Genomic DNA, 144,179 nt, shown 5'->3' with positions numbered 1-144,179 from the left:
CTGGATCAGGTTCAAGTCCCCTGCTCCCTCCAACTGAGTTTCAACTATATTGAAAACCAATATAGTCATGGACAAAGACCCTCTAACTAATTAAAGTTAGAAAGTGGTATGTTTATTCACTGGCGGGTGGCACGGGAGTCATCTCCGAAAGGTGTGGCCGTCCCGAACAAGGCTCTTTGCTCTCTATTTATTTTCCAAGATCTTACATACAATACTTATGCATAACCCCAGCACCTCCCATCCCCGCTCTGTATTAAAATGAGGCTATTAGTCCTTCACGCGTGCACAGTTCTTCTCTTGCATTGGGTCGGTGGTCTCAAAGGATGAAGTCAGGAGAGTCTTCATCAGGTCTCTGTGACCCTCTGGCACGATCCAAGGTCCCTTGCTTCGTGACTGATTGATACCAAGTCCAGGTGCTGGCCATTGTGCTTAGTGGTTTCAATCTGTTCTTACGACAGTTCACTTACTCCACTTTTTGTATAAACAAGCTCATAATATAACAGTTAGCTCTAGCTTGGGCAGCTAACAGTCATTAACTTAGCATTTACTAATCTAACTTACATCTTGATCAATATAAGTTGCTTCTAACCCTTAGCTAAAATCTTAACTCTTTAAAATCATGTTTCACAACAGTCAGCTCCTCCTGTGATCTCCATCTCAGACAAACAGGTAGACATGCACAGGTTTGATGGGACGCTGCTTCCTTTCCATTCTTAATTTACATTTCTCACCTGGTTTTGTGCCCCTGTGCTCCTCTGGTCAACTAGAAATGGACCTTTGAGTGGGTGATGGCTTTCGTGATGAGCCTGGAAAAAACATCCCCCAACAGCCATCATTTCTCTGCATTTGAATATGCAGAGGAGCATAACATGATACATTCTACAAGTAGGCTATATTAGAAAGGATTCAGCAGACATAGTATTCTCAGAACACATTATTCTCAGAGCAGCACAAAGAAGTTGCTAGACCTTCAGTATGGATTTGTGTAGTAACCGTAACTAACCCTGTAGCAGATATAAGGACAATTCCCCTCATATCTTGGAATATTTGGTATTAGAATGTCATCAGTTGCAATAAATGGTTCCTAAAACTGTTAACCTATTATCACAAATAGAAGCAGAAATTTCTTATATTTGCCTGAGGATTTAGAAGTTACCTCTTAGTGCATATTTAGACTAAGGAAGCAGGAGAGAACAATCCCAGGGAATTTGCTTGCAAAGTGGAAGTCCTGTTGCATCCTGTCTGTTTCTGATCTCTCTGCCTTTGGAAGCATGAAATCATGAAATTTGTTGAATTTTTGTGCTTGTCAATTTTTTTTCCTGTTTAGATATTCCTTATTCTGTGTTCATTGTAACACTGAGATAAATACTAATATTTTGTTATTGAAAGTGGAAATGTGCTGCAAAACACTTCAGTGTTTTTCTTTGGGTGTTTCATGTCGGGCCTCCCCCACTCCCAACCTTTTCATAATCATCATGCCTTAAAGGAGAGAAATGTAATTTATTATCACCAGAAACATTCTTAATATGGCACAATGAATGACTGCTGTCGCCATTCAGTTGTCTCTCGTATTCTGAGAACTAGTTTCAACAAAAACATCCTTTATTCCAAAGAACACACACATAGATCAAAGTATTAGCAAGGCTACCATATCTGATCTCAACTATAACATTCTGTATGTCTAAAATTATTATATTTTATTTATGTAAACACCCTTTTAAAACTTACGGATGAGTGTTAACCAGTTATTATGGTGTTTCACAAGATCTTTTTGCGAAGAAACCTCTCTCTGCTGCTAGATGAAGCAAGAATTTATATATATACTATTCCTGAGCTATATTAGTGGTTTCCAAAGGAGCAATTACCCCAAATATCACTGACAAATCAACAGTCTTGGGATAAATTGCATGGTACTACCAAAAGATTTGTAATTCATCACATTCTCTTTTATGTTTACTAACTTTGCATTTGATCCATGAGTAGGATATCCCTTAAAGAATGAAACCTTTTTTTACAGCTGTTTTAAAATTGATTGGATTGCAGACAAGCCTACTGAAATAATCAATTAATTGAAGAAACAGAATGAGATTTTTATTATAGGGTTTCAGATAATACCAAGTCCTTTGTGAAAAGTATGTTATTTCTTCTCGTTGTTCTGCTTTTGGAAAACTAGAACTGTGAATTGATGGGTTATTTTCAATTGTATAGGTCATAGGTATTACAAAGATTTCCAAAGCAAAATCACTGAATAATCCCTGACAGAGTGGCTTACAAAGGTATTTAGTCTGCTATATATATCTGCTCAAAGCGATCCAAATATTTCCGTTTTGATGATTATCTAACCATAGAACTTTTAGCAAACCTTTTAGAATGAGTGACACTACACAATACATCACACAGCCATTAAAGACAGAAACTGTTGGGGAGGATGAAGCCAGAAAGCCCTATAAATATGATTGCCTCTATTCTGAGAATGTGAAACCTGTAACTGAGATAGAATTGAAAGTAAGTTTTGATGTTTGAGATGTATTAGATACTGGATCTCTGGGAAAACAGTTATGTGACCATCTGAAAGTTACCTGCAGCCAGACCCACAGGTCAAATGGAATGTTCTGTCTCACCCCTCAATGTATGGTTCATCCCACACCTGTACCCCTCCCCTGAAGTATCAGGTATCTGTAACCCCATTGGCCCAAGGCTTGTTCCAGCCCACCTTGAAGACCCCTGATAAGGGGTCCCGGGGGGCTGGACGGTCTCTTTCTGCTTGCACCCTTCCCTGAGGACTTTCCTCTCTTGGAATTTCCTCTCCCTACTTCTCCCTTCCCCCACTTTCCTAGGCCTTGCCACGAGCTGCAGCCTGGCAGCTCCGAGCAAGGCCCCCACATCCCTTACAATAAACCTCATCTTCTAAAACCTAACTTCAGAGATCTCTCGTCTACATTCATCTACACCGTCCTGGAGTCCTCAGCAGCAAGAGGAAGCTATTTCTACAAGAAACCATTTTTGTTAAAGTGATAACCAAATTTGGTTTCTTACACCCTGGATTGAAATTCTGCTGTCCTTCTAACGAAATTCCTTTGGGTTGGTCAGTTCTAGAAGAGCAACAGACTCAAGGGATTTCATCCTTCAGATCTTCATGAGCTGAAGGTGGAAAAAAAATAATGACGCGATAGAGAAAACCAGCTGACTACAGCTGGAGAGTTGGAAAAACTTGGCATTTTTCTGTTTCAGAAACCTTGAGGCCTATTTGATTATCTATGGACTGTTAAGGCATTGAAGCTGAATCAAATGTAGATTTTCATGTACTCTTTTTTTTTTTCTGAGAAGCCTTTCTTGATACTAGTATCAAGAAATATACATGAATTTAACTGTATTTTTTGAGCAAAGTAATGCTCATTCATCTGAAATAGTTGCATTCATTTACATTCTATAACTTCTGTGTGTTGAAATATGTTGTTTGAATATATCCATGCTAATGCATATTTAAAAAGTGTAAACTTGTCTGTGTGCAAATATAATAAGACAGTTAATTTATATTGCCCTCATATGGCTTTCAGCACTATGCGCCATAGACTTACGGTCTTTTCCTATTTTCCAAAAGCCTATGAGTAAGCCTACTATGCAGTCAGAGTGTTAAAGCCCAGGTAGGTGACAGAGATTGTCTTTAATCCAATTTACATAAGCAGGAAGAGCAACAAAATCTCACAGACTTTTTAGATCTCTACAGGCTTTCTGTCATCCAGGATGAGTGATCTCAGGCCCCATTGTTCTAATGTCCTATTTCCTGATAATTTTTACCTCTACTGTGTTCTCTCTCTCTCTAAAGTTAAGAGCCTTTAATAAATGAATCTTACTGTAGACCTAGTTATATTATTTTTTGTCAAGTGTGTTGGAAGTGTGCCTAAGTTCATGTGGGACTAATCTTGCCCACAGGAGGTGTCACTTTTTAAACACCAAGGATACAGCCCAGATTCAAGTGAATTGTCACAGACTAGTAAATCTGTATGAGTGGCTGAACTGTGACTGGTCTCTCTGAGGATGTTCCTAGCCTGCGGGAATTAAGGAAAATACAGCACTGCTAAAACTGAAGTGAGAAGTTGACTAATTTACTACCATATCAAGATTTGCCTAGTTACCTGCAAAAGAGCACAGTTTCTAAAGTAACCCCTCCAGAAAAGTAAAAAAAAAAAAAAAAAAAAAGAATCATGGGTATTTCATTTAATTATCACTCTTTGTATGTTTTGGTCTTTGTTTTTATTTTCTGAACTCTTTCATAAAGATAATTTGTAAACTAATTGATACTTTTGTAAAATGTTTAAAAGTCCCTGTGAGTAAGAAAATATGGGCATTAAAAGGAATTTAAGCAAAGTCTTTTTTATTAATAGTATACTCAGTTACCACAGCTCAGCTGGCACATGTTTAGTTCCACTGTGGTCTCTTTATTTTTAGTCCAAGGCTTTAGTTTCTTAAGCCAGACCTTGCAGCACTGAATGAAACAATTCAATAAAACCAATTTGGATACAATACACAGAACTGGTACTTACTGCAATATCCAGTGTTGGTGACAGGCTGCCTGGAGTCCTGCCAATGCTGATTTAGCAGTATATGCCAGCTCAGTGAGTCAGAAACAGTTTTTACATGTGCCAGCTCAATTGTGCAAGGTTGCTCAGAAATCCCTTTCAATATCCAGGCAGAATAATTGCTGTATTTCCAATCTACTTTCCTTAGGAGAAAGGAAAAAAGGAAAAGAGAAGCATCAATAGAATGGCTTTTACTATCAATTTTGTAGCCTGCTGTGGAAGGTCACTGCTTTGAAAATATTTCACTCTAAGTGAATATTTAGGTCATGTGGTAGTGGATGCAGCTTTCTGACATTCAAGTATGTAAGACAGAAAAACAGTAATTGAAAGGATAACTGCTTTGTAACAGTAAGAATAAAAGTTTAAAAAGTCACTTGCCTAAGATAAAAAAAGTTTAGCAAAGACTGGGGAATGTACATGTGTAGTTTGATGTAAATTTAGCCCACATGTCATAACTGAGAGCAAAAAAGAAAGATGGAGCAGAAGTATGATCTTCTTAAACATGTTTTTAATGAGATGATGTGCTGACAGTATAGCTGTAGGAATATTACTTTCCCATCAGTATAGAGCGCATTAGTAAACTAGTTAGTAAAATTTCTGTCTCAGACCAATTTCTTTAGAGTTGCTCTGTTCAGCTCACTATGAAATATGAAAAGGAGCACTTTTAAAAGCTAGGTCAAAATACCCATTCATCCTTTGCTTGGGATGGTGTCATTACTGATGAGTTACATAAAAAGGAAATGGTAATTTAGGAAACCAGGACCTGAGTGAAAGAGGTTTTTCTTGTTTGATTTAAAAACTAGTAATAAAACTGGATAAGAGGATAAAATTTACATCATAATAGTCACTGAAGCCAGTAACCATCACTTACAGGTTCAGTTATCACAACATAATCTGGTTCAGTGTAAAACAAAGAAAAGTTGCCATCTCCTCAAATTTCCATATAATAAAATTAGAATCTCAGTAAGAGAAACATTGTCTGAACACACAAACCCATGTTCCTAACCAAAAATCAAGTTACAATAGCTGGACTTAGTGATTTGGGAAAAAAAAAATATCCTCCACTCCTAGACTCTGAAACAATAATCAGCGTGCTTAGTAACACTGTTTTTCCCCAAGGGGTGAAGAACCTCTTTATGCTCCCACCTGTTTTCTCACTTGACAAGTAACTCCAATGCCTTTACGAGTCAGATAAGTTCCTGCTATTTTTAATCTCTGAAAAATACCTGTCAGCATTTTGTACCAGTCTTGCTTTCTTTTCTGCTTCCACCTATGACTTTAACAAAACAGAATTTCTTCTTGATGATTTTGATATGCCAGTTCCCTTTTATTTCACATCTCAGCTTTACACAACATCAGGCAGGCAAAGGCCTAGTTTATGCTGCTCTAATCACCTGAAACACCGAAAGAGCAGTTGCCTTCCATTTTCTCCTAGACATTATGTACCTTTTATCCTTCTTCAGAAGGAAATACTCCAGAATTCTTAACAATTTATGATGAGGTGCTTATAATAACCACTTAGATAATAACATCAAAACAGTACCAAAAAAACTTTAAATACTGACACCCGTTCCATCTTAAATATGGTTCACAACAAATACTGGGATAAAAATATGGGTCTTTTTTTTTAAGGTTTAATATTTTTTTCATTGTTATTCAAAGTGAGCTTTTTAAGAAAATCATCTATTTAGATTAAATTTCAGTAGAGTATAAATTTAAAACAATGTCAGTATAAGTAGGTGGATTAGATGGAGTTTGGGTTTGAAATGACTGGTATGATAGTGAAGGTTTGACCATGGGGGCATCTGCAATACTGGGCACAGTGTATTAATTGTGTTACCTGTATAGGTGGCAGGTTTTTATGACATTTTTATATGTGTGTGCAATTTAAGTAAAGGATAAATGTGAGAGCATGGAATTTTGAAAGGGATGGATCACTGAATTTCCAGGAAAGTGTATAGATGGTATTCTCAAGAATTCCCAACATAGATGTAACAATCATATAAACATTCCCATGCTTTGATCTTTTCCTGCAGTAAAACCAGTGAAGAGTGGATAAAGTCCAGGAAATTAACTTGGAGGATATAAAACCCTCCAATAAATCGAATTTTATTCCAAAAACTAAAATGTGTGAGGCTGGGTGGCCATTGACCTGTAGAGAGAACAGATATACCTAGTATAAGTGAGTTAATGTGCAATGATTGGACTGTGAGAGACAATCTTGTCCAGCCATTCTTTTCTCCCTATTCATCTCAAACTGTTTCTAGCTGCACTGGTGCTCTTTGTTCTTTTGAGGAAAGTAACTAACCTAGGTTATACTGGAAATCTGTCAGAGAAGAGGGAAGCTTTTTGCCAATTATTATTAAAGGTGCTTATTGAGAGGAATTAGTTGGAAGTTAGCTGTGATAAGTAAAATCAGGTTCCAGAATGTGGTTGGGAATGAGCTCTGTGTTCATGGGATATGATACGCTTTGTTAGTAAACCCTTTGCTGTTTCTTCTCGATATATCTTTTTCAAAAAGAAAAAATTTGTATCCCACTTCAAAGAGAAGAGCACTGAGTTTGTGTAAGTGAGACAATTTGTTGTAGTGGTCCTTTGGGGCAACTCTCAGTGTATATTTTTGGGTATATAAATTGAGGCATACTTTTCTCCTCCTGTTTTTCCTTATCATTGTGCTTTACACCTACAATACACTCTAATATCCAATAATCTCTGTAGACAAAAGTTGCTAGGAAAAAAAGTGTAAATTGTCTTATGTAGAATTTTCAGCGCTTAGGTATAGAACTGCTTTTCAAAAATGTTTACGCTGGTCTTGATTCTTCCTCTGATTTGCTATAAAATATCAAACTCATTGTTCTTCCTAGATTTTCCAGTAACAGTTTCTGTCCTTTCTGACAAGGCTCTTTGAAGATGTTGGAGCATGTCCTCTGCCATTTTCCCTTACTACTCAGAAATCAAGATCCTGTTTCTACTGATTACACTCGTATAATAAGTGTATTATTATACACCAGAAGGGGGTGAGATCTGCTTGAGAGCTTTTGCAGTCACCAAAAGACCATGAGGCTTTCATTTGCTTTTAGCTTGACTTGCCAATTTGAGCAATAGCAATATTCTCATTCACTACAGAGAGCTATAAAGCCTAATGTTTCCAGATTTTTCAGATCTTACGAGATAGTGTACCCCTGTTGCTGATTAGAGTCAGGTGAAATAATTTGAATAAGCCAAAGTAATTATATCTGAAAGTTCTTGGCTGTAAAAATCAAGATTGAATGTATGAATGGTGAGATTGTACCTTTGGTCTGGTTTCTGACAGTGACAAACGAGCACTATTTTATCCTTAGTGAAATCTGTTTACACTGAATAGACTTACCTACATTTAAAGAAGCAATAAAATAATGGTCCTGACAAATCTAAAATTCAAGTTTTTATTTTACAGTTTAAATTTGAAGTTATTGAAATATATAAATTTGAAGGAATTATTAGGATGGAGAGAAAAAATTCAAAATACAAGGAATCTTCAAGTAGGATGACATCCTTATTATTTAAATGAAGAACATATAGGATTACATCATAAGGCTTTATGTGTTCAGCTGAAATGTGTGAACCTACATGGGAAAAATGTATGCATTCTTGCATTAAACTGATGGAAGCTTTCAAATTTACCCTCTATGATTTTTTGTTTTACAAATACTTATCTGTCAAGCTCATGATTACTAAATGCAGTTCTGTCACATTAAAAAAAAAGTATCTGTGACAAAGATGAGATGACTGTGAACAAGACCAATGACACAGAGCTACAGCAGGACAGAATAAAGCAGAAGGTTTGATAATGAGAGATTACACTTTCCAGCTATTCTTGAGGACCAGAGGGAGGGAATTATTTGTCTTATGCTGGCAGCAATTTCCCTAAACCATGTGAGATGGCATACCTCAAGCTGTTGCAAATGTAGACAGAAGAACCACAGGCCATGGCTCTTGGTTGGATCTAGGTTCCCCAGGGTATAAAATATATTGAAAAGTCTCCTAAATAGGGGCTGAACACTTAATTTGACTGTTTGAATGGAAGTCCCTATATTTTTCAATCACTAACCCTTGTTCACAGCTCCCTTGAAGCTTAATAATCAATTCCGATTTTTTTTTTTTTTTTTAATTAGATTAGCTGCTCATGGTTACAGTTTTACAACTGTAACATATCAGATGTGTTAAGCAGAACTTATGCACTGTCCCCTTTTTTGGGTTCTGAAAAGCTACAACGGACAAAGGTTATTAAGCTCCTGCTGTGTTTAAGTTTCATACAGGTTAGTTTTAATAAAACGTTTGTTACTTCAAAAATGGGGCCACATTAATCCCAAGTCCTTGAAAATTTAGAAGTTAAGCCAAAATTTCCCAAAGAACATTTCAAAATAAAAACATATTAGTATTTGTCTAGAGACATTTTATTAGCCCATGATTCATCAGTTTTCTCTAAGGAAATTGTGGTTAATTGCAGTGGTTAAATATTGTGTTGTGCATGTTTCTGAATGGTTAATACTTATACCTTTTTGTCCTTTGTAATATCAATGCAAGAAAAAAAAAAATCATTCAAAGTTTTCAGTTTCAGTGAACAAGAAAAACACCTTTATCAAAATACAAAAACCATCTATTCTTATGCAAATTCATGTCAGACGTCTAAAAGACTCCTTTTGTCATTCCTCCACAGGAGCTGATTGATTCATGCTACTAGTTTAAAATATACATACAAATCAGAGCACTAAGATTTTTTTTTTATATCAGATAGTGTAAACTTTATTATAAAATACTTCACTATTACATACATTTTATTCCAATTCCAAACTCAGTCAAGTGTTCTGTAAGGATAATGTGCCTTAGACTGAAGTAAGGTATTATACAAAAAACATACTGACTCTATCCACATCATTCTGTGAAGGTAGATAAGAATGTGAATGTGTGTTTGTGTGTCTGCTTGTGTGTGTATCATGCAGACCATTCATAAATTGTCATAAAGATTAGTCACCTAATTAGTTGCTACTGTATATTATTTTTTAAAAGATCCAGATAGAAGATACATTGGCAAATGTTCAGACCATCTTTATGTTATTACATCTAATTGTAAACATCAACACATTTAATTATCACGCAAGCATGAACAATTATGCCATTACTTTGTAAATATACATGAAAGGTTATTCATCACTACCATACAATATAAAATATTAGTAATATCATGAGAGAACCATACCAAATTTCTTCCCAGTCTTTGGTTTACCCATCATTTGAGAAAATCACAATAATGTGGTGAGTAACATGGAAGATTGTCTTTTTCTGATGGAGAATATGCATCTGTTCTATCTGTAACACTAAGTTTTTTCTGCATTATTTTCCTGTTAATTCCTCATTGAAATTACTTATGCAAGTTTAGACATCCTTGACAGTATTTAGTCACATACTTGCCACCACAGGAAAGGGAAGCAAACATCCATTTCCGTTCTGAGAAGGCCTCGTAAAACCTGAATTATACATGTTTCAAGGTATGGGGGAGAATATAGAAACGAAGAAGCCATAATGTGCTGTTTTTGTTTGTTTGAAAGCAGATAAGCAGTGGGCTAACAGAAAAGTAACAGTTTTATGTTATCATTTTTGCACATGCTCCTACACATAAAAGACACTAATTTTAGATAATATCTAGACTTAAAGGTTGTCTAACACTTTACTATTTTAGTATTCAAATTTGACTTGCATATAAACTTCCTAAAATTTCAAACTCTGGACTGAGAGTCTCATGTCAGGTGTTTGCTGCTGAATATCTTTCAAATATTTCCTCATACTATAAAAACCTTTCACAAGGAGTTGTCAGCCTATGTCTGCTTGGAAGCAAAACCTTGGTTTTGTCCAGCCAAATTTTGAACTTTTAAATACTACAGTTCATCTTGTAGTAAGGAATCATACTAGATCTTAGTAAGAAGCTTTCAGAATTGAGCAACATAATTTCCTGAACAATAAGCATGCTTAATTCAGTAGTGCATGACACTGTGCACTAGATACGCTTTACCTCTACCCCGTAGCCGACATGCCCGTACAGTCCAATGTATTCCAATTTAAATAGCCCAGAAGTGGTTTAGGCATGTCGGCTCCGAACAGCATCCATTCTGATACACAAATTCTAAACCACTTAGCCTGTGCTAAGAACACAGGCTCATTAGCTCCAGGGCTTCAATCTGCCAACGTAACTATACTATTTCCATCTTAATTACTCTGGAATGTTTCTGTTTTGAGAAAAATACCTGTGAAGCATGCTGGGAATATATTTGTCATATCAGCTTAAAACGAATAGCCTGTTTTTCCAGATAGGCTACTAAAGTTCTGTGATGTTGATTACGTGCAAGATGCAACATGGTTTCTTTGCATCTGATTTTTCCTATTTATTTTCTGGGGGGAAAAAAAAAATAAAAAACCCAACAACAACAACAACACCCACACTCAGAAACCATATGTATTGCAGTGCAAGAATATTAATTTTCTGCATTCAAAACTTAGTAAACCCGAGAATTAAGATTGATACAATGTTAATTCAGGCCTTATAGGTGGTAGATCCTTATTTATTGGTTGTTGGAAGAAGATTTTCACATTTTCCCTAATTGAAGATACTACACTTCTCTGGAAACATATCAAGGATAAACTGTAATGGAGAATAAAGATCAAAAGAAAACTGATTCATCCATCATGTAACTAGGAAAGTCTGTAGGACCAGAGTGTGTCTGGAAATGGCAGGTGAAGGATAATGGATTTGAATTGTGACAGTGAGAACTGAATCTAGCACAAAGTTCTAAAGTGATGGTAATTGAGACACTTAATTTAAAATGTTCATATGGCTGCTAATGACTGCTAAAAATGGCCACATTTTCTAGGTACCTATTTGAGTCATCCTTGGCAGATCCATGCAAGTGCCAAGTGATCGCAGCTGTGATTGAAATGAATTGCTTGTTTTTTTAAAATGCTCTGAAAATTCAGGCCCAAATGCATTCAATTAGCAAAATATTAGTGAAAACTTGATCATTTTAACCTCTTTCAGCTCTAATTTCTTGCAGAGATTCCTCAATACTGGCAGAATTATTTTAGAACTTTAAATCATCTTATGATTGAAAAAAAAATTGTTGTTGTTTTGATATTGCTTACATAGGCAGAGTTGAATGTTCAGTTTCAAATGACCTATAACCCACCAAAATATCTCTGCCTAGTGTCAAATTCAGAAATTGCATCAGTGCCTGCAATAATGTTTTCACTTGCAGTAAACCGTTTGAGCCTCTGAATGAATTTAGCACTGTAATGTTAGACTGACTGTAAACCTTAGCTGGTTAAATGAAGTTTCAGATGGGTATAGAGATGCTATTTCTATTGCATTATCCAGGAAGTTCACTTTCTTGCTTGTTTTCACTGTTCCTACACCCACTGGAAATGTGGAGTGTCTTCACCATTTTCAGAAACTTACAGACAGCATCATGCAAGGACATATGTTGAGGACTGAGATAATCAAGCATACATCAAAGATTTCAGTTTCTGACCTCTGGGCTACTTCCAAGCTAGCTTTCATCTGAGACGTGTTTTTATTTTTTTAATTAATTAAATTAACTGACAGTTTATTTCCTGGTGGTAACAAGATCATATTTATAAACAGGATATATTCTGTATATCCTACTTTGCAGCAACAGAGTTTTAGTAGAGAAATTTGGCTGTTTCTAGATAATGAAAGAAATAAGCCTGGGAGAATCACAGCATCATAGAATGGTTGAAGCTGACAGGTCATTTCCCCCATGCCTTACTCAGCAGGGTGAACTAAAGCAGGTTGCTCAGGACAATGTCCAGCCAGGTGTTAAGATTTAACTCCACAGATGAAGACTCCACAACCTCACCACATATTGGGGATGAATAGTCATCAGTTTTCATCAACCTCTAACCTACTTCTAGGTCAACTACTTTATTAAAACAAATGCAAATTAACGACAGTACCTTCCAAGTTTGATAACCAGAAGCAGATCAAAACCTTATAGAGTAGATACAATGATTTTGACTGAATTTAATTCCATCTTTGCAGATTTCTATTCACTGTACAGATTTATATGGTATAGTCTGCATTTTCTACTCAGGTGCCAGGGCTGTAAAGGTGTAATGCATGCTTAAATTTAATGGATTTTATCTCCGTTGAATCCCAAAGCATTCAAGTTTTCCATGTTGCAAAGTTTCCATGTTTCATGTGGTAGTTCCGACAGTAGAAGAGCTGGTATTTGTGGTCTGAGAAACAATGTTCTGAGCAGTTTTGTTGGATAACATCTGTTCTACCTGAAAACTGAACTATGAGAACTTAAAATTATGACCATTTAAAAATTCATAGTAGTATTCTTACTGTGATGGGTTGCCAACTACTTTCTTTTTTAAAATCTGACATATTTTCTGCGTTATTGCTGGATAACTGTTAGGCATTCCTCTATCATCATTGCTCTAGGCAGGTTTGCTGAATTGTTTTGTGACTGCTTACTATCTTTTGCTAACAACATATTGAGATATGGTAATAAAGTGTATGCTCTTCTTCTTATAAAACTGATAATTATTGGTTCCAATTAAATATTTTGCAACATATTGTAGTCATTCAGCAGACTATTTTCCTGGGGAGAATGAAGAGGTAGAAAAGTCTGTTTGTAACACAGGCAATCTTCCAGCATGCAAAATTCATCATTGACTTTCAAACTATGTGCTTACACTCTTCAGTCAGTAAGTGGTAGTGCGGAATGGGGTATGCACATGTGAGGGTTAGGACTATGGTGAGGCTTGGGCTTTATTATAAAGTGAGTTTTCAACCAATGAAAAGCTTTGGTCTTGAAAGAGAATGTAGAAAAGGAAAGATAAAAGAGTAATACCCTAAACCTCAAAGTGTCAGATGGAAGTTTCAGTGTTGAAGTGTTAGTCCTGAGGGTAAAATGATCAATCAGGAGGAAGGGAAATCATAACATGAAATGGGATAACATTTCTGAAGACAGAGCTTAATTTCTCTTGGAGACCTTAATCATGAGGAAAAATGGTTCAATTATGTTGTCAAAACTCAGAGCAGAAAAAAAATGGAAAAATAAATCATGTACAAAATTGATGGTGTGCATGTTGACATAAGAGGACAAGGCTTGAGCTAGATGTGAATGAATGAATTTGAGAGTGAAGACAGGGAGAGGTGACACATCCAACCTGTCCTTACTACAAGGTGTCCCAGTTTTCTGTTCTAGCACTGAAAGATGAAAATGAAAGATGAAGAGTACCCTTTTTTTTTTTTTCCTTCCCCTGAATTCCTGGCCAACTTCCTTTTTCCCTGTGCCAGAATGTTTCCCTGAGAACCCCTGAACACAACACCCCAGTTTTTCACTTTAAAAATACAATCAGTCTGCAAGAAGATAGAAAGAACCTGCAGATTGCTACTGACTTACCAGTTAGCTTGGCATCATTTTCCAGATGACCTGTCTTGGGAGATATTTTAACTCACATTCTGAGTGATGCTTCCAAATGGAAACCTTGATGTTTAATGGTTGATTTTGCAGCACCAGACAGTCTCATAATTTTGATCTGAGTAACACCTTGGTCTGATGCTTTTCATATTTGCTATCTTTGCTTCCAGCTACACCAGTGTAAATATACTTGTATTGCTGAGTGTCTCAGTCTACTGACGCACAATTTATTCTGAATACTGTGCCAAGAAGGACAATAGAGGTTCAAAGTACACAGCAAGTTTCCAGAATGTAGTTACTCTTTTGGTAACCATCCACCTTCATTAGTTGAATGAATACTTATTATATCTATCTGACAGATAACTACTGATTTTCAGGGAAAATTATTCCAAATATCTGTCATCACAGCCAGAAATCTAGAATCTCACCAAAAGTCTCTGGATGTAAATATAGATTTGATGTTTTAAGGATAGAGCAGATGGTCAGAAAGGGAAATAAAACCATTGATCTTTGACAGAAAATATAAAATATATTCTGACTTCCCCATCCGTAGTTACCTAGGAATGACTTGGAAATTCCTTTTGAGCATAAGTCTAGTGGGAAGGAAAAACCACAATCTACATCCTCTTCAATCCTCAAGTTTTTGCCATCCTACCAAGATGACAGTGTTTCTCACTATTTGGGCAGCAGAGGAAAAGGAAAAGAAGTTTCTTTATCTGTTTGTGTCAGACAATATATTCCACTACCATTTGAAATGCAATTTTCCTCCATAATGAGGAAGACATAGTATTTATCTTCCTAAAACAGCCTCTGGATGGAAGTGCAATGTGTTCCAATACAGTTTGCTTTCATATGTGCAATTTGTTTGTGACTCATGTATCCCCATCAATATGCCTTCTGTAGAAGATGTTATAAATGCCATCAAACCTTTATTTGTATTTGAATCACATGCATAAGGCACTGAGATTTCCTAAGATACCAAGCAGATTTTGAGAGGACAGCAGTTTTCATCTTCAGGGAAGGAAAAAAAAAAAAAAAAATCATGTATATGCAAGATTTTAGTGAAAAGTCAATATGAAAGAGCAACAGAATTTCCTGACAAAGCCTCCTCCCTTTGAATCCCTCCCACTGCTTCTCTGTTGTCATCCTTCTTAAGTATCACCTCTCCTTTCCATCAGGACTGGCACTCAAGAATAACAGATGGCAGCCTCAAGATTGTAGCACCCTTTAATGTCTGCCCTTTACTGTCTGGCAAAAGTGTTGACATTTCTGCCTTGAATGAGAACTGAAAACATGTAAAAATATATTCAACATGAACAGTCAGTGTCTAAGATGTTGTTTACACACTGCTAATGGGCTTTGACTTTATTAGAATGATCCTTAGGTCTGCAGAACCCACAGTCAGGTGTGAACTGGATATTTTCTTCTGTTATTTCCCTTACATTAGAGAAATAACCAGCCTTGCTGCCCATGGACTCAAGAGCTGTCCCTACTGTTTCCATCAGCAAATATGAATGCATTGTTGTGGGTTTTCTCACAAGCATCAACCAATCTATAATCTCCTAGAATTGCCCCCAGGAAGCTCTGCCTCCTCCTCTGGTAAGAGTTGCTAAATTGGTAGGAAGAGATGAAATTAGAAGCTCAGGTGCTATTAAATTGGAGTCATAAGTAGTTACTGAATTTTTGTATTCACCATCATAGGTTTTTGTCTTTAATAGTGTACTGATGTTCAGAAGGTAAATTGTACCGATTCTTCTTCATTGCTGAAAGCAAAGTTTATTTGTTTGTTTGCTGAACTGAACAGAGAAGTAATGGAGTGAATTGTTCATTTCTAAGACTAAGCTTCAGGGAAATCTCTGGAATTATTTTTTTCTGAAGTACTCAAAATAGGTACCTGAATCCATAAGACCAGTATTTTCTGTAAAACATGAAATAGTCTCCATGTACCGTGGAGCGGAGTCACGTCATGGTATTGGGCATTGGCTGAATGCCCCTCTGGCACTTTTGAAGAAAGCACTGCAACCCCTGCAAATCATTTATAGCACTGATTTATTTCTGGTGGACATTAAAAATCCCTTGTTTCCTCCTCATCATAAATAGATAGCTCTCTCTATAACATTTTTGAGACAGCATTTAATGTTTTATATATTCACAGAGTTTGGGGTTTTGTTATTGTTTGTCTTTTAATTATTGCCAGTTGTTATGAGGCAAAAAAATCCCATTAACAAAATAGATGGTTCTTTAGTATGTGGAACAATTCAAGTCAAACAGGTGACAAAATACAGGACAATTACCAAGAAATCCCTCAGATTAATGTATACTGCTTAAAGATTTAGCACAGAAGGACTACATATGTCTGGGAAATGAGTTCTACTTTCTGCTTGCAAACCCTGTATTTTGACAGGCCATATTGTCTTGAGATAGAACGTCAGAAAAAGAATGAATAATTTAATCAGAAATAAATGAAACAAATTGTATAACGGACAGTACATGGATTTCCTTCTTGAAAGCTGAAGTCTACCCATGCTTCACATGACTGGACAACCATTCTACACTAAACCGTGTAGAACTGATCAGAAGCAGGTTTCTTTCTGCTAGTGTTTAAACCAGATAAATAAAACATTCAGATTGCTGGCAGTTGCAGGGAGATATTAAGGAGGTGCATAGCTTTTAACACCCTTAAAAAAGCCTGTAAGGTGATTTTAAAATTAAAAATATTATCCAGCTGATTTGGGGAAAAAAAAAAAAAAAGTTTTTTTTAATTCCAAAAAACAGTGAAAAAATATAGAATTCACTTCTGTAAAATATTACAGAATTTACTTTTTGTATGCAATCTTTTATATTACAATATAAAATATTGTATGCAGTATTTTATATTGTATGCAAGCTGAAATAATATTCCTTACAATTTGTTTATCTGAAAAAACTGAATACTTTTGCACTTCATTAGGTATCTCCCTTCTCTTTCTCAGCAACATGAAAAGCTGTGGCACAGAATTATTTTTAGATGGAGCGAGCAGCATGAAAAAAATCTGTCTTATTTTGGAAGAAATACACATATTAAGAATTAAATGTGAATGGCCTCTTTTGATCAGAAGAGTTGGAATAAGTATGTGGGGCACAAATGCTGAATGTCGAGGCACGCTGTTCCCGAATTTCCTCACTGTTCTTTCATCTATCAAACGCTGTTTTATTTCATCTTCACTTTGGAACATGCTGAGCGATAGGGTTAGAGAGACCTCGCGGCGTTCAGGGTGCGCGCCTGAGCCCTGTTTCTTGGTGTTGTGCTGACATCTAGTGGTGACAGCCCTAATGTCAGCCAGCGTTCTGCCCCGCGCTGATGCAGCGGCGTCATCGCTTAATGAGGAATGCTTGTAACTGGGGGTTTAAAGCTGGCGTTTCAGGAGCTGAAAGAGAAAATTCTCAGCAGCCATTCTCTTCTTTCACCGCTTAATCATAGGGAATTGCGAACTTCTGGTACCTTTCAAGTACAAGGAACTGGTAGTCTTGTAGATTATTCTAGAATTTCAAAGTCAGGTTTCCACTATTATTGTCAAAAGCAGGAGGAAAATAGAGAACTAGAACCTAGGTTAAAGTATGCCATAGTGAAACCTTGATAGCCAGCCCGTTCTTCAGTCTCCACCCGCTGCCAACAAGTTAAAGATACTGTGTGCGGATTGGAAGTGTTTGCTTGCAATAAAGAAATACCTGGCGCTGACAGAGTCGCCCGGTGGTTTGGGATGTGTCTAAATCAAAGAAAACAAATTTCAGCTGCCCCGGTTGTGAATACCAAAGCAGTTACATATATTAGATGGCTGCCTTTGTTGGAATTCGCATCCATATCTACAAATTCAGTCTCAGGCCCAATGTATGCAATAAAATAAAAAAAGGAATCAAGCTGCGAGAATTCTCTTTTCTCTCCCTCAGAGAATTAGTGCTGAATAGAGATACTTTGGTTGAACAGCACTATTTTCTACAACACAAACGTTTTATTTTTAATAAATATTTATGAGGAGTTGGCAGGGGAGAAAGAGGTTATATTTTGATGATTAGAAAAAGCAGTGATTCAATAAATGACATTAAGCTACTGGCTTTTCTGCTTTTGTTTCAAAACTATGCATATGTAGTGAGAGAGTGTGTAAGAGAGAGAGAGAGTGTGCGTGTGTGTGAGTGTGTGTGTGTGTCTGTGTGTGTGTGTGTTTGAAAGAGAGTGTGTGAGACAGGTGGCAGCAGGGTTGCTATAGCAATTACTTGTCACTAATGATAGGAGGGTAATTACTGCAGCAAATTCCCACATAGCTATTCAGCACACAAGTTAGACTGTTTCCCATCCTAAAATATTCTTTCTGTATGTGCAAGATTACCTTTTTCACCAGATGGCTACCAGCTACGTTTCTAAAATTTACAACAGTGTAAAACCCGAAGTTCATTGACTATGGTCTGAATGGAATCAGAATTCAGCCACCATCAGTTTTGAAAGATGCAGTGTCTCTTGGGGTGTACTTTTCTCTAGATGCAACACAAAATTTTGTTTGCCAGAATGCTTTCTGTAAGTTCAATGTCAAAAACGTATTGAGGTCACCTTCAATGCTGCATTCGAGAAATTGAGATTAGTATGTGATTGAGGCTGACTCATCATTTAATTGCACAAGATGTAAATCAGGTTTTTCTGCAGTGAACTAATAAAATTAAACTATTAATAACTGTACAAACAACTACAAATCAGGCCATGTTTGATGGAAAATAGACTCAGGCATTGAGAGAATCATTGAGACAGTTTCTTTGCAACATCTTCATTAGTGTATTTTTCATTTCCTCTCTTTCCGTTATTTGTAGCTTAACAGTAGCTTATCGTGTCCTTCAAATCAGAAAAAAAATCTACATTTCATCTTCAGGCTGCTTCATTCTGCAATGTTTGAATCCTTTCTAAACTAATAAAACAGAAGCAACTTATTTCCTAATACCTATAATGAAAATTTTTATTTTGTGTAATCAGCACTAATAAAATGGTCTCAAACGTATCTATCTAATTTACACAAGAACGTGGTGTTACCTCATTTATAGTATTCCTTTATGATTCTCTTTTCTTTCATGATTCTCTTTATCTTTTTATTGCCTTTGAAATGAAAATATGGATTACGGACATTACCTCTTAATTAATTGGTGGCAAATATGTAGAATTACAAGCTACTTTAGAGGATTCATTTTTTGCCCCCCAGCTGGCTGGACTGAGATGATTTGAGAGAACACATATTTTCTCTCTTTTGAAGAAGAAGTAATGAATTTCAGAACTAGGAGCTGGAAAGACAGCACTTGGGCTTCCTAGGTGGATGAGATTGTCCACTATGCCATAATTAACAACTATTTGATGCTTTCCTAAAGTGTATTTCTTTCTGATTCACTTGTTATGACAAAACTGTGCATCTCTGGTTATTCAGATTAAAAACAGTGCAAATCTGCTTACCTGGGCTTTGTTCATTTTCCATCCTTCAGACAAAGTATTGATATTTTGTATCTCCAGCAGATCATTTTATTATTATAAAAAAGATAAATTATATTTCTATAAGAAATCCTTATAAAATGCAACTGTTTTCAGATAGTATTTAGTACTATTGAGGTATTTGAGTTTCTAGATAAAAGTAGATGAATATACTGAAAGTTAAAATCCTCTTGTCAGCTGGGGACTTCATACAGTAAGTGAAATAATACTTCCTGTTACAGCATGAATAATTGCATAAATAGGTACTGTTTAAATAAGGACTATCACAATCATTTGTTTCTTTTGTTTATGCCACAGGTGAAGGTTGATTTATAATCTACTTCTGATGCGTAAATCAGTAAATCTTATGAATCGTTTTATCCTCAAAGACAGCACTTGAATTCCAAGAATTTAATGAAAAGCGATTCCTATTTTTCTCACTAAAAATATATAGCTTGGTGCCAATTAAAATTCAGTGCACAGTGTATCCAGTAACCCTGATAATCAGTAAAAACATGTCAGAGAGCAAAACGGTTTCTCCAACTGAATGGAAATTTCAATGAGCAGTTAAACTACAATAGGAAGAAATTCATTACTGGAATACCTTGCTGCCTTACAGCAGTTGAAATCTGATTAAAGAAATAACAAAATGAAACTATATAAAATCCTGGCAGAAGTGGCAGAGAGGACAATGACACATATTTCAGCTTGTACCAGTACTTATTTTGGCTCAGAACAACAACAGAAAATATTGATCAGACTGCTACATGTTAGATCAGTGTACAAGAATGACAATTTCTTCTGCAAAACCCCACACTGTTTTTATTGTTTCAGCTCTTTGACTCTTGCTGACTTGAGTTCGAGTCCCAAATGGACTTCTGATCAGCAGGGTAGCTGATTTCAGAGCACAGAGAGAGAGAGAAAATGTGTAAACTTCGTGAAGTACTCCACAAGCTCCAGCTTGCAAACCTCACGGAGATTGCAGCCCTTCCAGCTCACAAGCTCTCACCTAATACAACAGGCTGTAAGTTGTGAAGAAATGTGTTTAAGTATAAATAGTCTCTGCTGGCTTCAGGAAGTAAAACTGTTCCCTTAGTTTAGTCAACATACTGCTTGCTGGGGAAGCTGAGAGGCCAATGTCCTGGGCTCACCAGTGATTTCTCCCAATAAAATGGGAGTTAGAAATAATCGTGTGTATAATATTGTCTATTAGGTGGTGCATAAGGGCTTGCATTGTATGTACATACTGTAATTCTATAGAAAACATTACAGAGTGAGCCTGCTTTTAGCTTGATACCTCATACAGTGGTAATTGAGGAGAACAGTCTTTTGATTTGCTACTATTTGCAGTTCTGCAGGAAAACTAGGTTTAGGCTATCTTGTGCTGTGCATTGTTGCCATGTTTAATCTTCTGATTCTCTAGGAACAATTATATGCGACACCTATGGGGAATTTAATTCCTCTGCTCCTTTGCTCTGTTGGCAATTGTAATTATGGTGCAGTACCATTGGGGGGGGTGAAGGGGGGGGGTGGAGAGGAAAGAGAGAAAAAAAAAAAGTGTGTTTTTAGAATATAGTACTGAATAATACCGAGGTTAGGTTTATAAAACAGCATAGCTCCAAGAATTACCTTCCAGAATTAACCCTGTGTTTCTTTTCATGAGAGGCCAGACAAAATAAAAGCATTGGTTATTGCAAATATTGTCATGTAAATCTTTCCATTCAAGCCTATCAAATGCGTGTATCCTCCCAACATATGTGGGAGTTATCACAGCTTCTTTTTTCCCCCCTCCTTCTCCAGCTGAGGAAACTAAGGCACAGAAATGTTCTGCCTGATTTGTCTTTATGAAAAATCCAAAGGAGAGAAAATTAGTATGTGAGAAATTTTGAATTTCTAGCATTTCCAAGCTCCTTTTTCTTTTAGCGGATGCAGCTTTGAAGGAAACATAATGGGCAAAACACATGGCTTTTCAAGATATAAGACCTTAAAAAAGTCTGTGAAATGAAACATAATAAATGAAAAAATGTTGCTGCGCACTATTCTGCAGATAAATCTTGTAGAGCAGAATTGAAGATGTCATTGTCTAAATCACACTGTATGATCCCAAGCAAAGGAAATCATAGACAGGGTTATGCTATTGCATTCTGAAAAAATTTTAAAGGGAATCCAAAAAGTAATAGTGTGTTAGAACTTATTTTGTTCCTTATTAAAAAAAAAAAAAAAAAAAAAAAAAAAAAAAAAAAAAAAAAAAAAAATCTCTGCTTCATTTGCAGTAAGGCCTTTTGATTTCTTTTATCATTGTGATGATTTTCAGAACTGATCTTGATGGCAGTTCAGTTAGAAATTAAACTGTCATTGAGAAGTCCTCCAGTGGCTTCACAAGTTAACACTCTTGGAGAAGTGGCATACAGATTAAATCAGGACAAATGCTCCACGGAATAGAACCCATTCTGGCTGAAGAACTTATTTAAAAATAATGCAGAGGTTTATTTGTCTTAAATAAGAACTAATCATGCAGAAGTGAAATGCACTCACAATTCTCCATGAGCTACCTGTTCACCTTCAGCACATGCAATAGTCACCCTTAAATGAAATGCAACATGGCCAAACGTGACCTATAGATGGCAAAAACCTAACCCATGCCTTTGATATAGTTATACCCTACAAGAAATACAAGTTTAAGAAAACTGCTAGGTTTTGCTCTTTGCAGTCTATCCAACATAAAGTTTAGTCATGCCAGAGAAGGTATAATGCTATAATTGCCTGTATGAATCTTGGTAGACAATGTGTTGCAGAAGTGAAGGTGCACAGTACATACTCTTGCAGATCTGCTGCTGTGATTAACCTGAAAAATTTTCATGAAAAAGAAAGTAACTAAGAGAAATGTGTTTTCTTCAGATAATTATCAACTTCTTTTGATACTGACATCAACAGAACTGACAAGATCTCTTTGAACATCAAGATTACCTTTCTGAGCATTCTTTCTTATTAAAAGAAAAAATACCTACATTGACATTTTAAGCTCTTCCCAGTTTTCCTCTTTAAAAAGCAAAGGAGTTGATGGAAGATCTTTTCTAGGCCAAAGGGAATAAATCTCATACAAGAGCCAGTCTAATTTTTTCCACACAAACTCTTCTCTTTTTTTCTTCCCCCCCCCCCCCCCCCTTTTTTTTTTCCTTTTCCTCTCAGTTATGAAAACAGCTAGCCTTTTCACTGAATAGTAGTTCCATGTGTGAACTGTCCATATCCATTCTCCCCACCGTGTATTACGTTGTAAAAGACTACTGGACTGGTACAAGACGGGTCAAGTTTTCCATTCAGAAAACAATCTGTGTGTTCACGGCCAACGTGATGATCTCCTTGAGTAGTCAACACATGGGAACTGTCGTTTGAAGACCTGCATTCTGCCACCATCTGGCCAAACAACACTGAATAAGTCAGTTGAAGTCTTTGTTCTTTGAACTTCTCATTTATGAAGCTATTATCAGCCAATATTTGCACAAATGTTTTGTACTTCTGTTGTGCATTTAAAGTCATTTTTGTTTTTACTATGCCTTAAAAGCATTTTTTGGCCTTGTTTTCTCCAAATTTACATACCTAGCATGAACTGCATCCCTTGTTTTGTAATATGAACAGTGCAGGCATAGTACAAAAGGGAAGAGACTCCAAACAGTGAATCTGAATGCACTTTTAAATGTACTTTTTCATTGCAGATATTTACAAATGAAACCCTGTGATGCAGCATTTAATTCCCACGAGAAGTGTTATTCTCATTATATCTTCTGTCTGTATACAAGCTTCTGCTGTGTTACTTGTATTGCCATTTTCGGCAGGGTCTCAGTAGAGAGAAAGGATAGGAACTCAGACAGAATTGCTAAACTGAAACACAAAGATAATGAACTCTAATGCAACAGGACAGCAAATTAAAAGACTGGGAAGTTGTTAGCCCATGCAAAAATAGGAAGAAAAAGAGCTTTATTCCATACTTCTGAAGCATTCTTCAAAGCTCAGAGAGCCTACTAAACGAAGCAGTCCAGTTAATCTGCCTAGAGCTCCTCAGTTTGGCTCTCTTTACAAAAGAAATCCAAGCAGACATTTTTAAGAGCAATTATTTTTTTATGAAAAGGAAATAACTAAGACCTAGAAAGGCACATTAGGGGCTAGAAGACACACCAATCAGGAAATGGTTTAAGATGCCCATTCAGCTCAATTTGTTTTAAAGTATTTCAAACCCCCTGAATACAGAAAATTCTACAAATAACCGAGTGGCTGGGAGACATAGTGCATACTGCCAAACAGATTTAAATGCAAACCCAAGACTCCTGTTTCCCAAAGCTGTGGAGGGTGATTATAACATTGTCTAGTCTTAAGGCAAAATTAGTCTCTCTGTGTCTCGGTTTGTTTCTCTGTATTTCCCTACCAGAGTCCTAATGTTCCTCTTCTGTGCAAGTATATCCACAAAAGAACAAACTTATATGGAAAATTGGTAGTTCCAAAAATGGCATGGATTTGACAAAATTGTGCCCTGGTTCACAACATTATCAGAGAGAAATATTCAAGAATTATAAAACACCTCCTGTCCTTTGTTTTGGGATCAAAATTTTAAATACTTAAAATTATTCATTTAATAACACATTTTAGAATTTCATTTATTTTTCATTTTGAAAACCTTTGGAAAATCTATATAATACATTAATTTTTTTTATTTTTTTTTTTTAGGAACACAAAGTCTATGAATTTGTCTTTTTATTTAATAAAATCCTCAGATTCCCTCTCTATCCAAATAATTTTAGCAGCTTAAATATACAGAAATGCACCATGTATCACAAGACTGTGAAAAAAGCCAGATCACAATATTGGATCCATTGGCTGCACTTCAGTTTTATTGTTCCAGAAGTTTATGGGTACTGTCACATGAAAGGGTACAAACCTATTATAATACTGACTTTTCAAGTAACTGGCATTCTGAAAATGTTCTGAACACTTACCTGGGATTGGGGGAATTTTCTTTTTATTCTGGAAAAAAATAAGTTCTCTAAATCTCTTCATCTGGATAGAAACTTAAGAAGTAAAAGAAATGAAGGCAATGTTTCGAGATTTTTGTAGGGGAAAAAAAGCACTATCACTCAGGAAATCAGATACTCAGCTGTGTCTGCAGGTTATGGAAAGCTACGATATAATCTTTCTGCAGAATGAGAGTCCTTTGCAAGGCTTACAAGACAGAATAATACAGAATATTTCTAACAAGAGTATTGATTGCAAAAGCACATTTTCTTTCCTCTTACCCACATTTCTGATTTTAAAGGCCTGCACAATAATGGTGAAGTATATGAAGCTTAAAACGCAGTAAAAGCTGCATAAGGAATCCCTGATATCTGATCAAAGGCAAGCTATTCAAGAAATTTCATGAGCAACCCCAACTATTTGAAAGATAAACTAAAACCATCTATTGAGAGATAACATGTGAAATAATGCCTTTTAACTAAAAAAACTAAATGGGCATTAAAGCAGAATATGAATATAGTTAAATGGCTAATATCACTTTTGTTTCTGACACAGGGAAACAATTCCAGAGATTTTCAGCAAAGAAGCATTGAGTGACACACAATAAAAGCAGTCAGCTTCCACATTTCAGCAGAAATTGCACCACAAAATGCAAGAAACAGCAGGAATGTACTAATAAGCATGAACCTACACGACAAAGCTGGTGTGATGACTGCAGTTGTGCAGAAAAAGATCTTTACTGGATTTCATAAAAATGTACAAAAGTTATTTTTCAGATCACATATTTGTGATATTGTAAGCAAATTAATACCAAAGATGGCTCAGGAAATACAATGATCAAGAGGAAAAAGGTATGAATTGTGCCTCTTTTATATGTCAGTGCATGTTGCAAATTCACAGTGGCACTTTTCTAGAATACTGTCCATCCTTCCGATTGCGAGACAAAAACTCAGGATGCAAAACCCAAAGTGGGTTCTCATCATCTGAAGAAAATGTGTGAAAGAAAAATGCCTTAACTAGCTTAATGACATCCAAAATTAGGATACAAGGAATATCTGTAATACTGAAAACCTTATGAAACATGCATTACATGTAAGATTTCCTAATCATTCAGAATAAGTAAAAGCTGACCATGACTGAATTCTCAATCATGTGACTGGAATATCAGTGTTTGGCACAATAAAGTAAACTATTCAAGAAGTGTTAGGGAGTAAGAGCTCCCAGTAAGTGAACACATATCTTTGTACAGAACAGCTGCAACCAAAGAAAAGAGAATAAACTTTCCACCCCAACAGGTAAAACACAGTTACCAGACATGGGTGTTAAAACAGAACTACAGCAAGAATGATAATTACATGTAGAAGAAAAGTAGTGACTTTAACCTTTGAAAGTAATGGTGAAGTGATTCATTCTGTGGTCATGATAGCTATTCTTGCAGAACAGTATGGTTATACTCATTTCTGAGGATCAGCCCAGCAAAAATCAGCAAAGCTAAAGAAAACGAAAGCTAATAATGTTACAGTTATGTCAGGATAGTCAAAATACTACAGCTTATGTTCCTTCACTAACAAATTGTTACCTAGTCACTAATAGCAGAAGTCATGGCACACACAGCAAAGAAATGCTATGATAGAAGCTTAGATGAATTAATTGTGTGGATTCAATATTTAAACCTTATGAACAAATGTACAGTGGAACATAGAATCACTTTGGCTACAAATTCGCCCATCTCCTGGATAGATATCAAAGGGATTTTATTGGGTATTTGTTGTTATTTTTATTTGGCATTATGTTTAGGTTTCACTTGCAGTAAATGGCAAGCAGAATGAACTCTCAGCATAAATGTTCAATTAGTTTTATTTAAGCATTAAAAGAATTTCCTGGAATATACTTTCATTTGAGCCAGATTTTATATACACTTGCCATTATCTTTTTCTATCCTTCAAGTAATGTTTCAAGAAAAATGTTTATAAAACCTCATTTTGTTCTGTTAACCCTGCAAACTAAATATGTTTCATTTATTTTTAAATTAAGTGAAAATTAGCCAGGTGTGATAGATAAGTTTTCTATACACAGGTCTAAATATTGACAAAAGGAGACGTGTCACTGGAAAAATCATCAGTCTAGCAATTATCACGTTAGCATGTTAAGTGGAAAAAGATGCGAAACTTCCAAATGTGTCAATACAGATTATTTCATTTCCACCAGCTATCAGCTATACTGTGAACATCAGTGCCTTAGTGTCTATTCAGCAACAAGTCAGATTTTGCAAGCAAATATCTTAACGTGACACGAAGAATTGTCAAATGTCTGGCAAAATTATGCACATCCCCTTCAGAAATGGTCTGCCAAGCAACTATCAGACATTTCTAGAAGGACAGATGTGTCCATCTCCATGGGATAGAGCCAGAGGCCAGGAATAGGAACAACCAGTCAGCAAGACCAGTCTTTCTCATTGACATGGCAATGATTTTCAGACCCAAATGTGAGTGGACATGGAACAGAGAAGAAGGAGCTAGTCACCAGCCTTTTCCACTGCTCCTGTCCATCAAAAAATGTTTCAAGAAGTTCAATTAAGGGGCATTGATTAAAGAGCAGCAGACAAAGCAAGGAAGATAAAATAATGATCCTTGTAGTGAACAGAGCGCATTTAAAACACAAATTTTTCTTTACAATGTAAATAATTAAATTCAAGAGCCCTGAGTAGACTAGTACTTAAACCAGTATTTAAGTTTTAACTCTTTCTCTTCTCAATAATAGCGTTGATAATTTCATAGCAGCTTATGAGAGCCACAGCTCACAGAATCCATTATTTTGGAGGGAGGACTTCGAGACTCAACCCAGTGAAAAATAACAACATGAGAAAAAGATACTTAAGATGAATAACACTTTCTTGAAAGGATCCTGCAATGTTGCAAGACGTTGGATCGTGAACAAAAAAACCCTCCCTCAACGATTTTTGAGTGGTCTTGGAGAGGCCCTAGCTGACTGGAAGCTGGCAAATGTTACCCCAGTTTTCAAGAATGGCAAGAAGGAGGAGCCCAGAAACTACAGGCCTGTCAGTCTCACTTCAGTGTCTGGTAAAGTTATGGAAAAATTATTCTGTAGCCATTGAAAAACACCTGGAAGAAAAAACAGTCACTGGTCACAGCCAGTACAGCTTTATGAGAAGGTCCTGTTCACCAAACCTGATTTCCTTTTATGACAAGGTAACCCACCCAGTGGATCAGGGGAAGCCAGTTGATGTAATCCTTTTGGATCTGAGCTTTCAGTACCGTCACTCACAGGATCCTTCAGGACAAAACGTCCAGCACGGAGCTGGATAAACACATCATGGGATGGGTGAGCAACTGGCTCAAAGGTCAGGCAGAAGGGTTTATAGTGAAGGGGATGATATCAGACTGGGGACCTGTCACTAGTGGGGTTCCACAGGGCTCCATCCTCAGCCCTGTGCTCTTCAATATTGTCATGATATGTTTTTTTGTTACATGGGTTGTTTCATTGTCCCCTATGCTAATAATTTAGTCCTAAATTGTACGCCCCCCCCCGCCCTTTTCCCTGTACTGTTAGTAATGCCTAGATTGCATTTGCTTATTTAGCTGTCAATCCTTCCCTAACCCTGCCCTTTCTTCAAGACTGTTCCTTATCAGTCTCCCAATCTTCAATGCCGTATTAGTAGTTTAGATGGCTCCCCTCCTACTGTGTTCCCTTATTGGTTTCAGTATTATAATCCCTGCCTGGTAACTCTTTCCTACTGGATCCCTACCCTGAACTCCCACCCCAAGTGGTCCCCTAAAACCCACTGCTCTGCCCTAAGGAGAGGGATTTTTTCAGGGATTTTTGAGGGGTTTTTTGGGGATTTTTTTCAGTGGGTTTTCTTCTAGAGATTTTTAGGTTGTAGCCTCTGCTCTGTCTTCGAGTTAAGTTATAATAAACGATACTTGGAGCTGCAAGCTAGGCCCATCTTGCATTCTTTACACTGATCCACCAGGGACTGCCTGGGACGTACAGGGCCCCAGGGGAATGTGTCTCATCCCCATAAAGAGCAATAACATCAAAGAGTGCTACAACACATTATCTTCAGAAGTCACTTGGATGCAGGACTGGAAGGGATACAGAACAAGTTTGACACTAATACAAAACTGGGAGGAGCTGTTGACTCCCTTGAAGGTAGGGAGGCCCTGCAGAGACCTTGACAAGTGACAGGACTTGGCAATCACCAGCCACATGTTCAAAAAGGGAAAGTGCTAGATTCTACGTCTGGGACTGGGTAATCCTGGATATACAAATGTGATCGCAACACGCAAAGCAACCACACGGAGATGAGAGATTTGCAGGGCAGAGATGTTCCTCCGAGAGAGCCCAAGGCTGAGCCAAGGCCAAGAGCCTGTTTATTTCTTACTTTTTATACATTTGTGGGTCTGGCTGTGGATTGGCTTCTGGAGTTATCACCTCCCAGCCGAATGGCCAGGCCAACTGTCAGTTACAATTGCTTTCAGGGTAGAAATATGCAAACAAAGGACAGAGAATGAAAAACAAAGGATTTGTTTATGTTACATGTGTGGGAAAAGGCAAAAACTGCTCCTAATATTGTACAGAAGCTAAAAAGACTGACTCCATCTTATGAACAATCAAAAGGCTTTAAAAAACTCAGAAAAACCAGGGTGACATACAAACAGAATGGGGAATGAGATTCTGGAAGGCAGTGCTATGGAAAGGGCCCTGGGAATCCTGGTCAGTGTCCAGTTCGTTAAGATCCAGCAGTGCCCTGGCAGCCAGGAGGGCCAAGTGTGTCCTGGGGGGCATCAGGCACAGCACGGCCAGCCAGGCAAGGGAGGGAGCTGTCCTGCTCTGCTCTGAGCTGGAGCAGCCTCACCTTGAATCCTTAGGGTGGTTTTAAGTGCCACAATATAAAAAAGGCATTAAGCTGTTAGACAGTGTTGAAGGGAGGGCAGTGAAGATGGTGAAGGGCCAGGAGGAGAAGCCTTAGGAGGAGCAGCTGAGGTCACTTGGTCTGTTCAGCCTGGAGGAGACTGACGGGAGACCTCACCGCAGTTACAACTTCCTGGTGAGGGGAAGAGGAGGGGCAGGTACTGCTATCTTCTCTCTGGTGGCCAGTGACAAGGGCCAGAGGGACCCGAAGGAATGGCCTGAAACTCTGTCAGGGGAGGCTTAGGTTGGATATTAGAAAAAGGTTCTTCACCCAGATGGTGGTTGGACCAGGCTCCCCAGGGAAGTGGTGACAGCATCAGCCTGGCAGAGTTCACAAAGTGTTTGAACAATGCTCTCAGGCACAGGGTGTGACTCTTGGGGCTGTCCTATGCAGGGATAGGAGTTGGATTTGATATTCCATGTGGGACCCTTCCAACTCAGCATATTCTGTGGTTCTGTGATCTCATACAATCTAAGAATCTTTAATACTATTTTTAAAAATTACATTTACAAAGCCAGTGTTACATCGATGTGTGCTGAAAACATCAGATATTCTTGGCAATGATAAATCTGCTAAGTATTAATATAAGGCAAGCAGAATGGGCAGTGCTTCACATACAGTCCAGGGACATCTATAGAGAGAACAAGCACCAATTTCAAGGACATTGGGCCAGACCATTACTGAATTACTCCAAGCCACAAGTTCAATTTTTATGGGTAGTTTTGTGATGAGCTACAATACACCAGTATGATTTTCTAGCTGAATTATGTCCCACCTTTGCAAACTCTCAAGGAGACCTTCTAGAATGCATGTGGGCAAGATAGAATTTGTGATGCAGTTTAATCACAAAAATCTAGTTACTGAAGTGCAGATCTTACTTAAAACAGCATTCATTGTACCATGGTCTAATAGACCTTTTTAGGTGAAGAACAGTATCTTCCTAATTTTATTTGTACTGCTTTTTCCTTAGAAGCATCCTTATTCAATATTTTAAACCTCTTGTATTAGGAGTGCGTTATGCAAGCTGCTAGTGTGATACTGCAAGCATTATTCAAAGTTTAAAGCTAATTTTCCAAGGAAATAAGTCTGCATTTGCTAAGTTTTAATAAGCATTAACATTTTATGAAGATCTACTACTTTCCTATCTATTTCCTCAAAGATTTACTAATCTTTGATTTCTAAGCAAGAATTCTCAAATATGTAAAACTGTGATAGATTACTTTCATACAAATATAATAATTTTTATGTCAAATGCCTCAATGAACAAATAGGTTTTTCCTAATTTTAACTGCAAACAGTTGGTATGGTATTTAATTTAAGATACTGCAATCATCCCATTCTTCTCTTTTTCAATGTGCTAAGGAATCCATGACTTGAAATCTCCTTTAGTATTGATTTCAAGATAAAATTTCAGTAGCCAACAAGAAAGATATTTTAGTATTTCCTTTTTATCTTTTTTACTCTCCCTTGGTGTTCAGCATCAAGTAAGATTTGGCCCCAAGTTGTGGAGATTTTAGGCAATAGCTTCCCCATGCTTAAATTTTAAAAGTAGTTGCCATAGCAACTGCCAGACACAGCATATGGTGTGTCTGTTACCTCCAAGATAACAGAGCAAGTTCTAAAGAATTTTCTTTACAATATGTTATGAACCTTTGTACTTTTTACAATTTTTCAGAGTGCAGTATAAGGTACTGTTGTTCCCTGACATTCTCTTCAAGTTGAATGCTCATTTTGTAATTCCCTCTTTCATATTAGGGAAATATTTCCCTCTCTCACTTGCATTTTTATTCACCCAATATTCAGCAAAACAAGAAAGAATAAGGTAGGAAAAAGGAGACATTTTTTAAGTTTTATTTAAACATTCTACTTAGTTTTGCTGCAGTGTTCCCTTTCCTTCACAGTGACAATCCAAAAGAAAAAATACAGAAAAAGACGGAAATCTTATTTAAAATTCTCTAATATATAGGTGCTAGGCATGCAGATATTTTGTAGAACTCTGTACAGCCAGGCTTCAACCCTTTGACTCCCATATCTATCCAACTTTTCATCTCAAATAAAGAATAAATACTTGTGCAAAGTGACGTCAAACAAGAGGAATTTAAAAACACACCCATCACCTCTTGTTTGGTAGGTAGTAGATATATATCCCTTGTACAGCAAAGACTTATGTCCAGACCCCTTTCCAAAATGGGTTTTCCCTGCTGTGTGTAGCTCCTCAAAAGAAAAACCACTAGAACAGCTTGTGGGTGGAATGACACTACCTACCTTCCTGCACACACCAAGAAGATGCCTCTGTCCAGCAGAGCTCGCTCACAGTTCAGCCTTTCAGTGCTTGCCTTGCTTTGCAGAATGACATGCAGATTTGAGCAATAAAGGTAATAGGCCTTTATTCCTCCTTCTGCACCTCTGTCATTGTATAGGCTGAGACAGGATTAAAAGAATAGTTACTAGGATACATAATAATGTTCTGCTCTATAATTTTCTGTCCCCCGAGTCCTTCATTCTGACAACTTTCTGCAATTCAGGCACCTTCTGCAAAAATCTTCTAAAAATTAAAAAATAAAACTGCACCAAAACAGGATGTAAGTGTGCACATTTAATTCTCCCCCGAGGAGAAACTAAGAAAGGGAATGAACTATTCATTATACACTTAACTTAATGCACAGCTGCAAGATGGTGACACTACTCTGATGAAGACACAAGATAGTGTAAGAACAGAGCAAAATATTTTAAAGGGAACTTCGCATGCTTGTGGGGTTTTCTTTCCCTTTACTCTTATTTTCCATGGTTACTTCTCAAGGAATGGGTAGTCATTCAGTAATTGGAACTGCATGTTGTTATCTTCAAGAAATACTTGGTCAAATGTCTTGCAAAGAAATACTTGTATTTATTTAACAAGTTGCATGGTCCATTACAGCAATTATTAGAGTAGATGTATTTTTTAAAATCCTCTTTTGCTGCCTGGTCAAGAGGAGAAAGATTAAAGAGCATAGCAGCAGGTACTATTTCTGGACATTAGCTTTCAGTGTAGCTGAATTTCAGCAAAGGCTGAATGATTCTACTGTGGAAAAAAAAAAATAAGACATTTTTGCTGCTAAGAAAAGACTAGTGGCAGCATTTTTTTTCCTAGTAATAGCAGTTGAAATTAACTAATAACCATAGTTACAGGAAAAGCAATGATAGGAACTTCAGGTTTCAGCTGCTAAATGGCATGTAACAGAGAAGGAAAGGTGTGTGTGTTTCACCTCATCTTGGTCATGCATTTTCAGTTTATTCGTCTGGAGCATTTAGGAGAAGAAAATTACTCCTGGTGTCCTGACTGATAGAAAGATGGTAAGAAAATATGATAAATACGTTTAATTAATTTTTAAATATTGTTTTTATTATATATAATGTAAACATCATGATTAAATGAAAATTCTATAATGTAGGAAGACAGTTGTTACCCACCATCTCCCACTTTCATTTGTGCTGTAGGCACTATCAGAGTACATAGATAGCATATTGGTTAAAGTCACTTCAGTACCCATGAATGCCATGTTTCTCTTGAATTTCAGTTTCTTATGGCTTACTTTTCCTTGCCCAGGGATGGCAAAGGATGGCATCCTTTTCCAGCCCATGGATGGCACTATTTGTTGCATTGGACATACTATTGGATGTATCCTTGACATTAAGGTCTCCATAAGTTCCTAAGGGAAGAGTTAATGTCTCATTCACTTCCTTCTTCTGAAACCATTTCCTCCCACTTAATCCTGAATTTTTCTAGTTCTGCTCTTAGCAACCAGCCGTCTCCACAGGCACTGGTGGTGTGTACCAGCCAGCCACCAGGCCACACAGCGTACAAGAAGGGGCTGAAAGAGGTGGGTTTGTTCACTCCTACAAAGAATAAGCAAAGAGGAGATCTTAATGACCTCCCTGTTGTCTTCAACTGCTTGCTAGGATGGTCTGGAAGAACAGTGCCAAACTCCTTCTGTGGGGCACAATTACTGCATTGGTAGCACGAATTGCAACATGGGAAATTTCAGCTGGATCATAGGAAAAATGTTTTCGTCATAGTCAAACAGTGGAATGGGTGTCCCAGAGAAGATGTGGCATTGCCACCACTCAAAAATCAATCAGGCAAGGTGCTGAGTAACCTAGTTAAGTTGATCCTGCTTTGAGTGCAGCCAGATGACCTCAAAATTTTTCTTCCAACCTAAATTATGTGGTGATTCTGTGATTTTATTCAGTTCAGGAAAGCTCAGCAGGCAGTGTTTACCACTGAAAAAAACAACTCTAATTGAAAATCTGAGTATGCCTGACAGTTATAAGTGAAAGGGTGTGATTAACCCAAAGTAGTTCATGTCACAGAGGGAGAGGTTGGTATTTTTTTACTTTTGGATGGCTTTTTTCTTTATTACCATAGAGTATGTTGAACTTAGTAAAGTTATTCATGGTGAAAACACAAATAGCAGAGAGTCAACTCCTAAACATGAAAATGCACCAAACATAAAATAAAAATAAAATTTGATAAGTTTCCTTTCAGCATGGTTTATTCTATTTCAGGAAACATAGAACCCAATAAGATATATGCAAAGCCCCTCTGTAATTAAGTGTAAGTGAAGTATATCACTACAGTGTATTAGTGACTCCATATAAACATATTTTCCTCCTGAATGGTTATAAACAGGCACACCATAACCTCATTTTTAGCTTTTTTTCCACATTATAAATTCATTTTTCTCTTTGTAAAATGGCACTTTCTTTCCAGTAGGTTAATCCCAGGAGGTCTGGTAACTACAATTACTCCATTTAAATATTCCACAGATCTGTCAAGACTCAAAAGAATTCTGTAGTGTCAGTTTAAATATAAATATATATAATTCCAGTTAATAATCATCACTTCAAGTCTGTTATGAAAACTGTATTAATCATTCAGAGTGTGTATGATGTTGTGTATTATGCAGCATTTGTTGCAGCATTTTCATTGATTTAGTTGTTAAAAAACCAGCCATACTAATGGCAGCACATCAATGACCTCATGTAGAAAACAACATTGCTTTTAACAAGGTTAACTGGTCTATAATTTTTTTTTCCTAATTACTTAAGGAAAAAGTACCAGAATTTTTCTAGCTTTTAATATAGAGTATATACTATTGTAAAGGCAAATACCAGCAAAACGTATTTGGTGCTTTTAATTTCTATAACATTTCCATCTGAAGAAAATACTTTCATTTACCAGTTACCAGATTTTTTTTTTTTTCTTGATGGAGGGTAGAGAGGTTTGGAGAAGTTGACAGTTTTCTGCTAGCTTGTAAATAGCCTGAAACACTAAACAGTTGAAAGACAACCTTCTAATGGCTTCAAAACAAAAGCTGTTTTGTTGATCAAAAAATAGAAAACAGTATATATATATATATTTTTTTTTTTTACATCTAATGTGTTCATTGGATTTCTATTTACTTATCCTGGTAGAATATCCCTTGCAATACAGGTAGCTCTTTCTCCAATGAAAGTTTCAGAGTAGCAGAATTAATATGCCCTTATGCCCAGCAAACTAATACCAATAAATAGCATTTTGAAGCTTTTAATCACCATGACAACACACCTCAGATTCTTCAATAAAAAGCCACAAAATACTGACTTATGCACACCTACCATGTGTTCATAAATATCACCAGTGTTGTGCATCTTAAAAACATATAATGCCATTGATGTCTTCCTCTTGGAAAACTTATCAGCACTCCAGCTAAAACTTCATTTGTATCCTTCTATTTATATTAAGTGCTGAGTAAACAGTTTAGTTAAATAAAAAGACAAAAAGATATGTACAAAATATGTCTCAAACATACAAGGACATTCCTCCAGTTTGACAATCATTGGGAAAAATACATTATATATAAATAAAGTGGAGGAATTACCTCAATTATCTACGAAACAAAATCAGAATTCACATGGCAGAACTCTTCAAAGTACTCTTCCTGTCTCAGAAAGGAAATAGTTGACTTAAATATTATAAGCAGAGTATTCACTAAACTGTGTGAGTAAGGATCTAATCATTGATATGAGTCACATTCTGATGTAAATGCTGCTTATGCTAATACTGGAAAAATCACGACAAATGTTTAAAAAAAACTGTCCCAAGACCAAAATTCAATTCAAGCCACTTTGGGAAATGGGGCATTACAGACATCTACCTATGTAAAGAAAACAGATACTCACTGACATTTACCCAAAGCTTAGAAAATTCACCAATTACAGTCCATTACCTTCCATGTTTTTAGGACTGGTGCTCTGAACCAGCTGTGCCACCACCGCTGTAACATACCTGCCGAGGGGAACTTGGCATTGTCACAAACCAAAGAATAATGTATGCTCAGGCCTGCAGGCAGTCCTGCCACCCTTGTCTATGCATGCCCTGAATGGCTCGCAATATAGCTGCCACCGTACCTGCCACAGCCTCTGCTCCCTGCCCCATCTTCCTCCGGCACATTTTGTCAGCATTTCCAAATAACCTGTTTTAACAAACTCTCATATCTCTAGCTGACCCAACCACATAGACTTTATTAGTCGTGGTTAATTGGACATATTTCAAGTATGATTTGTATCTCTTAGGCCATTTTGCAAGGTAATAGCTGACGAACTGGGCAGATTCCTTTTTCCTCACTTCTCTCAGGGGTTGTCAAAGGGTAGCCTATTCTCAGTATTGATTTTGGGAAAAGTACTTTTCTACACACACACACACACACACACACACACACACACACACACACACACACACACACACACACACACACAAAAAAAAAAAAAAAAAAAAAGGAGGTCAGACTTCAGCCTTCTCTGTGGCACCCCAGGCTGTCCCTCACTTTGGCATCAATCTGCTTACCACAAGACCTTTTATCCCAATTTGTATGGTTGGTCACAGCAGATGACATGAAGCACCTGTGAATATCCAAGCCAGTCTGGAGGCACAGCTGATAAACTCAGCTGAGACATTTCTGAAATACCACCATTTTTGGACAGACATGAACAAAAATTCTTAGCATTCTCCTCTTCTCTGATCCTTTCTACCATCGCTACACTGAACTCTACCACAGAACATAATGCCATAAATCCATTTACAGAGGAACAAAGGCCACTTCAGCATACCTGCATTTGCATGGTATTTCACAGGACCTCAAGGGCTTAGGATGGACTCAGGGAATGTTGAAGACCTATGGCATACATGTGAATGGCTTGATCCCTAGAAGAATCTCAGAAAGCATCATGGATGCAGGCTGGTTGATTCCTGTATTTTGCTAAAAGACAAATAGCAGAACTGTGCTTCAGAAAACGTGAAGGAGCAAGGCAGTAGGGGCTCTTTGCAGTCTTGATGTAACCCAGGCTGCACTAATTGGCTACAGACATCTTCCACCAGTAATCTATCAGATGTGTTAACTCTGTCCTATTCACTTATGATTAGCTGTGAACTCTGCAATAAAAGTGCCAGTTTTAAAATCAGCACAAAATTCTCCTGTTGTACTACATAGCCATCCAAAAATAAAAGCTCCCTGCAACCAAATACATCCTATAATGTATCAATACTAACAACAGTGTCTGTCCCAAAAACCTCCAGTTTTTCCATCCCTCTTCCTAAGACTCTATCATAGTGAAGACATATTGTGCATTCTAAGATGGCATTGCATTATACTATAAAACAAAGGTAACTTTCTTAAGTCTCATGGATAAATGCCAAATTATGTTTATTTTCAGATTTCAGTACATGAAGTCTGCAGTCCATTTCACTGCAAGCCAACAAAATGAGTCTGTCAAGATGGATTCCTCAAAATTTGCTGCTCTGCTCTGTAACTTCCTCATGTAATACTTTCCCTGCTCAAGAAACTGCAAAATGAGACAGAAACTCATGTGCCTTTTAATTAGCCAGTCTAAACTAATTTTCATTTATGTTCAGTCTAAACCTGGCAAAGGGACAGAATGTCTGAAAAGCCAAAATTTAGTATTTTCCCTAAAGACTTTCAGTATTTTCTCATACTAAAAAAGTTCCAGGGTGATGGGGTTATATATAAGAGTTTACAAGACAAAATGAAACGTTACTAGAAAAAGATATCTTGAAATTCTTCCTCTCCTAGCATTTGCTCATGTATGGCCAGTTGCATCCCTTCAAAGTTTTCACTATCCTCCTTCCATTAAAATGACATTATAAGTTACCAAAGGGCAACGTATAATACATATAATCACCTTTCATGTATGTTGAATGCCACAGAGAGTGTCAAAATACTCATGCTGAGTTGCACTGTCTGTCTAGATTGAACATCTAAATTTCATATGTAAATTTCCCTGAAATGCTTTATTTCATAAACCAGTGCTGATAGTGCCAAAAGGACTCGACTACATTTTTTAGGTACTCATTAATCAAACACAGCAAAAGATTTATCTTTTACCTGCAGACAGCCCAAGGTTGGAGAGCTAGAGCCACCACTAGAACATGAATCTTTTTAGAACATAAACCCATAGAGATTAACCTTATTATTTTCTCACTATTTCTTTAAAGCACTGTTAAAATTAAAAAGACAGTGAACTGGACCTCTCATGGCATTTGAATACAGCTGAGAGTAGACTGAGAAAGCCACACGTTCAGAGACACTAAGTCTTATTAATCATAGTTATTTTTTTACTTTATAGCAACCACATTGGTAACAACTTCATTTTAGATAAAAAACTTTCACTGCTCCCTGTATTTCTAAAGGAAATCTAATGTAGGAACTACAGATTTTATATGGATTCAGCAGAGCTTTTGAGCTGTCAAGACTCAATCCAGGCTGTTAGAAGATTTAGCCAGCCAACTCCTAGAAAAAATAAGCACCTTCTTCCTACTGAATGAGTTTAGGTTTTAAACTAGTATTTCACTTTTTAAAAAGTGTTTTATCTATTCATTTTATAACTACTGCATCACACAGTTGATTCTCAAGTCCAAAATACCGCTTGTCTAGAATCCTAATGACATTTACAGGGCCTACAATTAAATAAACAAAAGATACTTTACCATCTCTCAGTGTCATTTCCCTGTAAAAATTACATACTGCACTTCCAAAGAAATGTATCTTTTCTTCTGTTTAGTTTATTACCTATAGAGAAGAAGTTTTAGGTATCCTTTTATGTCTTGTAGCACTAGTCTCTAAACTATATGCAAGTACTTTCAATGAAAAGAGAAAAAACTATAATGGGAATAGCTTTATTGTCATATTTTTATATAGGTGGGTGTGAGAAGTGATTTAAGTTACAGGTACTGATTATTTAATTGTATTGATATAGAGCATAGAGCCTACCATGACTAGTGAATCATTGAGACTGACAAGAGGAGGTGTAAAATCTCTTATTGCTTCTATTCTGCCACATCCTTCCAGCTTTACAAAAGAAAAAGCTTTATTCAGAAGTGGGGGTTAGTAAGCCATTAAAGTTCTTGATAACAGCTCTGAATGCGTAAAACAAACATGTCAAATCCATACAGTATAATTGATTGGATAATGATTTTTCCAAGAGATGACTATATCATCAGATGCACAACATAGCTAACTCTGAGCCTACATATGGTTTAAAAATAATCTTTGTAAACTTTACAAAATTAAGCTTATATGGTGTGTTCTATCTAATTTGTTAGTGTGTGACCTTTATTCAACAGTTTTATAAACCTGTTTACTTGTTTAGGTGTGAAAAGATACCACAAACTATTAAACTCTTTGCTACATTGTATGAAAGAAATTGTACTTTGAATTTATACAGCCTATAGCCCTGCAGCAGTAGTTGATTAAAGAACGTGAATTAAGTCTGCAAAATAATTGTGTTTTCAACAGTATTTAACCAAAAATGAATCTGAGTCAGCAGTCGCCTGGCAGCCAGAAGGCCAAGTGTCCTGGGGGCATCAGGCACAGCATCACCAGCCGAATTGTCCTGCTCTGCTGAGCAGCCTCACCTCGAGTGCTGAGGACAGTTTAGGGTGCTGCAAAATAAGAAGGATGCAAAGCTGTTAGAAAGTGTCCAAAGGAGGGAAACAGAAAGGGTGAAGGGCCTGGAGGGGAAGTCTTAGGAGGAGCAAGTTGAGGTCATTTGGTCTGTTCAGCCTGGAGGAGACTGAGGGGAGGCTCCATTGCAGTTACAGCTCCCAGGCAAGGGGAAGAGGAGGGGCAGGCACTGATCTCTTTGTGGTGATCAGTAACAGGACCTGAGGGAATGAATGGCCTGAAGCTTTGTCAGCAGAGGTTTAGGTTGGATATTAAAAAAAGGTTCTTCACCCAGAAGGAGGTTGGGCACTGGAAGAGGCTCCCCAGGAAAGTGGTGACAGCACCAGCCTGACATAGCTCAACAAGAGTTTGAACAGTGCTCTCAGGAACATGGTCTTGGGGCTGTCCAGTGAAGGGCCAGGAATTGGACTTGATGATCCTTGTAGGTCCATTTCCACTCGGGATATTCTATGATTCTATGAAAAATAATTAGCAGAATTTAAATAAAATCTCAGTCCTGCTTTCAGCTACATGAATACAAAAAGCTACCTATAGATAGGTTTGAATATGACTGTCAGGTTTTAGAAATATAAAAAAAGTATAGGTTTGGAATCAAAAAAGTCTGTTTTTCTTTTCTTCCTCATCAGTTCTGTTTTTCACTAAACTCAAGATGCTGAAAATCAAGCCAGTAAGGGATTCAGATAAATCTCTTCATTTCTTTTCAGTATCACTTTATGATGAGGATAATTTTTTAAAAAATATGTAAACTATCTGCTTTCTTAAAATACTTACAATTTTGATTTTTTTACAGCCAGCAATAGGTTTTAAAATCATACTTTTCTCATTAGTTTTCCTATAGTATTTAGGCAACACATACCTTTCTGTTTGTGTGGGGTTTTCGCTATATATTATATATATCCAAAACTTTTATCTTCGATTTTTAGTGTCATTATTTTTTCCTTTATTAGTATAAATTAATATTCTTGGAAGCTGGTTAAAACACTGAAGGCATTAACTACTTTGCCTAGTAGCAGAAACAATAATTGTAATGTGAAATTTTTATTCATATTACTTTTTTCCTTGCTATTATCAGAAGAAACAAAATAAAGCAAGAGCTGTATTAGATAAGATTCAGTGCTGGTAAAAGAGTTCTGAACTAGTGATCATATTCACTAAAAGGTGAAAGAGTTCCTATTAAGTACTGTCATGTATTTGTTTTGCAAGAAATTATTTCCTCAACAAATTACTAAAAATCTGCCTGTTACTAGTGGTCCAATATTGAAGGGAAATCTTTAATTCTGTACAAAAGACAACCGCAATGAGTCTGACTGCAAGATAAAATCTTCAGAAAATGATGTCGAGAATGGTTGTGGATCCTGCTCAATTTCATAGATAACACACTAGTAATGTCCCATTGGAAGAAAGCTGGAACATCTTGAGAACTTTTTAGTGAAAACAAGGATTTTTTACAGAATAAAGGTGAATGGCTTTTTTGACTGGCTAGCTATCTTCAGATAAGGAAGCTAGACTGTACTAAGTAATGCAACATGAAAAAAAGATTGCAATAATCCTGGTCTAAGGTGAAGTTTGCAAGTCCAAACCGAATGATCTTTGTGCTTGCAGATTTAGCACAGCTAATCTTAACAACTGGCATTTCAAGATTGTTGATGACATCCAAGCTGCTTTTCAGAACAATGCATAACAGTCTTTTTAGTTAAATGTGAACTAAAAATTGTCTGGCAATTCACCCTACTTATCAATTTCTAATTAATAAAAAGGATGAAAGCACTAGACTTGAACTTACCCTGTGAAATGACAGGATTGAGAAGAATCATAAGAACAACTTAGAGACATGAATAGGGAAAGTGAGCATTGGTGCAGGATGTTGGAAGTCTGATAAAGAATTCTATTAAGATATTGTTATTCAGCATCAAATTGAAAAAATCTTTTTACATGAAGTGAAAAATCATAGAATTGTAAAGTTCAAAGAACAGGTAATGCAATTATAACAGGATACAGGTGAGCTACTTAAATTATCATATTCCACTTAACTCGGTGATCATAATAATTTTGCAACTCTATTATACTGAGCTATGAAGAATAATTTAGAAAATCATTGACTCCATCTAGTGGCAATTTTCTGTAATTTTTCACTTGCAACTGCTTCAGTAGAATCAATTCCATACTTTCATTTTAATTTGTTACAAGTCAAGAAACAACAACAGAAAACAACAATCAAGAAAATCAGCCCACATCTCTTGAAAGAAAAGTGCTCAAAATATTCTGCAAAGAAAGTCACATCATTTTTCATACACTATAGTTTAAGAAACTGAGATGGAAGGAAATGAAACAATTTTGGCCAGTGGCAGAATACGGACGAGAGCCGCAGCATCCCCAGCCATAAGGTTGTCCCTCAAAGAACCAGGATGACTGAGGCAATTTATCTCCTTGGATATCTTTGCCTCAGATTACCGGTGGACTATTGGTGGTTCATACTCTGAATGAGATGAAATTAAATGAAATGGTATTTTTCCTTTTCATAACTTAGAGGAGGGAGGCATATCACTGCAGCCACCACCTTAGTCATTACAAGTAACCATGTTTGCAGGCTGCTGAGACAATATAAAGAATCAGACCTCAAAACATGTTCTACTTACTCAGTCCCCACAATGTACAATTTAATCAAAGTGGCAGCATCACATGTAGAAATTTACAGTGCAGCTCACAGATGATCTACCTTATTCCATAAAATTAACATCCCCCCCTCCCCAGAAAACCACAAACAAATAAACAGAACCATACAAGTCAAATTTCCAGGGCAATAACGGCAATTTTTCAAAAACATTTTTCAAACTGCAATTTTTCAAAAAATTTTCAAAAGTATTTAACCCAGATGAAGTGATTTTAGATAATCTTGTTTATGTAACTACTAAAATGTAAGTCTACCAGACAGGTCTGAGATGTGGAAAGCCACATGTTTATTCAGGGTCATTGAAAGAAAAATTAAGTCCATAGTGATCAGAATCTAAAGAACAGGAATAGAAAAAAAGTGATTTTAATATTGTGAAGTTTTGGGGCTTTGGGGGAATGTGGACATCAAAAATGTTAATTTTTATTCCTGTTTTTACAACAATACTTGAAAACTCAAGCAATATAGTGGACCTCAGAAAGGAGACACAGTATTCATCTCCAGAGTTTCCACGACAGGGCAACAAAAATGTCACTGTTCTGGTCTATGTAAAGTCAAATACGTAACACTCTTCCCAATTAATAATTTGGAAAGCTATCTATAAATTTTGAGCTGGTCCATAGATATGAGGAAAATATCAACTACTGATGGGTATAAACATCATTCCATAAGCAGGATGATTGGAGTTCAGCTCTAGCTTGAGCTGATTAACACTACCTTGTCAGTCACAGTCTGCACAGCCAAAAGAGCGAAGAGTTAACACTATAGTGAAATGGGCTTTCAGAGCTAAAATTTGAATGTTGAAAGTGTTCACTGGTGAAATTATCCAAATATTATTTAGAGGAAGTAAACTTGACAAACACAGTGCTCTCCTAAAAGCAGTATAAACAGTACATGTCAATAAAGAAACTTACTTCCCTTCTGCTCCTTTTAGTCAACCACAGTTGATTCACAGAATTTCTACAGCTAAACCCCGTCCCACTCAAACCTGTCTTCTCTTTGACAAGAGTACTAGTGAAAAATCACTGGATTGAAGAAATTCTTAGCTACTAACACTTGTTTTCCCAAGACGTTATGTTCACTGCTTCCAGGACAAGGTAGAAGCATTCTATATGCTGTCCTTATCAACACCTGTGGATGAACAGAGCATCTTGAAATAATTCCCTAGACAACTGAGAATGACTCCATAGCTAGTCAGTTTAAAAGTGCTGGAATTTCACAGAATAGTTATCTCTCAGATATGATTACCAAAATAAAAAAAATAGAGGAAAAGTTCTTTTCAAATTTTCAAGTAATTTAGATACAGGGTGACTTCAGATCTTAATAAGAGCTAATTGCAGCCTAGTAAGAGATCTGACAGTTAGGATATATTACATTCTCTACAGCATCTGATTAATGTTTTGGTATTCATAAATAAGATGTAGATCAACAAAATAAATGCAGTACTTGAAACAAATACAGTAACTGTATTTTTCATTGTAAGTGATGCAGCAAACAAGAGTTGCAAGTAACGTAATTAGTGTGTTAAATACCAGTCACAGGTACTGGCACTTTTCTGTTTCCCTTTTAAATTATACCATAGAGATGATCCCCAGTGCACAGTTCTAATATTGTGATCTTATAGCTGTATATTAGAACCTCCTTCTCCTATTACAATCATACCTTAGAGAAAAAAAAAATGTCTGAACAGACTTTTTAATAGGAATAATTTTCCATGCCTCTAGTTTTAAAACTATCCATTTTATAATAAAATTCCTTATTTGTAACTGTTTGTACTTTTATAAAGAATAAAGGCTGTTTTCCCTTGATAGTCATTCAATAAAATAATGTATTCCAGGAATTAAGTAATCACCTATTTTTAATCTTTTGTCTAGCCAATTTTCAGATCCTGGGCAATTTGCAGAATGTGAGAAATCTGGATAATCATGGATTGTAGTAGTGAATTTCAGCTCTAAATTTCTGCAGTGGGATAACGCATATGAGACAACATCTCAAGCTAAATTATTTCTATTCTCCCAAGCAGGTCTTCCTCAAGAGGAAGAATTTGTAGAGGATAGTAAACTAAACACAGAATGCTTATGTAAGTGCACCATAGCCTAAATCAGGTGCAGAATATATCATTATCATTAAAACCATCAAGATTTCAGGTTGTCTAGCCATTTCAGAGCTGAGAATTAAACCTCATCTCAGCGCTTGAGAAGAAGTAATAGAGGGGTTTATGATCAAATTCCCTTTCTTTGTAAATACAAAAGAAATCATTGGTAACAAATACAAAAATCAGGACTGAGACTCGTTTGTCACCAGCTAATGCTGCTTCCTTTGCTGTTTTTACTTCATCTGGTATTTTCCTTACATCTATCCATGAACTTCATAAGAGCAGTGCATAGGTCTTTTCCCCCTCTCAACTCTTAATTGCAGCCAACAAAATGTAGGTATTGTGACCTCCCTGATATCTTCTGCTTTTTACTTGTGGATCATCCCTGGCTGTATGCCAGGTACCCACCAAAGCTGCTCTCTCACTCCCCTTTGCAACAGGACAGAGGAGGAAAAAAAAAAACTATAATAAAAGGTTCATGAGTTGAGTTATGGCTACGGCAAAATCACTCACCAAACAGCATCACAGACTCAACTTGGGGATATTAACTGAATTTATTACCAGTCAGAAGCAGAAAGGATAATGAGAATAAAACAAATCTTAAAAAAATACGTTCCTCCTGCCCTCCCTCCTTCCTCAGGGTTCTATCTCCTCCTTCTCTCATACTCCCTGCCATGGCCCAGGGAGACAGGGAATAGGGGTTTCAGTCAGTTCCTGTTACTGCTCAGGGAGAGGAGTCCTTCCCCTGCTCCAGCGTAGGGTTCCTCCCACAGGAAACAGTTCTCCACAATCTTCTCCAGTGTGAGTCCTTCCCACAGGCTACAGTTCTTCACAAACTGCTCCAGAATGGGGTTCCTCCCATGGGGTGCAATCCTTCAAGAACAGCCTGCTCCAGCATGGATCCCCCATGTGACAGGGTCACAAGTCCTAACAGAAAACCCGTTCTAGTGTGGGCTCCTCTTGATGCTGACATCTCAAGAGTCACAAAAAATGTTAACAATTTGCCCAGAATTACAGGGAATGAGAAGAGGTTATGAAACAGGGTCCTGCCTTACTCTTGCAAAAGGTGGAATATGTAAAAATTTTCTTGAGAAGGGATATTCTTTAATGTTTGATCTTTATATACTTTCAAGCCTAATCAACAACAAAGATTGTTTGTGAAAAGAATTCTGTGAAACAGACAGCAGTCAACAGGCAAGGTCTGAGTGACATCCAGGTGTTAGAAAGGCAAATTACTAACTGGCCTTAAGGTTTAGGACCTGACATGCTCTAATGATCTCAGACCTAAAGGGAGGTTAAACTAAACTTTGGAAGAAGAGTTCGTAATTTATGGGCCATGAGACATTTGGCAGAACATCCAAGATAAGGAAGAAACTAATAAAAGCAACTCAGCAACTGTGCTTAACCAGCTCCAACTGAGTAAAAGGTAATTCTGCAGGGGGAAATCTGGAGCCACCAGACCACCAACCCAGGAAACTGACTAACTCAAGAGAAAGACTGAGCGTGCAGACTAATTAGCATGAGAAGCAAGAGAATCATTAACCAATAGGAGATAGAATATTAATTAACAAGGGAACTATGTAATTTATAGCCAATAAACATTAATGTCTCTGTTTGTAAAATATATAAATAGTAAAAAGTTTTGATAGTTGGTATGCTTGATTTGTGGAAATCTCCACCTTGCACCTTGCACGGAATAAACAATATCTCCTTTCTAAACCATACTCTGTGTCTGTGTTTGGAGAGCTCCTAAAATTGTCAACATTTCCTGCACAGGTCTGCACGTCCCTGCCAGCCTGCTGAAGTGGCTACACTTCCGAAGGATTCAGTGTTCTCTTGGGCATCCACCTGCTCCAGTGTGGGTCTCCTCCACGGGCTGCAGGAGGATCTCTGCATTCCTGTGGACCCCCATGGGACTTTTCTCAGCCTGACTGATCACAGCCTTCACCATGGGCTACAGGGGAATCTCAGCTCTGGTAGCTGGAGCACCTCCTGTCCCACTTTCTCCACTGACCTCAGTGCCTGCAGAGTTGTTCCTCTCACATGTTCTCGTTTTCTCTGCTCTTCTCTGGACACAGAGATGAGTTACATCTGCACAACAACTTTTTTTCTTCTTAAATATATTATCACAGAGGGATTACTGCCATCGCTGGTGGACTCAGCTTTGGCCAGAAGCAGGTCCATCCTGGAGATGACTGGCATTGGCTCTGCCCAATGTGGGGAAATTTCTGGCAGCTTCTCACAGAAGCCAACCCTGTAGCCAACCCTGTAGCCACCCCCACCCCCAAAACCTGGCCATGCAAACCCCATATATACTTAAGTAAAATAAATCAGCAGAGTAATCACTAAGGCCATCACCATTTTCTTCTGCTTTTGTCAGACTCCAGTACTAAGCTTTTGTGGTGAAACTCCTATATTAGCATAAAAATCTTATTTAAAGAGAATTGTTACAAATCAACAAAGCTGCAAAACGGACATTCTGCATCTTGGAGCTGGGATTTTCATTCATATGTAATTCAAAGGTATTTGTGTTGCACATGACAATCACACCATCAGGGTACACCACTGGTTTCATGCTGGAGTAGACCTGCATCTCTGTCTTGTCCAGGTCTGATGAAAACAAAATGTTTGCATGATGCACTGAAGGATGATTCACTATTGCCTGAAAAGGCAAAATTAGCATCTTGATTGTCACAGATAAACCCAAAGGTCTTTTAAGGAGAGATATATTTTTAAAAATCCAACAACTCATTTTTGTAAGGGCAGATTACATTTCAAATTTGTCCTTGTATCCATAAAAAATTGTGAAGGATATTCAGGGCATCATTATGAAAGGGAAAGAAAATATGATTGACTGGACACTAAGTGAAAGGAATTTAGAGTTGACTCTGAATAATGGTCAGCCCTCAATGACAATTCAGGGGTATGTTTCCAAATGCTTCCATGCTTTCCAAAATCTGAATCTCTTTCTGACATTTTCATTGAAGAGCAGCATAATTCCTAAACTATTAAGAAAGAAAAGCTAGTACTAATCAACTCTTCAGTAACACTGTCCATGAGATTTTGGCAGAAGTAACATGCTAAGGGGAGAACCAACAGTTATCATCTAATGTGCACTTCAGATTGATTTCAAGGTTTGAATTTTGTCCGATTTCTGTGTCCACTGACTGCTCCCACGTCTGAGTCTTCTTGGATTGCTTAAGGTAACTGTTTCACTCAGCTCATGTTTAGTTGTCATTGGATGAATAAGCTGGCTACAGTCTATCCAACTGAAAAGCTTTGGTTCACCAAATTTCAGCTAAGTTTGCTCACTTCTGCTTATTTATAAAACTTACAAGGTTTCCACAGTAAATTAAACAGAAGACACCAACCCTTAAAGGAACAACCCCTGACCAGCTTTAAAATAACTATTTATTTAAATGGTCAAAGAAAATGTTTTATATTCTACTTCACCTCACCTTTATAAGTAAGATTCTTGCCTGAGGTGGATTAGGAATTTGATAAGTAAGGCTACTTATTTCACAAATTATGCTAAATATTTGTATGTTCAAACAAACATCTTAAGAAACCTTAACCTATTTTAAAGGTTTAAGAAATACTGGAAGGCATCAACATTCAGAGAACTAAGTGGTAGTAGAATTTCAAAACATTTTCCCAACTGTTTTCACTAAAGCTACTTACTGTGCAAAAATGGATACAATTTTCTTTTGGAATATTTTATAACTCTCTGAATCAAAAGTATTTCATCAGCATCACCCATAATCTACTCTACAAAATGCTTTCTGCAAGGCAAGTATTAGCTGATATTTAAATACAGCTTTCAAGCATAAAACACAACATGAACAATTGAAGTCAAACAGCACATTTACATCTACAGTCTAGAGTTTGATCATCTGGACTGGGAGAAATGGAAGTTTTTCTGACACTGACAGGATGAAAAAGGAAAAACTTTTTTTTTTTTTTTTTTTTTTTTTTTTTTTTTTTTTTTTAACCTAAAAATCTCAACAAACTATCAAGTGAAAAACCGGATATATAAACTATAGCTGGTCATCACATGTAGAAAGATAATTTTAAAGTGCTTTGTCAGCTTCAGGAAGGGTAACTGATATGGTGTGTGCAATGACTTTCACTCAATAAATGCAGTTGTTTCCCCACATCCCGGTTCTCACAAGTGTCCAGATACATGAAAGAGACCTACTTATACTTTTAGCTTGGGGAGAAAAAATTGTAAGCAATTTTGCCTTTGTCCTATCTGAAAAGCCGAGGGAACAGGGTTGTTGTATTTATACAGGCCCAAGCTCTTGACCCAGCATGAGCATAGCAATGCAGGCAACAGAAGATCTCTGGAGGATAAAGCCCCACAGTCCCACAGCAGGAGATACATCACCTCAACCACTGCTGTTCACACACCTGCCTGTTATCAGAACAAACCGGGACCAAGAGACCTGAAACTGCTGTTCTGTGAGGAAATTCCTGCTGCCAAGAGGTTGTATGTTTGAGTTTAAGACACCAAGAACAGTCAGAAGTGATTTCAGATCAAACATTCCAACAAGGAATAGAAAAAATAATAGGGGCAAACTAGGAAAACAAAACACTTGTGTTTTGTGATAAATAGTAAGCTAGTGCTTTTTAAAGAGTTACGTGAGCTATACAGCAAATATATTCTGTAATATATATAGAAATAGTGCTATATATTACAGAAGATGGCAGTAGTAGAATAATAACATCCTTTATTTGGTAGACTGTTATTTGACACAGATATATCCAGAATGTGGCAGACTGGGATCAGACTCTCAAAAGACAACGTTAAGGCTTATCATTTCCATTGGCAGTGTGACAATTCCTTTTACATATCAGAATAGTCAGCAAGCCAGACAAGGTATGGACCAGAATGATACTCTACACTTCTTGAAAATGTGCATTTGAATCCAAGTAGGAGAATGGAAGCTGTTCTGGATAGCAGGTAGGTCATTGGTTTTTGGATAAAATGAGACACCCACCATACTGAGGTACAAAGACCAGGCCTCTGATAGGCCATGGAAACATCCATCCCATGGAGATGAAACTGGAACTTTCTAACAGATGAGGGGGAAAGATGATCACATATTTGTCAGGAAAGAACAGAGTCATTATGGGGTATTTTAGGGTATTTATATGATTATGAAAAATGTGTTATGAGATGTTTAGGGGAACAGGTGTGATGAAGGTACCTTATAGATGAACAAGCCCAGGAAAGGAGAGAGGCAGTGGGACAATGGGGCCAATTCTGCTGAAACAAGCTGCAGGTCACCACACCTGCCTAACCAACTCCAGATTCTAGATAAGCTCTCTGCTCCGTCTCTGTGTGCCGCTAGAGAACCTCCAGCCAGGGCAAGTGATCTGGGATCTAGCTCGGAGACCTGCAGAGACTCCGGTCTCAACAGCCAAGTTAGCAGGGGGAATAAAGGTCTGGAGCAGGTACTGCAGAGACCAGCCTGGCTAGGGCGGGGATGAGCGGAGAGAGCCGCTCTCGATAGCGTGCAGGGGGTGGCTGTCGAGCTGACTCCCGCTCAGCATTTCCACCGCACGGACCTCGGCGCTGCAGCATTCCAGCTCTGCTGGCCAGGGAAGGAGCACTCGCCAAATCCCAAAGCCGCTGGAATGAGCTTCCTTGTGACACAGTGCACCAGCAGGGGTATTCCAATGGAAAAACATCAGCACAAACATCAAATACAGAGACTCATTGAGAAACTCCATTTCATTGCAGCTGTGGGGGGGAAAGGGTCAGCACGGCCTTACACTGTAGCAGCTTAGGCCCCTTCAGAACAAGCTGCAGAACAAAACAAAACAAACAAACAAACAAAAAAAAAAAAAAACCCACACCACAACACCTGGCTTTCTTACAAAGACCGCAGCATTTTGTTTCCTCAGGTAAATCCTCCACGGGAGGCTTGTGGGGCGGCCGCCCGGCGCTGCGGGGCGCTGGGCGGGGCGGGCCGCGCTTCCGGCAGGGGGCGGATGTTGGGGTTTGAATCGGCCGTCGGTTGGCGCGCGGTGCGGCGCGGCCCGTTCCGGCTCGGTCCGAGCGGTGAGTGCCGCCTCACGGGGCCCGGCGGGGCGCTTCGGGGGCTCGGTGAGCTGCCGGGACACGGAGGCGGGAGCCCCTTCCTTCGCCGTGCGGGGAGCGACGTGCGGCAGCCTCCCAGCCCGTGCTCTGGGGAGCCGCCGCTGCTCGGGACCCGCCGCTCGGAGCGGCAGGAGCTCCGGCAGTAACTAACCGAACGTGCCTCCACGCTCGCGGGAGGCGGGCGGCGTCCCGGGGAGACGCGGAGTGCGGCGCGGGAGGGGAGCGGGCGGGCGCCGCGCACAGGACCTGCCGTGGCCCTTGTGGCGGCGGAGCCCTGCGCGCTGCGGGGGGAGCGCGGCCGCCTGAAGCCCCATCCTCGGGACGTGCCGGGAGCGCTGCCGCGCACGCCCGGGGCTGGATGCCGAGGGACGGGGCTTTCTCGGGACACGGTCCCACCGTGTGCACATTCAGGACACACAGGGTGCACGGGAGAGTTTCTTTGTTCCTGCGCTGGTACCTTGCCTCTTGGGGCTGGTTTTGTTTTTTTCTTTTTTTTCAACCTCTAGTTAAAGGACTCTTGAGACGCCTTACGTTATGGAGCAGTAAAAAATTACAGAAATTTAGCAAAATCTAAACACCCACTCTGAGGACTTTTCAAGCCTGTTTAGGCAAATTAGATACATTTTATTTACACCGATTTTCTAGACACTGAGCGATAACATGTGGTCGTTCCTGTTTTGCAAAGACTGATGCTGAATTGCTTTGTTCGGGTGAAAAGCCCCAGAGGACTTATGCAGGGAGCCTCAATGGTTGATCTGTGTGTCTTTTAACTTGTAAATTCGAACTTTGGGTTCACTTGAAAGGATTGAGAAAAGTAGAGGGAATTGGGGGTGGTGTAGCGATTTCTTTTTTCTTTCTATTTTGCTGGAGCCAAGGAAAGGTGGGAAGGTGATTTCCTTGTTTCCAGCCACATATGTGCTTTTTCCACCTGTAGGGATTTTTACAAAAAATCTCGGCTTGTGTGACCGTGTGTAGGTAGTTTCTTTGTTGTATTACCGCAGGAGCTTGAGAACGGTGAAACTTGACAGTGACCATCCTGGGGGAATCCTGAAGAAAGGGAATGTGTGAGCTCCGTGCTTGTCTTTTGCTCTCTGTACCTGTTTTAAGTATAGTTATTCCTTTCTAATATAGAAAAAAAGGAAGTGTGTTTCTGGGAAAATAGTCACTTATTTAAACTTAATCTGACTCTCAGTGTGGTGTGTCTTTAGAAACCTTTCCGTCTAATTTAGTGGTCGTGCTTTTTGGTTTGTTTTCCTTTTAGACGCTTTTCTGGCCAAGGTCCTTCGTGCAACTACTCCGGTTCTCAATAGGCAGTTGCCTTGCGCCTGAGACTTCTGCTTCCCTTTCTTTCTCAATATGCCTCCTTCCCTAAATCTCCAGTAAAATTGCTACGGTGCTTTATTTGCAATAGTTTGAATTAGCCTGAAGTTTTTTTCCTGAAGCTGGAATCTGGTAGTCATCAGAACTGTAAATGGCGAGCCACAGATAGCTCACAGTCTATCCGGCTTCTGGTTTGAACCTCGGATTTGTTACTGGCTGCTTCCCTGTTTGCTTCAGCGTGCGAGAGGGAGTTGTCTGCCTGCCTGAGATCTAGCCTGGAGATGCAGGCCATCACTCGTGATTCTTGGCTTGCAAAACTTAGGTAATGCTTTCTTAAACTTCCTAAGGGAAGGCAAATCAACGATGTACAGATGTGTTCCTAGAAGGGTTCTGAGAAAGAATAATCATCTTGGTGCTGTGGTGAAGAAACTGGGGGTTATTTGGTTTGGGTTGTTTTTGTTTTCTTTCGTTTTGTTTTCCCAAGGTGGGCTAGAATAGGATGCACGGTGTGGCACACAGTAAAGGGCAGCTCACCTGATGTTTGAAAGAAGTGCAAGTTAGATCAGTGTTTCTAAATAAATTACTTTCCACTTCAGAATGTAAAATGCATTGTCCTACATGGTGTAAATTCCCTTATATGCATGTCCCAGTTTTGGATTCCTCATCTTTTAGTTTTTGGGTTGGTTTATTTTTCTTGGCTTTTTTGTGGGTTGGGATTTCTCTGTTTAGGACAGGATCCTGCATTTTCTCCAAACAGTGGAAACTGTTCATAGTCACATCACTACACTGTTACTTTTTGTTTCCAAGTTCTTTGTATTAGTACAATCTTTATTTGAGCAGAAGTCAGAGCTGTTTCCTAGGCTATCTGTGGACCATTATTTCTGTTGCTTAAAATAAATAAGAACTCTTCTGTACTATTAAGTTTGTAGACAACTACCTGTTGCATTGGAGTTTATTTTCTCTTCTGAAAATAAAATACATGGCTTGTTAGTTTGCGGAAATAGGTAAAAGTTGCTGTATCTCTCATTAGTCTATGAATTTTTTTCTGGACAATTGCATTCTGCTTTCTGAACCCCTATCTCTCACAATAACAGTTGAATTATTATATTTTTTTATCATAGTCCCGCTTTTAGTTTATTGAGTTTATGCACATTTTTTTGCAGTTTAAAAAAAAATGTTAAAGGTGTATAATGTTCATTAATACACTGGATGTATTTAATACGTTGTTTCTTTTGCATGACTGACAGCCAGAAGAACTCAGGATGAGTAAAATGAATAATTTTGATGTTCAAAGCACATGTGAGTAAAGTTTTTATCAAATAATTTCAGAAATACTTAATCTGCATATATAATGCTAGTTATAATTTGTTTTATTTGGGCTCAAAGAGCAGGTGAGTTTCCAGTAATCAAATTACTGTGTCCAGTTTGAGGCTCTTCAGTACAAGAAAGAGAATGAGCTCCTGAGGGTTCAGCAGAGGCCAGAGAGGTGATTTGGGGTCTGGACCATCTCTCTCATGAGGAGAGGCTGTGGGAGCTGGACCTGTTTAGGCTGGAGACGTCTGAGAGGGAATCCCATTTGCACATATAAGTATCTCAAAGGCATGTGCCAAGAGGGTGATGCCAGTGGTGCCCAGTGACAGGATGAGGAGCAGTGGTCATTAACTATAACACAAGAGCTTCCCTCTCAACATGAGGAAGAGCTTCTTTACTTTGAGGGTGGCAGAGCACTGGAACAGGCTGCCCACAGAGGTCATGGACTCACCCTCTCTGGAGACATCCAAAACCCACCTGCACAAGGTCCTGTGTCATCTGCTCTGGGTGGCCCTGCCTTGCCGGGGGTCGGGCCAAATGGTCCCCACACGTCACTTCCAACCCTAACCATTCTGTGAAATTGAGTTGGAACTACCACCTGTCTCAGAAAAAAAAAAAAACAACTTAAATATCCTTGGGTTTGTTTGCTGTAATTAGACTATTTTAAAATAGTATTTTTCTGCAGATGTTAAGAAAGTAACCTTGTCAATTTAGCAGCCAAATCACACAGTGCTGTGTTTGAGATGTACCATTCAGGACTTTCTTAGGCTGAAGCGGTAACCCTATTCTTATTACTACTGTGACTGTTTTTAATCTTAGAATATTGTAAATGTATTTTATACATCTTCTGGGAGTTAAAGGGAAGCTGTTAAAAGTCTGTGGAACTATGATAGTGGGCTAGAAACTTCACTGAGTGGGAAATTCTCAAGGTTTTAGTTGAATGCGGTGTTGTCTCAAATCGTTAAATGTTTCTAAAAGCTCTGGTAGCAGATTGTTTGGCACCATTCACATGCTTATCACCAAGGTTATCATATAGGTAGACAAAGAAGTGGTTGATTAGATTCTAATATGGGGATGACTTTATGTATAGTACTAAAAACAACTAGATAACGTTTACATGCACCTGGACATTGTTGGCCATTTGATAGTTCTCTTTTTATGTTTTGAGAGGAATATTTCAATTGGGAGCACAGTCTGCTTGTGAATTTAGCTTGGCTGATAGACCAGTCCTGAATCAACAGGCTGGTGAAGTATTTCTAGTAACTAGAGGAGGAAAAATTAGTATATTCTTCTGTATCATTATAACATTCAACATTAAGGAAAGGGATATCTATTGTCCTTTATCCAGTAATCTACTTGGAGATGCATGTGATTAAAAGAGGTGGAAGCTACTGCTCTGTAGCTGATCCACAGTAATTCCAGTATGCTCACTGTGGTTATAAACATGATTCTGTATTTTAGTCTGTGTTCTCTGTGGACGGACAGATGACTGCCCTGAAAAGTACGGAGAAAAAAGGACCTATGTGGAATACAATCTCACTGTTCATTATTACTGTTTGGTAGGTACATGGTACTGATCTTGGAGTTTTCTGATTTATGTGAAAAAAAAAAAAAGCGCATCAAGTATTTAATGCTAATAACCAGTCCCATTGTTGTAACAATGTTGTTGTTGTAAAGCTTGAAATGTGAGCTTTAACTCATGGCCTTGAAGGCTTGTGTTTGTCAGGTACAACAGATCCCAACAAGCCTTTATTCAAAGCTTAATTCTGTTCATGGTCCATTTAAAGGAATCCATTAATTCTCCCAACCTATCATTGCAAATAGCAATGAAGGTACATGTTAAGACAAAGGAAACAGTTTGCACCTACATATTCCCTCCTTTAAGAAAAGTGTAGTTTCAAATTTGAAATGTGAAAATTCCACCACCAGTGTGGAAAATGTAGAGAAAAGGTTTTTTTCCTCGTTTCTCAATAGTTCTTACTGGCTGTGAGCTATTCTCTGACATTACACAGAACATTGTAACACTTAAGTCCTAATTTTCTTAAGTTCTAATTTCTAAAGTTATATGTACCCTGATGATCATATTTAGTATGGTTTCACTAATTAGCAGAAGTTTATCATTTAAACAAAGCTGTGGATATAACCTGCAGCTTTTATCACCCTTGATATTCTCCAAGATTCATATTCTTAAAGGTATGCTTAAACTACCTCTCAAATTCTAAATTTTTGCAGGTCTTTAGAATAATAGTACTTTTTACAAAAAGGAAAATCTTTTGTTTGTTAATAAATATAATTTGAATTGTTCTCCCCAATTTTAAAATGTACGTTGAGTATCAGAAATAATGTAGGGGGTATGTTTTCTCAACATTCTTCTCTTTAAACATTCACTTCTTTAAAGAGTGTTGATTGTAGATGGTTTAATAGTTTGGATACTGAATCCTTTAAAAACTAAGGATAGTGGAGGTTTTCTGAAGTTACATAAAGTTAGAAATATTTGTTTTTAAGTAAATTTTAAGCAGCTTTAAGGAAATAGAGGCCATTATACCATGCTAGTGGTAATTTTGTCTCCTATATAAGGCTGTATCAAATTATAAGAAAAAATCCTATCCTGATGAACAGCTAGGAATAGGCATGCATGTAGTACTGAGTCTTAGGACTTATAAGGTATTTTAACTGCAGGAAGCTCACCACAGTATCTTTTATATTTTTTTTTGTCTCTACTTCTTTTAAAAATGAGCAAAACCCTGTGATTTTACTTATAGTGTATGTTATATAAGAAAAGAGTTCTACAAAGAGGCACATCAGTGACAGTTTAATTATTCTTTGCCAAAAGTCTCACAGTTGGAAAAATGTGTTTAATTGGTTTGGGTATATAATCTTACATTTTTTGAGTAAAATATTGATAAAGCTAGTTTAAATGGTGCTATGTTAAAATTATAAAATGAGATTGTAAAGAATATAAACAGCATCAAGTTGTGAAACTCTTCAGTTATTTGAAGGTTGTAATGTAGCTACCTAACTTTAAATTATCATCAGGCTCTTCTGATTTGCTTAGTTACTTGATTCTGTGTTTATTTAAATCTCTAAAGTGAATTACTTTTCCTCTTAGGTGTCACTTCAGTACAGTTACTTCCTACTGTGCTTCATTATCTCCACAGCACAATTGTCATTCATATTAACTAAGCTAATTTAATTTCACTTCCTCTGAAGATTTATATGCTGAAAGTAATTGTTTGGCAATTATCTGAATAGTCTGCATACTTCAAAAAGGAAGCCAAAATCCACTATCTCAGGCCCTATAGTATATACAATACTTTGATGTTATGAAGTATTTATTTTCATTTACTGGTTATTGTCATTTCAGACAAAAATGTGTTTTATATCAGGTTTTTAATCATTAATATGTTTCCATGTGAGGTTTTTTTAGACTAAACTTCTCTCTTACTTGACAAGTACAGTGTATGTAATTTTAAATCTTTAGGTTAGGTGAATGTTTTAAGATACTTAATTTGTTTTTGTAGTTGATGTCAAGTGGCATTTGGCAAAGAGGTGGAGAAGATGAAGGTGTAGATGGATTTTTAATCACAGATATTAAAAAAGAAGTAAATAGAGCTGCAAAACTGGTAAGAATGATGCATTTGGTACTTACAAGGGGAAAAGGTAAATTTTATGTGCTCTTAGTACTGCACGTGGGGTTTGTTTTTTTTTTCCTCAAGCGGGCAGTGTGCTGAGCCCATTCAAGCAGTGGAATTTTATGTTTAAGTAACAAGTATATTGCATTTGTGGAAGCCACAAGGAAAAAAACAACCCTGCAGAAATTGTAATGATCTACCCTTAAAGGGAAGAAAGCACCTGAGAATCATGAATGCTCATTGGACAAAAGCAGTGACAAAAGTTAGAGGGTCCACTAGAGATCAGAAATTTTATTAGTCAGTTACACACTTGGTGTGGAAACTGGGCTGGGCTTTGTGGGGGGTATCTTTTTGAGGATAGGTTTCTCACCTCAAAGGTAGATTTCTTGCCTTCTATGTTATGTTCTTTCAGGCCTTGCCAGAAATGGGTTGGAGGGCTTTGGGAATCCAAATCCTACCCTATAGTCCATGCCCCCCTTCCTGCCACATGTTCCTGTGCTGTGTTGTGGTTCTTTCTCACAGCAAAGTGAATTTCTGCCTGGCCCTCTGCTCCAGTCAAATCTTGTTCTTTCTCACAGTGTGTTAATACCAGTAGTCCTTGGTTATCACCAGCAGTTCTTGTGTGTTACTGCCAGCATTCCCTGGTTGGCTCCAGAGCTGTGTGGTTATCAGTGTTTGACACATGCACATTAGCCCCTTGTGTTCTGGGAATTGGGAGCTCCAAGGGTCTCACTTCGAACCACTTTTTATGGAGTCACAAGAGAGTGGGCTTCAGTTTCAGTGATTTTTCCGTCCTGGAGGCAATTTGAGTTGGTAACTTTCTCTGAAGTTTCAGTAACAAAAGTACTATTCCACTTGGATTGTTATTCAGGCAAGAAAAATAAGTTTCCAAGGCTGTTGGTGATAAAACAAGAGCTCATTTGCTTTGCTACCTGTTAGTTCCTGGAAACAGTGTTTCTGATGGGCCTCATGAGAGGCTTAGTCCAGTGCAGTCTATTCAGGCTGAAGCATAGTGAACATTTCTGAGATCACAGTGTAGCCTGGATGCTCTGTTACAATCCATCCCACAACAGAAGTCAGCTTCCCTGGGCCTCTACAGTTTGCAACTATTTTTATTCATTGGGTAAGTTGTAGATAAATAAGAGTGACTTAAACTTTCATAATACCTCATGACATTGTGCTGAGCTTGAAACTGACACTTAACAGATGGCTACATATAAACATATATATTTGTATGCCTGTTATACCTATATAAACTGTAGGTACTGGTAAAATAACTTGTATTTTATCTAAGTGTCACAAGACAATGTGCATATAAACCAATACATAAAGTCTGTGAAATAGCTGCATATTGTTTACTCTTTGTAAAAGAGCTAAGCCACGTTAGTCTTGTCACAATTTTAATCTATTAGCTATTATTCTTTCTTACACTTTTTGTAATTTTTCTATTAGTTTAATTCCTGTAATTTTACTTGTATTTAAGATGTTAATATTCTGTTTCTGAAACAACTTATTTCTAGAAATGTAATATCTGTAAGAAAAAGGGAGCTTCAATTGGATGTGTAACTCCTAAATGCAAACGAAGTTACCATTTTCCTTGTGGGTTACAAAGGGAATGCATTTTCCAGTTTATGGAAGACTTCAAGTGAGTGTTGGGTCTTTGTTGTTTTTCCATTTTCAATTTATTCTATTTATAGAGGAGGTGACTTGGGTTTCTTTCACACTTTATTATTGGATAGGCTGATAGTTGCAAATGACATCAGATTATCTAGGAAACAGATACCCGATTTATGGAAGACATGAAAGTCAAGCAGTTATATTGCATACCTGATATTTATAAACTCAGTTCTCAACACTTTTAAATACATGAGTTTATGCTTATACACGTAGTTAATTTGAGCAGTAAATTCTGAAATAAATTGCATAATGGTCTATTTGGGGTTTTTTGTTCGCCTGTTTCCTGTGCCTTTGTTGAAATAGCAGAACTTTGGCCACCTGTATCTCTTAGCAGTCAAAATACAGTGTCTGCCATTTTCTTGTATTTCCAAGTTTCTTAGAGATGGGCTGCAGGGGAAATGGGCTTAATATCAAATGTCTAAAAATGTGGGGGTTTTTTTACTGTCCTCTGTCCAGCATCTTGGCTGTAGTCAGAATACTCTTGAGTGCATTATCCTTGTTGTGAGCTGAGTTTGTAGAGTGGATGGATTGAAGTCTGACAGGCACTTAATAAAAAACAACTTCCATTACCTCAAGTGTGTGTAAAGATTTTCAGAAAGGTTTCTTCTAGAGCTGCATATCTTGGATGTTGTGGTATGGAATATCCCTTGGGTCAGTTGAGGTTAGCCATCCCAGCTGTCTCACCTTCCAGTGCCTTGTGCATCCCTAGCCTGCTCCCTGGTGGGGAGGGGTGAGAAACAGTAAAGGTCTGGACTCTGTTCGAGATCTGCTTTGCAACAGCTAAAAATACCACTGTGTTATCAACACTGATTTCCTCTGAAATCCAAAACTTCACCATACCAACTACTATTAAGAAATTTTACTCTAGCCTAGCCAAAACCAGTGTGTCTGCATTTTTAGCTTGTTGCATAGCACTTACTCATGAAAAATGGAATAATTAATTAATTTTACTGTCTTCAAATTTTATTAAGAAGGTTTATAAAATGTTATTTTGTTAAGGGAACCTTAAATTACTATTTTTAGATCTTACTGTTGGGAACATAGACCAGTCCAAGAGTTTGTGGATAAAGAACCTAGAGGAGCTTCACAGTGCACAATATGCCTGGACTTGGTTGAACATCTACCACTGTACACTGTATTGAAAAGTCCTTGCTGTAAAAATGCTTGGTTTCATCGAGAATGCTTGCAGGTAATACAGGTTCTCCCTTTCATTCTTTTTGCATCAGAGGAGATCACATTTATTTAAAAATAATGGAACAATTGCTTACTGTTAAGTGTAGGAAGTAGGTATGAAGTATACTAGGTTTGACGACCAGTGCCAAAATTGTGTTATGGACACAAAAGGATTTTCACGTTTTAGTGCTATTAAATTTTCTCCCTCTGTGGCCCCTCCATATTTCTGCATGTATGATATATACTTTATGCCTTTACTACTTTTAGGAATTTAAGTTCAGCTTATGTAGTTGCTTTTCTGCGAGTCATTATGGACAGAATCTGAGTGCTGAAAATGTAATTTATCCATTATCAGTTCTCTTTGGCTAAATCCGGGACTAGAAAAAGTTGCAACATTCTTTTTGTAAACTTACGCTGGATCTGGAGAGGCTGACTGAAAAGGATTGTGCTTTTGTTAATGAACCTTACTCTAGCATATGAGCTCTTCCCTTTAGAGGAAGAGAAAATCCTTGCTATTTGCTTTAATGTCAGGTCACATCATGATTGATATCAGCTTTAACACCCATGTCAGGACAGTATCCATGAATGTAACGCATCTCAATATTAAGACATAATTTATTGGCATCTTAAGGATGGTAGTAATTCAATAATTGGTTTGGTTTCTTTGTTGTGTTTTTTTTTTTCTTGGCACAGTATCAAGCTTTGAGTGCTGGGATATTTTTCTTTAGGTGCACAGTATGTAATAACAAGGACAAATTTCAAAAAGAAATGTTGAGAATGGGCATACACATTCCAGAAAGGTAAGTAATTTTGTTAATGATTACTCTGGTATGAAAACTTTGATAGGCTGTTATGAACAGTTATTCTACAGAACTTCAGCTATTAATATGTGACGTATCAGTTCTACTTTCAATTGCAGAATTGTTCAGTTTGGTAAAGAGTATCCTGTTTCCTTTTAGATATGCATAAAAATTGACAAAGGTGAAATTAGTTATCTCAGACATGAAACAGGAAGCTCTGAGAAGTCATTTTTAATGCCATGATTCAAATTCTAAATGCAATTAGAAGATAAAAGCGCTTCTTAAATACAATAATTTTTCCTTAACATAGAGATTGCTAAGAAGTGTATTTTCTGTGCCCAAGTTTAATTATCTGAATTTCTGTCAGGATAGAATTGTAACTGACTGATTACTCAGCCATACAGCTTCTGTCTTCTGCCAAGGGATTGCAAAGTTTATGTTAGTATAGTAACTGCTTCAAAAATTCCAAGCTGTTTTTCCTGTTTCTGTCACCTGATGAGGCTCAAAGTACGGCAGAAAGAGATCAGAATGATGTTTCTTTGTTAGAAGTATTCTTCCTTAATAACTATTAGTCTCTTCAGAGAGCACCATTAATTCCCTCTTGAGTCAAAATAACTGAACTTTGCCATACTGGCCTGGAACACTCTGAGCTACCATTCGTGAAACCAGTTTCAGAGGTAACTTGAGTAGGCTCCCTAAACAAATATCTTTGTTTTCTGTGAGAGAAAAGAGGGACAGAGAGCAAATGTGCACTGAGGTCATGTGAAAAATAAAAAAATACTTGAAATCAAACTTAACTTTATGCAAGAAAAGGTCCATCTATGTGTTTCATAGTATTATTTTAGTTAGTAGACTTTTCTTGTCCCTCTGTTACCTAGATCACCTACCTGTTACCTAGAACATGACATGATTGAAATATATTCATGTTTATTGTTTATATCTTTGTTGAAATAGAGAGTAACCCATTAAAACAATCAGAAATAGACTTTTGGTATCCAATCTTCTGCCTTGTTTGCAGGGATGCATCTTGGGAACTTGAAGAAAATGCATATCAAGACTTACTGCATTGTTATCAACACTGTGATGTTAGAAGATGTCTCTGCAAGAAAGGAAGAGACTATAATGAACCTGATAGGTATGATACTTTCACGGGAGAGCATAACTTAGGATGGAGTAGGTTTTTTGATGTGGTTTTCATTGTTGTTATTTATTAATATTATTTTTATTTACTTAAATATTTTGATATTTTTCAGCATCAGGTTTTAATGTCAAGCCAACACACTGTCCAGATAGTATATCTCTTTTACTCAATATAATCATATTTCAATACTAAATTTCTCTAACTTGATCTTGTTATAAAAGCCATGAAAACCAAATTTAAGGGATTATCAGCTACCTTGTCCTCCTTTTGTAAGTAGAATGACGTTTTGTGAAGTAGAATTTGTGCATCAACTTAGCATGTGCTTAAATGAATGTTATGTATGTATCATTCAGAAACTAATTCAGCAATTTAATAAATGTTGAAATATTTGCAGCCTTTACAAGAAGTCACTGTTAAAGTAGTAGACTTAGGTCAGTAGTTTGAATGTTTCCCTAGAGAAATTCTTTAAAAGAATTAGCACTTGGAAAAGCTGACTGGTGGATACCCATAAAACAGGATTTGCTAACTAGCAGGATGAGAAGAAAATAGTGCCCTGGAGTCACTAAGTCTCATTCAGTGCAAGGTGCTGGAATATGAGTAGCGTTTTTTTCCTTGTTGCAGCCAGATAATGAGTACACCTTGCATGAGGAAAGTCTCCTTGATTAGAATCAGTTCTACCAGACTGACAAAATTATGCTTTGGTGGTTTAGTGTCTGGATTGCGCTTACTATTGAACAGTCTTTGTTTTAACTAGCCTCATTCTTCTGTCTACTCATTTTAGTAAATGGGAAATAAAGCGTTGCCAGTACTGCGGTTCTCGTGGGACTCATTTGGCCTGTTCATCTATGAAGTCATGGGAGCAAAACTGGGAGTGCACGGAATGCAGAAGTATCTTTGCAGAATCAGGTAAAATTACAGGTGTGACAGTGATTTCTTAAAAGATAACTCTAACTTATGTAAGCACACTTTACAACTGGCAATTTCATTAAATTAATATAATGTCATTTTACAGGGAAATACAGCAAACGGAAAAAGCGTGCTTTGGCTACCTCTGAAAAGACAAATGGAACGACGTGTTTGCTGGAAGAGCCACCTCCAAAGTCCCCTCGGCAGTCATCTGGATCTCCACGCAGCTTTCTACTCCAGTGAGTAATTTTCTGTTTTCACAGCAGAAAATGATTATTGAATAAAATAATACTTAAACATGAGGAAATTATGCCTTATTCTATAGGAGAAACTTACATTGAATTGAAAAATCAAATTAAATTGGAATAAAGTTTAGTGATTGAAGTTTTTTGAGTAAGTGCTATAGTTATTTGGATTTGGTGGCAACTAAAACCGCTTTTTGCTTTGGTAAAGATAGATCCTTGTTAAAGGAATTTTAACAATTTAGTGTTAACTTAAGAGTGTACGAACTGCGAAGCTTTAAGTTTGCTTATTGTTATTTTTTTCCACTTTAATAGTGCTCTAGAAGTCTGACTTAAAGGTGTTCATAATAGTGGTTTCCTCTGCTGTAATAAAAAGTTTTCAAGATTGTAGAAACTAATATTTTTAGTTACTGTGTCAGTCAGGACTTTCATCTGATGTATGAAATGCAACTAAAAACATATCCCAAGACCACTAGGTAATAAAATACAGAATTGTTATTTTTAAAATTGTAGTTCAGGTATTGGTGGACTTCATGTAAATGAGGATACAAATGAGATTCAGTAGTGATTTAGGGGGAAACTACGCTGCTACCTTGAAATAGAAAGTGTTCATGCATTCTTCAGTTGTATCTCTTCTTAAAATACTGGGGGTTTTTTGCTAATAGATCACCAAAGATAATGTGCCAGAACTTGTCACCTTGCTCACACCTGGAACGTCCAGCATCCGGCAGAGTGACAATGTCCTTATCTTCAGTGATGTCAAACAGGAACTGGTTCCTGTCCCTGAGGCCCAAGTATTTATTCTATTTTTCTTATTTTGAGGGGTAATCTAGCACATGGTTTTATACCATATTTCCTACAGAACATATGGGGTGGTGGGGGTGTCTGTGTGTCTGTTTGTGTATATACAGTATCCATATATATTTCCCTGTGTGAGTATATACAGTATGCATATATATTTTTGCGTGTATATATGTATATAGTCACTGCAAAAAAAAATGAGTATCCACTTAAAGCCTGACGGCTTGAGAAAGGCTTCTGCTATTTATAAATGCTAGAGTAGTGTGAGGAGGAAAAAACGAAACCTACTGAGAATTTTTAGGTTAGGTAATGAGGGGATCAAAACCCAGAAGTACATATTTGTCCTTACTGATGCATGGCTAAACATTCTTTAGAAAACAGGGAGTAAAAAGAATCCTAATCTCTTCTAATTAGACAGGTCCTAAATTTTGATGGGTTTTGTATTTGTACCATATGAATAGTTCATGATTGTACTAATATCAGTGCTAAAACAACATGTTTTAATATAGAATATTCAGTTTAAGGACATAAAAATCATTTTACTCTTGTGAGCAGTTAATTTATGGATTCTACCTGATGTGCTAAAAATTCTGATGAGGGAATAAGCTATTTCTAGTAGATACGGTATTTGAGACAGTTTTGGTTGGAAGCTAGAAAACAAAGAAAACATCTTGCTTTTTTAAATGAGAACTTTGTTCCTGTTCAATTTTTTTTAATTATAGTGACAAAGATTGTTCTAATTTGGTTGCAAACCATCTCTAATTTAAAATGATAAACTCTTCAATTTCTCACTTGTTTCACATTGTTTAAATGTCAGCACATTGTGTGAGAATTGTTTGGCACTGGGTTGGAGTCGCTGAATTAAGAAAATCACTATTTGTTTTATGCCAGGGTAATTATTTCTACCTCCTTTTTTCAGTTCTTAGAGGTATTTTAAAACTTGCCACTACAACATTAAAATTTTTAAAATCTATACTAAATGTTTTACTGATAAAATTAAGGCAATACTTTAATGTGCCAGTATTTAAAGAAGTGTTCTTGCTAATAGACTATTAAAATTATTTTTGTGTAACTATGAATTATGAATCATAGATTTCATCTGAAAATATATGCAATTTTCTTGTAGGCATTTAAGAGAGCGAAGAAGAGAGGTTTGTAATATACTGAAGGAGTTAAAGGCACAGGTTAAAACAAAAACAACAAGACTTAACATCAATGCAGAAAATATTTGGAGTAGTGCTTTAAAAGGATTTAGACAGCGCATCTTCAGTCCTACAAACACTATTGAAGTAAATTTCTCAAATTGCAAAAATAGATCGAAGACAAATACTGCTGCATCAAAACACCATTTCTTCCAATTATTAATGCTTCACCTTCAGAATTCCTCATTGTTTGAGGGCTCTTCCGGAAAGAACTTGTCCCTTGATTTTCAAGGTAATTAGTTGTTTTGTTCAAAAACATATTGAGAAGTACGTAGCTTAAAATGTTTTTTAATCTTCAGCCAGTATGACTGTCAGTTCGCAAGTATAAAGTATGAAGGATAAAAATTGGGGGTTGATTTTGTTTGTTTGTTTGTTTGTTGTTTTTTCAGTTCCAAGGAGGGGTGGTGTGGATTTGTAATTTAGAAAATTTGGGTTGGTTGAAAAAGTTGATGACAACCATGGAAAAGCAGCATATAACTAGACTTGAAAATTTTTAATTAGTGTATTTGTTCTCTTTAAGTGACTTTCTTTCTTCCCGACTCACTTCCTCTGCTAATTATTTTCCTTTCATCAAATTTCTAGGACATTATTTCCCATAGCATGCTTCCCAAAGACTCCAAGTTAGCTTCTTTCCCTTGTGCTTCAGAGTTAAATATGCTTTGGGTGTAAAGTCGAAGAGGAAGTTACATCTCCCAAACCTTGATAGTGGCTGAAGAGTTGGTGTAAAAGTGTGGTACTTCTATGTAAAAATATGGTCTTATAGTTTGAACTGTCAGAAGATAGCAAGTCATTAAGAAAAAACAGCACAATGACATTTTCTATTAAAAAATGAGGATCAGAAATAATTTCTATGCATATAAATAAATATTTTTCTATTTGCAGCTGTAAAAGAAAACCTTTACTTTGAAGCTGGTAAAATGATTGCAGTTTCTCTGGTTCATGGTGGTCCACCTCCTGGTTTCTTTTCCAAAACACTGTTCAATTGCCTTGTCTATGGTCCAGAGAATGTGAAGCCGACTTTGGAAGATGTTGCTGATGTTGATGTAGCACAAACAATAAAAACGGTAGTATGCAATAAGTTTCATTTTATTTCTAGTTCAAGACTATATTTGGAGATAAAGAAGGACTTACTAAATATAAATTTTGTTGAAAAAAAAAGTTATTTTTCACATACCTGTATACACACATATAGTAACAAGTGCCTAACTTATCTTTTTATGCAGATAAAACATGCAAATAATCTGTCCAGCCTACAGTCTACACTACAGGACTGCTGCGAATTCCTCGCTGCTGCTGGATGTTTAAGACCTGTAACGGCTTTGTGTGATAAGAACGTGCTGGTGAATGACATACTGATCTCTCATGTAATCAAGAGAATTACTTTACCCTTAGAAAGGTTTGTTTTGCTGGAGTTTTCAAACTTCTTGGTTCTTTTCCTCACTGCAACTCTAACATTGCTAAAACTGACTTTCACATGTTTTTATTTATTCTTCATTTAAACCACTGAAGTCTACTGTAATTTTCGGTTGATTGAGTAGCAGCTGTTAACTAGGTAATTAAACCAAAAGACTGAAATTATTTCTCTACATATCTGCTCTGACTTTCCTTGGTCATATTCCTTTTTCAACCTTATGAAGAAGGCAGATTCACAGTTTTTAAACTACAGCATCACCAAGACCTTTGCACTATAAAATTTCTCTAGCTTATGTTCAATTCTAATTCAGAATTGCTCAAATTTAGAATCTTTACGTTTTAGAAATGTTTAACATATGTTTAGAATTCAAATGAGTTTTCTAGAGTTCTAATTAGGGAGTTTGTGTGTGCCATTAGGAGTGCAATACTGTCAGCAAGTGTAAGTTTGCCTGCTTAGAACATAAGCATTGCACTGATGTTTCTGTGAGGTGGTGATGACCTTATTAGCTGGAAAAGTTGCAGCTCTTGACTGTTCTTTGATTTGTTTCTGGCCGTACTTCCAATTCGCTTTCTTCATCTGCTCAGTAAAAATTTATTGGACGCTAATTTTTCCAACAAGCATGGCCTGATTTAAACTTCACATATAGAGTTATCTTTGACAAATTTGATCAACTCAATCTCCAAGAGCTATGAAAACTGATTCTTAATGTGAGGGGGTTTTTTAAATGAAGGTCAGAGGAATTAGTCCCTCAGTCAGGGCCCTCTGGCATGTTTTAACAACATGTATCATATTTTAAAATTAGGGAGCTAAAAATACAATAATTAGTGCATTTGTTTATGAGGTAGTGGGGTTTTGTGCATTTTGGGAGATGGATTTAAGATGGGCATAAGTCAGTAGAACAAGATAGAACAAGAGATTACTTGTCACTAAAGAACTGAGAGTAGCTAGAGAGTTGGTTATTTTAGCTGGCAAGTGTTCCACACCACTGAAAAGAGCCTGTCTCTGACCTCCTTGAACATTCCCTTCAGACACTTCTACATGTTGAGATTCCAGCTGAACCTTCTCTTCTCTAGGCTGAAGAGTTCCTGCTCTCTCAGCTTCTTCTCATAGGGTTGTGCTCTTAATCATCCTAGTCAGCTTTTCCCAGCCTCTCTGCAGTATGTCCATCTCTCTTGTACTGGGGAGCCTGGCGCTGGACACACAGCACTTCAAGTGTGGCCTTACTGCTGCTAAGCAGAGGAAAAAGATCAGCTCCCTTGAGCTGCTGGCAGCACAGCTCCTAGTACAGGCCAGGTTGCTGCTGTCTGTATTTGCCACGGGCAGAAATAAGAGCATGTGAGTACAAGCAGAAAGCCAAGCAAAAGGCTGTCTTTTAAGACAACTCATTTTGTCTATGGACAAGGAATTTAAGCTGTTTTCCAAAGAGCTATTTGTAAGAAAGAGAGTTGCTATGTCTTCATACCGAAGTTTAAACTATACCTTGTACATATAATCAAGTACCGGGAAATAAGTTAATTTATGCATATTGCTGCTATTTCTTTCATCTCCCCAAAAAGCTCTACAGAAACATTTAAATTGTTAAAATTACTAGTTAAATGCATTTCCCAAGGTAAAAGGGGATACTATGTAATTTTCTTGAAAAAATTAGAGCTGGAGATGGGGAAGATTTATTTTATCCCATCTTGCAGCTTTATAAAATGCAGAGTTCTCATGCATGGTCACTCTTTTTCTTTTTTTTTTTTCTCCCTCTCCTAGTTTTAGGCAAGGTTTGAACACTCTTGGTGTTCTAGAGAAAATGCAAATGCACCCAGATGTGTTCTCTAGCATATTGTGCCACAAACCTGAAAGACTTTCAGCGGAAAATGTTTGTGATCTCTTTACAATCCATTCCTCATCAGATGTAAGTAAAGATGAAGGTGCTGACTTTTGGATGGGCTATTTGCAAGATGTGGAAAGTAAGTAATTTTTTTTTTTTTTAATTAAAAAAATCTTCCCCTTAACTATCCTGGTTATTTAGTTGCTGGTATACATAGAGAATTTGATCGTTAGAGTTCAGTGGTGTAAATAAATCAAGGGGTTTTAGTCACTATCAGTTCCTAATTGTTCTTTTTCCCCCCCCCTCTTTCTTACTCATTAGAATTTCTGATACTGTTGCCCAAAATTTTAGAAGGGTAAATATCTGAAAGATTGGCTCTAGGATTCCTGTGAATTAAAAAATAAAAATCCAACACACAACCTAAATGATACAGAAAATTATTTTATTAGATAGATTGTCTGAAGTCTTAAAGACCACTGTTTTCTATCTTTTTCTTACAGAAGAGATTTTTACATTCACTTAAGATTTTTCAGTACTTAATGAAGTGGGGTTTTCTTGCTAAACTTTTTCCTATGTAGACATATAACTGCATATTTATTCAGCATATTGATTTGATTTTGTGTGGGTTTTTTTCCTCTTAGCAGTTAACATGCAGGGTAATGTTTTATGTGAAATAGACAATCAATGATAAAATTTAATCCTATTTTTTTAGGTGGCGAATCTGTAGTGACATTTGAGGATATTCTGCTCTTTGCAACCGGCTCCTGTTATGTACCATCCATTGGTTTTGATCCTGAACCTACTATTAAATTTTTGCATATAAGGTATCCCATTGGAAACAGACTTCTTAATTGCTTAGAGCTTCCTATAACAAAGACATATCAGCAGTTCAAAAATATAATGGAGCTCACCATCAGAAACACAATAAGAATTGAAAGGGAATAAGTATTTCTGCTATTAAACTGAATGCTGGAAACTTCAGTTTTATGCAGGAACATCTGCTTTCAGTTCACTACTGGTTTTTTGGACAACATGCTTTTAGTATTTTCTGACCTTTCCCCAAAAGTTATGCTAAGAGTTGTAGTGTTATGAGATGGAAAACAATTTTCAAATGAAAAAAAAAAAAAAACCACATTTCTCCTGAATAATTTTCATTTTGAATCCTCCATCTCTTGCAGAAGTAGTTTAAATGTCAGCTTTTGCTGTAGACAGGTATGAAATGTAACCACAGTCCGTAACAAGTAAGTGTATGGATTGTATTAAATACTTAGGTAACTTATTTATCAAAAACAAACCAGGTACATTTTGAAGATAATTGCTGTAGAGCGTTGTCTTGCATAAAACTGTGATGCAGTTCTTCAATTCCATGTATATTTTTTCAGTAATTGTTTTGTACTAATTCATTTACATTCTGATGGTTCATGGAAACCTAGGAAAGTTAAAATACTTGTTTTATCGTGGTGGCTAGTGCATTCAAGGTCTGGAGAGAACATAGGTAAAATAGTACAGCGTAAGAACAAAATCCAGTTCAACTTGTGTCTCTGTTTTTAAACAAAATCTTTGACATGGGCACATTTCTACATTCTACTGTCATACATTAATTTTTAATTACTCATAGAGCAAAAATAGTAAAAACCTGAAGGAAATCTTGAACATGCAACAATAACTGGTCTTTCAGAGTGAAATATAGGAGTTATACTTGATGCTGTAAAAGTTACTCATTAGAACATGTGAACTTGACTTCTATTCAAGTCTTTTCATATGACCATGCACTAAAGCTTGTTAAACTAAAGGCAGTCTACCATCAAGCTTGTTTGGCCTGATACTTTTCTAGCTTTTATTTTAAACTCTTCCAGTTCAGTCATAGGCACATTCTGAGCACTGTATAAAATATATTTTAGTGCTGCAGTAATTTGTGTAAGTGGCCGGGCCATTAAGCTGTAAGAGATAAGTAGTGAAAGTCCTATACAGCAACACTTTATTGTTACTAAAGCTAAAACTATGACATTAAGAGGACATTTAAGTACATTATTTTAAAATGTATGCTGCTCTCTGTTTTGAAATTATACTATTTCCCTCTGTTAGTTTTGACTGCCTGTACTATATGTCCTGAACAGAAGTTGTGCTATAGATGTAATACAGATGCATATGTATCTGTATGTGCCTATATGTATGCACATCCTTCAAAATACTGGAAAGTAATCATAAATTTTTTTATTAATATAGCTTGGTTTGAATTGAAAATATAAGCAGGATTGCTTTACAGTTGAACTCCTTTGCAAGGAAGTACATCCACAGTAATTATAAATGGATAGGTGCTTCTGAAAAATATGATCATGTCTAAGGAAATCATTGCAAGTCTTAAAACAGACACTTCTCATTACTAATGCCTAAAACAATCTAATCCCACCTGTCTTGTCTTTATAAATTTAAGAACATTAGAAATTAAGACAGGATTAGGAGTGGTTTTTGCTTGTTGGCCAAAAGCATATTCAAGTCTACTTTAAAATAAACATATGATCTCTTGGAGAATGTAATTCAACTTGTTTATATACTAAGCATTTTCTCAATATCTTCTTTTCTCCAATAATATTCTGTGTTTCTGATCTTTGCATAATTTTGACTGTCATTCTGCCATTAAATTCTTTGAATTCTTACCCTTCACAATGGTCTATTACCATTAGAGGGAGAGTGGTTTGGCACAAATTCGTTTACATAATAAGGATTCATATTGTATGTTTGTATTTTTCAAATATGAGTTTCATGCAGATATAATTATACTTAAAAAAATGAGTGCAGTATTTGTTTTTCTTGCCTAGTTAAACATAAATGTGTTCTGTAATGTTATTTTTCCATATGAGAAGTACAAATTTTATAAAAGTAGCAAGCCGAGTGTGATTAATTTTAAAGGACAAGACTTTTGGTACCTGCAGTGGCAAGAGAAATTGTTCAGAACCTGGAACTAAATGAACTGCATTTTAAAACTTTCAATGCAGAAAGAAATAGTAAAATAATGTGAATATAAGGCTTCAAAATATACCTGAAATTACAAAAATATAGTTTGCACCTTTTATTGCTTATTACTTTTTAATTCAGCAGTTGAAAGGCTTTTATACAAAGGCAGAAGTAACCTATATTATATGCCTGGTGTAAAAATGTTAACTTTAAAATGATCTGCTATATAATGCTATATCCAAACACTGAATTTGTAAAATCACATAGTATGTGATATTGCTTGAAAGGGTTTTTCTTGCAGAATTTGTTCCTGTTTTCTAATACTGATGTGTACCCATTCAAGACAAGTCATCTTGGTTTGATCAGCTCTATCTAGACACTCCAATATAATACTTCATGTATTCAACTTGTAGTCTTGAATGCTGCTATGGAAAGGAATTTCCTCATTTTCAGCATTTATTTGTATAGACCAATCATAAATTTATTTGAACTGTTCATTAGAATTCCATTGAATAAGTGAACTTCCAAGCACAGAATGGCCTCCCTTTTCTTGAAATTGTAAGAGCAATTTATATAGCTATAAGGACTAGGTTTTTTATTGTTGTAGCAGATCACTGAAGTGCAATATTATGGGGTAGTTTTCATTTTACATAAACATAACTTGAGACACACCTGGAAATTAGGGAGGCTGCTTAACTTCCAGTATTTCTATAACAGGGAGAATAATTGTATATGCATCAGTTGTGTATTAAATATATTCTTATAGAAGCTGCATCTTCTGTAAGATTTGTCAACGCCACGAAAGAACTCTTGCAGTCCTTTTTGTGTTTGGCCAAAGAACTTAATCCCACAGCTTCTGCATCAAACCCTTAGTTTCCATCTGGAATTAGCACATCAAATAAGCTATTTATTTTCTAGAGTGATAATTTTCTACTAAACAGAAATATATTAGTATTAATGAGATTAGTATGGTCTCCTTAAGAACACAGGTTTAATAAAAAAAACCACCATCAACTATTTTAGCTCTATGTTTGAAAAACCAAGGAGTAAGAAATTTCTGTGACTTGCTTTTTTATCCAGTCAGGGGATGCTTACCAGAAAAAGCTGTTAGCCTTTTAAACTGATTTAAGAGTGAAATATAGTCCAAAGGAGAAAAAAAAATGTTCATACTAAAAGTCTAAACTATTGTGTGCTGCAGCTTTGATTATTTACATTAAGATATTAAGTCCTGGAATTTGAAAACGTGAGGATTTTGAGAGTATTAGTTAATAATTCACACTCACATCCTGCATATGCATTTTGAAAATAGTATCAAAAAATCTGATTTTAAATATATGCAACTTTGAAGCCTACAAACTATGCTTTTCAAATTTGTCTTGAATCTGTTTTATATGGTAAAACTTGTTTAAAACTCAAACTTTTATGTTTCTTACCTAATGGAATGTCTAGTTGGACAAAAAAAATTCAAATGCAAAAACTTTTGAAGTGTCAATCCATATGAATAGGGAAAGGAATTTTCAAAATGTTAATGTTTGTAAAAATCTACAATCTAACCCTCTGATTTTTGTATTACGTAAGCAATGTTCTTTTTAAAGTTATGGTATTTTGAATGTTATGCAACAAAATGTAATTTTGTAAATTTTTTTAGCTCTAACTTGAACTGGGGGATCAGTGCCTGAACTTGTTGCATCTTCAAGCAATGTTTTACATTACAGGTGTAACATCAGTGTTGAAATAATCAGTAATACTGTGTATATATATCCAAAGTGCAATAAAAGGTTAAATATGTAGCTTCGTGTTTTTATTTTGTTGTTTTATGGATTTTAGCCCTAAAGTGTTATCACTTTTCTGTAGTTTCATTTGTGTACCTATAGGTTTATGTGAGGGTGTATATAGCGTGTTTATCGCGGTACCGGTGTATCCAAAGCCGAGCTGGGGCAGGGCCTGTGCCACCTGAGGCAAAGGAAAGCAAACGTGTAACTATATTCCGTTGTGATAGCTCACTAAAACTACGTGGCTTTATTTGTAGCTAGATCCCTGCTTTTGAAATATCCATCCTTTCATTTCGTCATGAGGTGGTCGCATCAAAGCCGTTTCAGTTATTTCTTCTTGCAACTTCAGTCCGAGAGCGTGGCCTCGCACCCACTCAGTAGAAGCACGGTGCTACGGGCCGTCCCCCGCCCGGTTCTCAGCGGGGCAGAGCGCGGGCCCGTGTTGTCGATCGTCAGCGGCCGTTCCCGGCTCGCCGCTGCGGCGGAGCCGGGCGTGCCCGCCCCCGGCCCGGGGCTCGCCACGTGTCGCGGCGGCTGCGCAGGCGGCGGCGGGGCGGGGCGGCGCGGGAAGATGGCGGCCGGGATCCGGGAGAAGCAGACAGGTGAGCGCCCGCCGGGCGGGCGGCACCGGCTCCTCCCGGCGCTCGGGCGGGGGAGCGGGGCCGGCCGCACGCTGCCGCGCCTGCCTCTGGCCCCGCGGGGCGGGCTGCGGGGTCCGCCGCGCCTCCGCCGGGCGTTCGCGCCCTCTCGCCCGGCTCGGGTCTCCCGGCAACGGGGTGGCGGCCCCTCTGCCGCCTTCTGCTCGCCTCTGCGGCGGCGGGCCCGGGGCGGCGGGGCTCCCGAGCCTCGGGCCGCAGTTCTCGCAGAGGGACTCGGGCCCCCGGGACGTGGCCGTAGGTGCCACCGAGGTGTGGAAGGCGCTCCGTGGGCGGGACTTGGTCTGGCCCGGGCCGTGAGCGGTGCCTCCTCTCGCGGCCGTGGGAGCCCACCCTCCGTTTCGGTTTGTTTCTGCCCGTGGGAAGGATCGACGGGAAATAGCGTCTAATAGTGTGAAAATAAAGCTGCTGTTGTCACGTTCGTGTCAAGACAATATAGGGACCTCCGAGCGTGTACTGACCCTCAAAAAAATAAGAATACTATAATAACAACTAAACTAATTGTGCATGAGGATTTCTGTGAGTAAAGCGTTTGTTATTCAGTCCCTTCTTAGACATTGCTGAGATTCCTTAATTGATTCTTCTCTGCCTTGATGCTGCTTCACAAAGCCTTGAACATACTCCCTAAAGCACAGGGAACGTCAGCTCTGTAGTCCTTTACTTCCCTTGCTTGCCAAAGTTGTAGTCAGTAGTTAAGCTGTAATCATGGCATTTTCTACTTGACAACTGCAGTATCTTTGGTGGTAAAGAGGATTCTGGATGCATTTAGTTAGCATGAAACTTTTGAATCATCTGCCTAAAAATCTCAGTCACAGTCTCTATGGACCTTAAATATTTTACTAGTATGCTTCATTTTTTGATACCAGTCTACTTTTTTGTAATCTCATTCCTCTGCCGTCTACCGTTGATATTGCTATTTGATGTTCCTCTGAAGTCCTTTGCTTATCTTCTCTTTGTTATCTTTCTAATAAAGCCTATTTTCTTTGAGCTCCTATTCTGTACAGCATTATTCTTTTCTATTGTTTGATTGTGTTCATATAGAGTGGTTTGGGTCGAAAGGGACCTCGAAGATCATCTCATTCTAACTCCCTGCCTGCTATGGGCAGGAACACCTTTCACTAGATGAGGTTGCTTAAAGCCCCATCCAGCCTGGCCTTGAACGCTTCCAGGTATGGGATATCCACAGCCTCTCTGTACAACCAGTTCCAGAGCCTCGCCACCCTCATAGGGAAGAATTTTTACCTTATATCTAATCTAAACCTGCTCTCTCCATTTAAGGCCATTTCCCCTTGTCCTATCACTACATACTCTTGTGAAAAGTCCTTCTCTAGGATTCTTGTACCCTTTAGGTACTGGAAGGCACTATAAGGTCTCCCTGGAGCCTTTTCTCTAGGCTGGACAAACCCAACTCTCTCAGCCTTTCCTCACAGGAGAGGTACTCCAGCCCTCTGATCATCTTGGTGGTCCTCCTCTGGACTTAATCCAACAGGTTCAAGTTCTTCTTATATTGGGCCAAATGTGGGCACAGTACTCCAGGCAGGATCTCACTGGAGGAAATCAGAGGGGCAGAATCCTCTCCCTCACCCTGCTGGCCCTGCTGCTTTGGATGCAGACCAGAGTTCTGGTGGCTTTCTGGGCTGCAAGTGCACATTGCCAGGTTATGTCAAGTTTCTCGTGCACAAACACCCGCAAGTCCTCCTCAAGGTTGCTGTAAATCCAATCTCTGCCCAGCCTGTATTTGTGCTTGGGTTTGCCCTGACCTAGCTGCAGGAACTTGCACTTGGCCTTGCTGAACTTCCTAAAGGTTACACAGGCCCAGCTTTCAAGCCTGTCAAGGTGCCTCTGGATGGCTTCCCTTCTCTCCAGCTTAGTGAGGAGGAATTTCTTCATGGAAAGGGTTAAATATTGGAATGAACTGCTCATAGAGGTGCTAGTCACCATACCTGGAGGTGTTCAGCTGGACATGGCAGTTGGTGCTATGATCTGATTGACAAGGTGATCAGTGAAAGGTTGGACTCACTGATCCTTTAGGTCTTTTCCAGCCTAAATGATTCTGTGAATTTGTGACCATACACAGCTTGATGTCATTGGCAAACTTGCTGCAGGTACGCTCAGTCCCACTGTCCATGTCACCAACAGTTGTTAATTGATTATTTCAGTCAACCTTTACGACTGAATCTGTTGTCTGTTAAGAAGATCTGTTCCAAGGAGCTAGATTCAACAACTAAAATATACTCAGAAAATGGCTTCTTATCATTTAGTTATGGTATTGCCATGTATGTGCACCATCTGTTGTGACCTTTATCCTGGTTCATAACCAGAATTGATTTCATAACAAAAACATATCACTGGGCAAGCACAGTAAAAACCTGATCCTTGACCCAGAGAACATTCAGCATTAGTATGAATGAAATGGTGATATGAATACAAAAAAAGGAACCCAAACACTTGCTGAATGTTGACATGATTGTCACAGCATGTTGCTAGTCTGATTACTCTTTCTTAGCAGAGAGCTTATGCCAAGTTTTACTTTAGATAATAAACTGTGCAGTGCAGCTGTTTCAGCTCTTGTAGTACCAAAGCACATAACCATACAGCTTTATATAAAATCGCTCATATGGCTGAAGATGTCACCAGCAGTGAGGGGCCAAAGGATCCAGGAGCAGCCTGTAAACAACTTTCAGGGCTGCTTTCTGGTGTTTTAAAAAGAAAAGAAAAAGGTATGAAGCAATTGGAAGGCTGGAGTCCATCAAGACTCAGTACTCAGTGCTAGCTTGGATTTTCCCACATTCAGGTTTCCTTGCTCCTAATGTTGTTTGAAAGGGCAGTACACAGGAGGAAGCAGGGCCTCAGAAACACTGCCTGGCCATGGATAGATGATATTAGGAAAGCCAAAGTTCTGCTGAGGTTGAGCCCTGCAGCTGTGTATCTGGAGAAAGAAGTGCTGCTGCTGCAACATTAGTAGCAAAAATGTAAATAAGAAGTAACATTGCTAAATGGAGCTGGTCATTTAATGGTGATAGACACAGATAGGGCTGAGGTAACCAGTGCTGTCTTTTCCTCAGTCTTCACCTACAAGTGCTTCCAGGCCTTAGTCTCACTTTGGAGGCAATCATTGAGTGAATCCTCTTGGAAAATACTCATCACATGAGGGAAAAGGCAGGCATGTATGGTAAATCATGCCTGACCGGCATAATTGCCTTCAGTGATAAAATGACTGGGTTTGTAGGCAGCAGGACAGTAGAGTATTTAATTTGTCTTGACTTCAGCAAAGCTTTTGACAGCCTAAATTTATATCCAAGTTAGGATGTTGTGGTCTAGATGAATGAGCTACTAGCTGTGTTCAAAAAACTGGTCAGATGGTCAGGCTCTGAGGGTTTGTAATTAATCAAACATAATTACCTAGGGGCTGGTAACAATTAGAGCACTGTGTGAGTGTATCCATCACTAATTTCTGCAAGCTTTTCCTCTTTGCAAAACTCTGTGATGATTTTGTTACAAGTTTTAAGAGAATAGGCACTATTGCACATACAGTCTTTTGCTGCTCGTCAAAGATGGGAGAGCAGCACGTACTGTGTTGTTTATCAGATAAATGAGGAAGGATTCATCACATAATTGATTTATGAATAAGAGGTAGGTGAAGCCTTATATGTGGAATGGAAAGTTAAATTAAAGTTCATTCCTCTTTCAAAGAGTTTTCCTGCTGCAAACAAAGGTATTTTTGTACCCCTTAAACCAGAAATTTCTTCATAGGAGATCTCAAAATCTTTCAAACTGTGTATTGATTTTTGTCAGGCATAAAGGTATTTTTTGTTTGGTGTGTACAATGTTGTTCCCGTGGGGTAGGAAAAGCAGATCAGGGAATAAAGCAAACTAGTTCCCACTGGACAGAATGCACCTTCAAGAAGATACTGGAATTATTTTTAAAGCAAACCATGTTAGAATACAACGTAAGTTAGAACTTCCTTCTTTGCCTTTTGCTGTGTCCTCTGGAGCCCATAAATTCTAACAGATGTGAACCACTTGTCAGTCAAAACTGCATAAAAATAATGAAAATGTGACTTGTTGCTTTTATATTTTGTGACAGTTTTCCTTTAAAATGAAATGTATAATAAAATCCCTCTAAAGGCTTTCTTTAGTCACTGTTGGTGAAGTGTAAAGAGAGTAAACATTCTCTGGCTTTGTTTTCCAGTGGCTTTGAAACGTATGCTGAACTTCAATGTTCCTCCTGTTAAAAACAGCACAGGAGAACCGGTATGGAAGGTAAGAACTTTTGGAACTGGAACAGAGAAATTTATAGTGTTCAGAAAAGTTCAGATTTGCAGATTTTAACTAAATCAGTTTCATCCTTCTTATTTTATCAACTTGTACCAAATATTTTTCCTGTATTATAAATACACAGAACAAGTATCAGAACTGCTGAAAAATACCTGAGTCAGAAAGAAGCCCATACAAGTGGAAGAACTATTGATAGCTTGAAGAAGCTAGCTTTATTACCTTTAAAATGTAACTTATAGGTCATGAGGAGTTTTTGCTACTACAAAACACATATTCTGTCTCTTCATCTGTTGTCTTTTTTCACTAACTCCTATTTTCTCTTCTGATTTTCCTGTAGTTTTCTCCCAAATGCAGTCAGGAAAACTCTACACATACAATAACAAATTTCTAACAGTAAGCTCTTGTTTGACAAGACACTTTTCAGGAGATGGAAGTGATGATTTCTTTTTCCCCTTTTATCACTGAGTTTCTCTTTGATTTTTCCTTTATATTTTATTTATTTGTAAGCACAGTTGGAAGTCCATGACAAATGAATGATTTATTATAAACTGGTAGATGTTTTGATGTTGAAGCACTTTGAAGTTATGGTAATAGTTCCCTAAACCTGAATTCCTGTATCCATTGTATTCTACAGTATCCACTTTTTACAGCACTTTATAAGATGATTTGTATCTCTTTCAGGTTCTCATTTATGACAGATTTGGCCAAGATATCATCTCACCATTGCTGTCAGTGAAAGAACTCAGAGATATGGGGATCACTTTGCATTTGTAAGTGCTTCTAAAAAAATTGGGAATTCTTTTCTAAAAAGAACATTATTTAATATTCCCCAAAATAATGAACAAATCTGAAAAATCATTGAATAAATAACTGCTAAAATAAAGATTATACACGGACTTGTTCCTAAATCAGATGTCAGTTATGCAGAATCAGAGTGGAGAGATACCTCCAAACACTGTTCAGCAGGATTTCTTGCTCAAAACAGGAGGACCTTGTTCAAAAATAAGAATTATCCAGTAGGTATTATTTTGGAATTTGTCTCTACAAATCCTTTTGCAATCATAAATATTAAAATTACATTGGTACAAACTGTTTCATGGGACTGTGTATGTTCTTTGCTTATCTTTTTACATGTGGATTTTACTAGTCTTCTGTCAAATATATGAAATCTTTAGGTATTGTTTTAAGAGATTTCTCATTTCTTTTTCCCCATATTACATTTACCTAGTCCATTGTCATTCCTTAGCTGTGGTAATAATCATGAAGAAACTTTGAACATACGTTTATTTTTTTACAAGTTTATTAACTTTTTTTGCTAAGTGAAGGCTAGAAATGGAAACACAATTAACCTGCTGACACATCAGCAGAAACGTGAGAAAAACATCTAAGTACCATGTCTTCAAGCAGGAAAGGCAAGTTTAATTGAATGAAATATAGTGGTTTTTCACCATGTGAACAGTTCACATATGAACTTCATGGATGCAGTATTTTAGCTTCCCCTGAATGGATAATAATGTTTTTGAACATTTTTAAAGGCTTTTCTCAAGCTTTGAATAAACTTTGAACACGTCTATTAATATATTTAGCCAAAAAATACACACATGTGATTTCTTTTCTTGCTAAAACTCTAGCTAAATATAGAAGGAAATTTTAGGAAATTACATTTGTCTCTACAAATAAATAATTTCTTTAACTTTTATAATTTTGTACGTATCAGAAAAGAAACTCATTAGAGATGTCTTTTTTCTTCCTGTCAGGCTTTTGCATTCAGATCGCGATGCTATTCCAGATGTTCCAGCTGTTTACTTTGTAATGCCAACAGAAGAAAATATTGACAGAATGTGCCAGGTAACTTGCATGTGTAATGTTTCAAAAGAGCCCACACAACAAGGTGTGTGAAGTAATCCTGCACTCACCAGAATGTAACTAGCACATAATTTGTCAGAAAAATATTATTATGCAAAACTTCAACTTCCTAGCAAGTAGAAGGGTAAACATGTCTCGTGTGTTTCATAGAGAGTTTGGGTAGTGAAAAGACAAGAGGGAATGGGTACAAATGCTCCATTTAACATTAGAAAAAGCTATTTTGGGGGGGTTGGCTGAATACTGGAGCAGATTACCTGGAGTGGAGTCTCCATCCTTGGAGAGGTTTGAAAACTGACTGGACACAATCCTGAGCCACCTGCACCATTTGATGCTGCTTTGAGTGGGAAGACTGGATTAGGGTAACCTCAATTTTTCACATTCCTGGGAATGAGATGGATGGAAGGTTGGTCTCTTTGACAGGGTAAGGAGAAGAACAAAGGGTATTTTTACTCAGCAGTAAGGTGTGAAATAGTAATTGCTGCTTTTTAGCTTAAATGTTATTTCCTGTTCTTTTGTAGTTCAGTGTTAGGTTGTTTATATCTGGATATGTAATCAAAATACCATGTGCAGAGCTGTATGAACAGACAGCTAAGCACTTCTGAAGGTTTAGTTTTACTCTGGACAATTGCAACATCACATAGTAGAAGTATGATTTCTTCTTTTAATTAGTCAGGAATGTATTAGTACTTATTCAGGAAAAATTTCCTTTATTTTAGGATCTTCGAAACCAGCTCTATGAGTCTTATTATTTAAACTTTATTTCTGCCATTTCAAGAAGTAAACTGGAAGATATTGCAAATGCTGCTATAGGTGCTAATGCAGTAACTCAAGTGGCTAAGGTAAGAAAATCCCCCAGTCCCTAATATTAGCACCACTAAAGGGGTCACTGCATTCTTACTTTTCAGGCATACTGGGGAAAAACAGAACCTACAGTCATCGCAGTAATGCAGCTTAGTGCCATACTTCAGCTGTCAAAAGTCCAAGTGCAAGACTTTTGGACTAAATGATAAGAGGGGAAATACAGTGGTTTCAGAGGATTCGTGATTGCATCAGCTGAATGGGTGCTTTCATTGCATATGTATTTCAGTATTATCTCTAAAATACACAAAAAGAGCAGTATGAGTGCAATTCTCATTTGAGATAGTATTTCATATGTACTCACTTTTACTGAGTATTCTTCCATACCTTTATGATTTAGAGGCATGTGTTAGGGATTTACTTTTATTTTTGTTGAATGGCTGTACCAAACCTGTAAATTATTAAGTAATATACTTAAATAAATTCACGTTTTCTCACTCCAGTTAGTACTGCTGGCATGAGAGAAAGCTGTTGTGAAATAAAATGAACACTACTAGTATTGTTTAAGCCTTAGGTCCTTAGCAGCAGAAAATTGGTGTAGGACTGTAAACTAACTTTGTTAAATCTGTTTTTCGGTTGTGATATCTCATTAATAGTTTATGCTATAAAGTTTAATTTTTTTTCCTAAATGTACAGGTATGTTACAGAAAGGTTAAAATTCATGAGCTGTAGTGTCTTATTGTTCAGATATTGCTCTCTTTCCTCTCTCCTGACTGAGAGCTCAGTGTTGATTATGTTGCAGTCATTCATATTCATAAACAATGAACCTATAATATTGAAATGTCCTCCATATATGTTTTTTTCAGTGATACTTGGCTGAAGTATCACAGAAACATGTGAAGTTGGACAGTTCTGGCATTTGCCAGTGCTCTAATATTTTGTGTTAATCACTCAACCCTTACACAGGCTTTTTAATTCTTAAATTATATCTTCCATTTATTTTTTTCTAATAGTTACTTGTGTAAAATGTAGCAGTAAATCACATAGAGGTTTTTTTATGCTTCACTCTGGACTACTCTGACCATTATTCCTTGCTTTCTAGGTGTTCGATCAATATCTTAATTTTATTACTTTAGAAGATGATATGTTTGTGTTGTGTAACCAAAACAAAGAACTTGTTTCATATCGTGGTAAGTAGAATTTATATAAATATTATACCAGAATGTATGAAATTGAAATTTGCTTTTGAAATTGTAGCTAATAACCAGCAATTACTTCATTTTGCTTTGATCTGCTCAGAATTCAGGAAAATCTGTTAGATATGTAAAATCATGAAAGAAGTAGTTCTTAGATATTCATTCAGCATCTTTTATTACATGGTGATTGTGATACTGGAAAATAAGTATGTATTTCTAAATAATAAAGCAAAACTGTGGTATAGACATTTATGGATAATAACACTTTTTATACAAGGAATAATACTGGAAAAATTGCATATTGTTTTCACGTGTAGATAGTCACTGTGGGTGGAAAATGGTATTCTACACAATAAGCAATACTGCTTGCTTCTGCAAGCATGTGAGCCAAGCATGTCAGCTTCTTCACAGAGTTTCAGAATTGCAAGTGAAATCAGCCTCCTAGAACTCTTTTTTTTTTTTTTTTTTGAGACTTCTGTTCAACTTGGTTTGGGACCTAGCTGGAAAAGCAGGTGGCTACCTTGGGTCAGTTACCTTGGTGCTGTGGCAACTCAAGTTGACATACATACTAGTTGTGATGATTGTCCACATAATCTTCCTTCTTCCATCGTGCCGATTTTATATACGCCTCTGTCCTATTCAATGTGCTTAACGTACAGAGAGCTACCACTCCACCACTCCTGCCCCTTACTCTGGATTTTACAGGGTACGTTGTCTGGCTACTTCTGCTCTTGTTTTACTCTTCCTCTCCTTTTACATGAGAACCAGTAATTGCAGAGCTGTAGGCTGTGTTTAATTGACCCATTCCTTAGAAAATACCAACTCATTTGTGTGATGTACAAGCGCAATGCAAGGGAAGAAGCAGAAGTCAAGATAGTCCTATTTTTGCACCAGCTCCTAATTACTTTAGTGTAGTTACATTGTCACACAGCTAATTCCTCGTGCACAGAATACTAAACAGTGACCAGATAGAGATGGGAAGTCTCTGTGATATTTAGCAGTGAGATTTTTCTCCTCTTTTGCCCAATATCCAAAGTCTGTACCCTTCTTTAGAACTGGATCCATAATAACTGAGTTGTGTCTCACACTGGGGATTGATTCCTTTGGCAGAATAAAGGGTATTTTTGTTTGAAAAGCAGATTATTGTTTTTCTTCACTAAAACCTGATGTCAAAGAGTTTTAAGAATAATTGTGTTGTGATGTGTTCCTGTGTATATGCAGATACTTAATTGACTGTCATAAGATTCCTTATGCTAAGAAGGAATTTGTATTAAAATGGCTGAAAATATTTTGCACCCATCAGTTCCTATCTGGCTTGTTTTCCTGTCTTGGGCCACTGAAATTTGCCAGCGTGTTTAAACCAGTCTAGAATGGGCTGTTTCCAAAAGCTCATCAAACAGAAATCTGATCTCCCACAGAGAGTGATGAGTTTTCTGTTAGAGCTCAGTAGCTGATCTGTCTCATTGTGTGAGTTCTAGATGTGGCACAGGCAGGCAGCAGGAATGTAGAGGTGAGGAAGAAGTGGGCTTTTTTGCCTGTGGAGAGTAACCCTAGCAGGACACTGCCAGTTTCATAATCTACAAAAGTCAGTGTAAATCTGAAGGTACTTAAAGATGGCTATTCTTGCAGCAGCACCACTGTGTGTGACCACAAATGTATCTGAATGGGTGAACTAAGAACTAATATAACAAAACAGGTTAATTTTCAGTTTCCTGATTCCTTGGCTGCATGTCTGCTTTTACAGAGAGATAATGTCAGGACAAATAAGCAATATAAAATCCTTCAATTATGTGAAAGACTTCCTTAGACAGAAAGGACACAACACTTTCTGTTTAATAATGGACAAGAAGCGATGAATTTAAATGCAACAAGAAAGTTTCTGATCAGATTTTAGGAGCACTTTCTAACTTTAAAAATAGTGAAGTATTAGATTACCTGTAAACTTTATGGCATTTTTGTGACTGGGAACCTCTTCAAATCAGTTTAGATACAGAAATTACATGGGTTTAACTCATTTTTGGAAAGGAGGACCAAATAGTTAATCTCTTGGGCTCCCTCTGATTCTGTTTTTCTAGGACTGCGTAGAAGGAAGAGTAAATGAGTAATATTGGTATAAAGCTGATATTTAAGACATCCTGTTTCATGCTTTTTTACCGTTCTTTGCAATTTGGTTGGATTTCGTAGTACAACAGGAATATGTAGGAGACCTATGCTGACTTTTCGGTAATAGATGCATTCCCCATAGGCTTATTAGAGTGGAGAGAGAGAAACTTATAGAAAACATGGTAGAACATTTTACCAAAATATTCTTAATGAAGTTTCTCAAAGGTTAATCTAAGAAGCAGTAGTATTAAGTATCTATGTTGGTTGCTATGGTACAGGAAAAGGAATGTTCTCGTAAAATGTGCATGGTAGACAAAATTAGAAGGCACTGACAGGAGGCAGATTACTGAAACATGAGAAATGAGTACTTCAAACATAATAACAGGATGGGAAATAAATTTTAAAATTGGAAAAGACGAGAGAAAAAATAAGGGGTTTTCCCCCTGTAAACTGGGAGACCATTAGTTGGAGATAACTACAGAATGACAGCCCTAGTGAATTTCAAATCTTTGTAATTATAGAAAAATATGAATATTGGGAATAGTCTGCCTTTCTTGGTGCTGAAACTTGAAACTTCTATTGCTACTGTCAGCCTAATCAAAACTTTGGTTCACTAACTATAGTTGCTGAAATATTATTCATGTCTCTAAACTTCTTACAGGAGAAAAGCTGGGGGAAAAAAAGCACCTCTGAAGTTAGAGAATGGTTATGGCTGTCCATGCATAAGTTTAGGATTGAAGGCTTAGTAATGTTCAGAGCTTTGAAATTAATTTTTGAAGAAAGTAGATAAGTAATTATGTGAGAAATGTTTAAAGGTAAAGTAAAACAAACAAGGATAGGATTTATGGCATGAATCCTGAGATAGTGCTTAACTTGAGATCTGTGGTAAGATTTGGTTTGATGTTTCCTGTTGGCAATTATATTCTTGTCAGGGTTAGTTACTTAAGAGAAATATTGCTGCATGTCTTCTATTCTGACCTAAATGTGGGAGGGGAAACCTCTCTTATCTGTCTAGTAAAATGTTTTATAACTTGAGAATTAACCCTAATTTAGAGACTGATCATAAATTTATGAGAAAAAAAATAGAATCTCCATGCAAGACATGAGATTCAGAAATTTTAAATATAGATAACTGCGTACTATAATTAATTATTTAAATTCGGTAGGTTTTGAGGATTTTCTTCCTGAAAATTGTTTGCCAAGTGTATGGCCATTTCTCTTGTATAAAATGTGTTTCTTAGTAGGTTTTTGTTAATGCAATACTAACATAATCCAAAATATACATATGCAGTGAGAGAGATTTGGAAATTACTGTGTAGTGTCTGACCTTATACAGTAAGCAATAATTAAGTTCTGCCAATTGTTTTCTCAGAAAAAAAGGGGGTGGAAACTAATAGATGTGCTATGGGGGGCATTTCAGGATGTAATCTCTTCAGCAACAAAAGCTGTTGACTACTGACAGCCATCAGATAAGAAGAGGATTACTCTCTCACTATTAAGGTGGCATACACTTACTTAACTCTACTCTTTTTTCCACACTGTTTTAGCCATTAACCGACCAGATATAACAGACACAGAAATGGAAACTATAATGGACACTATTGTTGATAGCCTCTTCTGTTTTTTTGTTACACTTGGTAAGTTTCCAAGTTCTAGCATATTTTCTACATTCAGTGAGATAACTAGAAGTCTGGTGAATTCATATAGAAAATTAAAAGCAGAATTAGATCTGTGACCAAAATCTCAATAATTCACAGGGTAGGATAATGATCTTGTTGAAATTACTGCTTTATATCACTGCAAAGTACAATAAAGGCTGTCCTTCATGAGAGTTGAGTCTTAGTCTTCAGTGTCAATGGGGCAAGAATACTAAAATGCAAAGGTTTGGATTAACTGTTTTGACAAAATCCTAATTTGCAATGAATTGAGTTTGCCTTGAGTTTGGATTTGTCATTCTCAATAAAAAAAAAAGAAAAAAAACCAACCCCCTAAACACCACATAATTAGAAGAAAAAATCTCACACAAATCCTGCAAAGATCTAACTGAAATAACTTCCTAAAGGAATAGGAAGATATATTAATTAATTTTATTGTGAGTTTCCTTGATACTTAGCTGATACATTTTTCATAGTGATGACATTTAACTTAACATGTAAAATTGGTCCATCTGAGATAGCTTTCTGACAAGGGGAGCTGGAGATGGCTATGGGGCAGTCTGTTCAAGGGAGATTCCCTTGGACCTATTCAAGTGTTAGTGTGATACAAATTAATGTCTTTTCCTCAGTCACTTAAAATCTGTGGGTTTGGAATTTAATATTTGTATAGATAAGTTAGAAATAGTAACTAAATATTTTGAAACCTGAAAGCAAATGGAAAATGTGCTTTTGAAAAGAGCATTACCATAGAGCATTATATAGTCCTGGATATAGCAGTGAGTTGTAACAGATACATTGTGGTGGTATAATATTTATTATTGTGTTTAAAGGAGTTCTGATGTTTTGAAAATAACTTCTAGTGCATCTGTGTGAGATAGTTTGTCCCCTCCAATAGTACATTAGCTTTCTTTCTAGTATACACTCTGTTTCTCATAAATTGTTGTATGGTGTATTCATTTACTTCTGTAAAACTTTATTTAATATTTCTGTATAGTATTTCTTGTTTCATAGATAAAGACTGCAAAAGGAGGGTTTAATGTAAGTTTGTATTTAATCTCAGAATGTTAGTAATAGTTGTTTATGAAGAGTAATGTAGTATAGAATCTGAAAATTACCATGCACGCAGATGTCAATGTATCTTTTATTAGGCGCTATACCTATAATCAGATGCTCAAGAGGAACTGCAGCTGAAATGGTGGCAGTGGTAAGAACTGTTTTTCTAAACACCTCTCATTGCTTTACAACTTTTCAAACACCACTTGCACTTTTCTCAGTGCTAGGAAGAGGTCTGGTGTCATTGTATCATTTTCCTTAGGAAGGAAATAAAACTGCAAAAGAGATACTTCCATTTTCCTTTCTGATTTGAGTTCCACAGAACTTCTGTAGAAACTGTAGTGTTAGGGAATCAGATAATGAGAAACTTAAACATAAGTAATTATTCCTAATCTAGAGTTTATCAAGACTTTCCAATAGGCATTATAAGTAAGCTGCATCTACGCAACCTAAAAAGTGGCTGTCAGGCCTATGTTTCTCTGTGTGTATCAGTAAGAAATTTTTATCTATCTTACTGGGAAACCCTTGTAAGTACAAGATATTTTTAGTATAGCAAATTAAACTGACATTGAACTTGATCATCAAATAAGGATGAAATGACCAAACTAAATCACAATTAACAATCTCTACAGAACTGTCTTCATTAGAAGTCACTGTGGTCCATTTTTTCCACCTTCTTTCGCATCTTCTTTGTCAGTGAAATGATGATACTGATTAAACCTAAGTATGGAGTGTGCATGCACTTATACTGAGGATAATCTCAGTTTTTATGAAACAGTTGTGTGGCAGTGTCTAGAAGCTCAGTTTGCTGCTTCTGCTGTAGCTCCCTCTTGATGCTTCCTACTGGTATTTTCTACTTGCATGTTTAGGGAAAAGGTGCTAATTGTCTAGGAGATTAGTAGGCATAAAGGAAACATCTTCAGTGTAGTCCTGGACATAGATATAAATGCTGGGGGGGCAAAATAGATGTAAGATTTATTTCTTTCCCATAGACATGATCTAGTCATCCTGAATTTAAGACATTTATAAACTACAAAAACAGAACAATAAATCTTTTATTGTTGATTATGTAAAGAGGTTAGGAATCCATTGGTTTGTTAAAAGAGATTTTGTTTTTCCCCTCCTCAGAAATTGGATAAGAAGCTCAGAGAGAACCTAAGAGATGCCAGAAACAGTCTTTTTACAGGTGACACACTTGGAGCTGGCCAGTTCAGGTATTGTGTTAGTAATTTTATTTTTCATGTTACAGTTGTTTGGGTAAGTCACCACTGTACTGAAACTATTTACAACAATTTAGTTCAAATTCTATATTAAAAGAATTTACATACTTTCAAGGGAGTTTTCCAATCCCGCAGCATAACTCTTTTAAAAACTTACAACTATTAAGTGTATGGTCCTAGGATAGTAAGTCAGAAATCGTGTTATGAACCAATTAATTTTGTTCAGCCTCTAAACCTAGCAAGAGCCAAACTTCTGGAAATACACTCTGTTTACAGGGCTATGAAATGCAGTTGGATCTCTGAACATAGTTCTGAACTCTTAGTCCTTTAAAAGAAAGACCCATTTTCTTGCTTGTGAATGCTCTTACCAGTTTATTTATATCAAAAGTAAATGTTTCCCAGCTGATCCCTATCTTCACCAGAGGACTACTGTTTGAGAACTACCTCCTGGATAATGAAGGTCTGTTAAGTCATGACCATTTGAATCCTTTGTGGATGCTCATGAGCGTCTGATAATGTGTTCTCAGTAGCCCTCAGGTAGCTGCATACCCCACAGGCTGCCTTTGGAAGGTGTGTTATGAGTTCATACTGTGCATGAAAAGGAGGAGATGTGTGGGCAAGACTGTAGCTGAAGGAAATTTATAATCTGCTAACTGGGTATAAAACAGCTATCATACTTTTATCTCAAATTTAAATCAGAGCTTTTATAAAAGGCACAAGAACATCAAGGTTAGCAGAAGGAATGAGATTGAAAGGAGAGAGAATAGTTGTGAAATACCAGTTTCTTCATTTTCGTGAGAACTAATTGTAAGCACTGCTTTTCCTTCAGAGGCATAGCTTGTTTTCCTGATGGTGTAGCATCATTGCCCTCAAAATTAAAATGCAAGGTAAAGGAAACATCTTTAACCAGTTGAATGGCTCCAGATCTTTAGTTTGGTTTTTCAGAATCAAGTGACTAAGGCTCTTGAGATATATATTTAAGTGAATATACTTACTGCAGGGAATCCCAGAGCATGGAATTTAAATGCTTTTACTCTGTTCAAGTGCATTTTGACTGCATGGTTGTAGGGATAATGTGCTTAAGAGAAATGGTTGTTATGCTGTCAGCTCACAGTCTTCCCATCTTCACTATAATTTTTTCATGTAGCCATAGCCCAAGACCTTTAGGCATGGGTGCATTTTTCACTACAAATTTGGGTATTGATGGAATTACCACAGTGCATCTAAGAAGTTCATAATTTTTTTTTTATGGACTTTGTATACAAGCGAAGAGAAAAATGAAATTAGAAACCCTTGGAAGTGAGATTTTATATTTGAGGATCGTAATGAACTGAAACAGTTTTTTGTAACTCAAATGTATCCACACAAAGATGTATTAGTTAATACCTAAAAAGTTGCTGTATTTGCTGTTCAGTGTTTCGACTTCAGCATAATATTTATATATTGGTAATTTCACTTAGTAAAAAATAAATTAATATTTTTATCATTACTAAGATTTGATTAATGGAGTTTATGATAGTGATCAGCCCCAGTTACTTTCAGGAAGGCTGGAGGAGCTCAGCTGTATGCAGTTTTGCTTTTATCTTGAAATATATTATAGAAGGTGGCTGATACCACTCAGGATGTTACTGGGGTGCTTTAACCATGTTTAAAGAAGTACTAACACAGTGTCATCTTTTCAGCTTCCAAAGGCCCTTATTAGTCCTTGTTGACAGAAACATAGATTTAGCAACTCCTCTACATCATACTTGGACATACCAAGCTTTAGTGCATGATGTTCTGGTAAGGATAAATCTGATTTTGTTACCAAAACTATTTTTTCCCTCAGTTTGCTGTTAAACTTATTACCAGTTTCTCTCCTAATCCAATGTCTGTTTTGTCTGTTTTATTTGGAAGTTGTTTTAGTAAAGAGCAACATGGAAGATTTTCTCTAGGTTTATTTAGCAATAATTTCTAAAATATTTAAAAAGTTGAAATATTGGTATCATCAAAAGATTACTAATTCTGCAGTCCTGGCTTTTTCTTCAGTAGCTCATGATCTTTATGTTATGTGATATCCAAACTCCATTAAGTGCAATTCAGTTTTGAAAAAGAAATGCTTTTAATGTGTTTTTAAACCCATTTTAGTTTGAACTTCTGAAAGTACTTTTCCCTGGTTTTCTCCACAAGGTGGTGTAGATGTTCAGTGCACAGTGATACGGTCCTACTGTAAGGAATCTAAAACAGATTTTGTTTTTTAATATTTTTTTTTAATTTAGGTAGCCTTAAGCTGCCTTTATTTCCTCAAGTTTATTTTATAAAACAGTAGAAGAAATGTACTTGAATGTAGCTCATTCCGTTTACCTCAGATTTGTGCATTTTGTGTAAAGGTATTGAGTAAATAATAAAGAAAAAAAACCTAAGAGTAATTAGTATCTGGAGGCTTCTTATGTGCTGAGAGTTATTTGTGAAAATCATTTCAATACCTAGCTTTGAGAATTATTTTGAGTTTATTATTGAGACTGTTAGAGGCATACATGAAACATGCATTTGCTCATATCTGTTAATAACAAAGCTGATGGGGAACTGTATAGTCATACATAGAGTCCAGAAACTTGCATTGCTACAATGAAAATATTTCAGCACTTATGGAATGTTTTATGGCACTTGTAAATTTATTTTATGTAATTAATTTGTTTGCACAACTCATTTCCTCTTAAAGTTAAGGGTGATTTCTGCAAATAACAATTTTTCTTTAGGAAAAGCGTATCTGAAAAAACACAGTTTGCACCGAGTTTTCTCCAGTAAGTGTTGAAGTGGCTAGAGACTTGCAGGGAGAAGTAGTGAATTTCTACAGGTTTCTTCTTAAAGTAATGTTGGGTAGCCTCAGGCATGAGTTGGAATGGGACTTCAGTTCATCAAGATGCAGAGTGATCGAAGATGTACTGGAAACTGAGGACAACAAATATGGTGGGGTATTGGAATAACGCTAGAAGACTTACTCAAAGATCATTGGAACTCCAGTGCATCAGGCTTCTATGCTTTCTCTGGACCAACTTGTTAAATGTTGCATCTTAAAAGCATACAGGATTAGGAATATTTTTAGTGAAATTGTAACCAAGTGGTCTGTGGTTCCATGACAAAGGCAAAAGTTTAATTTCAAAACTAGTCAAGTTATTCGCCTTAATGGCAAGCCTGCCAAACTCTTCACATACTGAGCATAATATTTCATTAAATAACTGCAGCAGTCTTTTAAGAGGCCATAAATTGTAACCATGAAAGTGTTACCAAGAAGTTGATTGTGTAAACCATAGTTGCTAACAAATTGGGTTTTGTTTAAGGTCTCAGTTGCAGTGATGCAGGAATGCTGTGCAGCGTTGAACTCCCCAGGCACAAAGTTGAGCGCTGCATCTGTTGAGATTATAACCGTGCTGTTTCTGCACATAAACATGCTTACATGAAGAGATTCCTACTTCTGAATTAAAAACCTTTCATTAGTGGATACAGAAAATTGGGAGGCCTGGTTAAAAGGCCTTATAAAGATAAAATGGGTGTTGAAAGGAAGAACACTAATCAACAAGAATTATTTTAGGAAAACTTGTAAATGCCAAAACTAACTTGAAAACGCAGGTCACTGGTGAGTTTAAATTATCCAAAACATAGATCTCCATTAAAAATTACAGCTAACTTTGCAATCAAGTGAATTCTTTTCCCTTCAAGTTTTTATCAAATATGTTTACTTGAAAAATACAATTTTTTTTCTGAAACATTAAACACCTCTTGTAATATGAGGTTTGTGCTCATCAACTGCATGTGTCTCCTTTGAGTAGCTACTTGGCTATGTTTCTATTCTGTCATGGATCATTTGTAGTATTTAAGTCCCTGCCAAGGAATAACCAGAAACATTTTAGAACTTTGACAGTTTCACTCACGCTCACAATGATTCATTTCTGTATACTTTAATGAAAATAATAAAGTGATGTTTTATTTCTGGTAAAAAAAATCTGTTATAAAAGGTTCATAACAGTTTCTGTGTAGCTGAAGATTGCACTATTGTTATTTGTCAAGCAAAAGAGCACCTCTGACGTTTTAAATGTTCTTGAGAAGAGCTAAGACAAAGTCAGCAAGTGGAATATTTGTTAATACTCTTTGTTGAAAACCAGAGAGAATAGGTGAGCTACAGAAAATGCAGAGCAGTCTTTGGCAGTGGGGGAAAGGACCAGAAGACCCACAGGGAGCACTGTGGTGATGTGAGCAAAGTTGTGTCCTCAAGCAAAGCAATGTAGTTTCTATGTTCATGCATCTGTGGAAGAAGAAAAACTATATGGAAAAATAGAAGCTTTGTTGCAAAGTTTTGCTTTATCATGCATTCACTATTTTACTGTTGCTCAAAAAATTAGGGAAGGATCTGTGAAGGTGAGTAGTCCTATTGCTGATGTCATCAGCTTCTTGGCAGCTTTGATACATATGTTGTAGTTATTTAAATGAACAGACTTAAAAACACTTTTTATCTGCAACATAGAAACTTTTCTACTTCAAAGTTCCGGAGAGTTGTTAGAGCACAGTCTTTGCTAAATAACTTATTTTCTAAGGAGAAAACAGTGTTCAAAGTTCATTGTCAGAAGAGTGCTTGCATATGAGATAATCAGATGTCTTTGCTTAACATTTGCGGCTTTGTTTAGTATTGAACTGATCACAGTTCAGTAACTGTGAGTAATTTTGGGGTCCTTATCCTGCTGTTGTTATTATCTAGTTAACTAGTAAATTGTTTCCTGCCTACTTAGGAAGTTCTAATAAATAGCTGTGTTAATATTTTTTTAGAAAATATACTAGAAGATATATATATATATATATTTTTTTTTAGTATAAAAGACTGAATAAACAATTAAACTGTCAAATATTTATGTAAGATTCCTCTTTATTTTAGGATTTCCATTTGAATAGAGTTAACTTGGAAGAATCAGCAGGAACAGAAAGCACTCCAGCAGGTGCTAGACCTAAGAAAAAAAATAAGAAGTCCTATGATTTAACTACATCTGATAAATTCTGGCAAAAGCATAAGGGCAGGTAAGCTGTAAAGGTATACAGTTTATATTAATTTAGTCAATATTAATTCTAAGTATTCTTATATGGTATTTCTGGTTTTAAGCTTATTTGAAAATATTTTCTGACTTGTGGGCTTTTTTTTTTAAGGTGTTTTGGATCTGGCTGAGATGAACTTCATTTCCCCACAGCAGCCCCCACAGTGCTGTGCTTTCCATTGGTAGCTAAAGAGTGCTACTAACACACAAGTGTTTGGGCTACTGCTGAGCAGTGCTCCCACAGCATCAGCACTGTCTCCCCAACATACCCCTGACCAGCAGGCTGAGGGTGGGCAAGATCTTGGGAGGGAGCATAGCCAGGACAGCTCACCCAGACTTACCAAAGAGTTATTCCATTCCATTCCGTTCCATTCCATTCCACCGTTCAGCAATAAAACCTAAGAGAAAGGAGGAGAAGGGTGCAGCATTCAATGGGGTTTTTTTTTCATGTTTTTCTTCTGGAGCAATCACTCTGCCTACTGAAGCCCTGCTTCCTGGGAAGTCACCAGACATCATCTGCTGGTGGGAAGTAGAGAATAAAACATGTCATTTTCCTTTGCTTTCACGCATAAGCTTTCCTTTTTTCAACTGCCTGTATCTTTACCCATGACTTTGGGGGTTTTTTACCATGCTTTCTCGCTGCCCAGTCTTGCTGAGGAGAGGACTGATAGTCACTTGGTGAGCACCTGCCATCCAACCAGGTCAATCCACCACATAAGGAATGATCATTGCCAGTATTCATTGTCCATGCTAGTTGTCTATTATCTCTTTGTTACAGAGCTCAAAATTGTTCCTACCAAAATTAAATAAAATTATTGAAAACAGTGAATACATCTTAGAAAGTTTAAGTAAACCAAGAGTAGATGTCATTATTTTCAGTGATTTGATTCTGCTGCATGATTTGTGTATTGTTATTTCCAAAAAGGTTTTTATTGTCTGATTCTGGTATTTCGGTTTGTTGATTTAACTGAGCTTAATGCAGACTATTGCATTAGTCCTTTTCCAGAGGTGGCCGAGTCTGTTCAGCAGGAACTGGAATCTTACAGAGCCCAAGAAGATGAAGTCAAAAGACTTAAAAGTATCATGGTAAGTTTTATTACCTCTGTGTGTTTTATGTAAAGCATAATAGGGCTTGTAGAGATACCTAGCCCACCCTGTCATCCCACGGACAAAAATTTTAGGCATGGTACGATTTTAAAAGTAGGACTAGAAGTACCGTATTTCATGAGACATTTCAATTTCTTATTCCTTGATGTTGCAATTACATAACTTCCATGCTAACTGAAAAACACCATCCAGACATCAATACCATTATGAGAAAATAGGTTCTAAATGTACTGACTTTATCTGCATGTGTGATATTTGTATTTATTATGACTATTTTTATTCCTCTCTTCAAACCCTTCCTCAAAACCCAGGGCATTGAAGGAGAGGATGAAGGAGCAATAAGTATGCTTTCAGATAATACAGCTAAGCTCACTTCAGCTGTCAGGTAAGTAGTCAATAATGAATTATTGTTTACAATTTTACAATTATTTTTAACAAGTTTCAGACTTATCTGTGAACCATTTCTATTTTTTTCTGTTATTGTACTTTCAGTATTCTTTCATTATTCTTCAAATGTAGGTTGTTCAGCTCTATAATATAGTTTAAATACTTTATAATTCTGATAAAGTTAAATGCAGTGTCCTAAAGCAGTGCTTCCATGTGTAACTTCCACAATGTGTTTGACTTTGGAGTGTTTCCTCAGCAAAGATAAGTAACCCAGGTGCATCATAGATTTGTTTGCACTCTTCCACCAAAATCCCCAACCTCTGCGTTCTTTAATCAAAAAAAAGTAGTGAAATCCCCTTCCTCAGGTATGGTTATGAGAATCATTACATCTATACATTGTCAATTTTTAGTTCCAACCCTATTCTGTAATTTTAGATTTTAATAGCCTTTTAAGGGTCCTTTCCAACCCAGACTGTTCTATAATTCTGTAAATGTTTTAGTACCTACTGTGTGCAGTACACGACTCAATTAACAGTGCAAACCAGCAGGTTAGTTTGTATTTAATCTCTTCAGCTCTCTTCCAGAACTTCTGGAAAAGAAGAGGCTCATTGATCTTCATACAAATGTTGCAACAGCTGTTTTGGAGCACATAAAGGTATAATTGCTCTCTCACTTGTGTTTTCTCTCAGCAGTGCTCTTTAACTGAAGGAAGATATTTGAGGCAGTGAAGATAAGAAAGTGACCCTTCTCAATGGTGCTACTTTTTCAGAATTCACTGTGTAGCATGACTTAGTTTTGAAGGGTGAGAGAGAATGAATTTTGAATGCCTCTGCACGGAAAGCAAAGAACACCAGGTTTTTTCTTATCAGAATTTACTAATACATTCTCATTTTTTTTGATGGTGGCCACAACTGTTACTGTGGGTTGAAGTCTTTCAGTTTATGATGGAAGTGTTTTGTTTATTTTAGAGATGTGTCATGCCAATTCATGACTTCAGTCTAAGCAATCTTCTGTTTGTCAGAAGGGCATTGTTGACTGCTCACCAACAAAACTCATACCAGAGATGTGGCAATGATGCAGGTTACTGAAGAGGTCATTCCAGCAGGGTCTGTGTTAGATGTCATGTGCATAATTTAAGAGCTTCATAAGGGGATTTGTCTTTTCTAGTTTAGCTCTGCTGCTTTTGTCAGAGACCTTGCAGAAGGATTGGTGTCAAGTGAAGGCCTTGGTTACTGCTAGGATAACTTGGAAAATGAATCTGTTTTCACAGTATGAAAACAGAAATTGTAGATGAGGCTTTCAGAAACACTGAAATTCTTTACAGTTTTGGAAAGTGCTTCAAGCACCAGTCTCACTGAAAATCAATAACTGGAGAGTTTTACCCCAAGCTACTTAAAACTCATGGAAGGCCATGTGTTTTGAAGGTAGCTTTAACATTTGTAAAGAATGTGTGATCTGTCCTCAGTTATTATTGCTATTGAATTTTTTGAAGTATTCTATATGAACAAAGGATTAATTCTGCAATTAAATGAATAAATTAATTTTACATATTTATAAAGTTAGAGAAGAGGTAATAAGTGTCTCTCTGTGCTTGGCTCATTACTGTAGGGGCTAGTATATGGGCTTTTGCACTATTAAGTATGTCAGTTTTCGTATCTGACAATTAAAAAGCAGTACTTTAATACCACTGAAAAGAAATAAAGTCAACAATATTGATACTTTGATGCCTTGTCTGTAAATTCACTTTTCTAGTAAAGATACTGGCATGATAATGGCAGGCCTAGACCGGTAGTATTCTATATATGATTTGTTGGTTGGAAAAAACGTTTCAGAGCAAGATGTAGAATGGCAGTAATATCAGTTTGGCTTTCCAATATCCTATTGGCAATGAGCTGGAGTCAGATGCATTAGATGATACCAACACACTCGATTACCTAAAGGTGGAAGGAATTGCCTTATCTAGGCACTCAACCAGCCCTTGGCTTGCTGCTCTGATAGGGAGCCTGCTATTAGGGAGTACCATAGGAGTGGTGGTCCGTTCCTTCGTGATTCTTAATTCTGGTACTGCAAAGTGCTCAGGCTCTTTACCTTCTAACTGTCTAAATGTCAAAGAAAATTGTGAGACAAATGGCCATGCAGTTTCTTCAATATATTGATATGTACATCTCCATCATCTTTTCTTTTGATTTAGAAGGCATCAGTTCGTCTCCAGATATTAAGAAAAATGTCTTAAACTAGTGCAGATGGACACGTTTTTCGTAATGAAATTTGCCGATAGTAAAGCCTTTTAATTGAATCAATGTGAAGTTTGTTCCGGCTGCTTTCTCCTGACCCTTTTCTCCTCTCTTTTCATCCTCCAGTGTTAGTAAAAGTATCAATCTTGAGCTGTGGAATTTTAGTATGCAGTATGTTATGCTACCTAATGGATTCCTCAAAAATATTCTCAAAGCGAGCATTGTCTCATCCAGTACTTTTAAAAGAAATTCTTACGAGACCTTGACTCTGTGGTTAGCAGGTTTTATATAGTTAAATAATTAAACCAGATTAGGATAAGAGAATTTGTGTTGCAAGTGCTGAGGTCATGAGGGGCTAGTGAGGCACTATGCTGTTCTTCAGGTTACTGTATTTTCTCTTCTAAAATAATCAGGAAATGCATTCATATTTTAAAATAGACTATTTGCATTTTCCATTATGGGATTTTACTGTATTAATTATTTGGGCATTGTTCTTCATTACATGTATAAGGATTTGTGCAAAGAAGGCACTGCTTTAGATATACTAAGTGAATTTAATTTTTCTTGTGGTCACATTTTAATGTTCAGTTTACAGCTGCTTTCCACATTCTCTTGGATCATTTTCTAAGACACAGCAAGAGGAAACAAGAAATTAATCACATACTTATGGGTCCTGGCAGTTTTTTGGCTTAAGTTTTAAGTGAAATAATGGAAAGTATGCATCACTTTTACTTGAAGCAAACCATCAAGTATTTATTGTCAGCACTTAGAACAACTGCATCCTTGTTTTGCATTTATTGGGTTTTTTCCTCTGCTGAAGCTGGTGACTGAAGGTCTGGACCCAACAGATAACAGATTTAGAGCTAGAGTTGCCTATCTAGCTGCTTTAAAGTTTCAAGTAATGCTTATCTTTCCATGTCATTCTAATATGAATAGAATTAGTGATGTATGTTAAATCATGAACATAAAAAGATGCACAGATAATACTTTTCTAAAATGATGGCTGGGGAGTAGATTAGATAACCTCTTGCTAGAATTTTACAGATGTGAATTCAAGTGGCAGATTTTTATATGAATTGTTGTCTGTCTTAAATTACTTTTATTTGTTTGGTTTAGGGGTTTTTTTTAATTCCTACATGATTTTTTGTGTATCTCTACTTTTGCTTCATCTCAAGGTCTGATACTTTTAATGATATCTTAATTGAGATCCCCTTCATTGGGATTGACAATAGCCTTTCAAATTTTCAAATTCACATTTTTAAAGCAATTCTACTATTTTAAGTACTCTGTTTTAAATCAGGTTACATTTTTGTCTTACACCATGCGAAGTGATAGGTGTTATATATGTCACAGTGGTCCAGGCTGTTTTTCTGTAGTTCAGAACTGGTAATTCAGTAACCTTCTAGTAAAAACAGCTTTTTCTGAGTTCAGTTACAGTGACCTTCCTATCATCATTCTGTGCAGTTTAGTGAAAAGGAATTGGCTGTAACTGCTACTTCCAGCCCTCTTCCAGAATTTCTCTTCCTCTTGATAGCAGCACTCTATAATTACCTGACCAGCCTCCCTTGTTCTGGATGCAGTTATTTCTGGTTGTTTTCTGTCAGCATCTTTGAAAAAGACCTCAGATAGTTTCTTAGAAAATGCCTCCTATCTTCTGCATATTCTCTCTCTCTAAAATTAGGAATTGTTGTAGTGTAGAGGATAGAGGAGCTTCTAACAAGTTTTTACAAAAATGACCCTCTAAGAGATTTTAATGGGTCCTGCTTCCACTTACTTGCTTTAAAAATAAGGAATTTTGTGTTCATTTTGGAGTACAGTGCTCAAGTAGACTTTCCCATGCACTTCAGTAATTTTCCCTAAAGTAAGTTTTGGCTTAAAAACAGCCTGTTTCTAAAGATGATAATTTGAAAGCTTTCACAAATACATTTTTTTTAAAAAAGCAAGCTGAAGTGTTGCATTTAACTTTAACTGTGATATAGAATTCTGTTCCTGAAAGGGCAGCCAGAAAGGTCTCTTGAATGAGATTGGTGTGGAACAAGATGCCATAGTAGGAAGTCAAGAGCAGGAGACAGAAAAAGAACAACGTAAATGTAAATGCATATTTATTTCATTATTTTTTATTATTATTGATTTTCTTCACATTAATTGCCTGTTTGGCACCCATAAGAACCTATTCTTTGCTGTTTTTTATTGAATCTACAGGATTGTTTAGCTCCTATTACCCAGCTTTTCCTCTTGGCATGTCTCTGAGTTTGCTATTGAGTGAGCAAAATCGCACTTATTTAAATTAAATGGGACATCTGCTTCTTGTCAGCAACTCTTAGACAAGTTGGCTCTTCGAGAAGTAACTGTCTCATTGATGTGGCATATCTGGGATGTCTATCAAAAGGTAAAAAGCAGTGTTTAAGGCTATTCAGTAACCCATATAAAATTTGATTAGGTGTCCACTTAATTCCTAACAAACCAGTATAAGAAAAATATTGCCCTAATTAGCATCTTTGCTAGTAACTCATTAGTTTCCTAGTGAAGAAGCAGCTGAATAGACCTATGTATTTATCTGCCTCTAGTTTGTCACATCAGAAAGAGTCTCAAAAGTTTTACATTGCTGCTTACCTCTGACATCCCTATTGTGGGTAGAAAAAACCAATCTGTCCACTGTCTAGGACAGAAAAAAAGTGGACCTGAAGTTTTGGGATTTTCAGTTTGTGGCTTTTTCCTCAAGGACTGCTGAGTTCACTCTTCAAAAGTAATTGTGCAAAATTTTTGAAGAGAGTGAGTGTACATGTATCATTAATGTTTCAGTTTGGGCTCTAAGTATAGCACTTCTGTGCAACCAGTGAATTTTCTTTGCTGCTGGTAATTTGTTTTGTTTAGCAGCCATAGTCAAACAGCCATAAAGTTGCACATGGCTGAGAAGAATTTTACAGAGCCTGTGCTCCAAGTAAGTTAACAATTGTCAATCCGTTCTTAAAATTGAAAGTAATTGATGTTTGAATTATGAAATTTTATTTAGAAGTTGATCTGTAAACAAATACAGAGAATCAGCAATTCATTTTATGTTGTACATTTTTGCATGCCATCTGAATGAATTTCTCATAAACAGATCACCAGCTAAGATAATATGGGCTTTGCCAAATTCAACAGTAATATATTTAACTTTTTAAGATCAAGTTTCCACATTTCAAGACAATCCCTTTTTTATTGGATGCCTTTTGTCTGGGAAAAATATTTTAAACATAAAAACATTGAATTTAGCCTCACTTAACAAGATGCAAAAGTAGATAAAACACAAAAAGCAAGTGAATGTAATGGAAATACTTAAAAATTTGTACTGGTTTCTTTGCAATTGCTTTATGTCTCTAGAGAGATTTATGGAAACTATAACACAGAAAATCCCCAGGATGCAGTAGAACTGTGGTCTCACATGATTTACCAGATACCAAATTGCACCTGATGTAAGATCTTGGAAAAAGGGCTGGTAGTTCAGTTATATTCAGACTTTATTCTACTCTTTTAACATGAGCTCAAGGTAAATATAGCTTGAAAGAAGCTCTAGTTTGGTGTTGTGGGTTTTTTTGTTTGGTGTGGTTTTTTGGGTTTTTTGGGTTTTTTTTCCCCTCACTTCATGCATCTTCTGTGTAGTCATAGTCACTATAACAATCAACAGGAGACATTCTTCTGCCCCTATAAGTAGCAGGGGATCATTTCTGAGTACTCTTCACTGTAGTTTATAAGCTGTCATTGCAAGCATCCGCAAAAGCTTTAATTTAAGTTGTTGCTTTGCAAGTAACTGCTCTTCTCAAGAAGTTCAGTAAGTGGTGACTGAGAAATGGAAGCCTTGTATAGCTACCTGCACTACCAGCTGATCACCATATGCTTTCAGTATAAAAATATTCTTGTAATTCATATCTTTTTTACTTTGTTTTCTCCTCTCCAGCTCTTTTTTTGAGGAACTTACAGTACTCAGAAGGTGAAATATCCTGATAGCCTTACACTAGAAAAGTACCCCTTTTTTTTAAGAGAGAGAGGTGGTAAAATAACTTTATTATTATTATTATTATTTTATTTTTGATCTCAGGAATAATTTTAATAGAATTCAGAAATATGTGAAAACCAGACTTTTAAAGTTTTTATGTACTGTCATTACAGCAGCTATTGTACTGGATAAAAGGTGCCCAGCAGTTTTAAATGCTTTGGCATTATCAGGCAAAATTTCTCAAATCGCTTAACCCAAGAAAAGCAAGGTGACTCTTGCTCCCTCTGGCAATATTTCAGCCTCACAGCGGGGATGATGTGGAGCTGCCACACTTCAAAGCAGCGAGAGGAAGATTCCTGTTTGAGCCAATACATTGCTGAATCTGTTCAAACATCAGGGTTTAGTTAGTTACCAGATACTAAGGTTTTGTACGCTGAGTAGCTGTAATATTTGTTGGGATGCTACATTTTAGTGTTCAAACACACATAATGATCTGCATTGTAGTGGAACATTTTTAAATAAGTTCTGCTTTTTTCTATTTTTAGCTTGTAAGACCATGATCAATAAGTGCAAAGCTTGTCTGTTTGTGCAGATGTGCTGCACTGCAGTCATTACTTGCATGGCCATGTGATGTCTTCCATAAAGCTTTTGCCTCAATAATTTTGTATAGTCCCTTTGACATCCTCCCTAAAAAGGATTTTCAGGACATCTAGCTGTCATTGTATAATGAGAGACTTCTTTTCCAGTGTTAACAAGATAATCTAATTATAAACTTCTCCATCTTTGGTGTGAGTGAATTACTGCAAGCCTTTGATCTGAGGTAGTATTTCAGTGCCAGCCCAATTGGCAGTTGCCAATATTTCTTCGGGATAACACCTTGATTAATAAAGGAATTTCCCACATTTATCTACATTGAATAATTGTCTTGTGGTCTAAGAGCCTGGAGGTTCAGAATAAATTGGACGTAATGTTCACTTGACCGTTATTTTTTTCCTTTGACAACATAGCAGTGTGTCTGATGGCATGTAGTTTTCAGCTGTGGCAAAGCCATCGTTGAAAACAAAGCTACTCTTCCAGTTAAATATTCACGTCTGACACTCCTTGCTTAACTTGCTTTTTCACTTTTAGCATGATAATTAAATACACATCGACTTTCTGAGAGTTAATAAAAGCATATTATAATGCAAGCATTAGTTACTTTTAGTGACAATTTATTTGAAAATAATTTTTTTAAACCATCTCTATAGCTACATACCTTTTAAAAGAGGAAATAAATACTCTTTCACAGTTTTAAAATATTAACCCCAGTACTTACTCTCAAACAGAGTCGAAAACTGGATGTGTATTTTGAATATGAGGAAAAAATAATGAGCAAATCTACTTTGGATAAATCTCTTCTGGATATGATTTCTGACCCAGATGGTGAGTACTTTAAATCTGAACTTGGTATAAAATTTGTTAAGCTACACAATAAATCTATACCTGCTTGGATTTCAGGGTTGGTAAAGGGCAACCTGTGCAAGATTTGTGAAAAAAAAAAAAAGGCTTTTGATTGATCTTCAGTAGCAGTCTAGAGAATTTAAAACTTAGTTGACTAATATTCAAAATATTAGTAACTTCTACAGCTCCACTAAAATCCTTTTCTAACCCCTCAATTTTGAAGGTCAATTTTTTTTTTTTTGGTGTGCTTTTCCAGTATGTAGTAGCATGGCATTCTGTTGTCTGAACAATACTAATTCTTTAAAATCCTACTGCATGTTTTACAACATACACCTACCTCACAAACACAATGAAAACTTCATAGAATTTGATTAGATCAAGGGGCTGTAATGTATGTAGCTCCTGCTTGAGTGAGGAAAGAGGTGAATGGGACAAGTGGAGAGAAGGGATGTAAATTGGCCAGTTCACTGGGACTCACCTGAAGCTTTGCATGTGTTGATTCAGCTGTGGCACGTCCGTTTTCATCGTGTGAGAGCACGAGCAATGCATGCCCGCTTCTGTGTCAGATATGGGTCACCAGGGGTCTTTCTCAGAAAGGCTGAGACCCAAATGACTCCTCAGCTTTTTGTGCTATTCCAGCATCAGTTCTTTCAATTTGTCACAGCCTGATGTGGGTCATAACCCTCTGACAGATTTCAGTATGATCTGATACCAGTTGCTGGAAGAAAATAACGTGCAGAGCAAAATTGTAAAACTTAAATTGCGATCTCTGACTTGTCTGCGTACTGGCAATTACGCTGTCAAACCTCAAGCATTTAGAGGCCCAGGATTCCTGCTCTTTTTCCAGCGTGCTCTTTAAGAAAATGTTTTGTTACTGCATGATTATGTGTGTAGTCTTAGAGCTACATACTGGGCTTAATGCCTGCTTGGAGTTTGTATAATGATTGATATTTATAGAAGGAGTATATATACATCCTGCTGACATTTTACGAAAGTCTTTTAATAGTGTCCATGCTGTATAATCAAGAGGCAGTAGGAGAAATAGTGCACAGTTGGTAGAAATCTGAGCTAAAATTTTAAAGTTCTCATAATGGGTCACATCTAGAAAGTAATAAACTTTCAGAAAATCTAATGTCAGGCACCAAGCTGTAATTCAGTACATACATTTCATTTTCTATATGAAGCTAATATGTATAATCTATACTTTTATTAAGCATCAATACAAACTAGTCCTTTTCCATGTTCAGAATTAATATTTCATGTTTTAATTCAGGATTTATGTTTGCATAAACTTAGATATGAAAACAAATTTTTATGCTTGCATGTCCTACTGGATCAATTACTTCTTGCCTAAATCCATATTTTCTATGCCTTTTTAGATTACAGTGTAAAGCAAATTGTTTTCCAAGCCTGATATATCATACCAACATTTCTATTTGCAAGGTTCCTGGGTTGTACACAAAGAATATTAGATTTACAAGCTAGAATTTTTCTTCATAAGTGAAGTATTCAGGTTTTCACAGTATTATGTTAACATTTTGTATGCATTGCCTAGGTTTAAGTTTACGTAAGAAAAAGATTTAAGTTAAATCACAGTGCTTATTTCCAGGCATGCTGTCTTGTAAAACCGTCCAGCCTCATATTGTGTGATTCACTGAGAAATACCAGCAGAAAACATTTTTAAGGAATACATCAAGTCTTCCTGTACTTCCACTGGTGAACTATTTACTGGCATTATGTAGGGGGATATTTGTCTTGTGGACAACGGGATCTGCAGAGCTCTTCTCGAAAGCACATGGATGTGACCACTTAACAGCTCCAGGCTCCAGCCTCCCATTTGTTACTGTGCTCTTCTAATCTACCACTCAGGACTGTTAGCTGCCTTCCAGCTTAGTGGGTGTTGCTGTAGCCTGGAGCAGTGATAAAATGGGAGCTAAGGGCTGCCTGCTGGTTTTTCAATTGAACATAAAATTGGTCTGTTCTAGGTTTGCCAAGTTATGCTTTCTTCAGAATGTTGGGCAGTTTGCCCCTCTGTGCTGTCAGAGATCGCAGTCTAGGAAAAAGCAGTGAATATTTGACGGACAATTGACCTGAGCCTTACAGCTGTTTAGCACAGCTTTTTTTGCCCAAGTGAATTCCAGGTGGATCTCTACCTTGAAAGGCTGCTTTTGGTTTAGATAATACAAAATTCCTTCAGTTCTTGATCTTCTGACTTACTGGTATTTGGTAAAGTCGTAAAACCTGCTTTGCAGAGAAGATTGTACCAAGTCATAAATGCTCATTATGACAGCGCTTACTCTTAACCTTCTGCCAGACTAAATATATGCTCACTTATAAATAAAAGTTGCAGATTAGATCAGATGGTCTCCTGCTGACATGATCCACATTCCATAGTAGGGGAAAAACAACCCAAAACAACAAAACAGAAAAGAAAAGTAATTTCTTACCCGCAAGTACAAAAAGTGCAGTTTTATAAAATATTGTACTAAAAGAATCAGGCTTTTGTAATGAATTTAATTTCAAATGTTTGTTTTGAGAAGCTGTACTTCTTAATGCTTCATTTGAAACTATTATCTTTACTAACAGTGATTCTCTTCTAGAAAAAATAAAAAAGATGGTGTTCAAAATGTGATGTAGTAGTTTATAGTCTAAGTAGTGGCTACATCAATCTTTTGATCTGGAGAGATGAGTTTTGATTTCATATTAATAATGCTTCCCAAGAATAGGAAGTGTTTTTCTCCAACAAAAGAGGTTTTAGGAGGTGAAATCCTTTCTGAAGGCAAATTGGAAGTTCTGGGTTTTTTTCCAAACCTGAGGTTCTTATAAGTGCTTTTGCAGTCCTCAAGGATTGTTCAGTACGTGAACCATAGAGCTGTGTAAGCAAGTTGTAGAGCTAAAAATATACACTATGGTTTTTACATATATGATTTTTCTTTAGTCTGATTTTTCATCGACATACTTCCAGATAACATTTGCAATCTCCACATAAAATAAGTCATAATTTCTCTGCCTAATTTATTTAGTATGTTATATGAAGAACAATATTTACTACAAACAAAAGGGGAAAGTGTAAAACTTTCAGAAAGAGTGAACACATCTAACCCAACTCTTAAGAAAATTGCTGTATGTCTTTCTACCATTTCACACATTGATGAAGGCCGTGGTTATCGAAAACAATTATTGTCATAACTGGAGATCTGCATGTACATATGTGTGGCTGCTGAAGAGCAGCTAATGTGGCAGCATAGCTACAATTGTAGGTTTTAATTCTTTTTTTTTTTCCTTACTGCAGCGGGAACTCCTGAAGACAAAATGCGATTATTTCTCATCTATTACATAAGCTCAGCGCAGGCACCGTCAGAGGTACCTATGTTCTTTACAGCTTCCAACACCAGATTCTACCACAAAGGATTTTTCTGTGTCATTTCAGTAACTAAGCAGATATTTCTGCTTCTTTGCAAAGGGAAGTATGAAATGCTCAAGAAATTATAAAACCTTTTATAAATTTTGTCTTATTGCTAGGAAACCTGCTCACAAAGCTTTAGCCATCATTTCAAAGGATATGAATGACTAGTAAGAAGGAATATTATATTGTGACATATTTAGACCAGAGTTACTGCAAGACACATCTTAGCATGCTTTCTATTATTTTGCTTGACTGCTCGAAGAAGTAGATAAAGCAAATCATGCCTTGTTTCACTCCATCTTCATATATTCGATAATGATTGAGTCAGTCAACTAGCAGATGAATAAAGGACAAATGCATCTGCCAATATCTGAATAATTTAGGAAACAATTTCTTCATATTTCTTTTGAATTTAAAATGATTAATTTAAAGGAAAATTCTTACACCAAAGAAACTATCTGATAGAAAAAATTGTTTGGTTAGGCAGATAGAAAGTATTTGCATTCATGTATTTAGCTTCCTCTTTTTTATTATTTACTGTTTTGATATTCTATAGAAACCAGCATTCAGTTGATGCTGGTATAAAGACTGTTCCATATCTGAAAGGGCACAGAATATAATTCCACAAACACCGTTCAGTTTAATAGGATCTCTTCACAGCAAATTTTATGTCAAGTTGCTTTTCTGTACTTGGTAGGAAATAGGATTAAGACTTATAATTACTTTTTGACTTGGGTCAATGCTCTAACTTTGCATTGCTTATTTAATATTTAGATAAGGATATCTTGTCTTTGTACATGGAGTTAAAAGAAGCTTCAACCTTTTATAATTCTCCACTTTATGATTTCAGATTGATTTGGAGCAGTATAAAAAAGCACTGATGGATGCAGGTTGTAATCTTGCTCCTTTGAGCTACATAAAGCAATGGAAGTAAGTAATTTCTTTTTTCTCCTATATGAGGCTAACAGGGTCTACAGAACCCAGCATTGTATTCAGGAATTATTGTGTTACTTCTCTTAAATTGTAAATTACCTTAAACATTCGTTTGGTGTAAGTTTCTACTGTCATTGTTATGGTAAAACATGCAGATCTTATTTTAAAACTAAGCTCTAGTAGTTCCAGAACACTGTAGAACATGACATGTAGTAGTGCTATTAATGATCCAGGACAGAGTCAAGTTATTGAATTAAACGAAAAGTTGTCCTAGTTCAGACTGCAAAGTTTTTTAGTTCATACTATGGAGTCCATGTTGCATATCAGGTAATGTAGTTTTACATGGTATCTGCATATCAGGTAATGTAGTTTTACATGGTATCTGAATGAAATCTTTGTCTTTTAACTATAAAATCTAATTCCTATTATGATTGTAGGCAAAGAGGGATGCTATAATGAATATTTCTTGAAAGAGTTTGAAATGCAGAAGTTTTTTCACTTTCAAATGACTAGAGTGGAACATTCTACAGAAGTGTGTACCTGAAGATAAAACTTTATTTCTATCCCTGCTTTCACAGGGCTTTCACTAAGATGGCTTCAGCTCCAACCAGCTATGGAAACGCTACGCCTAAACCTTTGGGGTATGCTTTTGATGAGTTTTTTTGTAAGCCTTTGGGTTCTTTTATCTTATTTTAGTAGTGCTGAAAGTGGTGGTAGTGTTATACAGGGCCCAGAACAAAACGTCTCCCTATTTGTAAAATTTTTAAGTTACAGACAATTAATTACAAGCACTCATTTCCCCTTTACAGTTATAGTACACACAGAAAGAAAATAAAAGGATCTGTGACTAAAATCCGAAGTATCTTAATGCAGTGTCTCTCTTGCACCTGCACATTAAATGGCACTCTCACAGGGAAGAATTCAGCACTAGGAACTGGGTCTATGACACCATCACTTTCAGCCTTAAGTAGCCTGTATGTTCAAAAATCCTTTCTCTCCTGGGCTTGGAGACTGTCAAGGGTGCAAGAGCACACTGCTATTCCATTGGAATGTCCTGGACTGGGTGTCTTCTACTTGCTGAAAGGTGTAGTAATATATTTCAAGGCACGAGAAGAAAATTACTAGGGTTAATATGCTAAGGTTACATATATCCCATACAGGTTATGGGACTTGGGTCTTTCCATTCTTCAGAGGATTTCAGTCCTTATTGCCATCTTTACTTTGAGGAATGCCCTGTCACAAGGAATCTGTGGCACAGTATGGTTAGAGAGAATTCTAGTGCTGTTTCACTTAGAAAAATTGCTCTTTGGTTTATTGGAGATGCTCAGCATCTCTGTTAACCATGGTGATTAAGATACCCACTTGAAAGGAGGACCTCAAAATCCTTATATTACTGAAGTTGTAAAATAAACTGTTCAGTGCATGAAAGACTAGAATCCAAGACTCCCACTGACAGGTGAGGATCTATCTGGTAGATTACAAGCGTATTCCCATATACTTGCCTGCCGTGTGATACGAAGTATATCTTTTATGACAAACTGAATTACTTGGTACTTAGGTCCTATTGACTTTATTGGGAATTGGATGTCAGTATAAAGCTTAAGAATACAAACTTTAAACAAAAATATCTTACACATCATCTTTATTTTGTTTTTTCAGTCTGTTTTCACGTGTTATGAATACAGGATCACAGTTTGTAATGGAAGGAGTGAAGAACTTAGTACTGAAGCAACAAGTAAGTTTATAAAAACAATTAAAATGTCTATAATGAGTATTGTGAACATCTGGAAAAACAAATTTCAGTACTTTTGTCATATTAATAAAATTCATTGTACAGTGAAAAAGTTAACATAAAATTCTGCTTATAGATAGATGTATCACTTTGTAACTTCCAGATATTGGATAAGTAATGAATAATTCACATTTTCTTTGAAGACCTCTTTGTAGCAATTAAGACTGATTTCAGCAGCACAAAAAGAACAGCCGTGGAATACTCAAAGTAGACTAGACCTTCATAAACAAAATATATAACTATCTGTGTCTTTACTTAGAACTACATGCATTAAGTTAATCTATTCCAGAGTGATTAAAAGGCTGAAAGTTTTAGTTCCCTGTTTAGTTACAATTCAAAAACTTCTTGTTTTCCCATATAGGTGTAATGTACAGCAACCATAATCTTGTAATGTGCATGAAAATACAAATATGTTTATAATGACATGACCACCTTCAAACATTCACTTAACTTTTAAAAATATTTCTGAGCATAACTTGCATGTAAATTTACACACACACACCCCCCAAGAAAACAAACAACAACAAAAAGGAAACTGGTTGTATAACTTGTAGCTGGAATGTTGAATTGTGGTTCCCAGAAACCTGCTTCTCTATTGATGATACATTATTTTCCCAATATGTACTTTCATCAGATGGCAATAAATAAATATTTATTTACAGATTAGAATTTTAATTCTGTAGTATTTTCACATCAAGATTTCTGAAAAAAAAATCATATTATAATTTAGTTGAAGAGTCGGAATTTAAATTAGAAATACAACGCATCAGAACTAAAAAAAATGAAATTTTAACTAAAGGTTTATCTTTCTGACCTACTTAATCTTATCACTGTCACTCTTTATTCAGCCTGTTATACAGACTGAATAATTTATACATTACAGGTACCTTACATAAATTACGTGATTTATACATTAAATGTATCAACTATCACATAAAAGTTTAAAATTGGGGTCTCAGTTTTGTAGTAGTTAATGAAGTTAATTCTGCAGGAATTTCACAATGATTGAAAAGATAAGCTGCATTGCAGGGTTACAACTCAGTGGTATATAATGCCACATGACTGAGGAAAATTGAAATATGCAGCTTGCCTGTGTGTTATATTTTATAGAGAACTTTTCAGATAAACTGCTACTTGCAATAATAGAAAATAATTCTATTCTCCAGGAGGCTTCCTCCTCTTCTTGTATTAAATATTTTGTCATTTCTTTAAATGCGTGGCTTTAAAGAGTTAATATTATTCTGTACAAAATGGCTTGCATTGTGTTGCGTTCTGAGTGAGCAAAAAGCCAATTTGCCAGTGTTTTCAGGAAATGCATTTTCTGGCTTTTAATTTCTTCTCCAGGTATTTTAGGGTAGCCAGGTGAGAAGCTTTTCTTCCTCAGATTTGTAAGCCTAATTTCGGTCTGGGGTATTTCTCTTAACGCTAACCTTTTATTTTTAATATGTAGCTCATCCTTTGGAATGTCCTCTTTTGATACATTCTGTCAACAAGACTCATTTCCAATCCTGTTGCTATGTAAATTCACCCTCAGTTTATTATAACTGAAGTAGATTAACTCTTTAATATTCAGATCTTTTGTCCCAGCTGACATTTCTCATGTTAAATAAGGAACAGTAATCTTAAATTTCACCTCAGTTTATTCCTTTGCAGGTCATCCAAACATTTGTTGCCAGGGTTGCTTTTTATACCCATTTCTTTGATAATATTAGGGGGTTTTTTAGAATCACCCACTTAATTCTCAGCATCAGCTTTAAAATTCTTTCATTAACTGCAATGTATTTTAATAAGAATTCATATTTGATCACATCTGCATATGTTGGTAATACCTAAATACAGCTCTCTTCCTATCTTCACACTTTTTTCGCACTTTATGTCTTATCTTTATCCCCTAGCTATATGCACCTCAGATGTTTGCATTTTTTTACAAAAAAATAGTTTAGGTGATAAAAAATTAAGCTTAACCTTTACAAAGCATAAGAGGAAAAATGTTTAAAATAGTTTTTTAAATTCTCTGTAAATCTCCCATAAGTATTAGTGTGCCTGGGAATAGTTCTTAGTAAGCTTTTCAGCATTCCATCAATTTCACATTATGTTTTACAGAACCTGCCAGTCACACGTATTTTGGACAACCTTATGGAGATGAAGTCAAACCCTGTGAGTACAATTGCCTTCACACAGAGAGAGGTGGAGCAAATGAAATCTTGAGGCTGTGATATGTAACGTTATGGCTAATTTTTTTTGTGGTAGTGCAGTTGAATCAAATCATGCTGTATTTCAAGAACAGCACCATTTTCATAACTATTTAATAAGACCTCTTTTATTAGAATAGTCTAAACAATGACAATTTATTGTGTCTCATTGAACTAATGTTTTTTAGTTTTTTCCTGTTCTGAGCTTCTATTACACTTGTGCTATACTAAGCTTCTGTAGCTCCTAAATTTCTACATTAAGCTATGAACTGAAATTTTCTTTGCATCAAAGTGTTTGGGGTTTTTTTAAGAGCACAGTTTCAGAAGTGAAATATTTACAGAGATTGTATTAGGGAAAATTACATTTCCCACATCTTTAAACTTTGCTATGTAGAGGAAAATATTTTGCTACTGATACACTCATTCTGTTTGCGAGCAGAGGTGGTTTATGTCAGAAAATTCCACTTCTTGCCTTGTTTCTGTGAAAAGTTACTCAGACTATTTTAAATTATATGTTACAATTTTTTGAGTGCTTATGTGTTAGCTACACACCCAAGGCATTTGCTAGAACTTACAACTCAAAGTAGGCCTGAGTGTTTATGCATGAAATAATTCTTCTTGCCATGGATTTTGTTCCTTATATACGACCAACCTGTGCACATACTTGTCCTGAAAAATCACCTATTAGAAGTCATTTAGAAAGCTTTAATATGTTTCCCACTCCATATCAATCTTCCTATTTTAATGCCATCAGCGTCAATCAGAGAGATACAATTTGTAATATCTCCCACTGGTTAGTAGTTCTAGCATTCTTCTTAGTCTCCTTTCACCTTCATGGTATTAACTGGAGAAAAATAATGGTAAAATATGAAAATTATCAACATGCAAGTAATCCTTTATTTTCTTAAACTGTACTTCATAGATTATATATATCATGATTCTTAGCAGATAATTTACTTTCTCTTAACAAAGAAATTGACGCTGACAGTGTTAGTGGATTGTTCCTGTTTGAAAGACTTGGAAAAGATGCACAGGGCAAACTTTATTTAGTCAGCCAGCAGAGGTCACCCAGAACACTTGGAAAGCTGAAATTTAAACTACAGATAAGATAAGATGAAAAAATTAACTTTTTTTTTTTTTTTTTTAATCCGCTTCCTCAGGCTACAAGTTTAGGAGGTGATTTAGAAAAGTTTACAAGTCTTATGAGGCTTTTTTCTGACTTGATTTTTTCACATTTTACTTAGTAGGAAACAGCTACCAGCACTTTGATAATTTGGAGAAAACATTGATCTTCTCACTTTAAAAAGCAGCAATTGGGCCAATCTGTCAGTCAGCAGCCTCCTGTTCCACTGCCGTGGCAGAGGCTGATACTCAGGGCACAAAACAGGGAATCCCACTTTTCAAGTCAGAGGAGACCTGGCAATCCCTAAGGACTGATTCTCCTAACCTGCAGGAAAACTGACAGCAAGTCTGGGAGTAAGTTTCAGCTAAAGGAAGCAAGCCAGAGAGTCATTGTGGAATGTGTTTAGACTTGCTGTGCTACCAACAGAAGTGAAATTGTATCTGGAAAAGGTCAATGCGTGGAAATAAACCATTGTGGCTTCTGTTCGTCTTCTGGTGTGTGGGGTCCTATTCTGTTCCCCAGAATAGAAAACTACTGCACTGCAGGCAAAACACAAAGGGAGAGGGAAAAAAAGTTCAAGATTTTAAATTTTTACAACACAGAAAAAAGTCTCCTTTATAGTTCAAGAAATCATATTAACCACAGTAATTAGTGTATGAAATGTACATACAGATAAAAGGTGTAATGCAAAATGAGAGCAGATTATTGAGAAGTCAAACAATTATTACAATGAATGTAATTAATTTATTTTCTAGATATTAACTGCGACAATAAAGGAAATGTATTAAATGTACATACAAGCATTCACATATATTATTGTCAGTTGAAATCTTAAATCTATTTAGAGTGATACCCTGTGCAAAACCCTGTGGGGATGTCTGTAAATCACTTTGTGTGTTGCTTGTCTCTGCTGTTTCTTTTGTCTCCCTGGCAAGGACAAACGAGTCTACACCCATGCCACCCATACTTTCCAAGTTTTTCAGAAGCAGGAAAAGCTAGAACAAATCTTATGGGCCATAATACTATCTTTTAGCTTTTAGAATTTTTCCAGATTCTTTCACTATAGTTACACCTATAGTTAGTTATCTTGAAAAACATACCCAGAAACATTCCTTAAAAGTATGACCTTAAAAAAGTAATCAGTTACTTGTGGGTATCTTAAAATATAATATTTATTGTTAAAAGCACAATTTTAGGCAATTGCTTTTAAGGTTGTATTTTAATAAAGGAACATTCTGTTCATAAAACTTCAACATAGTTGCTTTGTTTTGGTGTCATTAAATAGAGGTTGAGTAAAACCTTAAATCTTCATAAACAAACAAAAAAAATCTTAGATATGCACAAAATTTAATCCATATATATGAAATTGACCATCATTTACTATAGAGTTATGGAGATTCTTTTAAGGATCTTCTAGAAAATGGTTTGATTACTGAGTGAGGAAAATCTTTGAAAAGTGAACCCTTACAAAGTGGTTTAGCCTCTGTCAATATAGTGAATACATTTGTATTGACTTAAGAAGTAGATAGATCTTATTTATGATATATATTAATGAAACTGTATTTTGGTTCATACTGTCCTTTTCAGTGTATATGGTACCTTTCAGACTCAAGATATACCTTTAATGCATTACAAAGAAAAATTCTGAAAGTAGAAGGTTTCCTTTATCCAAATCAGTCCTGTTAGATTCTACAGAAAAACAAATAGAGACTGAAAGTCAATGACATTTCCATGGATCTTTTTCCATTTTAATTTGAAATATTGAAAACTAAGTTTATGCATTCAGACGTATTTATTTTCTTCTGGAATTGCTTATGGAAGTCACAGATTCACTTGTGTGTAAGAAAAGCTCTATGCAGTTGTTTTTATTGGCAGGCCTGCTATTTCTTAAAACAAAATCTGCTAGGACTTCTTTTCCCTACACCCTCAGCACTGATTTCAGCTGGAATAGGGTATTTAAACAGCAGTGATGGAAAATCCCTAGGTTATCACATTTCTATCGCTTTACCGCTTTTTGTGTGTCTACTTATACAAGTCCACAGTCAAAAACCAGCAGTAATACGTTCAGGAGTAAATGTTTGTAATGTGTTTATTAACTCTGATTTTTAGTCTGTCGTTAATCTGTAATTCACTCTAATAAGCAGAGGAAATGCATCTCTTTATCCCATGTAAGGGTTTTTCAAATACTTCTCAGTTTTAGCCTACCAATATCTGTCCATCCCCAGCTCTCTCATTACCCCAGAGTCACTAATAACCACCTTTAGGGATGAAAATCATGAATTCTAGCAGACTCCCATAGCTGAAATTCCCAGTGGAGCATATAAAAGCATTTTACAGAGATTCAGTGGGAAGTTAGATCTAAATTATTTTCTTTTTAAAAGCCAAACTGCAGGATAGGAGAGTTATTTTATGTAATTATATAAAAGTTTGTAATATCAAATAGATTTATTTTATGTGCGTGTAACCACCACATGTATATTAAATACTTTCTAGTATTAGAGGTAGTTATGCTATGTGAGCTCTAGTAAGTTCTCCAGATAATTTGTCTGCTACTCAAGAAGTGTTATTTCTGCTTTACAGAATCATCAGAATTCAGAGGTCTTTCCATGTAAGCACACAGATAAAATCAACTGTAGTTCTGCATGCAGTTTATCGACAAACTAAACTTCACAGTACCTGGATGAAAATGTAGTATAGCAACAGGAGAAAGCCAAGAAGTTGTCAGAAGGAGTTACTAAGAAGTTTTGTTTTTCTTCCATAATAATTGGCAAAAATCCTGCTTGTTGCCAATAAAAATATTGAAAGTGCTTCAGTCTTCTGTGTGAAGAAATTTTTTTTCTGTAGTTTAGACAGTCAAACTTTGGAAATTTTTGTGGAACTCATTTCTTCTTCAATTTTGGTTTAATAGTAGTCATAAATCATGAAATGAGAAGGATAAGTTACATAACAGTAGCAGATTTTGATCTGTCTCGTCCTCAGCACTCATTGCCACAGAAGTGTTTTGTTTTATGATGTTAAATCAAGAGCAGATCTCCGTAACCTGGAAAATTTTAATGTTTATAACTGACCATCAGTGTTCCTCTAAAGCTGGTAACAATATTTCTTTCTGCATACTGTCTTTCTGTTGGGTTTTATTATGCATCCAATGTATTTTTTGGAAAGTATGTGACAGTGAATTTTAGATGAACCAGAAATAAAAAGCTCAATAGGAGCCTTCATAGCTTCTAACTGTTTGTATATAACTGGTTGTTATATACAAACTTTTTAAATACTAGTGGAAACCACAATAAATGTTGAATGATGTGATGGGAAATAATACTGGTTTGAACTGTTTACTATAATTTGTACAAGGAAAAATTCATTAGCCAAAATTCCAGTCTTTTGAGATAAAAACATACTTTTTAATAGGAGACAGATGACTACCGGTATTTTGATCCCAAGATGCTACGAGGCAGTGACAGGTGAGTTTTGCTCCTTTCCTTTTACTCCATGAAAAGACTAACTTAAGAAATCTATTTTATTTTACTTGCTGACTACGAGTAATTATTTTAATCATTAATTTTAAGTCAAGACAGTTGGTCTTGAAGGAATTCACAACTGGGAACTTGGATCAATCAGATAAATTTTTATAACACTGCCAAAAAAATCTAAAAAAATAAGTGCTAACATGACCAAACATTAGTTTAGTCACAGGAATGTGCATTAGTATTTAGCAATAATAAATGTTAAGAGTTCTTCATTGTTGTACTGCTTGGTTTCTTAGAAACTGAGTGAGTTTTTACTGTGAAGTTAAATAGTCATTGGGTAGTGCACCAAAATTTCTTTCACTTTTTAAACAGTTGCAATTTTGATTTGAATACAACCTTTGTTTAGTAATTTGTTGATAAGTTTGAAAAAAAAAAAGATTAAAATTTGATGGCATTCACTTTTGTTTAGGTAGGTGCACGTTTTATGTTCACGTGCATATGAAGGGAAGCTTGGATATAGTTTTATTTTTCCAGTAAAAGAGAGGAAGAGGAATTACATCAGAAGTTTATAAATCTTTATTTTTGCTCTATATCTTTAACTAATAATAGTCTGATAGTCTCACCTAATCTAATATCCTAGCAACAGAGAAGATACTTAATTTTGATATTCCTTCTAAAAATAACTGTCATCAAATCTGTGGGAAAACGATCATCTCATTTAGCTGCACCGCTTCATTACAGAATCAGTGGATAAAGTAGATCCAGGCTTGGTTTTAGTTATTTGTAGGAAAAGTCTGGCTCTACTTTGTTCTCAAAACATGGAAAGTAAGAGGACATAGATTTCAGATGATATGTGTGTTTTATTGAAAAGTATAACATTATATAATTTCAAAGATAAGCAAATTTTGAAATTATCAAAAGAAAAAAAGTACTAGTATTTTATGTTTCATTTTGATTTTAACTGTCACTGGTTTGCGATGCTTTTATAGCATTTTTTGGTGGATTTTGTGCAAAAGTGCAAAGATTTATTTTACTTAAGCTGAAGAATTTTCTCAATTTTTTGCCCACTCTGTATAGTTCTTACATTGCTTTAAACAATGTAGAACTATTCATTTACAGCAGTTCATAAACGTGGCATTCTGTGTAGCTATAATAGTCATCATAGGGAGTAGCTTTTAATTTCTTGTTTGAGATTTGTATGTAAACTCAAGTTATATTCCTTAAATCCTATTTGGGCATGACAGCAGAACTCATACAGTGGTTTGTCTAATTCTCCCTTCAAATATTTTTATAGACAATAAAAACATATGTTAGTTGTCTTGACAAAATACTGTTATAAAATAGTATAACTAATGGATTTAATTAAAAAGTGACTGATTTTATTTTTTAATCTACTCCCATTTTAAGAAATACTGGCATTCCTACTTACTATGTTTTAAATAGAGTAGTAAATGCATTGCTGTAATTCAGTCTTAGCAAAACTCTGTCTTTTTATCCTGTGTAAAGCCTACCTCAAGTATAAACAGGCTTTGTCCTCTGAAAGGATGACACAAAATGTCTGTGGGTTTGTCGTATCACGCTCAGAAAATGAGAGAATTGGGGTAACAGTTCTGGTTATGGGAAGGCTGTAGTGTTCCTGTCAGACAAAATACATTAGATACAGCTATTCCATTTTAAAACCTATTCTTCTGATACACTGGAGTCTGTGTTGAGTCAGTTGTTCTGGGTCACTCAGAGAAAATATCTCGAAATAGGGGAAAAGGTGATTTGAAGGGGAAAATGCAGTGGTTTTAAGCTATGTTGGAACATGAGATGGATTTGACTGCCTGGGGCTGCAGGCCAGTACAGGGCAGGAGGGCAGTGGCAGTGTGTGAGCAAAGGGCAGGAGAGCAGACTGACCCTTCACGGCTTTTTCTTTGCTTTCCCCTTCCCATGAAGGTGCAAAGTGATGCAGGAAAAGAGATTTCTCTCCCTCCTGCTACCTGCCCATGTATTCAAATGGAGAAGGAGAGTCTGCACCACCCAAACTTGTAATTTCCCTCTTGCTCCCTTAATCGTTCTAATCCTACATACCTGATGCCGAGTAGTTTTTGAGATTTGGAAGCATAAGTGTGTGTGTGTGCAGGCACTGCAAACTGACTGGCTTACCCAGCTAAGATTGCAGAAGGCAGGATTTCTAAGTGCCATGAATTGTTCTGGTGATGATGACAGTTTTTACTCATTTTTATTGTATTTGCTCCTAGGTAACAGCACTATAGTTAGAGCTTTTAAACGATGGAAGAATTGTTGTCATAAAGCTTATTATTCAAACAGCAACATTAGAAATTATGAAGTAAAATTTCTATCTACTCATGTATTCAGTCCTGTAGAAGGAGTGATTTTCCATAACAGATGGAAAAGCAGTTAGTGTTCTATTTTATATTTTTGTTTTGTATTATATAGTACTCCATAAATATGATGGGTGCATGATGCTTATTTTGTGTATTTCTATTAATGTATAATTAAATTTGTGTTGTATTTCTTATAGCTCAGTTCCAAGAAATAAAAATCCATTCCAGGAGGTAAGTCACTTAGAAATTATTTTTCAATGTTCATGTATTAAAAATAAATAAATCCTGAAGTACAGTCATTTTTGATGATCATGATTAAGAAAATGAGAGGTCTTATTTGCAAAAAAGCACTTAGACTAATTATATCTGGTATTAATTATAATTAGCTGTTATTCTGAAGCTTTTCATCTTCAAAGGAGTACGCAAGTATTAATCAATACTGGAGAAAGAAGTGTAGAAAATTTTCCTGGAGGTAATTATGGGGATTTTCTAATATCATAACGAAGTGAGCAATTTAAACCCCCCATTTTTAAACCAGATTTTGAGAATTCTCTATAGATTTAATCCTTTGTCCAGCCTTAAACAACAGCATCAATGTAAACAATTATATTAAGGAGCCTCTGTGGTTAAAGGAAAAAAAGCAAAATAATGAATGTTATTTCATACAAATGCCTGTAACTTTCAGTATTTTTCTACATAAATATTTACAAATAGGAAAAATATTATCTGCTCTTACTACCAAGTTTCATAAACAAAATATTTGCCTTGGCAATATACAAATGTTTCAGACTTCTCGTGGAATGTCCTAACTATCCTCAGGAACAAAAGAAATACCATGTGGTATCCTAGATATATGTATGGCTATAGATGTCAGTAGTAAGATAAAGTCTATATAAAATTCATGTAGTGTGGTCAAACAATTTTGGATAATGAATGTTCACAACAACAATACAACTGTTAGTTCTGCTCTTTATAGTCATGACTCTTTTAAACATAGCCCTGAAAATACTTATGGCCTTTACCTGCAATATTATAAATTATTACTGTTATTAGGTGGGAAGAGAAAAAATTATGAAAAAGTGTTTTTCTTTATCATAGAAGTATTTTATTTATGGCCCAAATGAATTCTTAAACATCCGTGGAGATATTTTATCTCTTCCTGTGGTCACCAGAGACATCTCTGGACAAAAAAAGGAGCATGTTGAAACTGTATATGTGTCGAGTATATCTTAATAGAAGAGAGTGATATGTCAAAAGCTCTCAGCTCGCTATTCTGCATCCTACCAAAACTTCAAATATCTTCTTTCAGATAGGAAGCAGTGGTTCAGTATCCAGTTCTTTTAGGACTACAGTGTGATTGTGATTTTTTTTTTAATAGGTTTAATTATCTGGTATATCACTACTGAAATTTTAAGAAGTTGAATGCATACTCTAATAATATGTCTGTTGCCTTTTAGGCCATAGTGTTTGTAGTTGGAGGAGGCAATTATATTGAATATCAAAATCTTATTGACTACATAAAGGTATGTGCACTTCTGTAGCTTGTAGTCCTTAACTTACTCATAGAAAACTGAGCATGTTTTCTGTAATATTAAGTATTTAGAAGACAAAGTCTGTGAAATTAGCCCTAACATCCTTATTCTATACAGAGTCTGGGAAAAAAGGAGTGTAAGAAATCAGTAGAAATTGTGGATTACTAATTCAGACCAACAAAGACTTACTGTTTCTGGTATTTTGCTCATGTTGCTCTTTGGAGTTGAGTAAATAAACTGCATTCTCTTTTATTTTGTGTTCATACACACCAACTGTCAGCAGATGTAGCGAACTGAATTAACCTGTTTTAGAGTCCTGTTTTCATGTGCTATTGTTAAACTGCATTCTCTTTTATTTTGTTGTAGCATATCATAACCATGAAAGTAAGAAACTACTCAGAATGATCTAGTTTTCATAAACCTTGCAAGAGAGATACCCCAGTGCTTTTTTTGTATGCAACTTCACAATATGGAGTCAGTTCAAGCTCAGACCTGCAGATAACAGCATTTTATTGTATGACAATCTTACTTGAGCATAAAGTATGTTGTTTCAGAAACCAACATAATGCAAATACTATGCTGTTAAAGCAAATACAAGATTGACACCAATATCTAAGTATTTATTACTTATGCACAGTTAGAATTTTTCACTACTGTGTTAATAGAAGCTTATTCTTGTTCAACTGCATCATTTAATTCTGTGTAGAAGTCATGCAAGGTGTCGTGTGAACAAGTAAGAAAATATGTAACCAACTATGTAATGCTGATGTATCAGATTTGATTTCTCTGGTTCCAACTGGCTGGACTAGCAGAATACATGTATACCAAAAATCAGTGGATGGAGAAAAATTAAAACATTACATTTCCTGGGAGGCAGGGGTGGTATTCAAGCACTTTCCAGGAATTAAAAAAAATGCCAAAGTAACCTTAGTAAAATTCTGAAGAAGGTAATAAATTATTTAACGGCAGCAGCTGTTACTAAACAGCTCCATTCTTTCTTCCTGGTCTTAACTTTGTTCATGGTACAGTTGTCCTGTCCTCTGGCAGACTGGATTGAGGCTTTTCACAAAATAATAAATATAGAGCATTAGTCGTTGAAAAAATAGTTATTCTACAAAGCACGTGAGAGTTTTCTGTGGAGGTTAATTTTGAAGAATGCAAAGTCAGAACGTGTGTGCTGAGTTTCTCCCTCTAACAGGCAGCCATTTTGGACCAGAGCTGGTCTGGATCGAGGAAAGGCTTGGAATTGGAATGTAAATTAAAGCAATCATTTAGATTTGGCTTAGCACTCGTCACTGTCCTTGATAACTAATTCACTGAGGCATCTGCCTGTGGCAGAGTGTGTTGTCAAACACTTAGCTTGCTCCATAGTCTGTCCAAAGCCACTTTAGCTACTATATCAATCCAAAAGATGCCCAAGAGGATGAGTATTTGTTACTTCCTACTAAAACAAATTCCAGAATGCCCTAGAGGTTAGTTCCCTTCCCTGACTGTAGCTGCATGCTGACAGAGCTGAGGTTTGCTGTGGATGTGTACATACAGGGCACTTGTGTGATGACAAGTTAAACACTCAGCACCTCATGCAAAGAGGCAGGAAGCTGAAGTTTCAGAGGAATAAGAGGGCAAACAGGAGGTCATTTGTAAAACAGAAGGAACTGAAAACTGTGGAAATGGTAATGTTAGAACTTATGGAGAGTCAGAAGTTGGACACGCGCTTTCTCCTGGAACCTGTGAACAGAGGTTTTTCATCACAGTTGTCACAGCAGAAGGGTGCTGTATGTTTCTCCACTCAGACTGTGTGCTTGAGCAGTGGGAGGTGACCTGCCAAAGGGGAAGACTCCTTCACCTTTATTCCACTTAGCCCTTTGCTCTTGAAAAAACAAGGAAGGCTAATGAAAACCTTTATTCTCCCTCCCACCACCTGGAAACCTGTGTGCCTCTCCCAGGTGTCACAGTCTTATCCAACAAAATTTGCTTTGCCATGTGGTAGACTTCTGGCATCTGTTGTTTCCACAGATGTAGCTTATTAATTATTCTCAAATTCAATCAGTCTTCCTCCAGAATAAAAAAAGAGAAAAATCAACAGCTCTGTTCTTGCAAGCAGATACCACAGAGATTTTATTCACAGCTTTATTTTTCTAAGCACTATCCATTTTGCCAGTTTGCTTCTGAAAGCACAGAGAAAGTATTTTAAAACTTTCTAAAACAGGAAGCAGTGTTCATTCAGCTTTGACATTCTGGGATTTTTTTTGTAGAAGAATTAAGAGAAACCTTCAAATCTAATTATTTGTAATTCTGTGCTAGAATGAACTATCTCACAATGTCAAAAGCAAATATTTAAACTGTCGTTAAGGTAGATTGTGCCTTAAAATAACTGTATTGTCCAAATTCAATTCAGCATACTGAAAATGTGTCATCAAAATTGCAAGCCACAGGGAGCCTACAAGAGGAGGCTAGCATACTGTTGTGTGCAAAAGAATTTGGTATATCCTTTAATTTCCTTTTGTAGATGCTTTAAGAAGTACTGCTTGTTAATCTTCTACTACTCTGTTAAACTGTTGATTTCCTATGGACTTTTCTTTTTTAGGGTAAACAAGGCAAACATGTCCTGTATGGCTGCAGTGAACTTTTTAATGCTACACAGTTTATAAAACAGGTAGATAACTTCGATAAACTCTACAATATTTAATGCTTCTTTATCTGTAAGTTGATTTATATAATTCTACATCTCCATGGATTTTTACTGAAAAAAACTCAAATTGATCTGTGAAAGATTAAGTCATGTTACCTATTTTTATTTGCTTGAATTGGGGTTTTTATGTCCGGTTGTGTCCCCGCTCCGGGTGGGAGCTAACCTCCAGCTAGCTCGGGTCAACACAGACACAAAGTTTCCAGTTCGTTTTGGCTTCTCGGCTTGGCAGCTGGACCCAAAGGTGACAGTCAACAGCAGCAGAAGAGAAAAGGCTGGCTCTCAGCTTAGCAGGTTAAAGGATGTCTATTAGCAGAGATCTCCAAGCTCCGAGGCGAGCGGCTCGGAGCTTCCAGGCTGAGAACCCCGCGGCTGAGAGCTTCTAGGTGGAGAACCCAGCGGCTGAGAGAGTTTGCTCCTCCCTCCCACCCCCTATAAGCGGGGGAGGGTCCCAGGGAGGATACAACAAGACAACAAATCAGGGGTTTCAGGGGGTAACAAGGTGTGCCCACCCCCAAGCTTCAGACCACTAAAATCCAGAGCCAAAGGAATTCCCCCCAGGCTACCTATCACCTGAAGCTCTCTCACGGAGATTTCACAATCTGGGAGGGACCCCGGGAGTGATAGGCAAGCTGCCCCAGAGAGGGGGGTTGGGGCAGAGGGGATGTTACATGTCATGTGAGGTATGGGATGATTGACACAAAACACCTTATTATACAGACAACACAAAAGGGATACAGAATTGGGGATACAGTGAAACGAACCATAACATAAACTTCTTACAAAAATCTAATAAAACAGTTCTGCACTACCACAGGTTTTGAAGTCATTATTTTTAATTAGCTGTTGAAAGCCATTTATCAATGTGAGTTCACACAGTTAATGCAGGTAAACAAGTTCATAATAATTGTCTTTGCATTAATTCTACTGAAAAAGATTGAGTCACTTCTTGGAACTTTCACAAACAGTATCTCTTTCCAGGGTTTTCTTGCAAATTTTTCAAGTTACAAGATGTTCAAACCTTTGTCCTGGTTTATAAATATCTACAGATATATAGATATAAAGGTATTGGCCTAGTGGGAGCTTGATGTCCATACCTCTACTTAAACTCTGTCTTTTAGTGCTGTTAAAAACATCATTACTTCTCTCATTCCAATACAAATACAAAATAAAAATTATTCGTGGTTGTCAGCAAATAGCAGCCCTTCAGTAGCTGTCACCACCCATGGTTTAATGTCCTCCTAAGATGAGAGTAAGTTGTCATTCAAAACTATGTTTTAAAGAACTAGATTAATTCTTGTTGCACTTCAAGGAGACAAATGGTACTTGCTAGCTTTTAACTCCTCATTCAGCTTAATTAACTTTTTTTTTTATCTTGACTGTGTACACTGTGCCTTTACTTCATGAGATACAGTCAAGTCTGAAAATTTGAAGCTCAGGTTTTCCGCTCTGAGGTTATGTATCAAATATTCTATCACCAGAAGACATTTGATTCCCAGAGTCAAACAAAGCATATAAGACAGAAATATTTGCTGTATGAACTGGATATTAGTTGGATTGAAAGAATAAGATTCACAATCTAATACCTTTTTTTCTCTTCATGTTTAGCTGTCCCAACTTGGCCAGAAATAAGACTGAAACACCATTACCGGGATGGAAACGTGACAACAGAGAATCGTTACAACATTCAGATATCTTCACATCTTTAATTTTGTCATTATATTAAAAATTAAACCCATTTCATTAATATGATAACTTTTAAAAAGAATCTTAAATAATACAGTGTATATCAGCATTTCAGAAATAAAACCTGCTGTGTTTTTGGTGGAGGTCAGTTTCACTATTGTTGCATTTTAATTGCAGTACTAGCTGTGGTATATGACAGAACTGGCTGAAAAGGGCAGCATTCAACTTCTTACATGTAAGTTTCTGATATGGTAAGCAGGGCAATAGCTCTAAGAAAAGGTCAAGTCTGTCTTTAGGAGTTATGTCCTTCTTGAAAGCCAGAATATCTTTATTTAACAAAATTCAAAAGAGCAGAACTGCCTTTCAGGATCATAGACAAAGAGCCTTAGTGTAAGAGAACTACTTCTGCTTCTTACCCTTTTATTTTACCAAAGTCATTTAATTTGTATAGTCTTTGCATTATGGTCAAAAGATGTACTGGAAGATACTTTCAGTACAAATTTCTGGTACAGTAATTTAGCTTTTCTCTTAAGGTTAAGAGAAAATTGCTTGCCAACAGAACACAGTTTCAAACTGTAAAACTGAAATCTTCAATCATTTTCTGCTGCACTCTTTATTGTAACTGCTTTGACTGTTATGTTTGGGAAGAACCCAAGTCATATTCACTAAACAGCTCTTAACTTGTATAAGCACATATTTAAAATACAGTTTTTAACAATTCCATTAGGTAGGGGCAGTTTAGTAGTTTAAAGAATCCAGTAATGGTAATTCTGGAGAATGCATACAGGAACTGAGAGAACATAACAAATTCTTTTTTATAGATGGAGGTCTCTGCCCTTAGAAACCTCCTCTCTGGAAACAGCTACTGGTGAAGCAATAAAATGATTTCAAAACAAGGCCTAACACACTCAAAAAGTGAAAACATTTCTTGTGGGTTCTTTAGCAAACTGTGAGAATTACTGGTTTACTGTAAATCTTCCAGTAGTGCTTTTTGTACTGTTTTTGAATGTTGAATGTTAGTTTTGCACTAAACACAATTCCCTTTCCCCAACTAGATTGTTTTTCAGAACATCTATATGAGAAATGCAGTTGATCTATTCCTCAGAATATTGCAAGAATAATATTTGTAACAAGTTATCAAAAAGTAATAATGTTCTTTAATTATCTAAGTGTTGTTATCTACTCCACAATACTGCTATAAATTTCTAATTTTGCCAAGTCAATAAATATATTTACCATGGTGGTGTTGCATGTGAGCACTGTCCCAGATTTCCATAAGCAAGGACTCACTGTCAGATGCAGTTTGTCTAATTCTAATTCTAATTCCATATATGTATATACACACATATATATATGTATGCTATATTTGTTAGCAAAAATAAGGCCAGAGTGTGTCAGGAAAAGAAAATTACATTTAAAGTGTTTATTGCTTTTTGTGGGAGTTTGTTTCAGGTGCTTGAAATAATCCCTCCTCAACTGTGCTTCCTGTGCAAAGAGTTTTAACCTTGTGGCTGACAACCAGTTTATGAAAAATCTGCTGCTTGGTGTTTGTCCAGGTCTTGGCACTGCTCACTTGAGTGAGAAGCACTCCTAAACCCCAGCTTAGAGAATGTGCTTTTGCAGTAAACTGTGTAAAGACAGAAGAACTTCCTTTGGTGGCTGCATTCAAAAATCTGTTTTCTGTCTTCGCAGTGCCTATGGAGACAGGTTTCTCTTCATTTGCAGCTTTATAACTGGATCTTCAGGTCTGCTGTGTGAGCAGGCACTGATCAGTTTGGGGTTTGGGTTTTAAAAAAAAGCAATAAATACAACTTTTGTATTTCAAACATTCTTCTTCACCTCCAAAATAGTTTTGTGGTTTAGTTGTAATAGTAGTCCTGAAGCTCTCTGTTACCTTTAAGTTATGCACGTGCTGCTCTGTCCCTGTAGCAGTGTGCATACCTCCTGCTTCTTCCTTGCTAACGTAACCTCAATTATGGCGTGCAGGCTTTTGTTCCGTAGCCCTTTTTCCCTAGTACCTCTGGATTTAGGAATGTGGAAGGTTGTACGAGGAGTCTCTGGTTCATCTAGAGGCAAACAGTGTTAAAAATAAGCTCTCTCTTTGGTAAGCTTCTTCAGTTTATAGCTGTCACGGTGCCCTTTGTATCCTCAAAGCTCCCTCAAAGGCCTGTGCTTAAAGGAGAGGTTGTGTCTGGCTTAGTGAATGTTTTAAGTAAAATTGCAGCATTCATGTTGCTGATAAGTATATTAGGTGGCTGCATGGAAGACCAGAGGTTTGGAACTTTTCTAGTCCCTTCTCTGTTGATAAAGCTCTGACAGGAGCAGCTGGTGAGACGGCATCGATGGCAGTGCCGGCTTCTGGCACAGCAGCTCCAGCTTCCACATTGGTACCTACCTTCCCATTTAGGTAAGTAAAGACAGCACAATGATGAGTGTCAAGTGCTGTACCTGTTCTCAGGAAGAAAATTAGCAAATTAGCAGTCTGTATCTTCAGCTGTGGAAAACTGACAGTCGATCTTTCAGGAAATATGGACAAATCTTACAAACACTTGCACATACTTCAGAATACATGAAATTGAAATTATAGCCCTTTGCTTGCTTCCCTGTTTTAATTTGAAGGTTTTAGAATATTTAGGGGGATATTTTGTGACTTAATGGTGAATTTAGTGAAAACTCTGGTTTTTTTCAGAATTAGACAATTTTAAAAAGTAACAGTAAAAAAAAATAAACAATCAGAATAAAGGTAAGAATCTTCTGGAGACCAGCACTTCATTAAATGGCCTTATTTTTATGATGCTCTCTGATGCTAATCAGATAACAGTCTTTCTTAGGCTAGAAGTAAATTTTGCTATTGATTGATGGTGTTTATATCGATCTGAATAGAACACAAAATAGCAGGTTTTTCCCAAAACCCATAGGTTCTGCAGAGAACAGAAGCAGTGCTGTCGCTCAGAGTTACAGAGCCAGCACATCTGTGCGTGCACAGCTCCAGCACTAGAGCTGAACTAAGGGCAGCATTTCTCTTTCCACTTAAATGACCTACTCCAAAATGGAATTGCTTAGTGGTTCATTCAGTGTGTTGGCCAGAGCAATCCTATGAGGTTTAGGAGGTAAAAGGTTTATAAGTGGGTACATGGGAACTTGCTTCAAACCCACCACAACTGCGTTCTTGAGATCTGAAATAAAAGGTGTTGGGCTGGAACATTGTATCCCTTATTTACTGACAGTGGAGACAGCCACTCTCATTCTTTGTTTGGATCATTCATTAGTTGTGGCTCGATGCTGACAGATGGCTCTGGCTCAGAGAATGCCAAGCCTGGCCAGAGTTCTAGTGGTATAGAAAAGTTAGCCACAGTGTCAGTGAATTCTGTGTAGCTTCAGAGATCAGAGAAGTTGTTAATATTTCTAACTGTGAATCAGTACATTAATTGACCCACTCCTGTTTTATTTGGAAGTGGCTTAGTAACCCTATTCTGTGCAGCAGTTGCTGTTGTTTTCAGCAACATTCAGATATATTCTGCTCCTTAATACGGTCACATGTCACTACAGCACATACCATCCTTCAACTGCTTAAAAAACCTGCATATTGAATCCACCAGTGCATCCTTTTTTTTCCCTACAGTTATAAACCTTTAGGTAGTTCAATTGCCACTGGAATTTTAAATTCTAATTATAAACTTTGTATCTTTCCATTTATCTGCTTGTGTCTTTCCCCTTAGGTAAAGTAAGCAGGACTAAATTCTATATTCCTAAAATGTGTTACTCCCGCTCCTTCTCATAATTGCATAGGTTGACTTGCTTGATTTGGTAATGAGGAATTATCTTTAATCCTGTGAAACTAGACTCATTTGCCCAAAAGCCTCAGAACTATCCTTTTCAGGTCATATTTCAGTCACTCCATCTCATGTGTGCATTCTTAATTCTGGCAATACAAAAGGGGTAGATCAAAGGCATACTGCCTTTTCAGGAACTTGATTTTAGCACCTCAGCATGAACAGGTAATATAACTCATTTACTGCTCTGAATTCTTTCTTGCATTATGCACGTAGCATGAAATCGGTGGATGAAAATTAATGGACAAAAATGAAGTCCTAGAAGGGGTATGTAGCTTTCCTTAACAGTACTTGGGGTGGATTCTTTCAGTAATTTCTGATAGGAATTCTTTCAGTAATTTCTGATAGTTCTCCATAGTGTTTCCTACAGCTAAAACCATCCCCCCACCTTTTTCTCCTTCCCCAAATAAATTTTTATCTTTTCTCTATATACAGACTTTCCAAGGCTTTCAAATCATACTGAAGATATGGTTTTAATAAATAATAGGATTGTTCCCATTTCATTTTGGAGAGTAAAATTACACAGGTTGGGTCAAATATTTTTTTTGTGTGTTAAACTTAATTGAGCTGTTTAATTTAGTCCCTGAAATTACCTAGGACCATTTGTACATTCAGCTACAATGGCAAAGTTTTCTGGGTTCTTCCTGCATCTCTAAACCAGGGGAAATAGTTGCAACACCTTGTATAAGTTGCCAAATTACAATGGCAACTCTTTCTGAAATGTTTATTGCATTCAATCTATGTTCTCAAAAGACTTTTTAAACAATAAATCAACACATATATAATCTGTTTCAAGGTCAAATAGCTTTCTTTGTACACTTTTTCTATACCACAATATGCATCGTATGAAATAGGTTGAATAATGTCAACATTTTCTTTCTTCTACAAATCCCTCAGGATCGGTGTCTTCCTGCTTCGTTTGTTCATTCTTTTATGCAGCGTGTTCTCTGTGTCCACAACAAAGACTCAGATCAGGTCACAAAACAAAACAAGCAAACAAATCAAAACAAAAAAAAAAAGAGAGAGAGAGAGATGATGATGGATTATGACAAAATGTTTCACGGGCAAGCACACTTTTTGCATATAGAGCTTGTGCAATGGCAAAGCTAATTGTATTGCCAGTTTTGCTAGCACTGAAATAAACCCTCTCTTTTTATGTCAAAGGAGTGAAACAGCTGCTGCCATTTTTTCTTTAGCTTCCTTTACCAGTATGTTCCAGTCATCTCAGAGGATGCCTTTTGATTCATTTTCCTGGGACTGTTGACAGCTAAACTGCTGAGCTCCAGCTGAGATGTAAATTTGTCCTTGAACTGGGACATGAGTCTGTTCCCATAGATATCTAATTGGCCATGGGCCCCATTCAGATATAGTTTGAATTGGTAACTCACAAGGAGAGATACCTACTCCTAAATGTCATAGTCTATCCAACTACAGTACTGAGGATATTTTTTGTCTTCGCAGAGGGAAAAGCTTTGGCTAGCCAGCCTTCCCTCACTGTAATCATGCTTTGATGAGCTCTTTGAATGCAAGCAGTGTGAAGATAAATACTACAACACAGGGAAGGTAACTATAGAAATCTACCTTCTGTGGGTTTTATACCTCTGTCAGGCTGGAAATCACCTTTATCATACGAGAGATAAGTGATGGTTTGAAGGAAAACAGGGAGGGAAGAAACCGCACATTATGCTGTGGAACTGTTCTGAAATTCTTACAGAGAAATTGTACAAGTCTTCACTGAGCACATCACCAGCTTTCTGATGTTTCTGCAGATCACACTTCTCCCCAGAGAAGGCATCTGTCTGTCAACCCTGCCTTGAACAGGACAAGAAGCCACACTGTTGTTACCAGCCCAGGGCTCTCAGGGAGGAGAATGGTGCCATACTCTCCTCACCAGGAAAGTTGAATTTGTGCCTGCTCAGGGCCCAACGTGAAAACAGGTGAACCTAAAAGAGGTCACTCTTCTGCAGAGCCAGTTTAAGGGATTTTTTTAATGATAATACCTCTCGCTTATCAGTTAGAATTAATTTTCTGACTTTTTCTTATCTCTCCCTCTCAATTCACTGCAATATCAATGATCAAAAGAACAGTCCCTATACTGTAGGTTAGGATCCTGCTTAGTCAGTCAGGGAAAACTTCATGAAATCTGATGTTTTCTAATTGTGGCAGTCAAATCATGAACAGCAAAACAGTGATATTATCCAAATTGGTTTTTCCTCCTTTAGGTGTCATTAGTAATTTGTTCTGCTATTCTCCTGGCCTGGCCTCCCTGTGTGCAGTCTCTGGTCAGGATTTGGGCTTCAAGTGCCAAGCTCACCCGCATCCAAGCCAGGCTCCAGTGTCCCAGCAGAGACAAGGATTTAGCCCCAAAATACTTGTAGTGATACCTCAGAGGAAACAACTAGTTCCCTTCCCAAACCCACAGAAATATTTGTACAGCTAAAGTTCCTGAAGGAAAAACACATCGCATTTGGAAGAATCCTTTGGCACAACATGACCTTGCTTTCTGTTACCTATTTCTAATAAACACACATTTTGGGAACAAAAACAGTGCTAAAATAAGTGCAACTCTGGCTACAGAAAGGATGATATTAGGACTGCATTCTTTGGAAATTTTCACAATAAGATATTAAGGACAAATATCTCTATAATTTAGTTAATATGCCACATTTTGAGCTGTTCATATATATGTATTTACTTTTTCTACAATGGCAATAGAAAATCTAAGGAAACTTCAAGTGTATTCACTGAAAGGCAATTTTCACTGTCCAGTGGGATAAGGATTGTTAACTGAAGCAGTTTCAGCCCTTCTTATAGAAGGAAAATGGCAAATGATGCCATTCCCAAGGCATCAAGGTGTAGAGATCATACAGGCAGCAGTGTGTGAAGGGAGAGGGATCATAAAAAACTCCAGTACAAGTCCAAGGGGGAGATTCTCCCCTGAAATGAAAGTGAAGGAGAAAAAGTAGTCCTACCAGTCAGCAAACCTACAGAGACACTACACAGGCTCACATGCCCTTCCCACAACAGCCATGAGTAGGGGACCAAGAAATAACAGTGCGCTCCATCCTAGGGGTGATCCCAGGATAGAGACCTTCTCTCTCACTTCCTTCTCTCTCCTTCACAGGAGGATGGTCAGGGTAAGAGCAAACATCAGTCACCAAATAGAGCCAGGAGGGAAACTCCAGCATCTAAAGTGACATCCTGCTGAGCCAGGTATGAGACTGGGTCCACACTGGCATTCTTCACTAGAAGAATCAGTTGCCAAGGCACATATTTAGGCACAATACCAAATACCAGGAAAAGATGGATGCCGCTTATACAAAGGATGCCGCCTATTTGTTGTCAAGCTGTAAGCACAAAGAAAATTCAGTTCAAGTGACTACAGGTACCTTGGAAATCTTGCACTTTGCTTGATGCCACAGCTCCACTTCCACCCTATAAAACTTCATGGATGTACAAAATAAAGGTGGAAATGAAAAGCATTAGGTTGATCCTAGAGCTCTTTTATTGGAAAGCCTGGATTGAAAAGGAAACAAATCTCAGCTGCTTCCACATAGGAGACAAAAGTTGGATATAAACTGAAGTAATCTTTGGTACAAATACCATTACAGCTATTTTGAAAGAAATCACACAAACACATCAGTTTATGCCAGTGGACTTGCAATGCATACAAACTCGTTCACAAGCCTTTTGAAGAGACTGGTTCTCCTACATAGGATAGAAAACTCTGTGAGGATCAAATTCTTGTAAAATAATGAAAGACCAACAGGCAGGGAATATTTAACCGCAGCATCTTATGCTGTTTTGTGTGTTCTTTTGTTCATCCACAAATTCATCAAAACTCATAAGGAACATCAATACTTTATATACTATAGTGACAGACCTGCAATTTATATTTCCACATACACATAATAACATAATAATGAGGTGTTCATTATTAAAGACAAAACATGATTTCAAGAATCTTGACATTTCCCATATCACAGTTATAATTAGACAAATGTGTTGCCTTCCTTATGAAGTGTTTTTATTTCATTACACGTTGGAAAGATCCCCACATTTAAATTTTAGAAGTTAGTAGTCAAATGTTTTGAAACAGGAAGAATTGACACGATCTTGTGAATTGAAATAAATTATTACTCATCAAATTACATCAAGTTATTTTGCTTGCTATTTACTTTAAACCTGACTGATAAGTCGGTATTATGGGCTATCATTTAAATGGAATGCAATTAACTTGAAACAGAGTTTTTTGTTAGTATTTTAATAAAAGTGTTTTTCATAACTCAGTGTTCCTTTTTCCTTTCCCCACTGCGATCAAAATGTAACTGTCTGAAAGTTCATCTGGCAGCGGAAGTGTTGTTTCCAGTTTGCCTACAGATACAGTCACTTTCTCAGGAGCTGGCTCATAGCAAACGCTTTTGTAGACGATCTTTAAACTTTGCCATTTCAGAGGCAAACACTTTTGATCAAAGGATGAATAAAAAGAAAGGCCTCAGGAGATTCCTTCTCAGCCAACTACCTCCAAAGGAACCTCTCGGGTTATGAGCTCAGTGAATCCCAAAGCTACCTATAGTTCCTGGTTTTATCTTCTAAATTTCTAGACCTGTAGACCTAAAAGCAACTATATCTCTTCCTTGTAGATTATGAATATTTCATCTTGGTTTACACTCTACCTTTGAGGAAAGAGGGAAGGGGAATCATGGATGGAAGCCAGTGCTGTAGCGTAAACACCCAATTGATCTCCACTGGACAGTGTTGTCCCATGGGCCACAAAAGAGTTTATGTTTGTAGGAAAAATGAATGTTACTTGTTTTGAGAGCTGTGGATGCAGAACAGAGCCCAGAGAGCCGCAGACATCTCACGTGACGGTGCAAAGAGCAAAGGGAAAATGCACCACAGCCACCCGTGTGAACACTGCCCTTTTTTAGGCAGTGAGGCAACAGCATTGGGACAACGGGGGAACGGGAACGAAGGAGATAGCCATATGCACGGTGGGAAAGAAACGTCCGAGAGGAGTAAACAGCCACTGTTTGAGTTAGAATAGCTCTTAACTGGAAACTCTAAAAGAAAAGACGTAAAAGAAAGAACTGGCACGCACGCCTACAGAGTTATCCTTGTAGAAGGAAAGTTTTTCCTACTTCAAGAGAAAAGGGCCCTATTTTACTGAAATGAAATACTGGCTACTTAATAGGACTTAACAAAAAAAAAAAAAAAAAAAAGAAAAAAGGATCTGAGAACAATGTATCTATTATAGCCTTGTTTTCCAGCAGATGTTTTGAGGTGACACAGAACAGTTTAGTGGCTGGGTGTTCTGTTTTAAAGACCATGCTGTGAGTCGTTCCGGAACAGAGCTATTTTGGCTATACAGGGCTCTTAAATTACCATTTTGAAAGTGCACTTAAGCTAGTAAGCCATGTGTAGCTAAAGACTTTTGTTTGAGGAATAGGGGCAGGAGGCCAAGAAAGGTACCTCCAAAAGGAAAATGGGCTTTATCAATCCGAGAGCACAAAAACTACTAATCTTATTCTGCTTTTTAACACATCACTCTGAAGCCTTAGTAAAATAACATATTTTACTTGAATTCAAAACTAACACTTCTAGCACATTTAAAAGGAGGTTTTGCCTTGCAAAAATATTTTTGCAACAATCAGGTGTCTGAATGCACTTCCCAAAGAATGAGCACGTGAAGGGAATAATGATGCTATAAACGATGTTTGACCTTTAAACAGCTCTCATTCTGAAACAGGCCTTCACTGAAGAAATGGCACTATTCACAATGAAAAAATTAAACAATGTTTTTCAGCATGAACTTACCTTTCAGAAGTTTGAATAAATGAACTGTTATTTAAGTAGAAAGAAATTTGAGAAATTCCTCAATCTCATTAGCTCTTCCTACATGACAGAGGCCTGGGAGTGCTTACAGGGCCAATCTGCAGATACCTGCCCAGTGCTCAGACTGTGGGCAGTCGGTGTCTAAGTCCTACCCAGAGCTTCTGCAGGTTTGTGGGCAGCAAAGCTCTTTATTTATGGCACTCTTCAGAGCCCACCATAAATGTATTGCTGACAAAACTCTGTTCTTGACTGAAAACTTTCACATCAGTATGACTGCACTATTTTCAGAGATGTTCTTGCCCATCACTGCCTGAAAAATCCTTGCCCAAAAACCTTGTCTTAATGCTGTTCCACCATCAATGTTTTTATAGAAATTGATTAAAATAACATAACTTCAAATCTCTCTTCAGCACCAGCAGCAGTAAAATATTCAAATACATATGATATATTTTAAAATGAAGATATTTGTTTATGAAAAAAATTATTATGGCCAGCAATATTTACTGTTATACTATTACTTCTGTTTACAGCAACCTCTTGGAAAAGAACACTTTCTTTTAGAGGTCAAAACCACAAAGCTGTTTAATGTTCAAGCAGTGCCCTTATGAAACAACACCTATCCAGGAGCTGTAGAGCTACCTCTGAAGACTCTCAGTGTATCCAAAGTCCTGACTTAATGCCATGAGGGTTTGAATGCATTGTATTTCTAGTAAGAAGTCCAAACATTTGAGAAAAATCAGCTGGTCTAAACTTATTTAAAATCCCAGAAACTGCAGCCACAATGAAAATGACAGGAGAAAGACAGTTTTCTATAGTTCCTGTATGAGGAATGAAGCAGTCCTGACAGGAACAGGACACTGTCCAGCTGCATGTGCCCATGTAATATCCATGCTCCTGAGGAAGCTCCATTTCCAGCAGCCTCTTTGGCAAGCACCAGCGTGCACTGAAACAAGCTGACACACACAGAAGCACCATATTCTGCTATTAAGTCAGCTAGAGACTACACAAGTACTTAAATTATTGCACCTATTAAACCTTTGACGGTGTGGGGGGTTAAGTTTTCCTATAGAATTTTTCCCCCTTATAAGTTGCTAAGAGACTAAATACTGATGCTTAAAGGGTGCTTGACCCACACAAAAGAAGTGGAGAGGGCAGTAGATCACTTAGTTTGGGGTGGAGGAAAAGGCTCAGGGGCTCCGGGAGCTGAGGGTGGGCTCTTCTGCTCTCTGTTTCAGAGAGGACCATTGGGCAATGGCTAGCTGCGTGAAAAGTCCACTGTTAACAGAGTGTCTGGTCCTGGGAATTCTATCATCTGTTGGAGTGTCCAGGAGTTCGGAGCCCCTCGTCTGCCCTGCTGGATTTTGGGTCAGCCCGGGTCCAGCCGCCGCGGCTTCTCCAGCACCGCTCACTTCGCCTGCCGGGACACCCCCCTGCCTGCCAGGACACCCCCCTGCCTGCCGGGACACCCCCCTGCCTACCGGGACAACACACCTTTTCCAGCCATCAGCGCTGGAGTTTTCTCCGTTTCGGCTTGGTGCTCTTGGGGTCCCGAGAGATCAGACTGCCTGGGACTTGTGAGACAAAGGCCCTCGGGGTTCTTGGTTCTGTTTATTATTATTATAATTGCTGTTGTTGTTTGTCTGTCCTGTTATATTTACTAGTAAAGAACTCTTATTCCTTTCCCCATAGCTCTGACTGAAAAAGCCTTTTTAATCTTCTAAATTATAATAACTTGGAGGGAAAGGATTGGAATTCCCCATTCCTAGAGAGGCCCCGCCTCTCCCTAACAGATACCTGTCTTTTCAAACCAAGACAGATGGCCAGCCTCGTTATTTGCATCAATAACAAAGGAATTACAGACACCAACATTACCAAACTGTTGATATCTATGCAAAGAGTTTACTAAGGAAATATTAACAACCTTAAATGCTTAGTAATAACAAAGAGCTCTTGAAACTGATTCAGCCAATCTGTTGCAGGTTTGTGTTCATTGTCCCCAGGTACCATGTATTCTAAAGGCTTGTGAGTTAAGAGGTCTTTGCAAATTACTTTGATTTTACTAAAACATAACATGCTTTATGTAAAATCCAGATTTTTCAAAAACACTCTTTATTATCTTAATTCTATTGCAAGTGAATTCAGAAAAACACAGGCAACAGCAACAGCCTTATTATAGAGATCAGGGATCCATCAAGTCTGGCACCTCCAGCCAGGTCAGTACCAGCAGTTTCAGAGAGAAAACATCTCTGCAGCCCAGAACTTGGTTCTAATGCAGGTTCACATCCGCTGCTGACTGGAGGCAACAAATTAATCCAAGCTACCTGTATTTCATGAGATACTCGATCTTAGAGGTCTTTTCCAGCCTTAGTGATTCTATACTTCACAGCCAAAAGATCTTGTCATTACGATTACTGTTTGAACATTTGATCTCACTGACATTTTGCAGAGAGGACTGCTGTGTCCTAGCTTGCTTGATTTTTTTTTTTTTTAAATCACAAGTTTAATGGTAGCAGTCAAACTACAGTCCAACTGAAGTCCTTCTTGAAAATTTGTAATATACCTGCATAAAACACAGTCATTTTTTCCAAGGAAAACTATAACATCAACTACAAGTTCAGAGCTATGCATTTGCAAACACTGAGGACAGCACAACAAACATCTCTACCCATGAGACAAGGTAGTGGGAGATCAACACTACAATATCCCAATCCCCTCTCTTACTTCCTCACAGTTGAATAAAAGAACAGAAATAATACGAGTCATAACAGTCAGAAAAAAATGCACAAATTAAATGCAGGGGAATTCTTATTGTCTTTATTTCCTTGAAAATGCAAATTGTACATACTTATTAATCCTAAATGTGACTTTTATAATTTCAGCTCTTATTATGCTGCTTCTAGGAATCTAAATCATAGAATGTTTTGGACTGGAGGAGAGCTTAAAAATTATCCAGCTCCAAACCCCCTGTCATGGACAGGAACACCTTTCTCCAGACCAGATTGCTCAGAATCTTGAACACTTACAGGAATGGGATATTCACAGCTTCTCTAACCTACAAGAATTTTGGAGAAGAACTTTTTCCAAATATCTAATCTAATCCTACCCTCTTTCAGTTTGTCCTTTTCCTGTCTCCTGTCGCTACCTGCTCTTGTAAAAAGTCCTTTTCCAAAATTCTTGTAGGCCCCTTCAGGTACTGGAAGGCCAGAATTAAGTCACTCCAAGAGCTTCTCTGAGGCTGAACAGCCCCAGCCCTTTAGCATTTCCTTACAGGAGAGGTGCTCCCTCCCTCTCATCATCTTGTGGCCCTCTGGACTCACTCCAGCAGCCCCATGTCCTAAGTACTAAAATTATTTCCCTATTAATGCTAATGATATCACCCATTGCTGACTTGCTAATTTTCTCCAGACAAATGACCCTACCAAGTTTCTTCTCTTCTCTTCTCTTCTCTTCTCTTCTCTTCTCTTCTCTTCTCTTCTCTTCTCTTCTCTTCTCTTCTCTTCTCTTCTCTTCTCTTCTCTTCTCTTCTCTTCTCTTCTCTTCTCTTCTCTTCTCTTCTCTTCTCTCTTTTCTCTGGTCACTCACCAGACATTTTTCACCTATTTTCTTTCTCACTCACTTGTAACAATGAATGCCAATTGTCACTGGCTTGAATAATAATAAAATAAAAATCAGCATCCTTGCAAGGGAATAATTCTTTTTATTTAGAACTCATCTAGTATCTTAATTCAATCACATGAAATAAGAACCGTCAGATATGGCAATGTAAAAATGCATGTTCTGCCTTTAAACACCTCTCTCAGGCAAAGGTAATGATGCATTTTCCTGTCCCTCTTCTTTGCACAGCCATCCATAGAGATACCCACCTGCTGTCAGGCAAGGGGATTAGTCCATGCCACACCAACCTAATCTGTTTTCAATTCAATTTCACTACAGTTAAAGAACAAATGGTATGAAGAGTGTTACATGCTGGGAGGGTAGGAGGTTTTTTTCATTTCTGAAGCCCAAAATCAGTAACATAATGAGGCCATGAAAAAGGAAAGGCCAGGGGAATACTTTGAATTTTTTTCCTTTCCCAAAACTGGTTAAATATTGAAAAGAACAAGTGATTCACTTTGAAGTTACACTTTAGAACCTTAAATATAAGAAGATAAAATTCTAGTGGTAAAAACTGTTTTGTTTCTTCCTGACCATCAACCAATCCTGCCCTTGATTTAAATTTAGGATAATATTCACAAATTCTAAATCAGAAGATAAAGGTTCACAGACTAGACTGAAAACTAATAGTCAAAAACAACACATGGAAACAAATTATTTGACGTTTCTACAGAATTTCCAGAATTTCTAAATAGTGCCACAAAAGGGAGAGTCCAATTACTGTACCATTCATGACTTTGTTCACAAAATTTCAGAGCCTTTTACACATGTGGAAACTGTTTTATCAACAAAGTCATTTTAACCACAACTCCTTAACCATTATCAGTGAAAAGAGAGTCTACTCAACGCTACTAATAGTTGCCAAAGCTAACAGATTAGGCCAATGTACTCATCTGGAAGTCCTATATTGAGCTGTTTTGGAGATACAATGAGCCAAAAGAGAAAGTCTTCAAGCAGTGAGCTAATCTTATTTTTCTGAAGTAGGAAAATTTCCCAAATGCCTTTTCTAATTTATCTCAATATTCATAAAACAAAATTACCCTTAGTGAAAGTTTACAGATGTACCAGATCAATTATTTTGGTAACAGTGAAGTCAGTGAATTTGACAAGTGAAAAGATATTTTTAAACATGGAAGTAAAGTCAGTCCCTGAAAAGTGAATGTGGAATAAAAACAAAAGAAAATCTATTTATAAGAATAAAACATTATCCACAGAAATTTTCCATACTTACTACCCTAAACCATGGGAAAGAGAAAAAAAATTAATTTCTTAGCAGGTAAGCAAGTAGAAATAATACAAGATACTCTCTCCCTCTAATTTGCCAAGACCCTGAGTTTACAGAAAATTCAGGCTGGTAAAAGGGGGGAAACGAAAGGACCTCAAGTTTCAGGGGAGGAAATTGATCTCTTCCCTTCCAAAAGCCTTTGGTGTCTGACTTTTTTGCCCCCCAGCCCCTACCCTGTGGCAAGGAAGATTAAGCTCAAAGTAGAGAACAAATAATCACAGAGGTGACAAATAAGGAAAGGTAAAAGGTGGGCAGAACAAATCTGAGAAGAAAACTATACGGAGAAATAAAGATCTGGGCACTAAAGAAAAAAGGAATTATTTAACTAATGGGCATCAGAAAAGATCCTCTCCATAACACCTGACAAAGAGATGTTAAATTTAAATCATGATTAAAATAAAGCAAATGTTTTTTGGGGACTAAGTCTGGGGGTAAAACCTAGTTACTAGATGCTGTGCAAACCAGGGAGCAATCCTAAATTTCATCTGAAAATATCAAGTAGTTATTTATTACAGTAAAGGAAGAAATCTTGCTCAGTATTTGCTGGAGGACCAATCATTATTGAGACTGTCAGGTGAAAAGCATTCTTCAAAACTTGCTTGAAAATAATATTATTATTGTTATTAATCTAATAATAATCTTGGATCAATGTAACTAAAAAATAAAATCAGTCACTGAGAAATAAGACAGAAATCAAATAAATTAATGGCTCAGTGAAATAAGGATAGAGGGCTACCTAAAAATTTCCTGAAAGACTGTGGTTTTAAAATGTCCATTTTTTTTCTGGCTGCTCACGAATTTGGAATTACCCACGTCTGTGTGAATCAACGCATACCAGTAACCAAGAGCAACCATTAAGCCACAGCTGAAATGAAATGAGTAGATTTGTTTCATGCCCTCCCTGAGACAGCCAGGCTGCAGAGGCACAGGGACGCTGGCTCTGCTAGGCTCAGCTTACCCTGCGCCTGTGTTATCTCTCCACGGGAGCTCTGCTTCTCGAAACAGCCAGGGGATGAGCAACACTATGCATACGAAATAGAGTTATCCCACACTGACATTTTTAACATTCCCGGCTTCAAGGTCACTTTGAGAGAAACCACTCCCTCCTCGTACTGTTTTAACACTTTCATCCCAACAGCATCCCCCAAAATGCTCTATTTTCTGTAAAGGCTTAGTTAGCATAACAGTGGCAGTGAATTTTTAGTAGCAGTCACAGTGAACGTTGCAACCACTGTCAGTGAAGCTACTTGACATTACAAGAGTTATTAAAGCCAAAATATTTTTAAAAACCCTTTATTTACACAATTTTATTGTCTTTTATCCTAAATTTCTTTTATGAGCTAGTGATGAGGTTGATAAACGTACTGGGGAAGATACAAGAAGAAAAGGGGATTTACATGACATCTCTTCCAGTGCTGTCAGGGAGTAATATTGGTGCACATAGACATATTAATACACAGGAAAATCCAATGTTTCCACGCTGTTTCAGTTCGCAGTTAAATTCAACACCCTGCAAAGCACTTTCTTTTTTCTTCAAGTTTGTTTGCAGTTTTTCTCCTGGCTGATTTAACACTAAAACCGTTGGACATATGCACATCAAGGCATTGCATAGGATTTGTCCTTTGCTACGTCCTACTTTGATTCCCCTTCTGCAGCTGACAGCCACTCAGAAGATGGCTGGTGGCAGCCAGGACTTAGACCCTGCAAATCAATCTTTCTGGGGAAAAAAAAGGCAGAGTTGAGCTGATTTGTGCAGGGCAAGAGTATCTGCATTAAGTATCTAGGGTTAAAGAGAGACTAATGATCCCGCACTCCAGACCATCCATCACTTGGAGCCCTTTGCTCCCTAGGGTGTCAGCAGCTCTGAGGGATGCGATTCACGCCGTAGTAACCAGCTGCAACACCATCATGTAATAGACTATGAACACGAAGAAAAGTTCCAATAGGAATTTATTACATTACAGCAGGCAAAGCAAAGGCAAATACAGCGCTGGACAGCAGGGGAGTCTCGCTCCACCAACTGCCGTGAATTGGTAGATTTTTCAGTCTTGCTTTTATCTTGCTTCTTTCCTCCGATGATGTATGTGTGACGTGTTGCTGGGAGGGTCTCTTTCTGTCTCTCGGTGGTCGCAGAGATGAAGGCTGTAGTTGTAAGCTGGAATTCCTGAAACTTAAAGCTGATTAAGCAAGTAGAGAAGGAATGAGCACGAGTCTGTTTGCCTATCAGCTTAGATAGTGACATAGTAACTTCCTGTTATCTTGAGTTATTTGATCTTCAGTGAACAAAAAAATAGTTAATGTTTATCACAATTCCCCCATTTCTCTTGTTCTTACTTATTTTTGTTCACTGTATCTTTGCAGTTCTTGTCTAGCTAACTCTAAAGTTTCTAAATTTTCTTCTTGAGGTATCTGATCATATTTAGTCCTAAGAAGCATAAGATGTGCTGCTTCCAGCCGGCTTTTCACTATAGTTATCAGTTTATTAAATATACATGGTCCAAAGGTAAGCCCGAGTGCCACTAGAATTACTGGCCCCGCAATAGTAGAAAGCAGTGTGGTTAACCAAGGGGAGTGGTTGAACCAGTTTTCATACCAATTTTGATGGGCTTCATTTTCTCTTTTCCGCTGTTCTATCTGCTTCCTTAGTTCATTCATAGTATTGATTACTACTCCTGTGTGATCTGCATACGAACAGCATTCTTCTTTTAGCGCTACACAAAGGCCCCCTTGTTGTAAAAACAGCAGATCTAAACCCCTTCGATTTTGTAATTCTGACAGTGATCTTACTGATTTTACTAACCCATCAATTGCTTTTTCTATTTTACTTAAATCTTCATCTACAGAGATTCTTAGTGCTCTAAATTCTTTCTGTTGGTTGACTAATGAGGTTATCCCTGTTCCAGCTCCTACTCCTCCTACAGTTAGAAGAGTTGCTATAGTCAAGGCGGTGAAAGGTTCTCTTCTCATGAGGTGGTGTTCTGGGGTTGTGTGCTGTTCAAGGACATAATCTTTTGGATGATAAGTAATTTTCGGTATAATAGTTACTTGAATGCAATAGTCATGGGTGTGATTGAAAATTTTTAAAGATAAACAGGGAGTAATTCCTATACTCTGGCAAACCCATCGAGTATTGGGAGCTGGGAGCAACCAATCTGCTTTTTGTTTTTGCTTGGGGTTTTTCACAGTGATGTTACACAAATGTTCTCTATTAGGGGGAACAGTACTCACACACCGTCCCTGTCCGGTTACCTGAGAGAGTGTTACTCCTTGAGTACTTTCTTTAGTCTTTTTCCAAAGGCATTCTTTTGGATTAGTCCCATTTATTCTTCTTGCTTTAGCCGTTACCCCAATGGCTTCATAAAAAGGAGGTCGGATGTTATAGCAAAGCCAGCATTCTCTTGTTAAATCAGGGTTTGTTCTATTTAGAATGCCATAACTAGCTTGCATTATTTTCCACAGAGTACCATATTTAGAGGCTTCTTCAGGGGCATCAGCCTGAGGCACTGTTAATTCTCCCGATCCCCTGCTATTTGCAGTGTTTGTCCTGCTCTGCCTTACTACTAGTACTGGGTTTGGTCCTACACCTCCCCCCCCCATCTCTGGCGAATGGGGAGCGGGTTCCTTCTTTATTTGGATGATATTCCCCCTATCTCTCCCGGGTTCCCAATGTCTAACTCCCCAATTTTTACCTAATAGCCATTCTTGTTTCCCTGGTTGGGTGACATTGAGATAAACAAACGAGCAGTCCCCTATATAGGTTACTTCTCCTGAAGGACCCCTTCATGGCTTTGTGCATCCTGCTGGTCCAAAGTCTGCTTGCAAATATTTATCATGCCCTCCCCTGGGTGTCCAGTCAGAGGCGATTGTTTTACAGCCCCAATATCCACAAAAATATTCCCCAGGATAATTACAATATCCTTTACCGTGATTTGAGCTTGGGCACATGTAAAATCCCGTTAGGTTCAGTGTTTTTCCACAATGATCTATGTTGGTCAGAGCACACAATCCTACTCTGAAACTGGGTGCTCCTACAGTAGTTACAGTTTGCAAAATCTTATTGTCATCCCATCGCCATAGTGACCATTTAAAGGGTTGGTGTGGTAGATTGTCTAGGGCATTAATCCCTCTCAAGTATAACATCAGCAAAAGAAAAGTAATCGGCTGGGTCACGTGGTGAGCATCATTGGGGGCATAGGAATGGGAGTATATCTGAGGATTGTTCCATTTCATAGACTGCAACCTGTCTCTCTGCCCAGGGTCTTTGCTCTTATTCCTATTCCTGAGGCAATTCCTCAAATATTGTTTTGTTGTCCTACCCTGGGGTTTCTTTCCTCCACAGCTTTTTACCTCTCTGCCTTTCCCGTCGACTCGGTTGCCTCGAGCCACGGGGGGTACCATCTTCTCGGCAGCAGGGATATTCTTCAGGAGGTCCCCGGGGGCGACTCTGTTGCCTCTTGACATAGGAATCCCAGTTCCGATACTTAACCGGGGGTGTATCACACCGGATTCCCTTTAGGCGTGTGTGGCAGGTGCAGTCAACAATTTCAGCTATGAACGGGATGGGTTCATTAGGGTGATAACAATAATATTTTGGTTTAATCTCTAATGCAAAAATCTTCCACTACTCTTTTGATTTTTTTCTACTAATCCCTCATATTTAACTTTATATTCTAGAATCCAATCAGTTATGTTCCGCTGCAATACCCAACAGGGGCTGCAAATTCCTCTAGGGGGGGTCCTCGCCTACAATGACTCCACCACCTGTCCCTGCAGATTTTACAAATATAACAAACAAAAGGATAACAATTGCACTCTGGGTCTCTACACTTTATCAGAGTTACAAATTAATCTTTCCTCCGTGTAGTGTGGTTCTGGTGCATATTCTACACGGTGTCCATTCATTGACGATCTCTCCTCTGGATCCGTAACTTCAGGTCTCCAGGATTGCTTGTCACCTGCCACTCAGGAGTCGGTTTGCTCACTGGCTCTTTAATTCTGCTAGCATGGGTCCATCCCTTCTCTGCTGTTCTGACTGCAGTATCTGTAGTAAGCAATACAAGGTAAGGGCCCTCCCATTGTGGGGCCAAGGTTGCTTCTTTCCAGGACTTTATCATTACCCAATCTCCTGGTTGCACCTGGTGCAGTTTCAAATCTAGTGGGGGTCTCTGAGCTAACCTTCCCTTTTTCCATAGATTTTCCCTATATTTCATTAGGCTGGTAATGTATACATTCATATTTTGATCCCTCAACTTTGGATGATCTTGCGGTTCCTCTATATTGCATTCCATACAACATTTCAAATGGAGATATTCCCATATCCGATCTAGGTTGTGTCCGGATATTTAGCAATGCTAATGGTAGGCATTTTACCCATGACAGTTTGGTCTCAATCACGAGTTTGGTCAATTGTTTTTTAATTTCCCCATTCATTCTTTCTACTCTTCCCGAACTTTGGGGGTGCCAGGGGGTGTGATAATCCCATTGTATTCCCATTATTGCCATGGTTTCTTTAATTATTTTGGATGTAAAGTGAGGGCCTCTGTCCGAGTCAATAGTTTCCGTGACCCCATATCTGGGAATAATCTGCTCTAATAGGGTCTTGATCACTGTTTGTGCCGTTGCTTTTGCCGTAGGGAATGCCTCTACATAATGGGTTAGGTGATCTACTATTACCAATAGATATTTATACCTCCCAGTCTTTGGTAACTCAGTAAAGTCTAGTTGGATGTTAGCAAATGGCCGGTATGCTGTAGGTCGTCCCCCCATTAAGGTTTTTCTTAAATTGGCCCTATTTACCTTTAGGCAGGTAATGCACCCCCTCACTACCTGCTTTGCCAAGTTATCTGCCCCAATACACATATGTTTGGTGGCAAATTGATCTACCAATGCTTGTGCCCCCCAATGTGTTTTGCTATGTATTCTCCTCATAATATCCATAGCTATGGATTTAGGCAGTACAGTTCTATTATCCTCTGGAAGTCGCCATTCCCCTTCTGGGTCTTCTCTCAACCCCATTCTTTTCATTTTCTCTTTTTCTTGCATAGTAAAGCTATATATCTTTTGCAAATTCCCTCTGCTCTCACGCTCTTTTCTTTCAGCCTTCGGATCTTCCTGGGGGGTAGATTGTGACGTCTGCAAAGCAGCCCTTTTTGCTTCCTGATCTGCTGCATTATTTCCCCTGCTTTTGAAATCTAATCCCTTTTGATGCCCTTTCAGGTGAACAACAGCAATTTTCCTAGGTCCCCTCAAGGCCTTCAGCAGTTTCCTGATTAGATCCTGGTGAACCAGGTTTTTTCCCTGGGAGTTTATCAACCCCCGTTCTTCCCATATTTTTCCAAAAGTGTGTATAATCCCATAAGCATATTTTGAGTCAGTATAGATGGTACCTGATTTATCTTTTAACAACTGCAATGCCCGCAGTACAGCATAAAGTTCACAGGCCTGTGCCGACCAAAATCCACTTAGAGGGCCTGATTCGATAACTGCAAGTCCTTCTCCCCCAACTATTGCATAGCCAGAGACCCTTTTTCCATTAATTACTCGCGATGAGCCATCTACAAACAACCTATCCCCCTCTTCTAATTCTTCTTCATCCAAGTCTGGTCTTATCTTGGTTTGTTCTTCTATGGTAGATAAGCACTCATGGGCTAATCCATCCTCACTTGGCCTTCCATATAAGAATTGGGCCGGATTTTGTAAGGCTGTAACCTCCAGGGTTAATTTTGGGGAGTCTAATAGGATTCCCTCATACTTCAAGAGTCGGGCATCCGTTATCCATTTTTCTGCCTTTTGTTGCAAAATTCCCCGGATATTATGAGGGGATAATACTCTCAGTTCCCCGTTGAAAGTGATTTTATTAGCCTCTTCCACAAGCAAGGCGCAGGCT

At 37.1% G+C, this 144,179-nt stretch overlaps 2 protein-coding genes across 9 annotated transcripts; both read left to right on the top strand.

The window, feature by feature from the left end:
- Window positions 1-50,239: 50,239 nt before the first annotated feature.
- Window positions 50,240-72,524, top strand: G2E3 (G2/M-phase specific E3 ubiquitin protein ligase). Of its 6 annotated transcripts, none has more exons than XM_040067978.2 (17): window positions 50,240-50,306; window positions 51,607-51,987; window positions 52,913-52,964; window positions 54,438-54,535; window positions 56,498-56,599; window positions 58,129-58,253; window positions 59,309-59,474; window positions 60,152-60,258; window positions 61,277-61,393; window positions 62,181-62,305; window positions 62,412-62,544; window positions 63,213-63,341; window positions 64,475-64,782; window positions 65,433-65,614; window positions 65,774-65,946; window positions 67,720-67,919; window positions 68,493-72,524. In XM_040067978.2, exons 3-17 carry the CDS (start codon window positions 52,928-52,930, stop codon window positions 68,723-68,725), a joined length of 2,235 nt encoding a protein of 744 aa, XP_039923912.1. In that variant the 5' UTR covers window positions 50,240-50,306; window positions 51,607-51,987; window positions 52,913-52,927; the 3' UTR covers window positions 68,726-72,524. The 6 variants fall into 6 exon arrangements, with proteins under 6 accessions (XP_039923912.1, XP_039923908.1, XP_039923910.1 ...); XM_040067974.2 differs by having other exon boundaries at window positions 62,181-62,317; window positions 68,493-72,499; XM_040067976.2 differs by lacking the exon at window positions 51,607-51,987 and having other exon boundaries at window positions 50,244-50,306.
- A 525-nt stretch (window positions 72,525-73,049) lies between these two features.
- On the top strand, window positions 73,050-123,926 carry SCFD1 (sec1 family domain containing 1). Of its 3 annotated transcripts, none has more exons than XM_040067423.2 (25): window positions 73,050-73,109; window positions 77,356-77,426; window positions 78,123-78,211; window positions 79,199-79,289; window positions 80,024-80,146; window positions 81,208-81,295; window positions 84,952-85,041; window positions 86,208-86,263; window positions 87,241-87,326; window positions 89,015-89,114; window positions 92,239-92,378; window positions 93,388-93,478; window positions 93,811-93,884; window positions 94,460-94,541; window positions 101,422-101,518; window positions 104,829-104,899; window positions 105,793-105,872; window positions 106,454-106,516; window positions 107,535-107,610; window positions 109,771-109,824; window positions 114,391-114,443; window positions 116,977-117,010; window positions 118,237-118,302; window positions 120,899-120,967; window positions 122,609-123,926. In XM_040067423.2, the coding sequence occupies exons 1-25, from the start codon at window positions 73,079-73,081 to the stop codon at window positions 122,630-122,632; spliced, it is 1,899 nt and encodes a 632-aa protein (XP_039923357.1). In that variant the 5' UTR covers window positions 73,050-73,078; the 3' UTR covers window positions 122,633-123,926. The 3 variants fall into 3 exon arrangements, with proteins under 3 accessions (XP_039923357.1, XP_039923360.1, XP_039923358.1); XM_040067424.2 differs by lacking the exon at window positions 73,050-73,109 and adding an exon at window positions 76,638-76,796; XM_040067426.2 differs by lacking the exons at window positions 114,391-114,443; window positions 116,977-117,010; window positions 118,237-118,302; window positions 120,899-120,967; window positions 122,609-123,926 and adding an exon at window positions 113,563-113,692 and having other exon boundaries at window positions 73,063-73,109.
- Window positions 123,927-144,179: the final 20,253 nt, after the last annotated feature.

This window comes from Hirundo rustica, chromosome 6 (genome assembly GCF_015227805.2).
Source record: "Hirundo rustica isolate bHirRus1 chromosome 6, bHirRus1.pri.v3, whole genome shotgun sequence".
Taxonomy (NCBI): domain Eukaryota; kingdom Metazoa; phylum Chordata; class Aves; order Passeriformes; family Hirundinidae; genus Hirundo; species Hirundo rustica.
Note: the sequence above shows the minus strand (reverse complement) of the source record. Positions and strands in the feature narration are given on the sequence as shown.

Excerpts from the sequence above, each read along its gene's own strand:
- G2E3 (XM_040067974.2), top strand. The coding sequence starts at position 52,928 with ATGAGTAAAATGAATAATTTTGATGTTCAAAGCACAT. Across the intron at positions 54,536-56,497 it reads CTGTTCATTATTACTGTTTG|TTGATGTCAAGTGGCATTTG; the intron begins GTAGGTACATGG and ends TTGTTTTTGTAG. Across the intron at positions 61,394-62,180 it reads GACTATAATGAACCTGATAG|TAAATGGGAAATAAAGCGTT; the intron begins GTATGATACTTT and ends TACTCATTTTAG.
- SCFD1 (XM_040067423.2), top strand. The coding sequence starts at position 73,079 with ATGGCGGCCGGGATCCGGGAGAAGCAGACAG. Across the intron at positions 87,327-89,014 it reads CTTGGAGCTGGCCAGTTCAG|CTTCCAAAGGCCCTTATTAG; the intron begins GTATTGTGTTAG and ends TCATCTTTTCAG. Across the intron at positions 106,517-107,534 it reads GCTACGCCTAAACCTTTGGG|TCTGTTTTCACGTGTTATGA; the intron begins GTATGCTTTTGA and ends TTGTTTTTTCAG.